Consider the following 124,073-nt stretch of genomic DNA (forward strand, 5'->3'; position numbering starts at 1 on the left):
TGGGATTGCTGGGTGTTTATGGTAGTTCTATTTTTAGTTTTTTAAGGAACCTCCATACTGTTCTCCATAGTGGCTGTATCAATTTACATTCCCACCAACAGTGCAAGAGGGTTCCCTTTTCTCCACACCCTCTCCAGCATTTATTGTTTGTAGATTTTTTGTTGATGGCCATTCTGACTGCTGTGAGCTGATACCTCATTGTAGTTTTGATTTGCATTTCTCTAATTATTAGTGATGTTGAGCATCCTTTCACGTGTTTGTTGGCAATCTGTATATCCTCTTTAGAGAAATGTCTGTTTTACATCTTCTGCCCATTTTTGGAGTGGGTTGTTTGTTTTCTTGATATTGAGTTGCATGAGCTGCTTGTAAATTTTGGAGATTAATCCTTTGTCAGTTGTTTCATTTGCAAATATTTTCTCCCATTCTGAGGGTTGTCTTTTTGTCTTGTTTATGTTTTCCTTTGCTGTGCAAAAGCTTTTAAGTTTCATTAGGTCCCATTTGTTTATTTTTGTTTTTATTTCCATTCCTCTAGGAGGTGGGTCAAAAACGACCTTGCTGTGACTTATGTCATAGAGTGTTCTGCCTATGTTTTCCTCTAAGAGTTTTATAGTGTCTGGCCATACATTTAGGTCTTTAATCCATTTTTAGTATATTTTTGTGTATGGTGTTAGGGAGTGTTCTAATTTCATTCTTTTACATGTAGCTGTCCAGTTTTCCCAGCACCACTTATTGAAGAGACTCTCTTTTCTCCATTGTATATCCTTGCCTCCTTTGTCATAGATTAGTTGACCATAGGTGCGTGGGTTTATCTCTGGGCTTTCTATCCTGTTCCATTGATCTATATTTCTTTTTTTGTGCCAGTACCATATTGTCTTGATTACTGTAGCTTTGTAGTATAGTCTGAAGTCAGGAAGTCTGATTCCTCCAGCTCCGTTTTTTTCCCTCAAGATTACTTTGGCTATTCGGAGTCTTTTGTGTCTCCATACAAATTTTAAGATTTTTTGTTCTAGTTCTGTAAAAAATGCCATTGGTAATTTGATAGGGATTGCATTGAAGCTGTAGATTGCTTTGTGTAGTATAGTCATTATCACAATATTGATTCTTCCAATCCAAGAACATGGTATATCTCTACATCTGTTTCTGTCATCTTTGATTTCTTTCATCAGTGTCTTATAGTTTTCTGAGTACAGGTCTTTTACCTCCTTAGGTAGGTTTATTCCTAGGTATTTTATTCTTTTTGTTGCAGTGGTGAATGGGATTGTTTCCTTAATTTCACTTTCTGATCTTTCGTTGTTAGTGGATAGGAATGCAAGATATTTCTGTGCATTAATTTTGTATCCTGCAACTTTACCAAATACATTGATGAGCTCTGGTAGTTTTCTGGTGGCATCTTTAGGATTATCTATGTATAGCACTATGTCATCTGCAAACAGTGACTGTTTTACTTTTTCTTTTCCAATTTGTATTCCTTTTATTTCTTTTTCTTCTCTGATTGCCATGGCTAGGACTTCCAAAACTATGTTGAATAATAGTGGTGGGGTGGACATCCTTGTTATGTTTCTGAGTTTAGAGGAAATGCTTTCAGTTTTTCACCATTAAGAGCGATGTTTGTTGTGGGCTTGTCGAATATGGCCTTTATTATGTTGAGGTAAGTTCCCTCTATGCCCACTTTCTGGAAAGTTTTTATCATAAATGGGTGTTGAATTTTGTCAAAAGCTTTTTCTGCATCTATTGGGATGATCATATGGTTTTTATTCTTCAATTTGTTAATATGGTGTATCACACTGATTGATTTGCCTATATTGAAGAATCCTTGCATCCTGGGCGAAATCCCACTAGATCATGGTGTATGGTCCTTTTAATGTGTTGTTGGATTCTGTTTGCTAGTATTTTGTTGAGGATTTTTGCATCTATATTCATCAGTGATATCGATCTGTAATTTTCTTTTTTTGTAGTATCTTTGTCTGGCTTTGGTATCAGGGTGATGGTGGCCTCGTAGAATGAGTTTGGGAGTGTTCCTTCCTCTGCAATTTTTTGGAAGAGTTTGAGAAGGGTGGATGTTAGCTCTTCTGTAAATGTTTGATAGAATTCGCCTGTGAAACTATCTGGTCCTGGACTTTTGTTTGTTGGAAGATTTTTAATCACAGGTTCAATTTCATTACTTGTGATTGGTCTGTTCATGTTTTCTATTTCTTCCTGGTTCAGTCTTAGAAGGTTATACCTTCTTAAGAATTTGTCCATTTCTTCTAGGTTGTCCATTTTATTGGCATAGTGTTGCTTGTAGTAGTCTCTTAGGATGCTTTGTATTTCTGCGGTGTCCATTGTAACTTCTCCTTTTTCATTCCTAATTTTATTGATTTGATTCCTCTCCCTCTTTTTCTTGATGAGTCTGGCTAAAGGTTTATCAATTTTGTTTATCTTCTCAAAGAACCAGCTTTTAGGTTTATTGATCTTTGCTATTGTTTTCTTTGTTTCTATTTCATTTATTTCTGCTCTGATCTTTATGATTTCTTTCCTTCTACTAACTTCGGGTTTTCTTTGCTCTTCTTTCTGTAGTTCCTTTAAATGTAAAGTTAGATTCTTTATTTGAGATTTTTCTTGTTTCTTGAGGTAGGATTGTATTGCTATAAATTTCCCTCTTGAACTGCTTTTGCTGTATCCCATAGGTTTTGGATCGTAGTGTTTTTGTTGTCATTTGTCTCCAGGTATTTTTTGATTTCCTCTTTGATTTCTTCAGTGATCTCTTGGTTGTTTAGTAACATATTGTTTAGCCTCCATGTGTTTGTGTTTTTTACATTTTTTTCCCTGTAATTGACTTCTAATCCTACAGCATTGTTGTCGGAAAAGATGTTTGATATGATTTCAATTTTCTTAAATTTACGGAGGCTTGATTTGTGACGCAAGATGTGATCTATCCTCGAGAACGTTCCATGTGCACTTGAGAAGAAAGTGTAATCTGCTGTTTTCAGATGGAATGTCCTATAAATATCAATTAAATCTATCTGGTCTATTGTGTCATTTAAAGCTTCTGTTTCCTTATTAATTTTCTGCCTGGATGATCTGTCCATTGGTGTAAGGGAGGTGTTAAAACCCCCCACCATTATTGTGTTACTATCAATTTCCTCTTTTATAGCTGTTAGCATTTGCCTTATGTATTGAAGTGCTCCTATGTTGGGTGCATATATATTTACAATTGTTATATCTTCTTCCTCATCATTATGTAGTGTCCTTCCCTGTCTCTTTTAACATTCTTTATTTTAAAGTCTATTTTATCTGATATGAGTTACTACTCCAGCTTACTTTTGATTTCCATTTGCATGGAATATCTTTTTCCATCCCCTCACTTTCAGTCTGTATGTGTCCCTAGGTCTGAAGTGGATCTCTGGTAGACAGCATATATATGGGTCTTGTTTTTGTATCCATTCAGTGAGCCTGTGTCTTTTGGTTGGAGCATTTAATCCATTCAGATTTAAGGTAATTATCAATATGTATGTTCTTATTACCATTTTCTTAACTGTTTTGGGTTTGTTTTTGTAGGTCGTTTTCTTCTCTTGTGTTTCCCACTTAGAGAAGTTCCTTTAGCATTTGTTGTAGAGCTGGTTTGGTGGTGCTGAATTCTGTTAGCTTTTGCTTGTCTATAAAGCTTTTGATTTCTCCATCGAATCTGAATGAGATCCTTGCTGGATAGAGTATCTTGGTTGTAGGTTCTTCCCTTTCATCACTTTAAATATATCATGCCACTCCCTTCTGGCTTGTAGAGTTTCTGCTGAGAAATCAGCTGTTAGCATTACTGGAGTTCCCTTGTATGTTATTTGTCATTTTTCCCTTGTTGCTCTTAGTAATTTTTGCCTTTAATTTTTGTTAATTTGATTACTATGTGTCTCGGCATGTTTCTCCTTGGGTTTATCCTGCCTGGGACTCTCTGCGCTTCCTGGACTTGGGTGGCTATTTCCTTTCCCATGTTAGGGAAATTTTCGACTATAATCTCTTCAAATATTTTCTCGGGTCCTTTCTCTCTCTCTTCTCCTTCTGGGACCCCTATAATGCGAATGATGGTGCATTTAATGTTGTCCCAGAGGTCTCTTTGGCTGTTTTCATTTCTTTCCATTCTTTTTTCTTTATTCTGTTCTGCAGCAGTGAATTCCACCATTCTGTCTTCCAGGTCACTTATCCGTTCTTCTGCCTCAGTTATTCTGCTATTGATTCCTTCTAGTGTAGTTTTCATTTCAGTTATTGTATTGTTCATCTCTGTTTGTTCTTTAATTCTTCTAGGTGTTTGTTCTTTAATTCTTCTAGGTCTTTGTTAAACATTTCTTGCATCTTCTCGATCTTTGCCTCCATTCTTTTTCTGAGGTCCTGGATCATCTTCACTATCATTATTCAGAATTCTTTTTCTGGAAGGTTGCCTATCTCCACTTCATTTAATTGTTTCTCTGGGGTTTATCTTGTTCCTTGACCTGGTACATAGTCTTCTGCCTTTTCATTTTGTCTATCTTTCTGTGAATGTGATTTTCATTCCACAGGCTGCAGGATTGTAGTTATTCTTGCTTCTGCTTTCTGCCCTCTAGTGGATGAGGCTATCTAAGAGGCTTGTGCAAGCTTCCTGATGGGAGGGACTGGTGGTGGGTAGAGCTGGGTGTTGCTCTGTTTGGCAGCGATCAGTAAAACTTTAATCCGCTTGTCTGCTGATGGGTGGGGCTGAGTTTCCTCCCTGTTGGTTGTTTTGCCTGAGGTGACCCAGCACTGGAGGCTACAGGCTCTTTAGTGGGGCTAATGGCAGACTCCAGGAGGGCTCACGCCAAGGAGTACTTCCCAGAACTTCTCCTGCTGGTGTCCTTGTCCCCACAGTGAGCCACAGCCATGCCCCGCCTCTGCAAGAGACCCTCCAACACTAGCAGGTAGGTCTGGTTCAGTCTCCTATGGGAGACTGAACACACTACTTTGTGTGTGCCCTCCAAGAGTGGAGTCTCTATTTCCCCCAGTCCTGTCGAAGTCCTGCAATCAAATCCCGCTAGCCTTCAAAGTCTGATTCTCTGGGAATTCCTCCTCCCGTTGCCAGACCCCCAGGTTGGGAAGGCTGACGTGGGGCTCAGAACCTTCACTCCAGAGGGTAGACTTCTGTGGTATAATTGTTCTCCAGTTTGTGAGTCACCCACCCAGTGGTTATGGGATTTGATTTTATTGTGATTGCACCCCTCTTACCATCTCATTGCGGCTTCTCCTTTGTCTTTGGATGTGGGGTATCTTTTTTGGTGAGTTCCAGTGTCTTCCTGTTGGTGACTGTTCAGCAGTTAGCTGTGATTCCAGTGCTCTCACAAGGGGGAGTGAGCACATGTCCTTCTACTCTGCCATCTTGAACCAATCTCTAAGTGGCAAGATGTACAGGTTTTTTTAAACAAAGCAGATCAGAAACTTCCTAGAATTTGAGCCTTGAATATAAGGATACAAGACTGAAAACAGTACGAGCTCACTCATCATTCTGGTTGCCCTGAGGAGGCTATGTCATGACTACTGCTTCCCAGGTTCTTAGAGTTGCTCCATATTCCTGACCCCTCTGAAGGTCCCCTCTTCCACATTTCCTTCAACTCTGTGAACCGTCCTTTAATCCTATCAATAAATATATTTTTTGCTTAGATGAGTTTTAAATTGATTTCAAATTTTAAATCAAATAATTGAAATCAAAGAATTGTACCAGGTACTTGTCCCTTTCCTGTGTTTATCCTCCAAGGAGACAAGAGAGAGAAGGACAGAGAGCTAAAGATGCCTTGAAGCAAATAACAAGGAATGCCATCACTCAAGAATCTAGTATCCAAAATCATTTCATGAAAATCACTATTACTATTGCAACTCTTCAATGTGCATTCAGTGATTTTATAATATATTAGCACTTAGATGTAAATCAAACTGTATTGGCTTATTCGGCCTTGACTCCTTTTTACATATAGATTGTTTTATCTCATAAAATTCATCAGAGCTGACTAACAGTAAATTTACTTTTTCCTCTAAAATTCCTATTGAAATCACACTATAAAGGAAAGCCTTCCATGTTTTATCTCCCACCACCACCATCATTCTATAAACATACACACACACTCATAATATCCACTAGAGCCCCAGCTCCTGTCATCAGAATCTGTTCTGATGATCCAATATGGTTAACATGGTTAATATGCCTCCCATTAAATGATAAATTAAAAACCATCAAAGTCAAAAGCCTAATGAGATTTTTTAATAAAATCTGACTAGTTGGAGAGAAAGTTCATCTGGAATAGTAACTGTATAAGAGTCAATAAAATGTTGGGTATTTTTGGCTGTGCCACCCAGCACGGGGGATCTTAGTTCCCCAACCAGGGATTGAACTTGCGCCCCCTGCATTGGAAGTATGGAGTCTTAACAACTGGACCGCCAGGGGAGTTCCTTTTGTTTTTGGGGTTTGTTTTGTTTTGTTTTGGGGGTTTTGGGGGTTTTTTTAAAGAGTCAATAAAATGTTGAAGAAGAACACTGGTCAAACAAGCCATGACCATAGAGAAAGTCAAGGTAGGTGGCAGCAAAGTAGTGCATACAGCCCCAGGAGGGAGAGCCCTAGGGAGAGGCATGCCTATTTCTCATCACTCTGAGACAAACACCAGCACTTCCATATTATCTGCACCCAGAACAAGTTCAGACAAACTTTGAGCACCAAACTGTGTCCAAGGCTGTATGGCCATATGGGACCACTGAGCATCATGTAACTCATTCATGTGCTACATGACTCTGAGATTCAATGTCTCACTAATTCAGAGAAGAGCCTCAGTCAAAGAAAATAAATAAAAGAGGAAATAAAGGAAGAGGTGAATCCACATATACTGGGGTCAGTGATGTTTTCACATCTTCAGAGAACTTAGAGAAAGTTTTTAAATCCAGCAGTAAAGAGAAATAGATTCTACACAGACACTGGGTCCAAAGGATCAGAACGAGGAAGTGCAAAGAACAAGCCTTAACTACAAGCCACAATCCTTCCAACCTCAGCAAGACCTAGAAGGGGTAATGATGGGCAACAAAGAATGGGGGAGTGATGAGTAGGGAAGGGACAAAGATTCCATGGTTAAGGAAATAAAGCTGGATACTGTGTCAGTTTGCCTCAGCTTCACAGAAGCCTCATACAAGCTTGGCTAGATGAAATGGTGGTAGGGAAGAGAACGGAGGAGAAGTGGGGAGGAAAAGGAGAAGAAAAAGAAGGAAGAATAAAGAAATTCTACAAAATAATATTAATGAAAATTGTGGTATGAGTTTAGTAACAAACAGCTCAATAATAGTGGAATAGGGAGTCCATAATAGACTCACGTATGCATTAAAATTTAGCTCACCAAAAGTGTGGCATTTCAAGTGAATAAGAAATGAAGACTTGTTTAATAAATGAGTTGGAGTATTTCGCTAAAAATTGAAAAAATAAACACGGATCCCTACCCACACTATACCACAAAATAAATGCCAATGTAATAAAGACCTAAAGTCAAAAACAAAAGTATAAAAGTACCAAAAGAAAATATGAGAACATATGGATGAGGAAGGCCTACTTAAGCAAAATATAAAATTTAGAAACAATGAAGAAAAAAGAAAGAATGCCTGATTTGGCTACATAATTTTAAACCTCTGTATGATGAGAGACACCATAAACAAAGTTAAAAGGTCTAAATTTGTTAAGTATTTGCAAAATAAGTAACAAATATGTCAAGAACAAAAAGAGAGGTAACCCAGTTTTTTTCACGTGCAAGGAACATTGACAGAGACTGTTCAATATCTCCAATTCTCATTCTGTGCTGCTTCTATAATAATAAAATTTTATTATTCAATTGGGCGTGTAGTTACACAAAATAAAGATTATATTTCACAACCTCCCTTAGAGCTTAGTCACCTGTGGCATGTGAATGAATGCTGGCCATGGAGTTATAGAGAAGGGTCATGAAGGAGGGTCCAGGAATTTTCTTAAGAAACAGTATGCGTGGGTCCTTGACTCTACATCCTACTGCCCAGAGTGCAGATGCTTCCATCTTAGACCTGAGGTCAAGGTGAGGAGTTGGATTTGAACAGGAAGAGGGACCCTCTTATCCTGTGGAAGGGAGTCAGGAATTGTATGCATGTAGATGAGCGGCAGTGAGGGGGATGGAAAGTGAGCAAGATAATTCTTACTGGCCTCAGTTTTTTGATCAAGTAGGAGAAAACATAGTCAGCTAAGAGTAAGGTAAGTGAGAACTTAAGGACAGTGGTAGTGACATCGAATATTTATTGAAGACAATGAAGGAGGAACCTGACAACAGCCAATCAACAGAATGAAAGGAGAGTGCTGAGAGCCCAACAAGGGTTCAAGGCCATAGATGTGGGGGGGGTGCCAATCTGCAAGGTTTATTGCAAGATCTACTGATATTTTTTTCTAACATTGATTAACTAATCTGAAGATAAGAGTAAAGGAAGCAAATTGTGGCACTGATCCAGGGTTGGGATACAGTAGAGTGGGATGAGCAGTAGGATAAAAATAAAAGGGGTATTTGTGGGAGAAGATTTTAGGTGATCAAACATGAGAGTTCATGGAGAAGAAAGAAAGCCCAAGATGGAACCGATAAACTGGGAGGAAGTGGAAAGAGCAAGGGACTGGAAATCTTGATGCTGAAAAACAGAGATAGTAGAAATGAAACTATGAAAAAACTGAGGGCTGGGATCAGGATACTTGAGTTTTACTTGAGTCTTCTAAAATGGAGGTGTTCTAGAAGAAGGCAAGTTCCAGAATATGACCATGCAATAGACAGGAGAAGTATAGCACAGTGGTTAAAAGCATGGGCTTTGAAGCCAGAGAGAATTTCTCTTATTAGTTTTATTATTTATCTTCACTTTGCCTTGGTTTCTTCATCACACCTAATTAATAAGATTGTTGTGAGGATTAAAATAATTTACTTAAAGAGCTTTGTTCAGGGCCCAACACATACCAAGCTCTCAATAACTGATCATTTTTAAAAAAGCAAAAAAGAGAAAAAACACACAGATACCCTACTATTCTGCCTACTATTAAAGAAGATGCACAACACATTATTGGGTAGAAAAATGTACTACCTTTAATACTGATGCTAATTTTGCCTATGGGCAGCAAACATTTCCAAACTGTAAGCAAATGTCTAATTAAAAAACAGTGAATAGCCTAATCCAGTTATGGGCTCTTCATTTTCCTTGATTGAAAATGTCTTTAAAAATAAGTGCTTGTTATGGTGAGCAGTACTTCAGTAGGGTGTGCCTATTACAATTAATTAAGTCAGCAATTACAGCAGAAACTCAGCCCCTTCAACTAAGCCCCTTCAACTAAGCCAATATTTTGAAAAGAAGCATTTTTAAATGAAAGAAAAAAGAACCTATTTCCAGATAACAAGTAAAAAATGATCATAAGTAAACAGATAACAGAGCCAGCGTGACTGGAGATGGAAGAACTATTCTTGGTAAAGCTGGAGAGGATGTCAGAGTTACCTAATGCAGTCAGCATCTTCAGTATCAGAGAGCTTTCCCTACTCCATATGCCCTTATCACACCTCCCTCACTCTGTAAATTATTACGTGAAGTGTGCGAAACGTATACCTGTATATCAAAGATATGAAGTAAACCACCTCAGCAGATGCAGTTGGAGAACAGATATAGCCCCTGGTATGGGCTAAAGGAATAACTGCAGACTTGTGATCTGTTAGTTATGTTTGAGTGCACATGGTTTGCTCTGTGATATACCCAAATCCTTTTAACTCAAATGGCTTTAGGCCACACAGCCAAAAGGCAATGCCTGATGTCCAGTGCCTAGTACATAGTAGGTATTCAACGAATGTTAAAAGCCATTTGCTTATTTATGCAGCCAACATTTATTGAGTACCTAATATGTGCCAAACATTGTTCTAGACATTAGAAATAGAAGAAACACATTTTTTTAATTTTGTTTTTATTCTGGTGTTTTTTTGCATCATAAATGTAATACACGATTGTTGCACAAAGTGAAACAACACAAAGATGTATCAAAATTTTCTTTGTTGTCAAATATGGGATCAACTATTTTAAATGTTCCATGAACATATGGGGGGAGTATATCTTCTCTATTCAAAGGATGTGAGTCTTTCTCCTCTATACATGAGTGCACACCTGGGTGCTCACGTGTACATGCACGCACACACACACACACGCTTACTTATTGTAGTATTCAATTCCTTTATGTCCTTACTTATTCTTTGTCTCCTGGAGATGTTCAATTTTGATATATACATACTAAAATCTCTCACTATAATTATTTTATATATCTCACTAGTCAATAAAAATTAAGATTAAACAACCATACAACAATGAATTGAGAGGCAAGAGCTAAAGTCCTTTGTTAAGCACCAAATGAATCAGAAACACATTAAACGAATTCTGTCAATAGAATTGTCTATAGCTAAGCACACTGTGAATTAAGTTACAAGATCTTTTTCTTCAGAAAAATGCTCTTTCTGTTGATGTCAAATTAAATTCCTCAAGCACAAGAACTACATATCAGATCATTTACCTCTTCCCAGTCTGTGAGTCATAATTATTTCCCTTGGCTCACTGTTAATGTGGGCTTTTGTACAGTTGAAAATGACTGTGCAATTAGGTAATTCTGTTAAAAAGACAAAAATTAGGTTTTTCTCTCAAGAAACAGAAGCCATATGAATACAGTGATGAGAAACTAAAAAGCAATTCAGAAACAATTTTAATTACAGTACAAAGTCCAAAGTATCTGCCTGCATCATTCATCTCCAAAGGTCTTTTGCTTTTCGTTTTGATAACTCCTCCTCAGATTTTAAAGGAGTAGATGAGGTGAAATATAAAACACAATTATATTATGTGTATAGAGTAGCCCCATCCAGGAAAAAATGAGCCACAGAAGGAGAGAGGATGCCCTGTTGACTGTCCTTGCTATTAGTCACATTGGTTTAAAACCTCACAGGTTTTGTAGGGATAGAATACACGGAAAACAGGAGGAAAGGACCCAGAAGGTGGATACCATGATAATGATAGGTGTTTACAATTATATAAAATGTTTACTTTCCTTAGTCACCACAAATGACTTGGAGTGTTAATCCGTACCTGGCCAAGTGACTGAAAGTTTAATCTTGAAGTTGACTGTTGCTCCAAACAATTGTGAAGTGAATTCACCTAAAATTGTCACCTGCCAGATTATTTTTCCACTTTAAAAACATAACAGTTTATTAATTAATATAGAAACTACCCTGCTAGCTCCTATCTTTGGAGGAGGGGCTAAATTATTTCCTTTCTCAAAATTCTTTTGAATTAAAAGTGACTTCTTTTGTCAAGAATGTTTTATTTGGTCCTAAGATATATTTGGCATCTACCAAAATGAATCTTTTCTTAACCTGCTCACCTAAGCCGGCTGCCACTGAGCAAGGGAGGTGGAAAGGGCAGGAGAGCAGAGAGAACCTGCATGTTGTACAGTTCCTTACATCAGAAAAGAAACCAAGAATTCCAATGAATAGATTAGACCGAATCTACAAGAAAGTTTCCTTAGAAGACAACTATTTGCCATAATCATCATAGTTATTTAGTGACCATATACCAAGTGTTTAACTGTCATTACTTTACAGCAATCCTACAAGGTAGACCTACTTTGTCTCTGTTTTACAGGTGAGAAATCTGAGGATCAGAGAAGTTAAACAACTTGCCAGTGTCACACAGCTGCTAAGTGGTAGATCTGGCATTTGAACCCAGCGACTAGGATGTGGGTTGTTTTGGTTAACATGAGAGACTAAGAAAAATCAGTACTGGTCATTGAGGATAGAAAAGGCACAGGTATTTTGCCAAGAGGTGATGTTAAAATCACTTTTAGACTGGCGGCCCTGGAGCTCCGAGGATATTATGGGGCCCCTTCCTCACTGCCCAGCGTCTGGTCATCCAAGTCCAGCCCTGGTGGGTTGCCCAGCAAGCTGCACTCACCCCCCGCAGTCCAGCATGATGCCCTGGTCCATCCAGGCGGAGCAACAGCCAGCAGGTGTAGTCTTCATTGTCCAGATCTTGCAAAGCCCAGGTCCCTGCGATGAGCAAGCAGCTCCTGCTCTCTGAGAAGGCCTCTCTGAGCCCACCATGACTCCAAACCCCAGGGAGGTCCCCACACCACCACCACTACCACCACCCCGGCAACTCCTGCCCCAGGTAGTCCCCAACACAAAACCCTGGTGAGGGAGCGAGGGCCTCAAAGTCTCCAGCAGGAGCCTGGGGGAGGGCTTGGGGCTTACCTTCCTCTAACCCCAGCCTTCTGGGACCCAGGACTCCCTCCTGGTCACGGTCTCCTCTGTTCCCCACCTCCTCTGGCTTGAGCCCCTATGGGCAGCCTCTGGCCTACACCAACAAGCCAAGGATGCCTCAGAGCCCCAGGGGCGTTCTCACGGTGAGGATCCTGGCTCGGCTCCTTCCCCCCACTCAATGCAGAGACGTGGCTCTGCTATCTCAGCCCATCTCCATGGGAGGAGAGGGGAGGGAGGAAGTGGGCAAGAGCTTCACATGGGCTGAGGCGCAGCCCCAGGCCCCTACCCCGCCCACTCTCCTCGGCCCCCTCCTGGAGGGCTTACTCCACACCTGCCTGGTACCTACTTCCAGGCAGGCCCGTCCATTCCACCTCGTCGCTGGGGGGGAAGAAAAGGAAATTTAAATCCAGGGGGCCAGGCCCTGTACTGGACACTTTAGATACTTTATTTCACTTACTTCTCACTGTTTTAACACCTGATTTTACCATAAAGGAAACTGAGACTCCGAAAAGCCAGCCAGAGCAGGGAGGATCCAAACAGCCAAACATGCTGGGTCTCTCTACTCTGCCCTTTCCACCTCCCCTTGCTCAGTAGCAGCAGAGGTTTTACTGGAGTAAGTCATTTTTCAGCTATACTTTCACCTTTCTCTGTTCACATGGTTAGAAGGGAAGGATGGAGATGGGAAGCACATGCTTTTATGAAGGGGACTGAGGGAAGAAGTCAGCTTGTTCAAATAAGATGCCCCAGCCTTCAGACTCATTGCCTTCAGCTCAGCCAGGCTTGGTCATTCTCAACTTGCCTTCTAACATACTTTGACTGAAAGTTAAGGCTCAGTAACCGGTTTAAGGGAGATGTTCTGTGTGAATACGTGAGGAGGCACCTGGACATAAGGGAAGAGTTCTAGCTTCTAATTCCCTATTCTCCACCCACTACCTTGGTCTGGAACAGAACCACTCTGAGTTTTGGTTTTGTTTTTTTGTTTTGTTTTTTGGCTGCGCTGCACAGCTTGCGAGATCTTAGTTCCTCCCGACCAGAGATTAAATGCAAGCTACGGCAGGGAAAGCACAGAGTCCTAACCACTGGACCGCCAGGGAATTCCCAGAACCACTCAAGCAAATTGAAACTAAATTCCTCAAGCAAAGTGAAACTGAACCCACCTACCTTATGGCATTGCTGCCAAGGTTGGTGACTGTCACAAAGGGAGCCTCAGTGCTGTTTATTTAGTGTCTCCCTCTATACCCAGCAGACCATATTTCCAGGCCCCAGAGGAGGGGAAAAATCTTATCTTGAAGAGACCAGTTTCTATTTCTCAGGGCAAACCCAGCTTGAGAATTCCTTTTGTCCCCAAAGACATGCCTGTCCTCACTGCTCTCCCACACACCTGGGCAGCCTAACGCTCCCCATGCCCATCTCCCTTTCACAAATGAGTGGTCATCTCTTTCTCAAAAAGCAGACTCCCCTCTGGTATTCCTCCCGCCACCAGCAACTAGAAGACAAGCTCTGCCTTTACAGAACAGTATGCTCGGCAGGTCAGCCTGGCAAACTGGGGTTTCAAAAAGATGAAAGGGTTCCTGGAGGATTTTGCGGTGTTTTGGAGAGTGCCTCTGGGCAGATCACACACTGTGACAAGTTCTTTCCAAACTGTGACAATTCAATCATGCCTTCTACAAAGGACTGACTTTTTACACTTAACATGGGTGGTAGCTGCCCTTGCTCATTTTCCCCAGAATCTTGAAGTGAGCTTGGGACAGCAATATGGAGGCAAATGCGTGGTTTTCTGAACCCTGCTTCTGTTCTGTGGCACCTGTGAACTGGCAGCCAGGCACAGGCAAGTGGTGAGGGGCCTCTGCTGACAGCTATGCTGGAGTTAGAAATGTTTGTGCACATTGAGCCCAGGAAGGCAGTGGCTTCCAAACCCCACCCCCGCCAACTGTCAGAGGAAGAAAAACAAACAGCTGGAGGGGGGGTGGAGGTCTCTCACTCTAGTCTCCCTAATTTACATGGCTTGCTGCTAGCAGCTGTATTCTTTTCCCTTGAAATTTCTTCTCTCTAATCATAGATTCTCATTATCAGAGAAGTGGGACATTGGGAGGGGAGAAAAGAGATGCTTACTTCATATCAAAAAATTTCCCCATCAGATAATGCTTTAAATCTTGTAACAGGGGCTTCCCTGGTGGCACAGTGGTTAAGAATCCGCCTGCCAATGCAGGGGACATGGGTTCGAGCCCTGGTCCGGGAAGATCCCACGTGCCACGAAGCAACTAAGCCCGTGCACCACAACTACTGAGCCTGCACTCTAGAGCCCGCAAGCCACAACTACTGAGCCCACGTGCCACAACTACTGAGGCTGCATGGCACAACTACTGAAGCCCACACGCCTAGAGCCCGAGCTCCACAACAAGAGAAGCCATCACAATGAGAAGCCCACGCACCGCCACGAAGAGTAGCCCCCGCTCACTGCAACTAGAGAAAGCCGCATGCAGCAACAAAGACCCAATGCAGCCAAAAAATAAATAATAAATTAATTAATTAATTTTAAAAAAATCTTGTAACAGGACATTCACCAAAAAAAAAAAAAAAAAATGAATCTAGACACAGACCTTACACCTGTCACAAAAATTAAATCAAACTGGATCATAGACCTAAATATAAGATACAAAACTAAAACTCCAGGAAGATAACATGGGAGAAAATCTAGGTGACAATGGGTTTGGTGATGACTTTACAACATGACTTGGGGCAGGGGGAGTAGGGGGGGGAATGAATAATAAGTTGCACTTCATTAAAATTAAAAATCCTTTAACTGGGGACAAAATTTTTTGTTGTACAAATAGAATTGAAATGCAAATTCCTATCTGAAGGAGAGAATACTGGGGTTTAAAATCACAGTAAAGTATAAAAGACTAATGGCAGATCCTTGCCTAGGTCATATTGTTTTGTTGCTGTGATACAGGTAAGGAGAAAGGAGATGAGAGCACCTGAATACAACTACTCATTTATAAGAAAATACAAAGAAAAAATACATGTGACATGTACAAGGAACAAAGTCTTATTCTAGGGATAAACATACCACTTCCACTTTAGCATCTTGAACATATGCCTTCTCAATGGACACAAGGAAATCTGATGGTTCAGGTCTTAAAATTAGATTAAATATTTCCTTGTTATCAACAGCCAAGGCAGTCTCTGTAAGTCTCAGATCCAATCCAGCAATCAATTCATAGCAGTAAATATTTTCATTATTTAAAAAGTTCAATCATGAAAGTAACTAACAAATGCAAGAACTACTTTTCTGAAAAATATCACTTTATAATATAAGCAAACATTCAGCAAATGCAATCAAGAAAAAAGGAAGAAACACAAAATGCAAGATATGAGAAATGGAAAGAAAACAACAGAAATCAAAATTTCCCCCCCCCCCAAAAGATGACGTATATAATCTTTACTTTCAACTCTCAAAAATTATTAAAGGGGATCCAGGTCACATCAGGGAGAGTAACCCTTCTCCAAAATCTCCTCCTCCCTTCCCTAGTTCTCCCGACCACTCAAAAAAGCTCCCACTTCCCAAATGACTCAAGGTCTTCTCCAAATGTTCACCTCCTGTATCTTCTTTCTCTTCCTCCCTTTTCATTATGTAGTTTGGTTTAGCTTCTCTGACTTCTTTTTGTTGCCTCTCCACTTCTCTCATTACTTGAATTCTCTACCACAAAGGATATCTGAAGCCAAAGTCCTCACCATTCTCCTCCTGATTTTCAGGTCCTATTTGCTCCTCCACTTATCCTGATCTTTACGTCTGAAGTCTGGCTTCCAGGCCACAAAGCACTCACACATGAACTAACCTATAAACATTATCTCCCATTCCCACCCCATCAAAAATGTTTCCTGGAGTCCAAGTCAACACTGAAAAAGTAGCCCTCAGGAACCAAGAGGGCTCATTCCCAGAACTCAAGGATGGTTCAATATTTGGAAACCTAATATAACATGCCACATCAACATAACACAAGGGAAATCATGGGACTTCAATGGCTGCTGAAAGACATTTGTACATACAAATAGGAAGTTGCTGTGTACAACAATTTTGAACAAAATGTAGTTGATATCTCTGTGAAAGAAACAGAGATTGAGGTTGTGGGCAAACAGAGAAAATCTAGTCTTCTAAATCTAGTGATAGGGAAATCAGATCCAGAACATGAATTACCTTCATCTGTGTCATTCTCAGGCCCAACTGAACCTGTTAAAGGCTTGGAATTTGGCCTTGCAGGATGTCTTTCCATCTATAGAGGACTGGAGAAGTGATATGACTTGTTAAAATTATTAGCCATTTTTGGCTTTACCAGTTATTAATATAAATTAACTGAATGTTGATTGCATTCCCTTGTGAACTATTACTTTTTTTAAATAAAACTTGGTTTTTCTCACATTCCCAGAAACATATTTACTGTAGCTAATTAGAAATATTCACAACATAATGAAATTTATGTTACCCACATTCTCACCATCCAGAAAAGACTACTAATTAACATTTTAGTATATATTCTCCCACCATGAGTTTGGGAATATAAGCGTTCTTGGTGTTTAATAAAGACTTAAGTTTGTCACTGGTGTTAAAACAATCACTTCTGTGTCCCAAATGACTCAATGGGATATCAGAGGCTACTAGACTAAAGAATTTTAACAGACTCTTGAGGCAAGAGTTTAAACATTTGTCTGCCCGCAAAACACCGTATTAGATGTTCTCCCATTGGTAGCAGAGTGAATTTCTGTATGTGGTTTGGAAAAATGCCCTACCAGACGGTTCAAAATAATCAGGGTCAAAGGGATGTACATACACATACACACACACACACACCAGCTGAGAACCTCTGCCCTACAAAATCGATAGATAATTGATTTGCATGAAAATGTATGTATGGTGAGAGACTCCATAGCTTTCACCTCTCAGAACCTGTGACTCCTTCAAAATGTCAGGAGCCCTGGTTTGTAAAGTTCTTTCCAGCTCTAATATTCTGGTACTATCTGAGATTGGGTCACTTATTCTGCCTGTTTAGAAGAGAGAAGCATTGAAAGAGCTGGAGGACAGAGGTGAAGCTAGGTTCTTTTATCAGAAAGAGGCTTTGGGGGAAACTGGCCCATGAAAAATGTACACACAGCCCTTTACTTTCTCTGTGGATCACCATCTCGCTTTGACAGTGCTTCCTCTAATATCGAACCATCAGAGAATTAAGTCAGTGTAAAAATGATGCCACTTTTCAAAGCTATGCCCAGCAGAAATGTCTGTTCCCAGTGCTGCTTCCAGGTATACTTGTGATGAGAACAAGAGTTACTAACCTTGGGGTCAACTTAAGAAATGGGAGGAAACGAGATAGCATATTTTTCAATGCCTACCATGCACTTGACATGTCCAAGACCCTCCACTGTTAAGTGCCAGAATCAGACCTCAACCATGGCTCTAGCCAATTTTAGAGTCTATTTAACCTCCAAGCCAAATGGCCTCCTCTATCAATCATGTATGTTTTATATTCTTACCTACACCCTCGTTTTCTGTCAAACTTCTATCTTAATTAGGAGATCAGTTAAACACACATAAACCTTATTTTTAAAACCCCTCTATATTTTATTTTAAAACACTGATTCTAAAATATAAAAGTTACATAAAACTTCTTCCCCCCTGCCAAAAAAAAAGGACAAATTAAGACTTTATTGTTCAAACGCTGCCATCTGGTGGCCAAAGATAATAATCCCCCTAAAAATAGATCCTTCATAGAAAAGGTATGGAAAACCCCAATAGCCTTTATCACCTTGTTTGTTAGCAAAGACTGATAATCTGGAACGTTATGTGGGAAGACATGAACATTTTTATGTTCCACTAATTCTGATCCATAACAGATACTATGCTCACAGAAATGCAAATCAAAACTACAATGAGGTATCACCTCACACCAGTCAGAACGGCCATCATCAAAAAATCTACAAACAATAAATGCTGGAGAGGGTGTGGAGAAAAGGGAACCCTCTTGCACTGTTGGTGGGAATGTAAATTGATACAGCCACTATGGAGAACATTATGGAGGTTCCTTAAAAAACTAAAAATAGAACTACCATATGCCCCAGCAATCCCACTACTGGGCATATACCCTGAGAAAACCGTAATCCAAAAAGACACATGCACCCCAATGTTCACTGCAGCACTATTTACAATAGCCAGGACATGGAAGCAACCTCAGTGTCCATTGACAGATGAATGGATAAAGAAGATGTGGTACATATATACAATGGAATATTACTCAGCCATAAAAAGAAACGAAATTGAGTTATTTGTAGTGAGGTGGATGGACCTAGAGTCTGTCATACAGACTGAAGTAAGTCAGAAAGAGAAAAACAAATATCGAACGCTAACACATATATATGGAACCTAAAAAAAATAAATGGTTCTGATGAACATAGGGGTAGGACAGGAATAAAGACGCAGACATAGAGAATGGACTTGAGGACATGCGGAGGGGGAAGGGTAAGCTGGGACGAAGTGAGAGAGTGGCATGGACATATATACACTACCAAATGTAAAATAGATAGCTAATGGGAAGCAGCCGCATAGCACAGGGAGATCAGCTCGTGCTTTGTGACCACCTAGAGGGGTGGGATAGGGAGGGTGGGAGGGAGATGCAAGAGGGAGGGGATGTGGGGATATAAGTATACATATAGCTGATTCATTTTGTTATATAGCAGAAACTAACACAACACTGTAAAGCGATTATACTCCAATTAAGATGTTTAAAAAAAAAAAAAGAGAGATACTATGCTCATAGACAATGGCAGCAGGATATTTATCAGAATGTTTCCAAAAGCCAGATGCAGCCTCCACAGACCACATGCTTGACAGTTAAATCCAGCTGCAACAGAAAGAGTTGTTTCCTATATGCTTTCAAAGTATGACACAAGGTTTCTCATTCAACAAAATTTTATTGGGATCCTATTATGTTCCAGGTACACTGAATTTTATTGGGTACATGTCAGAGAACCAAAGAAATAGCATCTGTTCTAGAGAACCTCATGGTCTGGTGAGAAACAGGGTCCCCACCCTGTAAGGTTGCACATTTGTGACCTACATGAGCCCCAGACTCAGGGGTGAGTGTGGGCTAAAAGCTTCCACCTGCAGAGGGTGCCTTTTTCTCATTCACATGAGACATACACTAACAGCTTCTCAGGTGGGGTATTCAGATAGGGGTGCCTATTGGGGCCTTTCTCCAAAATCTTGGGTCTCTTCCCTAATGCCTGACAAGCTGGAGGGATCACATTTTAGTATTTTACCTATTTCCTCCCCTTGCTCTGTCAGGAACATTTTATGGCTGATTCACTTTGTTATACAGCAGAAACTAACACAACATTGTAAAGCAATTATACTCCAATAAAGATGTTAAAATATGGAAGGAAGGAAGGAAGGAAGGAAGGAAGGAAGGGAGGGAGGGAGGGAGGGAGGGAGGGAGAAAAGAAGGAAGGAATCAACATACACACACACAAAAAAGAATCCACCTGCTCAACTGGCTTTTCAGGCAACTCCCAAAGCCCCTTCCTCTGCCCTGGCCCTAGCCTCCTACCCCCGGAAGAGCAGCCAATGAAAGAGCAGCAGAGCTGGTGGTCTACTAGTGAGCCAGGACATGGAGGTGCCTCAGGACCCTGGCAACTCTAGCCAGTGTTGTAAGAGTGCATCCTACAGCTTCTGGAGAAGTTTCTGCAAAAGGTCCTTAGCGAGAAACTATTCAATTTGAATAGATAGTTTTTCCTCCAATCAAGGCAAACAGTACAGGCTGGGGGTCGGGGCAGTGGGTTGTGTCAACTTTCAACCTGTAGCTACCAGAAGCCCAGGATTGTCTGCCTCCATTTTAGTCTTAGATCCCATGTCAATGGCATAGGTCTAAGGGAGCTACCAGCATTTTGGAATGATGTGTGAAGTCCATGTGAGTGGTAAATATCTGTTGTTTTGCAAACTGCTCTCCCCTGTTCTGTGTAATTCTAGCGGGGCCATCAGTCCTGTGGCCCTCCACCCCTCTCGCCTCAAGACGGTCCTGTTCCTCAAAATGGCCAGGGTACGTCTCCTCCTAAGAGATACAGTGATTAGTCCAGAGATGAGTATGTGACCTAAGCAGAAGACTCAGGGTCCTTTCTATACTTGGGCAGGAATGTCAAGGAAAAGGACTGTCCTCTCTCTCTCTGAGGCCCATGGCTATTTTTGTTGCCCCCTGGAGAGAGTCAACACAGGAAAGCAGAAGTAAGAGATGGAAAGGGAAAGTTCTAAACCCCTAGATTCAGCTATGCCCTTTGCTCCCCACCACGGGTCCAGAATCAGCATAAACTGGGGCAGATGAAGACTTCTTTTAAAACTTACTTAACAGTTAAGGGCATGGATGTAAAGAATCTCTGTATTTTAGAAAGCTCATCTGCCAATTTTGATCTTAGAATAAAAGGAGACCTTAGGGACACAGCAATAGAAGCTAACCAGCTGGAGCCTGAAGCAAGTTATAAGTCCCTCTTACTACTGGGAGGGACTTTAAGTATTATCTAGTCCAAAGCCCTGGTTTTAAATATGAGAAACCAAGACTGGAAGGGAAAAAGAACTTGCTGGAGAGAATACTCACTGAGGCCTCACAGGTCAGATGGGGTTAGTTTAGCAGAGGAGACTAGGATTGATGAGTGCTGTACCTGGGCCTTTCACGTTCACACTTGTTTAATCCTCACAGTCAATCAGGGATTACACATTTTAGCTCAATTTCACAGATGATAAAATTGAGGCCAGAGAGGTTAAATGACTACTCCAGTGTCACACAGCTAACATGTGACAGAGCTGAGCTTCAAATACAAGCCTAAGCCTTTTTTTTTTTTTTTTTTTTTGGCTGCGTTGGGTCTTCATTGCTGTGAGCGGGCTTTCTCTAGTTGCGGCGAGCGGGAGCTTCACTTCGTTGCAGTGCACGGGCTTCTCATTGCGGTGGCTTCTCTTGTTGCGGAGCACGGGCTCTAGGCACACGGGCTTCATTAGTTGTGGCTTGCGGGCTCTAGAGCGCAAGGCCTAAGTCCTTTTATTCCTACTCTACCTTTAGATAAAGAAAATATGCAAGACAAGAAACAAGTGGGATTTAGCACTGACGCCATTCCTTATTCTTAAATAAGATGTCAGTACCCTGAGCGCATCTGGGAAGAGTCAAGAAGACTTCCAATACAGGCCAAGATCTGGTTTAAATTGCTAAATGAACCCTTTAAACCTCCAAGTCCCAGTAGCCTTCTAAAAAATGACAAAGTTGAAATAGATGGTCTCAAAACAAATTTGCAAAATGGAACAGGCAAAAGGAATTGAGTAGTGAGTGGCCCAGAATCCTAGAACTCCTTTCCCACTGCCCCATGCCCAGGCTGTTTCCTTCCCCGAGGTCTGGGTAGAGAGCAACTGCCAAGAGAGGAACTCTCAGGCATTTGAGGATGTCACTGATTTGATGAGTCATTTGACAATTGCTTACATACCGCTCACGTACCAGCCCCTCCCTGAGTCGGAAGCATCAGAACCCTACTCATTAGGAGACTCTAAGACCCAAAGCTCATTCCTTGGTGGTAGCTTGTTTGCTAAAAAAAAAAAAAAAAGTTAACAGATTAAGATATAAATAATAGATTACTCCATTTCAGAGAAGCTAATGGACTTTGAGAGCCCTTTCCTCCAGCTCCAACTTATGATTTGTTCAAAGCCTATTCTTCATGCTACCATGTAAGACATTCACTTGATCAGTTTCAGGTTCCAGTTCAGCTCTGTCACATCTTACCTACCTTCTCTTTCAGCAAGAGAAGAACTCAATTGTAAATGTGCCTTCTTGACTAGAGTTTAAAGTATCCATCCATATTCAACTGCTTTATTTTAATAAAACTACTGTTTTGCCTGGCTATGATAGGGCCAAGATAAAAGAGGATAGTCCTAATGGAGAAAATACTACGACCTGGCATCACAAATGTGATTTACATGCTTTTGGTCTATTTTTTCATGCCAGTATGCCCTGTACCTTGAGAAGACTCCACCCAATTGCAATGCAGTGATAAATCTGGGTTAAACAGGCAAAGAAAGGTAATTTTTTCTAGTGATAATGTCAACAATAGCCCACCTGGGGGAGGGGATGACATGGGGCCTATACACCTCAATATTTTGCATCCTTTTTCTGGCCCCTCCAAGTCATTATTTACGTTTGTTCTTCTAAAAGAGCTATTATTCAAGCTCACTGAGTAGCCTGGCTGAACAAAGAATTTAGAGGTGGCCACCTCATTTCCAAATTTTCCTTCATTATCTCTCACATATTATACTGTCTGTGATATAGTCTCTCCTTGGTTGCAGTTTATCAAATATTCTCATCTTGATTTTAATATTGATATGCTAAACTATATAACATTATTGATTAGGTGGAAAATTAAGTTGAATCCTTCTGCAATATCTATTTCTTAAAGTTCACTGGGCACTTTACCTGAAATTTAGTTAAATGTTCTGTAATTCTCAAGTACACTGGCTGGGGCCTCAGTAAAATCTCTGCCTTAGTTTAACAGTACAAGCTGCTACAAGCTGTACTGGGTCTTCAGTCTTGAGATACAATCATGGTGCAGCTGATCTATTTGTGCAGATGATCAGTACAGTTTTCCCCTAGACATTCATTTTGGTAAAGTAGATTCAATGCCATTTATTCATTCATTCATTCATTCATTCATTCATTCATTCATTTAGCCGTGCTGCATGTGGGATCTTAGTTCCCCAACCAGGGATCGAACCCACACCCCCTGCATTGGAAGTGTGGAGTCTTAACCACTGGACCAGCAGGGAAGTCCCAATTCAATGCCTTTTAGATAGCTTATGATGTGAGTGTCAGCCAAGGTCCCCAAAGCCCTCAGACCCACTGAGGATTTCCCTGTTTCCCAAGACTCCTGCCTGAGTGTGGTGGCTAAACTGCAGCCAGCAGTTCCAGGGTCCAGATTCCAACTCCAGCCAGAGGCCCCCAGGATGTGTATGTACTAAAGGGCTGAGGAAGGAGCACTGAGACCAAAGGAGAGCATCCCAGAAACATCCTGGAGATGGGATCTGGCCCCTTGTCTTCCACAGTGATCGCAGACACCTCCTGAAATCCCAGACACATGATGAACCTTTTCACCAGAGCAGAGGTTCGTAAGTTGAGGTCCACAGACCACTAGGGAGTCTATGGAAGCACTTCAGGGACTTTATAAACTCCCTATTAATGTATATAAAATGTGTATATATACATTATCCTGGGGAGTAGGCTTGATAGCTTTCATCATTTTTTTTTCTTTTCAGCCGCACCGCACAGGTTGCAAGATCATAGTTCCCCAACCAGGGATTGAACCCGGGCCACCACTGTGAAAGCACCAAGTCCTAACCACTGGACCACCAGGGACTTCCCTATCATATATTTTTTTTTAATCTAGTCTATGGAAGAGCTCTGTGGAAGTTTCCAAGTTGGCATTACTGGGACAGAGAGAGGCAGTTAGGCCAATTCTGTCAGACGAGCCCTGAATCTCTGATATCTAGCCATATCCAATGTATGTGATGAAACTCCAGGAAATGTCACTGAACCTGCAGAGACTCTTAATGACCATCCCAAGTATGGCCTGGTCCCTGAAGGGACTATTCATCCCTGGATATCAAAGAGACAAACCCAGGAGAGGAAAAAACATATATGCTCTGAGTCTACGGCTAGCTACATTCATCAGGGTCCCAAGCCAAGCCTCTGAAACTGACCTGGGCAGGAAGAGGGGAATGGGAGCCATTGAAGAGGAGTAGTCATCAGCTCAACTTGGCTCCTAAGAGCCTGGGGCCAGAGGGGCTCCCTCCAACCCCTGCAGAAAGGAAGGGCTGGTGGCTACAGCCAGTCACTCTCCCTCATCTAATGCCCAAGGTCTTCCTGGATCCTGAAATAACACTGACCCTGCAGAGGGAAGGAAGACCCATAACTGGCCCAGAAAGCCAACCAGAAAATACAGTATGTGCCCTGGCAGGACACAGCCTAATCTGGAAGCTTCAGAAATGCAAGCTGTTTTGAAGCCAAGGGCTGATTTATACTCTGGTTCTCAAAATTTAGTATGAATAAAGATCATCCTGAATGTTTGTTATATAGTGTTGATTCCTAGACCCAGGGGATTGTGATTCAATAGTTCTGGGGTAGAACCCAGGTATTTATATTTTTTAAAAGGAAACTAGTAATTCTGGTCTCAGGAGTCCATGGAGTATACCTTTAGAAACAGAGTTTCTCTGGGTTCTAAGGCATCAGATGTGGAGAAGGGGATAGATCAAGTGAACCCTCTTTCCCAATCCCCACCATTGCCCCCACCAAAATAAAAGCAGAGGCTTCCAGTTACCATTTATCGAGCCCTTCTCTGTGCCAGATACTATGCGAAATCTTTTACATGGATTATTCTATTTAATGCTTATAACCCTGAAGTTCAGGGAAAATAAGTAATTTGCCTAAGATCCCTCAGCTCTGAGTACCTGAGCCAGGACTGGAACCCAGATCTGAATCCAGAGTCTGACATCCTGACATCAAAGGAAAAGCTATGAAGCCACATCCCCTCCACAGGGTCGAGGGAGAAGGCCATGGGCCACAGGGTAAGGAGGCAACCACTGCAGGAGAGGAAGCAGACAACCGGGCAGGCTCAAAGGTCCAGAGTTGAACCAGACAGAAGGAACTATTTATTGGATAAGGAACTATTTATGGATAAGCTGGGCTGATAAGATAAGGACTACATTCCTGGAATGCAGAAGGAACAGAGGACAGAGACGAAAAATGTTGGACAAAAGGGCTTTAAAGGAAATGACCAGCCTCAGAGAAATCAACGAAAGCCATGGAAACTTTTGGTCAGCACGGGCCCAAGGCCCCTGCGGGTCTATGACCTCTGCTGGTTAGTACTGCATTTTACTGTTCAGCTGAGAGGGAAAATAATGAGTTCAATGCACCAGAACCAAGACCAACTTTGGAGCCCAGGATCTTTTACAGATTCTTAGATCTTCATCCTTTAAAGGGGCATAACAATAGCACTTACCCCATGGGGCTTCCCTGGTGGCACAGTGGTTGAGAGTCTGCCTGCCAATGCAGGGGACACGGGTTCGAGCCCTGGTCTGGGAAGATTCCACATGCCGCGGAGCAACTGGGCCCCTGAGCCACAACTGCTGAGCCTGCGCGTCTGGATCCTGTGCTCCGCAACAAGAGAGGCCACGATAGTGAGAGGCCCGCGCACCGCGATGAAGAGTGGCCCCCGCTTGCCGCAACTAGAGAAAGCCCTCACACAGAAACGAAGACCCAACACAGCCTAAAATAAAATAAAATAAAATAAAATATAAAATAAAATAAAATAAAATAAAATATTACTTACCCCAGAGTTACATACAGTAAGAAGTAAAAGAGATCATTTGGATAGAGTACTTAACATAATACCAGAAACAAAGGAGCTGGACAAGTGTTAGCTGCTATAATCACTAATTACTACTAATTATGACTATACCCATGCTCACCAAAAAACCACTGTGGCATCTTGTTTATTTGTGAAAGACACAGGTCAAATATGGTCTCTGTGGATTGAGGTTTTTCTCTCCTCAGAGAGAAGTTATTGTTAAGATGTTCTTTTTTTTTTTTTTTTACAAACAAGAGCAAAAAATGTCACACCGTCAAATAGATCAACAACTGATCAAAAATAATGTTTCAGACTTCCCTTCACCTTTAGTTTTGATGTTATCCAAAAAGTAACTTAATCCAACTGTTCCATCCAAATTTGTTCTGAGGGAAAAGTGAAGCAATGGGGTTCTGTGCAACTTTTCATTCAACAACTATCTTTTTGTGCATCAGAGCTGACTCTGTGACTACTGGCTGAACTCCTGATAGTTTTCAATTACCTAAGAGAGATACCCCAAACAAATGACCTTTATTTTCAGACAACAGATCTAAGCAAGACACCAAGAAGACTTGACAGCTGAACTGTGATGAACATATGGCTGAGTATTTCCATACCATCCAGGAACTCCTGATATTAGAAGAAAACTCCATCCTTCTACCTGCTCACCTAGCCTGTTTGCTCAGAGTGAAGGAGAACTGATGAGACAGACTTCCTGGGGAAAGGAGCATTTGGGTGGTTTGAGATAGAAAGCAATGAAGGGGACAGAAGAAACTAAGTCTCCCTATGAAGGAGGGAAAGAGAGAGAATATTACAGACCAGATTAACATCAGAGAACAAGACCAATCAGTGCCTTCGGGATAAATAAGAGATCATTCTGGCTGCTCTGATGAAAGGGTACCACCTGCCTCTGAGGAGGGAGGATAAATGTAAGAAACAGAAATATATAAGCAGCCCTCTGCCTCTGTATCCTGTGTTTGATCAGTTTGAACATGGCTTTGCTCCCATTAGTCAGGTCTGATGTGGCTCCTGGAGATGGTGGGCCAGGCCTATCCCAACCACCCTCACCAGAGAACACATCCATGACAAACCCTAATTCCTGAACTATTCAAGTCGCCCCATATTGTGGCCACTCAGGAATAGAACAAGCTTTGAAAAAAAAAATAATTGCATGTTTTAATTCAAGAAATAAAAGTTCACACACAATCCAGAACAGGCGTCAGGAATTTGCTCTAAACAATCAGCCACACCTGCTGCAGAAGTTCAGGCTCCACAGAATCACTTTGGCCAGTGCTTCCTGAGATGCACTTTCAGTTGAGGAATGGAAGGCAGCAGCTGCTGGCACTCATGACAACGGAGGGGCAGCTTCAAGAGCTCACACATCCCATCTTGGACAGACACTCTGCCAGCCTCTTGTACCATCTCAATCACAGCTGCAAGCAAGGAAATAGAGTTTAGAGCCCAGATACAAAAAGAAAGAAAGAAAGAAAGAAGAAGGAAGGAAGGAAGGAAGGAAGGAAGGAAGGAAGGAAGGAAGGAAGGAAGGAAGGAAGGAAGGAAGGAAGGAAGGAAGAGAAAGAAAGAAAGAAAGAAAGAAAGAAAGAAAGAAAGAAAGAAAGAAAGAAAGAAAGAAAGAAAGAAAGAAAGAAAGAAAGAGGAAGGAAGGAAGGAAGGAAGGAAGAAAGAAAGAAAGAAAGAAAGAAAGAAAGAAAGAAAGAAAGAAAGAAAGAAAGAAAGAAAGAAAGAAAGAAAGAAAGAAAGAAAGAAAGAAAGAAAGAAAGAAAGAGGGAGGGGGGAGGGAGGGAGGGAGGAAGGGAGGAAGGGAGGGAGGGAGGAAGGGAGGAAGGGAGGGAGGGAGGAAGGGAGGAAGGGAGGAAGGGAGGAAGGGAGGGAGGAAGGAAGGGAGGAAGGGAGGAAGGAAGGAAGGAAGGAAGGGAGGAAGGAAGGAAGAAAATCTGACTCCCAAATATGCCAGGTATCCTTAAAGCTAGTAAACTTGAGGTTACATTCACTATTGGGAAAATGGGCTCAGTCAGGTTCTAAATGTGAGCAACTTATTTCTGAGATGATTACATTCCTTCAGGATACACTCTAAGCAATCCATGTTACTATGTCAAAGGCTTATTATCACAGGGCTTTACCCCTAGTTAGCCCTTGGTCAATGGTAGCTGTCATCATTAACATCCCAGCATGATGAAGTTCCATAGTATACACACTGGGAAATGCTTCCTTCTGTATACACAGCCTTCCCCTGTTAAGTAACCACTCTTGACGGAAGGCAGCCCCCAAGTTCCTCCTAGCTGCTGGCAGAAGGAAGAAATAACTGTTTACAGCTTTCAGATCCATGAACTCCAATAATTCTCAGGACAACCTCTGAAGTCCCCCATTGTTAAAATAAACAATCTTTTTTAGACCCTGACATAACAGCATTCTAAGTCCCCCAAGAAGGCTGCTCACAGCAAAGTGGCAATCCTACTACAATCCAAATAACCCAGTTTCTTTTAATGGGGCTCTCTGTACAGGCAACACAAAGTTGTACATGGGTTTTTGAAGCCAAGTTATTTTGGGAAACAAATGAATCAAGTATAAGAACAACTGAGAAGGGCCCTGGTGGGGCAGTGGTTAAGAATCCACCTGCCAATGCAGGGGTCATGGGTTCGATCCCCGATCTGGGAAGATCCCACATGCCGCTGAGCAACTAAGCCTGTGCACCACAACTACAGAGCCTGCACTCTAGAGCCTGCAAGCCACAGCTACTGAGCCCGCGTGCCACAACTACGGAAGCCCACGCACCTAGAGCCAGTGCTCTGCAACAAGAGAAGCCACCGCAATGAGAAGCCTGCGCACTGCAACGAAGAGTAGTCCCCTCTCGCCCCAACTAGAGAAAGCCCATGCACAGCAACAAAGACCCAATGCAGCCAAAAATAAGTTAATTAATTAATTTTAAAAAAAAAAAGAACAACTGAGAAAATGAAACAAATGTAAAAACCAAAGAACACTGTTTACCTTGTGATTCAAGGAAGTATTCGGTATTGAAAGAATTCCAGTGTTTTTTGTTTTTAAGGCAAGGAGAATCAAAATCCTGGCTGATCACATGAAGGTGTACATGGCTAGTTGAGAGGAAACAAAGATTGACCATTAAACCCAGCTTAATCAAAATGACAAAAAGTATGGGTATGTAAAATATTGACAGTGTTTCCATTTAACTCCACTCATTCATTCATTCACTTAAGACTATTTAAAGCAACCTAAATGTCCATCAACAGATGAATGGATAAACATATACACAATGGAATATTACTCAGCCATTAAAAGGAACGAAATGGGGTCATTTGTAGAGACATGGATGGACCTAGAGACTGTCATACAGAGTGAAGTAAGTCAGAAGGAGAAGAACCAATCAATATATATTAATGCATATATGAGGAATCTAAAAAAATGGTATAGATGATCTTATTTGCAAAGCAGAAATAGAGACACAGACGTAGAGAACAAACGCATGGACACCGAGAGGGGAAAGGGGATGGGATGAATTGGGAGATTGGGATTGACATGTATACACTGCTATGTATGGAATAGATAACCAGTGAGAGCCTGCTGTATAGCGCAGGGAACTCTACTCGATGCTCTGAGGTGACCTAGAGGGGAGGGAAAACCAGAAGGGAGGGGATATGTGTATACATATGGCTGATTCACTTCACTGTACAGCAGAAACTAGCACAACATTGTGAAGCAACTATACCCTAATTTTAAAAAAAAAAAAGACTATTTACTGCTCATTAAGTACCTACTCGGACCAAGCACTGTACTAGCACTGGGAATTTAGCAGTGAACAAAATGGGAAAGGCCTATGCCCTCACAGAAATTATATTCTAATGAGGGGAGAGAAATAATAAATAAGTAAACAGATAAACAAGGAAAATTCAAAATGTTAACATTGCTAAGAAAAAAATAAAACAGGGAAATGGGATAGAGAGTGCCGGAGGGTAGAGGCTGCCTCTTTAAGTAGCTAGGGTGTCCAGGGAAGGCCTCTCCCAGGCAGTGATTTGAGCTGAGAAAGCAGTCATGAAAGCAAAGACCTGAAAGAGTGTTTCAGGGAGTGGGGAGACCAAGTGTGAAGGCCCTGAAAAAGGGCTTGGTGCAACCAAGGAGCAGAAAGGAAATATGACTGAATGGCTGGAAACAAGGAGCAGGGACTAGGTAGGAGCCAGATCATAAAGGGTCTTATAGGTTGGCAGAGGGTTTGCATTTTATTCTGATTACACTGGGGAACCACTGAAGGATTTTAAGCAGGGGAGTCCTGTTATCTGATTGACACTTTAAAAGATCACTCTGGCTACTGTGTGGAGAAAGGACTGTAGAAAGGGTAAGGATGGATACAGAGAGACTAGTTAGGAGGCTGCTGCAGCAGTCCAGGCCAGAAATAATCATGTTTTAGACAGGAGCTATAGCAGTCGAGATGACAAGAAGCAATCCAATTCTGAATATATTCCGGAATAGAACCAACGGGACCAACTAATGGATTGGATGTGGGTTTGGGGAGGTGCCATTTGCTGAGATGAAGAAGCTTCAGGAAAAGCAGGTTTGAGGAAGAAAACCAAGTTTGCTTTTGGACTTGCTAAACCAAGTAGGATAACTTTTTGTATAGCTTTGACTCTTAGAATCAGTAATATTTCACGTTCCCCCAATAAATCATCAAAACCAACCAGTGCCGTGTGGGAATTTAAAATGGAATATAAGCAGTAACAAATAAACCTAACTGTATTACAAATGAAAAGGGAACCACACTGAAGGGGGTCAGGAAGAAAATAACTACCTAATTAAGTTTGGAAAACAGTATTTTGACTGGATTCTGTAAAGATAAAAAGAACGTTATACAAAGACTGGAATCAGAAGCATCAGCGTGAGCTCATGGCTTTCCATATACATGTACAGGCAGGTAAACAGAGAGGTGTATGTATCTGTGTGGGTTAGGATTCATGCATGTATTTCCTGGCTCCATCTGCTAAGAGGACCTAGAAGCAAAGACACTCTGGAACCAACCACTTCTCTCTGCAGAAACTTCGTGCCCTGGTCTTGGCTTATAAATGTCATTATCCACTAAAAGGAACTAGGGTTCTTTGGAAAAGTGGTTCATTCCAGGGCTAGAACAGGAAAAATATAAGATAAGCCTGGAACATCTTGTTCCAAAAAATAAGGAGCCAGAAAATAAGGAAGAGCTCAAAAAATGTTTGGGGCATGTCAAAGTGATACAGGAGCCAATCTAAAGGAATTTCCAATGACCAAAGCTGGAACAATTTGAGCAATAAACAGAGATAGATTAAATTAAATCCTATAGACTAAAATAAATATCCATGAGTCCATACGTGTATTGAATAAATACATAATGGGGGAGAAGGGACAGCTCTTCCACACGGAGGAATTCCAATTAATAAATTAGAAGGAATGAGGGAAACAAAATTACCATTAGGTAAACACCATAATAATAACTGTTGCAGGCAAGATCCACCAATAGATGCTAAAATCACTGGGCAAAAGTTCGAGGAGAAAATATATAGTAGCATAGTCTTAAACATCTCTCCCCAAGATATTCATCAATTACAAGGGAAAAATAGTAACTTTGAGTAGAGAAACCGGGCAGACACCACCTCAACAGAGTGATCAAGGTGAATATCATGAGCAACAAACCATCTCGACATCATACACTCCTTGATATGATGCACTGAGAAGGACACACATCATTTCTGTGGTATTATTGGCAAAAAAAAAAAAAAAAGCATAACCTCAATCTAGTCATGAAAAAACATCAGACAAACTCAAATTGAGAGACATCCCGTAAAACAACTAGTCAGTACTCATCAGAAGTGTCAAGGTCATGAAAACCAGAAAAGGAGGAGGAACTGTCACAGATCAGGGAGACTAAGGAGAGACAACAAATAAATGCAATGTGGGATCCTGGAGCAGAAAAAAATGGAAAGAACAATGGCTGAAATTCGAATAAGGTCTAGAGTTTAATTAGTGGCGATATTATGGAAGATCTTTGTTCTACTTCATACTTCCAGTTTTATATTTTCTAAATTGAAAATATATTACTTTTACAATAGAAAAAATATTTAATTTATTACCTTTTCCTTCCTATCTTTAATTTATTCAAAATGATATCATAAAGAGTGATCATAAAAGGATATGTAACAAGAAACTTTACTTACTGGTCATTTTGCTTCCCACCCACACCAGTCACAGCTCTTGCCTTTAGCATTCTCCTTAGCACAACAGCAGATGTGGGAACAGGGTGGGAAGCAGGGGATGGGATGAATTGGGAGATTAGGACTGACATATATACACTACCATGTGTAAAATAGATAACTAGTGGGAACCTGCTGTATAGCACAGGGAGCTTAGCTCGGTGCTCTGTGGTGACCTCAATGGGTGGGATGGGGGTGGGGGAAGGGAGGTCCAAGAGGGAGGGGATATATGTATACATATAATCGATTCACTTCGTTGTACAGCGGAAACTGACACAGCATTGTAAAGCAACTATACCTCAATTAAAAATTAAAAAAAAAAAGGTATGTACACCATGATTACTACGTGAAAAGGGCTTTGTGATCAAGGACTGTTAGTCATGAGCTCTGCAGCATTACGGAAATAGGATTATGGGTGACTTTTTGCCCTAAATTTTTGAATAAGGTTTTAACAATTAAAAAATATTTTTTTAATGAGATACAACATAACTTCCACCCGGTGACCTAGCAATTCCACTTCTGGGTATTTATACAAGAGCAAAAAAATGAAGTATATCTGATATACACAACAACATGCATGAATCTCAAAATCCATTATGCTGACCAAAAAAAAAAAAGAAAAAGAGTATACATTGTATGATTCCATTTATATGAAGTTCTAGAACAGACAAAACTAATCTATGCTGAAAGAAAGCAGAACAACACTTGGGGATTGAGGGGAGGATTGCAAGAAAGGAGCACAAGGGAACTTCCTGGGATATGATAGAAACGTTCTGTATCTTGATCACAGTGATAGTTACATGGCATATACATCAAGACTGATCAAACTATAGATCTTATTGTGCATTTTATTGTATGTAAGTCATGCCTCAATTTAAAATAAAGAGTATTGATGGGGAAAAAATGTGGCACAAAAATTTTACTTGTTAAAGTGACCAGTAATCTAGGTCATAATTACCCACCTAATAAAATGTGAAGACTGTTAGGTGGTTAAATAAAATAACCAAAAGAAATTCTGACACATGCTACAATATGGATGAACCCTGAAGACATTATCCTAAATGAAATAATCCAGCCACAAAACAACAGATACTGTATAATTCCACTTATATGAGGTACCTAGGGAAGTCAAATTCATAGAAACAGAAAGTAGAATGGTGGTTGCCAAGGGCTGGGGGGAGGAAGGAATGAGAGGTAGTTCAGGAAGATGAAAAAAGTTCTAGAAATAGATGGTGGTGATGGCTGCACAACAATGTGAATATACTTAATGCCATTGAACTGTACACTTGAAAATAGTTAAAATAGTAAATTTTATGTTATGTATATTTAACCACCCCAAAAAAAAAACCAGCCTAAGATAAAGACTCAGAAACCCAATCACTCTGCTTATCTTGTTGCTTAGCTCAAAAGAATTGGAGATCTGCTTTGCTTGCATTCCTTGAAAAGAATCAATCATTCCTTTCTGAATCCTTCTGGGTATGAGCCAAAGGAAAACAGGCTCTACACTTTTTTCTCATTTTATTTTAAATCTTAGATCCACTAGGCTGTCATGAAAGAATTCAGTGATGCTTGCCTCCTTCAAAGCAATGGTCCCTAATCATTTAGGGGTTATAGATGTTTCCGAAAAATCTGATAAAAGCCACCGACCACAGCTCTTCACCCGATGGCAATGAAGCTGCTTCATCTAGTTCATAAGTTAGGCTCTCAGAGTTTACACTTTGAGAAGAACAGAGAACTGTCTGTTATCGAATTATAAGCAGAAGTAGGAACTCAAGGCTTACAAGCAAGTCAGGCAGGAGGGTTGAAGTTTCAGCCCACCTGCCTTGGAAACACCCCACCCTACTCCCCTGGACCTCAGGGCTATGAGCACAGTCAGCAGACCCAGGCTGAATCCATCTGTCCACCTAGATAGAACCAGGACGCACCAGCACTCCCCACAAGGCTTACCTCATGCTGGGAATGGCATGGTAGCCCAATCGGAAGCGGAGTTTGCTAGACCCAGCAAAGTCTGCAATCACTTTTTCCCCCACAGTGTGCATGTGTCTGAGGAGCTCAAGGTGTTCTCCGGTCACAGCCTTCAGACTGGAAATGGAGGCCCATGGTAAGACCAGCCAGTGGTGACGAGCCTTGGGGTATTTATCCTTAATCACCACCACCTGCTCATCTTTGTAAACCTAGCAGAGGGGCACAGGAGAAGGAAACGGACATCTACAGCTCATCTTGTGTGGGCCAGATACTGTCACATTCATTAACTCACTTAATTCCCACCACAATCTTGTGCAGAAGGTCTTAGTATCCCAATTTTGACCGATGAAAGCACAGAGACTCAGATAAGTTGAGTGTCTTGCACCAGGTCACATAGTTATCAGTACTAAGTGGGAAGTCTAGGATTCCAACACAGATCTAGTTGACTCCAGTCTGTGTTTTCAGTCACCACACTACACAGAACACACAGAAGAGGCACAGTACAAAATAGTTCCTGAGGATCTGACGTAAAACCCCTGCAGGCATGAATTCAAATGCACCCTTCTCACTCTAACACAGCAGACCACATGACACATGCAAGTGTGCTCCAAGAAGCCCTATCAGATCTTGCCCCTTGTCACCCCAGGATGTAATTTAAGAACAAAGACTCCTCCCAGGATGATGCCTGACTATTAATCCCAGGGTAGCCCAGTAATTACAGTCACTATACATTATCCGACACTCTGTTGAAAGAGACCACACTAAGGTTAACACAACTTCCCTTATAATAGTACCCAGAAGTTTAGGAGGAACAAAGCAGAAGGGATATTCATTTGAAAAACTTGGCTTCTCTCCAAAGAATTCCAGTTGCTAACTTACTGACAATGAGAAAAGCCACTTGATCTCACAAAATAGTCCAATAAAATGAATCTCACTCAGAAGGACTGATCTCCTTTGATTTCATTTGTAGTTATGAACTCTGTGGAGGGATAATTTAAAACGTGAAATGTATTTCAATGCCAAAATTTTATTCTGACCTGCATTTTGGGGTCCTCCATTGAAATCTTCAAGCCTTGACTCCAGTGGCCCAATGATTCCTAGAGCAAAAAGGGGCAATGTAAATCGCAAATGCGATAGTTATATTTGGCAGTATTTAATACTGGACATCAGCAAAGTCCAACCAAACTTGGAAATAAGGTCAGTCTTTAAGAATTAAACTATATCTCTTTACCTCAATCTTTTCCTTTATAAACCATAAGCCATTCCCATTTTCTTCCCATATTCAGAGCTGCATGTCTAGACAGAGGTTGGAAACACCAGAGTGTGAATTGCATCTTCTTTGCCCTCTCCCACTCCATCTACAGCCTAAGTTTCCACTTTGACATCAGGATGTGAATCACATGATCTATGAAGAATGCTCCAATCTTAACCTTCTATAGATATACACTGACCCATTTTAGCAGCTCAGTGTTAAGCACACTGCCATTATCACCCTACCTTCAAGGGGCTTACCTCAGGAATTCAAGAGAAAAGTACATAAAGGGATATTCATCCAACTGACTGGTGACACAAACAAGTGACTTTTTCATCATGGTTAATAACCCCTTAGGCATGTCTGGGCTTTACTGTGTACAAAACAATTAAGTAGTCATTACACCTCATTTAATCTCCACATCATCTATCAAGCACGCTACCCTCACCTTTTTGGTGGATGCATCTTTCTCCTTCTTTGGGGGCACAGAGCACTGGCTAGGGTTGCTCCCAGGTTCTAGTCCTGTACTGGGCTCAGCTTCCTGGGCAGCATCCCTTTCTACAGAATCACTGTTGCCTGACCTCTTTCTCTTCCTGTGTGTTTCCAGGCCAGGGTTCTTTGTCTCTTCCTCAAACTCTATGATATATGGATAAAGTTCATTCACCAGGTGGAGGACCTGGCCAGGCTGCAGCGTCACCTCTTGGTCTTTCCCAATTATGAGTGAGTCAATGCTGGTGGGATTGACCCCTACCTATGGAATAATCAGAAAATAATTACAATAATAGCAATAACACCATTAGCAATATAGCTACTCCTATGTTCACCACTTACTATGTGCCAGGCACTGTGCTTAATATTCACTTCTGTTACTCTGCCACTTCCACACGTGACAGAGAAGCCTTTATTGGCTGGCACAGACATTCTAAAGTCAACAGTGTAAGAAAATCATCAAGTATAACATGGAAATCCAAGTTACAAATAGACATACCTGCTTTACCTTGACATATCCTTTGTTACACTCTGCTTTCAACTGTACTGAAAGAGATTGAAAAAAGTTAAACCCAAATGCCATGAAGAACCAGGCACTTGCTCCTGTTCTCCCTACAAGACAGTGAAGCCTCACTCCAGGAGGCAATGTGACAAGGGTTTCCTCAAAGGCCTAAGAGCAAAATCATCCATTATTCAGGTGGCTAGGGCTCCAGGTCCTTCCATAAAATGCCCAACAGTGTACATACTCCTTTAGCTACTGCTAATATCTTTATAAGGCAGCTTCACTGAATCCCCACAAGTCTCCCTATTCCAGAGCCCTTGGCCCACTCAGGATCACAGACTCTGCAGTCAGGAAAGGGGACCCATTTCTCTCACAAGCTCTTATATCTCAGGATTAAATCAAGACTTCCACTATTGTATGAAACCATCAGATGCCTTCAACAGAGAAAAAGGTAAAAGATACGTTCCTAGAAAACTGAAGTTCAGCTGGCCTTGGGTAGGAGGAGTAGAAAGAATATTCTAGAAAAAGGATTGCAGGGACAGAACAGTCTGAGCATGTGTGGGAAGAAGTAACACTAAATACTGGTGTTCAGATACGTGAACAAAAAGCTTCTGGACAGGCTGACATACACATCCCTACAGCTGCTGCTGTGACAAGGCAGACAGAGAGCAAGAAGCAGTGTCTACTTCTGTATGTTTGGCTTAGCCAGCTCAAGCATGGCTTTTTTCTTTTTCCCATTTAGATTAACTCATGTGGGAAAAATCATAATCAGTGCTGCAGACTCCAAGCCTTAGGAACCCCTACTATGGCAAACACATTGCAGGGGGAGGCCTGGTAGCAGTGAACATGTCTGGAGTTTACAGGTAAAAAATGAGGTACATGGTAAAGATTTTTCCTAAGGACATTCATTTCATTAAATCCCATGAAAGACATTTCAAGAGCTAGATGTCATAGTCTTTTAAAGATAACACCCTCTGTGTGTGGCAAAATGTAAAGGATGAAACCATCCCATCACTTCTCAGACATGGTTCCAACCTGGAAATCCCAGAATTCAATTGTCTCACTGCCCAAAGAGGAATCTCCCTGGGCAAAGCAGAGTGCAGAACTCAGTTCCACCACCCTATAGTACAGGATAGAACCTGCCTGCTCCCAACACTGAATATTAACCACTTTCAGAGGGTGGAGTCAGGAGTGCATGGGGCCCTAGCACTGGCTAAAAGAGCTCAGTTCCTGAGTTTTGTTTATGGCATACAAAAGGTTTTCCATCAGTAGCATCCAGGAAATGTACATCTTTGATTATCACTATCTGAGGGAACCAAACATGATAATCTCCACAATCCTATGACCAGTTACCTTGCTGTCGAGAACATTTCTTGTCAGTGATCTTGGTCTCGGGGCTGCGCCCAACCATGACTGCTTCCAAATGTGGAAGTTTGATTCGCTGGTGTCGATTGTCCAGTCTCACCAACCAGCACACCCGCATCATTACTCTGAGAGACAAAACACAAGAGAATCACTGGAAAAACTAGCACAGGTCCTCCAGGGCCACACCCCAGCACCACCACACATGCCATTTACCAGCTGTTCATCTTGAGGCAAGTGACTTCACCTCCCTAGTCTCAATTTCCTCACCTGTAAAATGTGATAATGACAGGACTCATGAAGGTGTTGTGAGGATTAAATAAAACAATATGGGTAAAGTATTTACTTCTGTGCCTCAGTCATGCTATGCAATCAAATATTTGTTATGTTTATTGATATACTCTATGTGCTGGACATTAAGCTACCTGCTGAGGATCAAAGAATGATGAAACATTGTCCCTAGCCTTCAGGGGTCTGGAGTACAATGGGGCAGACTCATGTACCAATTATTAAAACATAATGTAATATCTACTATAGGAAGGGAGTAGCCAAATATGGCCTTAGCCCAGGGAAAGTAATGACTGACTCTTGTAGGGAGCATCAAAAAAGGCTTCACGAGGAAGGGATATTCATGCTCAGTTTTAAAGGGTGAGAAGCTTGCCTGGCAAAGAACTAAGGACATAAGAACAGAGGATGTTCTCCATAGGCATCAAGGTTTCCATTCCTTAACTGTCAAAACATACTGATGTTAGAACAATATATTTTACTGCCCTCTGCCAGAAGATAGTCATAATAAATATACAAACCTACAATTTCTAAAGTGTGAATGCAGCACTTTTGTGCAATACACAACCTGCACAACACTACTGGAGGGTCTGATATTCTTTTGTAAAACAACTTTTATGGTCATGTAGGATATCAGTAGAAGAGAAAGAGAAGAAATTCGGGAGAGGGATGAGGCCTGAACAAAGAGGATGAAGAGGAAAAAGATCCAGGAGAAATTGCGAAGGTAGACTTAGTGCTGACTACATTTGGGGAATGACAAGGGAGTGAAGGGAGACACCAACCAAGATTTCTAATTTGGAAATACTCATTACCCAAAATGAGGAATACACTGGAGACATAATTTAGGGATAAATGATAAGTGAAGAAGGGATGATTTCAGATCGAAACACAATTAGATTAAGTTGCCTGCGGAAGATCCTAGAGTCACACTAGGATATACAGGTATGAAGCTCAGGGAGGGGAAGGGACTGAAGGTGTATGTATATATATGTGTGTGTGTGTGTGTGTGTGTGTGTGTGTGTGTATTTTTTGAGACTATAAAGTGCTTTATTTGGAGTCTTGGGAATTGCAATTCAGGAGACACAGTTTCGAGTAAAACTGAAAGTGTTTCAGGAAAGAGAAAGAATCAGGGGCTTATAAAGGTAAATGCCACAAGGTTGTTAAAGCTGTAAGAATTATGACCAGCTCTGACACAAAAAGGAAATATTTGTCCTTAACTGAATGTATATATATGAGAGGCATCAACATGTCATAGAAGTTAGGGTAAAAAGAGAGGATGAGATCACCTAGGGGCAGAACAGGGAACTGTGGGAGGGACAGACTAGATCTTTGGGACACCTCCCTAGACTCCAGAAGCCTACTAATGCTCAAGCCTCTAATACCCTCTCTTTGAGAAACGCCCCTTGCAGGCAAGGCAACACTCTATCAGCCGCTCTGCACAAGCTTTGTATCCAAAGGCGAGAGAAAAGAAACCAGATTTTTCAAAATCAGAGTTTCACTACCATCTGCAAAGACAGATTAATGCAAAGCAGAGTGAGCAAATGAGTGCTGAAGACGTGCAGTCACAGAAATAGGATCAGTCAGGAAAGGCTTTGGAAACTGCCCAGTAGAAAAAGCCAAGAGCCAAGGGGACTGATAAGAAAGAAAAGGAGTGGGAGTGGACATTCCACTTCAAAAAGCACAAGTGGGGGCTTCCCTGGTGGCGCAGTGGTTGAGAATCTGCCTGCTAATGCAGGGGACACAGGTTCGAGCCCTGGTCTGGGAGGATCCCACATGCCGCGGAGCAACTAGGCCCGTGAGCCACAACTACTGAGCCTGCGCGTCTGGAGCCTGTGCTCCACAACAAGAGAGGCCGCGATAGTGAGAGGCCCGCGCACCGCGATGAAGAGTGGCCCCCGCTTGCCGCAACTAGAGAAAGCCCTCGCACAGAAACGAAGACCCAACACAGCCAAAAATAAATAAATTAATTAATTAATTAAAAAATAAATAAAGTCCCTTGGTTTTTAAAAAAAAAAAAAAAAGCACAAGTGACGGTACAGATTTCAGCAATGACAAGCCATGGGTGAGGGGTGAGAAGCAGACCTTAGTTGGCCAACCCAGAGGAGCTGCCCCAGAGAGTCACCCAAAGAAGGCAAAGGTGTTGAAAGAACACTAGGCCGAAAAGTTGAGATTTAACAATCCATAGGAGACAACTGCCAGGGTCTGAGCTGCAGAGTGAGGTGAAATGACGCTGTGTGTAGGCAGGCTGGAGTGGAGAAATCTAGAGTCAGAGATGAGTCATTTAATAACTTAAATGTGGGCCAGAGTTAGGTCTAAAAGGCAGCTCCTTTGTGAGGGAGCTGATGCAAGAGCATGAAGAGTCAGCTGTAAATCTAAAATCCTCAACCCAGAGCCTCAAATGATGATGGTGCTACAGGCAAGTCCCACTTCTAAATGCTACGTGTTCAGAAGGGCATCTGTTTGCTCTTGCTGGAAACTAATGAATGAGCAGGTAATGGACTGAGAAGTGAAGTATGTCTTCATTAAGCACTGGGAAATAAGTCATCTGGTGACTGACTACTCACAGTAATAATAAAAGAAGCCTGAAGAGAGAACAGCTGGATAGCAGGGACAGGAGGGAATCCAGTGGACAGCTGGGAGCATGGCTGACTTTTGCAGGATAACAGGACCTACCCCTCCCGCCCCACACAAACACACATTCACGTGCTTCATTCCCTCTAAAGTTCTGAAGTTATAATGTTCTTATTTACTACACCTTGAGAAACTGAAGCAGTGACTACACGATGCTTATGTAACTAAACTTAAGCAATATCTTCGCCCATTTCAGCCTCCAATTCCAACTTCTAGGAATGAAGCATTTTAGAATATGGGGAGCACAAAAGGATGGATGTTCCTGAATCTTCAATATAACTCATCCAGTAAAACTCCATCAACTGCAAGCTCTATGACAGCAGAAGTCAAGGCCATTTTTCCTTACACTATACCCCTAGCACTTAATACCTAGCATACAGCAAGAATATAATAAATATTTGCAAGTGAATGACCAGATAATAATCCTATCCAGGCTCTCCTCCTTTCCTTCTCTCTCCCCTCCTCTAGCTCCTCTTATGTGGGGTGCTTTGCTACTCTCTCTGAGCAACCCCATCTCCACATCTATGTGGGTAAATCCTAATTCTCTATTTTTCAGCCCCACACTTTTCATTCCAGAGTTGTAGGGACTGGTCAGAAAGAAACTCTGATTATTTCTTAAGGGACCCAAGTGATCTGATGGTCCGCACAAGGCCAGAAATCTGGTAACCTGGAACACGCTGTCCAGAAGAATATTCTGCAATGATAGAAGTGTTCTAAACACTAACGTAGCCACCATGTGACAATCAAGCACCTGAAATGTAGCTGGTGCAACAGAGGAACTAAATTTCTTACTTAGCTTTTTTTAAATTTAACAAAGCTGGAGTATCCAACCTAGACTTGGAGAAAGGAGGTGTCAAGGAAGGTTTCCGATAAGAGGTGGGCCTAAAATGAGACCTATACATTAACTGGGTTAACTAGGTGAAAGTGGGCAGCCTAATTAGGTGAGGAGCAGGAAGTGGAGAAAGGAATCAGAGAGAAGATTCCAGTCAAAGGGAACAGCAAGGGCAGTGCACAAAGAAACAGCACAGTGCACATGAAGAAGCAGTTCAGGGCTGCTGCAACCTAAAGTATGAGGCAAAAAAAGAGGATGGAGATGCAGGCTGGTCCAGATGAAGCAGAGCCCTGGGTGACCAGCTGCAAAGCTCAAACGTTAGAAGCTCTAATGGATTTTGCAGTTTAGTAAACAATAAATATTTGCTGAATAAATGAGAGAAAAGATTGGATGAATGAACGGACAGATCCCCTTAAATATTATTAGCAGGACTTTGACTCAGTCAGATTTGTTTTCAAAGATCATTTGGGGGAGGAGGGTAGGTAGTGTGGAGAACAGATAACATGGGATATAGGACTAGAGGAGGGGATACCAGTTAGAAGGCCATCATATTTCAGATCAAAGAAGATGAGGTCCAAAGTAAGACAATAATAGAGATGGAAAAAAGAGCACAGATTTGAGAAATATTTAGGGGGCAAAATCAACAAGACTTAGTGATGGATGTGCTAAGAGTAAGTCCTGAGAAGATAGAATTTGAACAGTCTGTGGGACTCGCAGGCAGAGCTGTCCAGCAGGGTAGTCAGAGGTGGGCACGAAACTCAGAGGAGATCTAAGGTGACACTTCGATTTGGGAGCATGCAGGAGGGAGTTAAAACCAAGCTAGTTGATGTGCTCACCTAGGCAGTGTGTACAGAATGAAAAGAACAATGGGCCAAAGTCACAAGCCTTGGAAACACCCAACATTTTAGGAGAGGAGGAAGAAGACTATCCACAGGAGAAATGACTGGTGAGAGAGGCACATGGAAAAACAGCTAGAATGTAAGCTCTTTAAAGGAAGGGGGCACTTTGACTTGTTCATCTCTATATCACAGTATATGTTTGCTGAATAAATCAGCTGAGTGTATTGTCCTGAGAAGCAAAGAAGTAGGGAGAGAAAGGTATCATCAAGTTTCAAAAGCAGCAAAGGAATCCAGTAATGACTGCAGAATGTCAATCTGGTTTGATAATCAATCACTAGTGACTACAGGGTAAAATTTCAGGGGAATGACAGATCTGAAAGCTAGACTGCAGAAAGGAACGGGAGGTGAGGAGTTGGAGACAGAATTTAGAATACGCTTTTAAAAGTTTGGATGAGAGGGGAAGAGAGTTACTGGATGAGAGTCAAAGGAAGATGGATCACCAGGAACTTTTTCTTTCTTTCTGGCTTGGGAGCGGAGGGGGGGTGGGGGGGGGACACACATGGATATGAGAAACCTGACCTTGTTTATACATGACTGGGACATAGACAAGGGCAGAAAAGACAAATGAAAACAAGGGCTCATAGGTGAAAGTATAAAAGAAAGGTCAGAAGCAAAGATAAAGGAAATTGCTTTGATCAGGAGACAGCTCATCCTCTGATACTGAAGGAAAGGTAAAGATAAGTGTAAATCTAGATGACTGTATGAAGGGAAGGCAGGGGCAGAAATCTGAGGGAGAGCACATCTGATGACCTCAATTTTCTCCCTAAAATAGTAGATAACAACAGAGTAAGATGTTTGGGAGCTTGATAAACAGTTGAGGAAAATCAATATAAAATAGTGGATAACATCCAAGCCTCTGAAATCCAACTGCTCAAGTTCAAATCTTGCCTCCACCACCTACAGACTGTGCGACTTGTGGCCAGTTATTTAAGCTAAGTCTTTATTTCTTCAGCTGTAAAACGATATTAATTACTGCTCTACACCACAGCGTTGTCACAAGGGCTAAATTAAGAAGTAAAAAGTTCAGTATCTGGCAAAAAACAAGCATTCAACACTACTATCACTCCTGTTAGTAGTGAAGATAGGATGAAAGCAGGAGCTAAGGAAATGTAAAAAGATCATTCGACAGCACTGACTGTGCAACTAAGGTGAAAGGGCACAAATCTGTTGTGTCTCCCCACCTGAAGAGCCCTGTCTCAAGTGTTCTAATGACGCCCAATTATAAATCAAATTCTCAAAAGGCTCCAAACCTGGACCACATTAATTCCACAGAGAAATTATATCCTTGCTTTGTTGAACCGCTATCACTGGTCTGCAAGAGAAAAGGCTTGCTTCTTCTGGCCTTCCTGTAAGGCCTGCTGAGGACGCTGTCAAGTGCCCTCAAGTTCCTCTCATGGAGCGTTTCTGGAGAAAACAATGTCCTTCCTAACAGGCTGCGCCGCCTCCTTGGGTTGGACAGTGCCCATTCTCTAATCTTTCCTCTGCTTGTGTTCCGACCAAGCTAGGTCAGGTGTCAGGGGCACAGGTGAACGAACGCGAAGTGGGACGGAGGCCAACGCGAGCGCCGCCAAAACACGGCAGGCGGGAAATGAGAAGCCCAGAGCCCTAGAGCCCTAGAGCCCGAGGATGCTGCAACGCCTGCCAGGAAAGAAGCCGTGAGAGCGTTATTCAGGGCACATCACTCAGAGGCAGTAGCGGACCCGGCCTGAGGCCCACTCCCACGGCTCTCAACCCGGCAGGCAGAAGAGGCAGGCCGATAACCGCCTTACCTAGAGACGGCGGAGGCTGACAAGCTCACGTTACTCCTCCACTTCCGGCGCTGTGGGATGACGTCGCGAGAAAGACTGGAGAGCAACCAGTGATTACCTGCTGACAGGGTCTCGCCCGATGCCCGGATCGGGAAGTGCCAGCTCCACTTGGACCCGTATTGGGCCACGGTCCAAGTTTGGATCTTGGCAGTTATCCCAAAGAGGACGAGCTTTCTCAGCATCTCTCTATGCGAGAGCTGCTACCCCGTCACCACCTCTTAGTTTCTGAAATGGGAGAGACTTCAGGCAGCTCTCCTCTCGGTGGCCGTTTCTAGGCAGCCGTCCAGCCTCTGACATTCCCTTCATAAGGAAAAGCTCACTACTTTTAAGGCCACCTTTTGCGCTGTAGACAGTAGCTGCTTGTGGCCGCCCCCTTTCAAAGCTACAATCTGCTTTCTCCTATTCTGGGGGAGAAAGGACTGGAGGGGAGAAACCTTAGCGGAGAAACCTGCTAAGATTTTTTAATGCTGTCTTCACTAAATGAACTGGCTGAGGGGCAGTCAGGGAGGAGAGAAGCAGGATGTTGGAATAAGATGTGTTTACCGATTTTTACGGCAATTCCAGGATGTTCCCTAGGAGTCATATATTGCAACTATTCGAAGGCATTCTGGCAGATGGAAAAATTCCTCTCTCATTTGGAATACTGTTTCCTTCCAAAGGAAAGTAGAGACTCAATGGTATGATGGCGATATCAGAGCTATCAAAACAGAGTGGGAGGATCTTCCAGGAAACAAGGAAGGGAGACTTGCAGTTGTTAGCAGAGAAGATGCAGGTTTATATTAGGGTCACACCAGTAAGTGGAGGAGCACAGGAAGCTTCTCAGCGGCCACACAGGCCTCATGGCAGTGGAATGTGGTTCACATTGCTCGAGGTAAAGAGAGGCTATTCTGGTGACCTGACCAGTTATTCCCTCAGAATTAAGCTTCTCTTAGCCTCTTCTTCAACCTGACCTGCCTATGTTGTGTCTTGCATTCAAAACTAGATTGGATTATTCTAATTGGATTATTCAACATATATTGTGCAAAATTGGGCAGCCTATTAGGTCTAGTTGGATTATTCAACATATACTGTGCAAAAATGCCCAGCCTATTAGGTCTAGCCCTTTCTCTATAGCATACTACCGGCCCAAGAAGCAGGGTCACATGGCATAATGCACGGCTTCAGGCAGGCACAAAATTTTCAAGGACTCCAAAACCAAAGATTTATCACAAACACATATATAGAGATTAATAGAGAATAAGCCTGTGGTATTATCTAATGCAGTAGCCCTCAAAGTATAATCCTTGGATCAGTAGCAGTAGCCTCAGAACACTTGGGAACTTGTTAGAAATGCAAATTCTCAGTCCTCACCCCAGGCTTACTGATTCAGAAACTCTGGGGGGTGGGGCCCAGCAATATGTTTAACAAGCCCACCAGGTTATCCTAATATTGTACATGCTTAGATTTGAAATTCACTGATGGAAGGCAAAGGCTTCAAACCACACACCATGATAAATGTGTTTTGTTAGTATACTCAGAGTTTTGGGGTTTTTTTGTTTGGTTTGGTTTTTTCTTTTTTTCAAATAAAAACTTTTTTTTTCAATTTTTAATTGTGGCAAAATACAAATAACATAAAACTTACCCTCTTAACTTTTTTTAAGTGTACAGTTCAGTAGTGTTAAGAATATTCACATTGTAGTGAAATCTATCTCCAGAACTTTTTTTTTTTTTTTGGCTGCGTTGGGTCTTCGTTGCTGCGCGTGAGCTTTCTCTAGTTGCCGCGAGTGGGGGCTACTCTTCGTTGCGGTGCGCGGGCTTCTCATTGCGGTGGCTTCTCTTGTTGCGGAGCATGGGCTCTAGGCACGCAGGCTTCAGTAGTTGTGGCGCACGGGCTTAGTTGCTCCGCAGCATGTGGGATCTTCCCAGACCAGGGCTCGAACCCGTGTCCCCTGCACTGGCAGGCAGGTTCTTAACCACTGCACCACCAGGAAAGCCCCCCAGAACTTTTTAATCTTGCAAAACCAAAATTCAAACAACTCCCCATTTCCTCCGCCCTCAGCCCCTGGCAGCCACCATTCTACTTCAAGTTACAGTGATTTTAACCACTCCAGATACCTCATGTAAGTGAAATCATACAGTATTTGTCTTTTTGTGACTGGCTTATTTCACTTAGCATAATGTCCTCAAGGTTAATTCACTTGTAAGTGTCAAAACATCTCTCCTTTTCAAGGCTAAAAAACATTCCATTGGGACTTCCCTGGTGGCACAGTGGTTAAGAATCCACCTGGCAATGCAGGGGACACGGGTTCGAGCCTTGGTCCGGGAAGATCCCACATGCCGCGGAGCAACTAAGCCTGTGTGCCACAACTACTGAGCCTGTGCTCTAGAGCCTGTGAGCCCGGGTGCAAAAACTTCTGAAGCCCGCGCGCCTGGAGCCCATGCTCCCGCAACAAAAGAAGCCACCGCAATGAGAAGCCTGCGCACCGCAATGAGAAATAGCAGCCCCCACTCCGCAGCTAGAGAAAGCCCACGCCTAGCAATGAAGACCCAACGCAGCCAAAAATAAATAAATAATTTTAAAAACAAAAACAAAAACATTCCATTGCATGTATACACCACACTATTCCTCTGCTTCCACCTTTTGGCTATTATGACTAATGCTGCTGTGAACATCGTTGTACAAGTATCTCTTTGAGATCCTGCCTTCAATTATTTTGTATATATACCCAAAATTGGGATTGCTGATTCATAATTCTGTTTTTAATATTTTAAGGGACCACCTACTGTTTTCCATAGCGGCTGCACCATTTTACATTCCCACCAGCAGTGCACAAGGGTTCCAATTTCTCCACATTCTTGCCAACACTTGTTATTTTCTGATTTCGGTTTTTTTTCTTTTAATAGCAGTCGTCCTAATGGGTGTGAGGTCAGGTGATATCTCATTGTGGCTTTGATTTGCATTTCTCTAACGATTAGCGATGTTGAGCATCTTTCCATATGTTTTTTGGCCATTTGTATATCTTCTTCAGAGAAGTATCTATTCAAGTCCTTTACCCATTTTTTAATCATGTTATTTTATTGTTGCATTGTAGAAGTTATTTTAATCTTCTGGATATTAACCCCTTATCAGATATATGACTTGCAAATATTTTTTCCCATTTCATAGGTTGCCTTTTCACTCTGTCAACTGTGCCCTGTACAGAAGTTTTTAATTTTTTTTTTTTTTTTTGGCTGCGTTGGGTCTTTGTTGTTACGCATGGGCTTTCTCTAGTTGCGGTGAGCGGGAGCTACTCTTCGTTGTGGTGCGCAGGCTTCTCATTGCGGTGGCTTCTCTTGTTGTGCAGCACGGGCTCTAGAGGGCAGGCTCAGTAGTTCTGGCGCACAGGCTTAGTTGCTCCGCGGCATGTGGGATCTTCCCGGACCAGGGCTCGAACCCATGTCCCCTGCATTGGCAGGTGGATTCTTAACCACTGCACCACCAGGGAAGCCCCAGAAGTTTTTAATTTTGATGTAGTCCAATTTATCTATTTTTACTCTTGCTGCCTATGCTTTTGGTATCATATCCAAGAAATCATTGGACGCTTTTCCCCTATGTGTTACAGTTTTAGGTCTCACATTTAGGTCTTTGATCCACTTTGAGGTTTTTTTTTTTATATATGGTATAAAGTAAGCATCCAACATCATCCTTTTGCATGTGGATATCCAGTTTTCCCAACACAATTTGTTGAAAACACTGTCTTTTCTCCATTGAATGGTCTTGGAATACTTGTTAAAAATCATTTGACTACATATGCAAGGGTTTATTTCTGGGCTTTCTATTCTATTCCATTGGTCCAGTACCACCCTGTTTTGATTACTGTAGCTTTGTAATAACTTTTTAAATCAGGAGGTGTGAGACCTCCAACTTTGTTGTTTGGGTTTTTTTTCCCTTTTTCCAAGATAGTTTTGGCTATTTCGCTCAGGGGGGGTAATTTTTTTTTTAATTACAACAGTTAGAAATTAGAAAATCTTGCAGGATTCTTGGCCTCTTGGAAAAAAAATCAAGAAATCCAGCAAATTCTGGCAACAAATAGCTGGAATTGGAGTGGCTGCCAAGTGCTCTCTAGTTGCCATTGTCTCCACCCACTCATTTATGTAACCTGTCCCGTCCCTTAAAGGCCCTTCTTTCTTTGATACTTTGAGACTCCTGGTCTAAGGGAAAGGCAGTTGGAGCCAGAGGACCAGCCTGGGGAGGCTGCAGTGGTCTGGTTCAGAGATTTTCTCAAAAGGAAAAATACAAAAAAAAAAAAAAAAAAAAAAAAGGAAAAATACAGAGTTCTGAGAGAAAATATAGCTAGGAAATTTTGTTTGTTTGTTTGTTGCAGGACAGAGGGTAGAGTGGGAGGGGTTGGGGAGGGGTGTCAGGAAAGACCTATCTAAGGAAAGGACAATTAAACTGAGTCCAGAAAGATGAAAATGAAACAGACAAGACTTGGTAGAAGAATATTCTAGGTCTATGATCTAGACTGAGGAAAGTGCATGTACAAAAGCCCTACAGTAGGGCTTTTAACATATTCTTTCAGGTATGACAGAAATCCAATGGAGCTCAAGAGTAGATTGTAAGAGGAAAACAGTGATATATGAGCAAGGGTCAGATAATAAACCATTCAGGAACTGTATGTAGGCTCATCCTATAGTCAATGAAAAAACCCTAAAGAGTTAGCCAGGGAGTGACATTATTTGATTCTCATTTTATGAAGATCACTGTGGCTGCTGTGAAGAAGAATGGATTGGAGGGGAGGATGAGAACAGAAAGGCTGAGAGCAGTTAGCAGTTTACTGATGTAGCACAAAGGATGTTGGCAGCCTGGACAAGAATACAGAAGTGGACTGATTTAAGAGCTATTTTGGAGGCAGCAGCAACTGGATAAGACAACACATATTCTTCTCTGTAGGCCAACCTAGGTCAGATGGCAAATAATAAGTCACTTAGTGGGGATAGGACCAAAACCTAGTGAGATATTCATGTAGTTGCATCTTTCACATATCCAAAAACTTCTCACTGCAAGTACCTACGACTCTGCCTGAAGGCTTCCTCTGGCCCCAAGAGCCTTCTCTGACTGCATACAGGCCAGAAGGGATGGGATTTACACTCCTGGGAGCAGTAGTGAAAATGATGTAAAGAAGTGGATGGGTAAACTTGTTTCCACACCCCTGGGGCGAAACAACTTTGAAGCATAAACTACTCTGTCTCCCGGAGGCTCTCCAGCCCCAGTTGTCTAGAGGGGTAACCTGTGCATTAACCCACCGGTACTGCTTCCCTCCCATCCCTGTCTCACTTCTCCACTCCCCTACTGATGTTTCCTGCCATCATCTCCTAAACAAACTAATTGCACTCAAATCCTTGCCTTGTGTATGCTTCTGGGGGAATACAACCTACACACTCCTGCTGAATATTTTCTTTTTTTTTTTAATTAATTAATTTATTAATTTATTTATTTTTGGCCGCATTGGGTCTTCGTTGCTGCGTGAGGGCTTTTCTCTAGTTGCAGCGAGCAGGGGCTACTCTTTGTTGCGGTGCGTGGGCTTCTCATTGCGGTGGCTTCTCTTGTTGCGGAGCACAGGCTCTAGGCGCGCGGGCTTCAGTAGTTGTGGCACACGGGTTCACTAGTTGTGACTCACAGGCTCTAGAGCACAGGCTCAGTAGTTGTGGTGCACGGGCTTAGTTGCTCCGCGGCATGTGGAATCTTCCCAGACCAGGGCTCGAACCCGTGTCCCCTGCATTGGCAGGTGGATTCTTAACCACTGTGCCACCAGGGACATCCCTGAATATTTTCTAATGATATTTTATTTCTCTTTTTTAGGTAAGTTAGTAACTCCTACTGCTTCCCAACTTTTTGATGTCATGGCACAAAGATAAAATTATATATGCAGATCATACTGGGGTCACCTTAAGGTCTATGAGGAACTTGGTGAAAAAAAATCATTATATTTTCTTTATAATTATATGTGATAAAAATTTAAAATAGACCATTTGAGAAAATAACATTGATTCTGGCTAAATATCCAAATAAAATATTTTAAAATTTTTCATGAGACACTTGACCATGTTTCTGTGAATATTACCTTTTTGACATTAGGTTTCATGGTGAAATAGCTATGTCATTTCTGATTAAGTTTTTAATGATAATCGTTTTAAATTCTTAGAGTCACACCTATAATTGGCACACCAGTAGAGAAGTTCTGTTCTATACATCACAGAGTAAACATGCTAATGTATCCATAAACTATACCCTGCAATTTACTTTAAAATTTTCCACCTATAATTTACACTTCATTGTTTTCAACTCCTACTTTCAATACTAGTTAACCTCTCCCACTATGTGTTGATTACATAGCTTAACTCTCTCAAGAATCTAACTTTGCAAGAGTTTAGGGGATCGTCACTGTAATCCCAAGTACTAACATTCATACCATTGATGGTTCCTGTTAGAACTTCCATTTCAATTCATCAATTCTTATTTGTGTAAATTGCAGATGTTATGGTGGTCTCTTCTGAAATTTCTTATAAACATACTAATTCTAACTTATCCTGCTTACCTTCTACCATCTCTTCATTGCCAGCCTTGTACGAGCAATGCTGAACTTCTTACCCCTCCACCCCCTCCTCCTCAGTACTCTAGAGAGAGAGATGAGCTATCCCTGCTAAGCCCTGGCCCAGCTGTAATATTCTATTGCATTCCTTGATGTTCATGCTATTTCCTCTGGAATGTTCTTCCTTATTTTCTCCCTAATTCACTCCAGCCCCCTCCAATCCATTTACATGCAACTAGAGAAAATATTTCAAAACACAAATCTGACTAAACTCAGTAACTTTTAGTCTTACTTTTAAACGAGATGTTATCTATCTCTCATAATCCTATCTACCACTTTTTCCTTGCCTATCCACATACCCAACACAGGGGGTTTCTTTCAATTTTTTGAACCCATTCAGTCAAGGTTCTCTGGCTGGAAGCTGGAAAAGTACTCTAGCTAACTTAAAGATTGATGAGGCTGCCCTTGGTAACATTCCCAAACCATATGAATCCTGTACTATCCAGGCCCTCAACCTCACAATTACAGAGAGTTAACAGTAACTCCAGAACAGGAGGGCCTGGGCTCCTGGTATTGTCAAGATCAGTTCTTCCCTCTGGCCAAGTAGGAGGGACATGGATTTAGGAGCCCACATGGACACTTGCATCCCACATTCTCCAGGGTCTTGGCCTCTAGCCAGATGAAATCAGATTAGCTCTAGCTTTCCATTGCTTGGTACATTTATTCATTCATTCAACAAGTATTTTTGAGTAGCTTCTACATGTCAGGTATTGTTTTAGGAGCCAGGGCCTATACCACAGTGAACAAAACAAAGCTCCTGCTTTCAAGGAGCTTACAATCTAGTGGGGAGAGGCAGACCATAAAAAAGAAATATATGGATAGGGACTTCCCTGTTAGCGCAGTAGTTAAGAATCCGCCTGCCAATGCAGGGGACACGGTTCAATCCCTGGTCCGGGAAGATCCCAAATGCACAGAGTAACTAAGCCCATGTGGCACAACTACTGAGCCTGCCCTCTAGAACCCATAAGCCACAACTACTGAGCCCACGTGCCACAACTACTGAAGCCCGCACACCTAGAGCCTGTGTTCCGCAACAAGAGAAGCCACCGCAATGAGAAGCCCGTGCACCGCAACGAAGAGTAGCCCCCGCTTGCCGCAACTAGAGAAAGCCCACGTGCAGCAACGAAGACCCAACGCAGCCAAAAATAAATAAATTAAATAAATTTTTTTTAAAAAGAAGAAATATACGGGTCATGTGGGGATAAATGTTATAAAGAAAAAGCAGGATAGAAAGTGATGAGGATATTTTGTTTATTGTGGAAGGCCTTTTTTTGAGTACAGACCTAAAAGAAGGAAGGAAGCCATGTAGATATCTAAGTGGGAAGGGAAGCCATCAAAGGATTTTAATCAGAGGAGTGACTTTTTGAGCCCCGCCACCTCCAACCACCACAGAGTGACATATTTTTTAAAGGGTACATATTTTTTAAAGAGTCATTCTAATTATTTTATGGCACCAGGATCTTAAAAAGAGGGAATGGTTTACAACCTGCAGTTTCTTCAAACCTCAATGTCTATATCCATTCAACAACCACATGGAGTGCCTCCTCTGTATTTGGCAGTGAGCTAGGTGTTGAGGACAGAGAAGGCAACAAGCAAGACCCAGCCCCTCCCTTTAAGGAACTTTCAGTGCAGGGAGCTCAGTTCCAGCACACACTCAGCTTTCACAGACTCACTTTTGAGCTCTTCTACTCTCCTGAACTTGTCAGTGTCCTTCAGATACTGACCTACCTGCGATTTCTCCCATTTATCTTTCTCACTATACTTCAAACTGGATGCCCAGAGGCATTTTCCTGACCATGGTTTAGCTCCTCTTGACAACAAATTTGTATGTCTATACTTTTACACTATTCAGACAACCCTGGGACCCTCCTACTTTGTCACTCTTTTCACTAGCAAAGATCCAGCTCTGCATATCAAAATAACACAGTTTAATTAAATTTACTCTTTCTTTCTTCACCATACTTTCAATGAGAGTAAAACATCTACTTAACATAGAATAATATTGGCCTAAATTATATGGCCTGTAACAGAAGTTTTTAACCACTCTCCAAAGGACTTTCGATACAGAAGAGACCTCACTTCCCACATATGTGACTTCTCCCTGATGTCTCAGAAATAGGGGATATGGCATATGTGATTAAGGAGAAAAAAGGACAAAAAATTTTTTTAGAAAATATAGATTTAGTCTTTCTCTCTATGGCAGTCTATTACTTTTCTAGACCCTATTTATTCTCCCCTCTCAGAATTCTTGCCCTTGTATAGTCCCCTCCCACACTGACTCTGTTCTTGGCCAAGGAACTGGCTTTGGCCAAAGGGACATTAAGAAGTAGGATGTGAGCAGAGCCTTGATAAGTGCTTGCACATTGTGGCCTATCTTTTCGGGGTGCTTCTCTTCAGAACCCAGCTGCCAGGCTGTGAGAAGCCCAACTTAGCCACATGAAGAGATACTATGAAGGAGTACTGGGGTCCTGGTCAACAGTCCCAGATAAGTGCCCAGCCAACAGACAGTATGTGAGTGATCCAGCTTGGATGGACCCTCCAGCCCTAGTTGAGCAATCTCAGTAGTCACCACACAGAACAAACATCAGCTATCTCTGATAAACCTTGCTCTAATTGCAGAATTTTGAGCAAATAAATTACTGTTATTTTAAGCCACCCATGTTGGGGGCATTTTGTCATACAGCATAAGATAACAAGAACACTCTTTTTTTAAAAAAAAGAGGTGCTGTTTCTACTATATGTTGGAATTCTTAAGACTAAAATGCCTGAACCCTGGGTCAAGGTTCAACTTCCCTAATAAGAGAGATGCCGGTGTACAATTATACTGGTGTAATTGTTAGTTTAACGTCTGTGGCCCCATTCATCTGTAAGCTCCATGAGGGTTATGTCTATCATCGTCAACATTGTTTCAATGACCTAGAAAAGACCCTAGCACATAGTAGGCACTCAATCAATATTTTAGTAAGTCAATATTATGTTGATTTACTAGCTATATTAGTTCTTCTGTTCGAATAGGACAGTAATACTTGTTATTTTATTATTATTATGAGCAAACACTATTATATAATGTTTACTACATGTAGATACTGTTCTAAGCAATTTACATGCATCAACAAATTTAGTCCTCACAATAACCCTATGAGCTTGGTACCATTATTATCCTTTTTTACAGATGAGGAAACTGAGGCACAGAAAGAATAAGTAACTTGTTTGTCAAGGGGCCAGGATTCAAACCCAGGGAGTCAGCCTCTACAGTCCATATTCTTTGCCACTACACTGCCCGCCCCCCCCCAGTTTCCTGTTCTAGGCCTGGCAGTGCCATTGCTGTTGAAGCAAGAACAAGGAAAGGTTTCACACCAGAAGATGAAGAGTTCCCTCATCATGATGAAGACACCCCTGTGATTATGCAGGTGGAAAGCTGCACAGAGGGACCACGTTCCTGCTCTAAAACACCTTTACAACGTCAATGACAACAAGAAGATGACAGACAGGAATGAGAGATGGTGACACACACCAGGAAGAAAAACCCTTATACCAGGCCCTAACCCAAGCCTCTAACTCTACCAGCTAAAATGACTGAACCCCAACCCGTGAACTCAGCTCAACCCCAGTCACCCTACAGGACTATAACGAGCCCTGAGTCAGGAGCTGCTAGCTCAGCGCTGAGTCTCTTTTAATGCCAGTGCCACTGTGACTTGTTACTGGGTCTTCCTTATGCTCAGCACACAGACCAATGACGAAGGCCCAAAGTGGCACCATCACCAACTCTGCCTCTGCTCTGAAGAACAGCCTGGATGTGGGAGTCTGGATCTAAGCCAGTAGCACTGTGAAGGTCACCAGCAAACTGACCTCCCAGTTTGATGAGTACTTTCTTGACCCAAAACTACCACTACCACCACCAGCAAGTGTGTACAATCACACACAAATGGCCCAGCCTCACTCCCATATTTGGAGAAGACATGATAAGTTTAATATTAAAACTGAAATGGCAATTTACCCCAACAGTAGAAGAAATATTTCATAACTGTATCGCTTGATAGCTAAAAAGGGGTGCAGAGTTGGGGAGCAGGATGTTAGGTCTTGGTAATCAGTGGGGCCTTTTAGAAGGAGCCTTTGAACTATGTCTTCTCCATTTGACATTCACTCAACAAATACTTTTTCACACCTGCTATATGCCAATAACTGTAGTGGGTGTGAGAAATAAAATGCTGTGAAGCCATGATCACTGAGAGTGCTCCACCTCAGAAACAGTGCTTTAACCCATTGAATCCCTTTTTGGTGTGCTGCCATCAGGCTGTAAGAGGCATCCTTGTGAACTAGACACCCTGTCCGGGATGCTGTCAAGGACACTGCTCCTCATATAACACAATGTTCTCTTCATGAGCATCTCTGGGAGACAGTCCAATCTGATCTCAATTCTGGGAATAGTTCTACTTCTCCAGAGTAACAGGTTTGTTTTTTACCTATGGACACCACGAATTGTAGGACCAATGAGGCTGTCAGCTTAGAGACAAATTCATGGTCCAGCTGTAGCAAATGTGAAGGTCATTCCTATCTGCATTTTTAGCTTTGTCCCTGGCTCTATTTTGTCTCTAGCCATGTTTTTATTTCTTCATTCTCTGCACTTTTAATTTATGGCATCCTGTGTGTATGTGTGTGTGATTTTTTTGTTTCGGAGATTTTTCTTGTATCCTTGGAAATGTCTATGAACACTTTCTAAAAGAAGACATTGGCATCAATGTTTATAATACATTATATACATTTACATAAATGCTATGATAGAAGTGTATCTACAGGGTGATGTTAGCACACAAGAGGGCTTATAAATCAGTCAAAAGCATTAGAGGAGACCTTGCATAGGGGTCATTGCTTGAGTTGAATTATTATTTTGTATTGTTCTTTGTTTTGTTGAGGATCTTGTAGAGTTTATTCACAATACAACAATTGTTAAACAAAGTTAAGTTGTTACCTAGTGCAAGATAATAATAAAAATCTTGCAGAGTAAATTTTTTTACATCATATCATGGGTTCATGGGACACCACAGAAATTTTTTACAATAGATTGAGGCTACTTCCACAAGAGTTTCATTTCATCAATTTTTTTCTGACAAAAAGATCATGGGCAAAAATAATCCATATTTACATAAGAATTTACATGCAGAGAAAGAAATTAAGGTGGAATATCAAACTTAAGTTAGAAGATATTTGATAGCAAAGTGAGGTGAAGAATTAAAATAGTTATTTAGAAGACATATATACACAAAATGTTATCAACTGGATTATTCAAATAAATGAGGACAAACAGGATTTGGGAGTTTAAATTATCAAGCTCAATCGTCTCCATTTGGAAGGGATATTAAAAATCATTTAGTTCAGTTGCATACCTGTGCAGCAGTGTTCTTCCTTAATTCTTTATTCCATCTTGCAGGTAGGCCCCCCAGCCTTGGACGGTCCACAGATTGTGTGGTTGCCTGTATGAGAACAGAGTGAGAGAAAGAATAGCTGCTGACACATTGTTTTAAGTGTGCTGGGTCAGCAGCTTATTTTTAAATACACTCAATTTGAGCTCTTTTTTCCCCTCTTTTCTTAAAAAAGAGTTCTAGCAATATAAAAACTCATATTGACCAACTGCATATAGAGGACCTGAAGAAATAGGTCAAGATCTCATGGATGAAGCATTTTACAATTTACAAAAAGACAGCAATAAACATGTTTACTGCACATCTTTTCATTCGTCAATGGCATGAAAAATTACAACCATCTTTCTTCAGGTTAAAAAGAAAGAACGAAAAAGTAAACTAGCTATACTCCATGACCTCTTTCAACAATCTATAAGGCCCGGCGCTTTAAAGAAGATACTGTTCTGCCTTGCATTGGGGAAAATTGTTGACTTTTAACTTAGAATGACTAGAGAGAATGCATTGCTATTTTCCCCCCTCTTCCTATCAGAATTTTTTTTTAAAACTTAAAAGCAAAATTATCTGAAAACTGCTCACTGCTGAGCAGAAAGCCTACTCTGAACTCAGCAATTAGTCACTGACATTTCCTGCAGGAGGGCAGCCCAAGCAGGCAGAAAAACCACTATAGTGCTAGGCTGGATGGTCCATGAGGGCAGGAACCATCTCTGCTTCTTCACAACTATCTACCTGGTGCCTGGCTTAAAGTCTGGCACAATGCATATTCATTCATTCATTCATTCCATAAACTTGTATTGAGTACCTACTCTGTACCAGGCAGTGTTCTATATGCCTGGGATACATCATAAAACAAAACAGACAAAGATCTCTATCTAAATGAAATTTTACTTCTATTGGGAAGACGGTATAGCGGGAAGAGACAATAGGTAAGTAATTTGTTATGTCATGAGTGTGAAGTTATATAAAAAAGTTAAGGGGGATTGGGAGTGCTAAAGAGGAAGAGCAGATTGTGATTTTGAATAGGGTAGACATTGTAGGCTTCATTGAGAAGGTGATATTTAAACAAAGCCTCGAGGGGGGTGAGATGCTCAATACACACTTGTTGATTAAACAAATGAATGAGACCAAAGTTAAGGAAGCAGAAAAGTACAAGGGATGTTCAGGAGGTGGTGAGAAAACGAGTTGAGAAGGTAGGCTGTTGGAGATGAAACTGGGAAGGAGATGGGAGGCTCACTAAGAAGGGTGCAGAGCTAAAGGGTATGAATTTACAAAATTTAGAGTTTACAAAGAACTTTCACTTATAATCCTATTTAATTCTCACATTCCCAGTAAAGTTAGTTTCGTCTCTACTTTACCAATAAAGAAACTATACTCAGAGAAGCTTGGTAATTTTCCCAAGATCACACAGAGATACAACTTAAGAGTAAAATTTTATGTAAGTTTTTAAAATTATACACCCTGTAGAGCAACCAATAGATTGTAAGTGCTTATCACATCTAATCATCAATCAATCCCTGTAGGTTTACCTCTTTAATATCTTGCGTTACCACTCTTCTCCAATCCTACTCCCACAGCTTTAATATTGGCCCTCTTTGCCTACTGCTTCTACTGCAAGGCCAGATTCATGGCTGTGTGATGTGCAGTCACACAGGGTCTCATGCTTAGAAGAGCCCCATGCTAGGTTTAATGCTCTGCTGTCACTGTCTCGAAATTCTCAATAATCTTTTTTTTGGCTGTGCCACACGGCTTCCAGGATCTTAGTTCCCCAACCAGGGACTGAACCCGGGCCCTGGCAGTGAGAGCACCAAGACCTAACCACTGGACTGCCAGGGAATTCCCATCTCAATAATTTTTGACAAGGGACCCTATGTTTTCCTTTTGCATTGAGTCTTACAAATTATATAGCCAGTCCTATACTACTGTAATAGCATCTTAACTGGTATCCATTTTCTCAGTATGGCCCTGCTGCAACCCACCCTCCACAATTCTGTAGGGAATTAAAAAGAAGACATTCCATTGGAATTGGATCAAGCAATACAGGGCACAGACGTCTCCCCTTTTCGAGGCTAAGAAGTCTAAAGTACAACTTTAAATTGAAAAGATGAATTATAGAAGAATGAAATTTCCATATAACCAAGGATCTAACCACATTATCTATAGACACTTTTGTATTACAAGTACTTAGGGAAGATGGCCAAAGTAAATACAAGTCTCTGTGAAGCCAGAATGGTAAAGACCACAGGCTTTGCATTCAGAAAGACTGGGTTCAAATTCCAATTTGACCACTTACTGTGTGACTTTCGGGAAGTTACTCAAATTCACTCATTTTTATTTCATATTGATAAAACAGAGAAAATTATCTGCCAGGACTTTAGTGAGACTCACAAAATAACAGGGAACCAATTAAGTTCAACAAACACTACTCTGTGCCAGACCATGCCTTCATGCTGACGATATCAAGATGAATACGACTTCCTTCTGAAGCGTACAGGATGGAAAAAGGTGGCGGGGGTGGGGGGAGAGTAACTTCACAATATGGAGAAATCTGGCAAATGCTACCTCAGCCAGGTGATCAAGGTCAACATCAACGGTGATAAGTCATGTTCACAGTATGTACCTTGGATATATGATGAAACTAGCACTTTACCGCTGCGGTCTTTCTCCCCCAAACCCATAAACCCAGCCTATCCATGAAAAAAACATGAGACAAACCCATATTGAAGGACAGTCTACAAAACACCTGGCCAGTACTCCTTAAAACTGTCAAGATTATCCAAAATAAGGAAAATCTGAGAAGCTGTCACAGTCAAGAGAAGCCTAAAGAGACATGATGACTAAAAGTAATGTGGTATTCTGGATGGGGTCCTGGAACAGAAAAGGGACATTAAGTAAAAACTAAGGAAATCAGAATAAAGAATGGACTTTAAAAAGGAAAAAAAATTGTAACTTTGTATGGTGATGAATGGTAACTATATTTACTGTGGTGATCATTTTTCAGCGTATACAAATATCAAATTCTGTTGTACACCTGAAACTAATATGTCAACTATACTCAATTTAAAAAAAGAATGGGCTTTTGTTAATAATAATGTAACAATTCTAGTTCACTAGTTGTGACAACTGTACCATTTTAATTAAGAAGCTGACAACAGGGAAAACGGGGTGCCAGGTATACAGGAACTCTCTGTACTATCCTTGCAACATTTCCATAAATGTAAAACTATTCTAAAATTAAAAGTTTATTTAAAAAATAACAGGGCTTCCCTGGTGGCACAGTGGTTAAGAATCCACCTGCCAATGCAGGGGACACAGGTTCGAGCCCTGGTCCAGGAAAATCCCACATGCCGCGGAGCAACTAAGCCTGTGCACCACAACTACTGACCCTGTGCTCCAGAGCCCATGAGCCGCAACTACTGAGCCCACAAGCCACAACTACTGAAGCCCGGGGGCGCCTAGAGCCCGTGCTCCGCAAGAAAAGAAGCCACCACAATGGGAAGCCCGCACACCGCAGCGAAGAGTAGCCCCTGCTCACCGCAACTAGAGAAAGCCCGCACGCAGCAACAAAGACCCAACGCAGCCAAAAATAAATAAATAAATAAATTTTAAAAAATAAAATAAAATAAAAAATAACTGAGGGTTGGGAGTTGAAAGGGAGAATAGCTCATAAAGAAGACTGAGAGGGCTTCCCTGGTGGCGCAGTGGTTGAGAATCTGCCTGCCAATGCAGAGGACACGGGTTCGAGCCCTGGTCTGGGAAGATCCCACATGCCGCGGAGCGACTAGGCCCGTGAGCCACAATTGCTGAGCCTGCGCGTCTGGAGCCTGTGCTCCGCAGCCAGAGAGGCTGCGATAGTGAGAGGCCCGCGCACTGCGATGAAGAGTGGCCCCCACTTGCCACAACTAGAGAAAGCCCTCGCACAGAAACGAAGACCCAACACAGCCATAAATAAATAAATAAAATTTAAAAAAAAAAAAAAAAAAAAAGAAGACTGAGACAATGTGTAGTCACAGAGATAAGAGGAGAACCAGAACAAACTGCTGACACTCAAAAAAACAAAAAAAAATTCCAGCCCCACTAGGCCCCACAGTCAATTAAAAACTAAATGTTGCAAGAAATTTAAATTAATTCATACAAGCATTTAAACTAGCATTTTAGCTAGAATTTACTTTCCATTTTGTACTTTCTAATAAAATTTTTCTTTCCTTTTTAAAGAAAAAAAGCATAGCAGTAATTCTACACACCCAAAACTCAACTCATCTTTCCTCCCCTCCAACTCTGCCCCCACCACAGCTTCCTCTTCCTCCTCTTTCAGGTCTCCCCATCTCCGGGAGGGCATCTCCAACCTCTTGCTCAGGACAGAAAGCTGGAAGTCAGCCATGACTCCTTCTCCATCAACTCTGCATCCAGTCAACGCGACCTTCAGATTCTACCTCTATATTTATATTTCCCTCCCTCTCCATTTCTACTATGTAGGCCTTACCAATTTTTTTGTTTTGTTTTGGGGTTTTGTTGTTTCTGTTTTTGTTTTTGTGTTTTTGGCCACGCTGTGCGGTTTGCAGGATCCTAGTTCCCCGACCAGGGATCAAACCTGTGCCCCCTGCAATGGAAGCATGGAGTCCTAACCACTGGACCGCCAGGGAAGTCCTGGCCTTACCAATTCTAATCTAATCTCTCATCATAAAAGCCTCCTATGAATCCATCCTCCACATTAGCACCCAAATGGTTGTTCTAAAATGTAAATATGATCAAATCATCTGTAAAACAAGGTTGATATGGTTAAAATATGACAACATTTATAGAGAGTGCCTGACAGGCACTCCCCCAAAAAAAGTCAGCTGTTAGAGGTTATATCACCCCATCCCTAAAATCTTCCAGGATCTCTCAAGAGCTTTCAAGATAAAATTCAAGCTTCTAGCATAATTCTCAAGCCCTTAAGAAACTGGCTCCTACCATGCCTACAGTCATCTCCAGCTATCTCCATGGATACTTGTGATCTCGTAAGAGTTACAAAGCACACCACTGAAATAAAATATAATGGTAAGAAAAGAGACCATTCGTGATAGAAACAAGAAGACAATGTCTAATAACATCTTTAAGATGAAATGATCAGGACCTGGTTTAAAACAAAAAGCATACAGTAATCAAAACAGTGTGGTATTGGTACAAAAACACACATATGGATCAATGGAACAGAATAGGGAGCCCAGAAATAAATCCACACACCTACAGTCAATTAATCTTCAACAAAGGAGGCAAGAATATAAAGTGGGAAAAAGTCTCTTCAGCAAGTGGTGCTGGGAAAGTTGGACAGCTGCATGCAAATCAATGAAGTTAGAATGCACCCTCACACCATGCACAAAAAATAAACTCAAAATGGCTTAAAGACTTAAACATAAGACATGACACCATAAAACTCCTAGAAGAGAGCATAGGTAAAACATCCTCCGACATAAATCTTACAAACGTTTTCTTAGGTCAGTCTCCCAAGGCAATAGAAATAAAAACAAAAATAAACAAATGGGACCTAATCAAACTTACTAGCTTTTGCACAGCAAAGGAAACCATAAAAAAAAAAAAAAAGACGACCTACAGAATGGGAGAAACTGTTTGTAAATGATGAGACAGACAAGGGCTTAATCTCCAAAATATACAAACAGCTCATACAACTCAACAGCCAAAAAACAAACAACCCAATTGAAAAATGGGCAGAAGACCTTAATAGACATTTCTCCAAAGAAGACATACATATGGCTCGTAGGCACATGAAAAGATGCTCAACATCGGTCAGAACGGCCATCATTAAAAAGTCTACAAATAACAAATGCTGGAGAGGGTGAGGAGAAAAGGGAACACTCTTACACTGTTGGTGGGAATGTAAGTTGGTGCAGTCACTATGGAAAACATTATGGAGGTTCCTTAGAAAACTCAAAATAGAATTACCATATGATCCAGCAATCCCACTCCTGGGCATATACCCAGACAAAGCTATAATTAAAAAAGATACATGCACCCCTATGTTCATAGCAGCACTATTCACAATAGCCAAAACATGGAAACAACCTAAATGTCCATCAACACATGAATGGATAAAGAAGACGTGGTACATAATATACAATGGAATACTAATCAGCCTTAAAAAAGAACAAAATAATGCCATTTGCAGCAACATGGACACAACTAGAGATTATCATACTAAGTGAAGTTAGAAAGAGAAAGACAAATAGCATATGATATCACTTATATGTGGCATCTAAAATATGACACAAACTTATCTACAAAACAGAAACAGACTCACAGACATAGAGATCAGACTTGTGGTTGCCAAGAGGGGGGAGGGAGGGTGATGGACGGCGAATTTGGGTTGGTAAATGCAAAATATTACGTGTAGAACGGGTAAACAACAAGGTCCTACTGTATAGCACAGGGAACTATATCCAATCTCCTGCAATAAACTGTAATAGAAAAGAAAATTATAAAAAGAATGTCTGTATGTGTATAACTGAGGCACTTTACTGTACAGCAGCAATTGGCACAGCATTGTAAATCAACTGTACTTCAATTTTAAAAAAAGCATAAAACACAATAAAGAAAATTAATATACAGTTATATGTACAATATAACTTGTTTACAGAGAGGAAGATTCAACATTATAAACATGCTAGTTCTTTCCAAACTGATATATAAAAGCACTGTAATGACAATCAAAATCACGTTGGGATTTTGGGTAATCTGCCAGAAACATTCTTAAGCTCATCTAAAAGAAGAAAAATACTAGAAAATGCCAGGAAAATTGTAAAAAGAAGGAGCAATGAGGAGAAAGAGGCCTACCAGACATTAAATTTAAGTAAATTCAGTACACAATAAAAGTGGCATCTCACATGAGTTAGGAGAAAGAGTATTAAAATATTTAGACAAACTAGCTCACCATCTGGAGAAAGATAAAGCTCAGTTAATTACAAATAACACTCAGTCCTTTCACCAAAAGAACTTCTAGGTGGAACAAAGATTTAAATATGAAAAATGAAACGATGAAAGTGCTAGAAGAACACCTGGGAGAATATATTTATAATGTTGGATTGGTGAAGTCTTTTAAACATAGCAAATGAAGGAGAAGTAGGAGGGGAAAAGAAGAGAGAAGAAAAGAAATAAGAAGCCAAAAAGAAAAAGTTGAAACTTATCTACATAAAAATTTAAAACTTTATATGGTCCAAATATATACACATATATAGTCAAAAGCTACAAAACACTAGAGAAAATAACTGCAACACACGACACATTAACACCTACTATCTATCACAGATGAAGGTGCTATTATATAGCATTAAAACAGTGGAGGGACACCACATAAAAATGGTCAAATGAGAGGAATAGACAGGGTGACAGAAGAAGAGTCAGTAAACATTTAAAAGATGCTAACCACACAATTCAAGAAAGTCAAATTAAAACAACAGATATCACTTTTTAACCTTTAAGGTAAGACAAAAAAAAAAGACAGAACTCACATTGGCAAGGTCCACTCATACACTGCTGACAGGGGTACAAACTGATATGGAAAGTTATTTATTCAATTTTATATTTGCATTCACATTGACACAGCAATTTCAGTTCCAGATGTCTGTCTTACAGAAATACTTTCATGAGTGCCCAAAGCTGTTATTTGAGAATATCTCAGCAGCAGTGTTCATGAAACAGTGGAAATTACCAAAATGCTCAATAGGGGAATGGTTAAATATAGTGCCTGCATGCCATACACTATAAATTCGTTAAAAATAACAAGCTAGACTATTTATCCTAACATGGTAAGATGACAATAAATTAAGCCAAAAGGGCAAATTGCAAACAGCATGTATAATATGATCTTATTTCTGCACCAAAAAAGATCACATTCTAAATTACTGCTTATCTTTTTGTATTTTATGTAAATAATGCTTCTTAAAAGTGTTAACTTCTATTACTGAAAAACCAGGATATTTAGCAGCACCTATTTTCAGCACCACTGACATAAGCTTCTATGAAGGAAAAACCGTCAAACAGAACATATGTAATGATGTTTTTTAAGGCAACTAAAAACCACCTAACTTGCTTCTGGAGTGATGAGTTACTAGTTCAAAGCTTGAATTGGGAGGAGGGAATTTTATACATTTTTAAGTTTAATTTTTTAAATAAGTACTGCATTCAAATGGATTAAATACTCCAAAATTACAAACAGGTATATTGTGAAATTTCTTCCTCCCATCTGCCTCCCCCCAGCAGCTAGCTCTCTCCACAGGCAACCATATTACTAGTTTTGGGGTATCTTTCTGAAATATTCTACGCACATACAAGCAAATGAGTACATAGTTTTCTTTTTTAACCAAATTTTATGCCCTTTATTTTATTCTTAATAATTAACTTGTAATAATCTATACTCGAAAATAATCTGAAATATATATATATAACTGGAAAAAAAGAATTAAGCTTAAAGAGCTTGCAGATTTTAAAAGTATTTTCAATATCATATTTCATAGTCTTAATGTTTCAGTCTCAAGACGGTATCATGTTTGTATCACACTTTCATGTTTCTAAAACGTGTGGGAATTTCAGTTGGGTTCCTCAGGCAAAAAGAAACACTAAACATGGTAATACTTGAGAAACACTAGCCATGGTAATATTTATTCTGGAAACTCTCCGTTGAAGTGATTTGATATACACCATACTGATGCTTACTTCATATGCTTAACCAATGTTAGACTCACAAACGCACAGTTCACGTTACACTAAAGTAGGGACTTGAGGACTTCAAAGCCTACATAACACATGGACGATATTTATTAGCTGTTTGTTTACTGTTCTCTATTAATTGTTCATGTTTTCACAACTGTTGGTCTCTCCGCCTGGGATACTCATCTGGATGGTGCAAGGTTCCCCCTACTTGGCACCCCAATACTCTTCTTTTGTCAACATTTATCCTTGAGGGCAGGGAAAACGACTTAACGTGATTTTTATATTATCAAGCCCTAGCTCGCTGCCTGACAGCACTGGAGTTTTAGTGACTGAAGATTAAGAAAACAAAACAAAACCCTTTATACCTGAGGTGATAATTGAGAAGGTAACATCTAAGATTAGAAACGTTAGGTGTGGACTTCCCTAGTGACCCAGTGGTTAAGAATTCACCTGCCAACTCAGGAGACACAGTTTCGAGCCCCGAGTCCGGGAAGACCCCACATGCCACAGATCAACTAAGCCCATGCACCACAACTACTGAGCCTGCGCTCTAGAGCCCACGAGCCACAACTACTGAAGCCCACAAGCCACAACTACTGAAGCCTGCACGCCTAGAGCCCGGGCTCCACAACAAGAGAAACCACCGCAGTGAGCAGCCCCTGCTAGCCACAACTAGAGAAAGCCTGCGTGCAGCAACGAAGACCCGACGCAGCAAAAATACATAAATAAAATTAAAAAAAAAAAAAAAAGAAACGTTAGGTGTTTCTCAGCCGTACCACAAGCACAAACAGGTGAAAAAGTGCATTTGGGAAAATGCACAAAGCTACAATTTAAAGAGATAAGGCTGAACTGATAAGTATGGGGATGCCTCCAGGGTAAAGTTCAAAATTCTTAGTTCAGTAACATACACCAACAGGTGTTTGCCAACTAGCTCTGACGCCTCACCTTCCATCACTCCAGCTCTCAGCTCTGGCTATATTCAAGTACCTGCAATTTCCTAAAAACATCATATTCTTTCACACCTTAATCTTAGCCTTCCCTTGCACTTTGTCCTTGCTGGGAATACTCTTCTTTCTTCACAACTCAGCTCAACTGCCACTTTCCCAGAGAAGCTTTCCCTGTTCCATCAGATTAACAGGGTTCCCTTACAGTTCTTTGACTTGTCTGTCTCCCTACTAAAGTCTGAGTGAACCGGGCTTTTTCAGCTTTGCATCTCCATCTTCCTTGGTGCTAGGTCCTCCTGTGTTTGTTTTGTTATTGAACAAGGAAGACAGACCCCATCTTCCATTATGTCCCGAATTCAACATTTGAAAGCCTGAAGGACTCACTCTGCAGACTCTAGATCCAGATTCACAGACTAGTAGGACTTAAACGTTAGGTCAAATAATTAAAACTATTTGCCAGTTAGCCACTCTTGGTGTTACTGTGTCCCCCGCTAGCCAAACCCGGTGAACGCCTGGCCAGAGAGACTCCAAGGCCCACGGTTTGCACCAAGGTAATGCAAACGCTTCCCCATTGAGCGCTGCCTGAGCCCGATGTATGGCAAGGCCCAAAGCAAATAACGTGTGTATACGGGTCTGGACTTGCACTAAGAGCTCTTCCAACTTCGCAGTTTGGTGAATTACGAGGCCTTGGACTGCGTGGGTGATTGCTCTGGGGCCCCGGCCCGTCTTGCTCAGCATTTCGTGCTCGGCGGCTTCCTAGAATCTCAAGGCTAAAAAACTAAGCCGGTTAGAGACGCCGAAAGAGGTGAACGAGGCGCCGGCGGGGAAGAGGTGCGGCAAAAGGCTTTGTTCTGAGAGGTTCCTGTTCAGCGCACAGCCCCTGCCCGGGGCCCAGTTCCCGAATCTTCCGCGCTCTCGCAAGCGGCGGCGGCCCCACAGATTTGGGAACCCCTTGCTGACCCAAAACTGCAGCGCTCTTAGGTAATCCCCGCTCCCGCTCGAGACTTCCGCACTCCCACACTCGCTGGGTGGAGGAAAGGGCTCCAGAAAGTTCCACAAACGCCGGAGACCCAGGCTTGCGCACAGCCCCTCCCAGCCCGAGCACCCCCGCGCCGTTGCCCAGGCAACCGCGGGGCGGTGACAGCGGCGGGAAGGGCGGGACTTCCGGCGGGTGACGCGCCTGCGCTCGGCTACAAAAGACGACGGCTGCGGCGCTTCAGGCGGAACTTTCCAGAACGCTCGGTGGAAAGGCTGAGGAGCGGCGCCTGCCCGAGCTGCGCACGGCAACGCGCTCCTTCCCGCTCCCCCACACCGGCATCGGCCCTCTCACCGGTGAGCTTCAGCCTTCGGGCTTCACCTCGTACCAAGGCCGGTGCCGTTCGCTGCGCCGGGAAGCCGGATGGAGCCGCGGTCGGGAGGCGGTTGGCTCCGCGTGGGCGGGAGGGTTGTCGATTCCTGTACCCACGATTCTCCTTCTGGAGGGCTGGTGGGGGTACCCCGGCAACCCTCGCCGGCGCGCAGCGAGTGGGCCCGAGACCCTTTCTGGAGCTTTCTCCACGCCCTATCTATCTAGCCAGGGGTCTCCAAGGACCTGCCGCCTCCGTCTTTCCCTCCGCCCGCGCTCGCTGGCGGGCGGGTGGGGGTGGGGGTGGGGGTGGTGGTGGGCGACCCTGTGCGCACGCGCAGAAGGAGCTAGGGGGCGAGGGGCTGCGGGAGGAGCCGGGCGGAGGCTGCGGCGTTCGCTTCTCCGGTCTCTCCTCCTTCGCTTTGTTGAGTGCTGGGCTTTTCCCACCCTTTTCATCCTGGGTGGGAGGGGAAAGGAAGGAACTCCTAACGGTCGGCATTGAGTGCAGGGGAAAACCTAACGTGTAAACTACGCTGGCTTGTGGAGGCGAGAGAGGTTCGGCGGTCGAAGCAGAGGAGCTATACGTCCTATGATTGAGAAACAGCCTCAGGATTGAGGGGGAGGGGAGCTTGCTTTCTGGGGCTGGTTTCTTAGTTTCATAAAACACTGCCTCCCCGCCTTGTGCCCAGATGTCTTTTCTAGGAAGTGTATGATTTATCAAGAATAATGATAGTGGATTGAACCTCTTAGTGCTCCTCTTCTTTACTGCCCTCTGTCGCTGGTTGGGAAGGGAAACAGGAAAAATCCAGACAATAGTCGCGTTAGTATGGGAGCTTTCAGGTGGGAGAGTGGGAACCAGCTGCTATAGGAGGCTTTTAAATTATCCCGATAATTATTAACTTATATTTAGTCTTAGAATTTATGGCTAAATTACCAAAGGAATTGTTACCTTCTCTGTGAAATTTAGGGAAGGCGGCGTTTTTACAATCAGGTTTCTCAGAGAACAGATTTCTATGCCTAAATTTTATTCATTAAAACTACCAGTTGAAAGTCGGCTAAAATTAAACTTTCTTATTTTAGGCTGTAGGAAATGGTGAAAGAAACCACTTATTATGATGTTTTGGGGGTCAAACCCAATGCCACCCAAGAGGAATTGAAAAAGGCTTACAGGAAACTGGCCTTGAAGTACCACCCTGATAAGAATCCAAATGAAGGAGAGAAGGCAAGTAGTACACTCATAACGTAGCTGAATAGTTCTTGCCAGGTGTACGGTATTTTCATTACAACATGAAATTGAGTATGTCTAATGTTGTGGCTGTGCTTTGTAACAGTTGAGTTTTTTGAGTGAAATTTATCCCCCCTTTTCTGAAACAGTTTAAACAGATTTCTCAAGCTTACGAAGTGCTCTCTGATGCAAAGAAGAGGGAATTATATGACAAAGGAGGAGAGCAGGCAATTAAAGAAGGTGGAGCAGGTGGCGGTTTTGGCTCCCCCATGGACATCTTTGATATGTTTTTTGGAGGAGGAGGCAGAATGCAGAGAGAAAGGAGAGGTAAGAATGACAGTTCACGTGTGGCAAATTAAAATTAGCCGTTGGTCAAAGTAAATTCTTGAGAATTCACCTATTAAATGCTTGTTTACTTGTTAGCATAATGTTGTAAGAGTTTTTAAAAATGAGATTTGATGAGACTAAAAATAGCTAAGCCAATCGAGTGCTAACAAGTGAGTGCTTGTAAAGCTCTTGGGGTACATAGGATTTCTGTGCTGTTATCAAGCATTAAAGGAATGAAGTATAGGAGCATAATTTTCAAAACCCTTTTCACAGATTTTATTTTATTCTCAATCCGCACACCCCCACCCCTCAGCCTCAATGGGAGGTACAGTGGCCTTACTCAGTCGAAAGTGAATTACGGTTCAGAATGCTAAATTTTTGTCAAGGTCATATATAGCTATGCATCAGAGTCTTGATTGGAACACAGGTTCGTTGCCTCCAAATAGCATGCTATCTGTTTAATCTTGCTTCAGTTTTATTATATCAAAATATGTGCCCTTAACATTTAATAGAAATGTGGTTTCTGGGGTGTGGAGATACTGCTTATAGAAGTACAGTGTTCTGGTCAGAGTTAATCTTAACTTTGTTCCCAGTGTAGTTCATACAAACAAGGACTAATGGTTAGAGCCCATTCTAGAAGGAATGGGCAAACCATTAAATTTTCTCTGAGCCTTTTTGGATTCAGAAGGACTGGAAATTGTTTATTCAGATTCTCTTAAAAGGAGAGGGGTGTATTTTATTTATTTTTAAGAAATTTACCTTAAAACAATTTTCAGTCAAGGTCAGTTGATTGGCAAACTCTACTGTGTGGCTTAGATCAATACAAGGTCATTTTTTTAGTGTGATATTGGAAAATATTTGCTTAAATTTAAGAAGCTTTATACTCTGTAAGGCTAAAGTAAGAAGGGGTTTTCAGCGTGCCGGAACCAATTACATGGAATAGTATTTGTGATACAGAACAGAAAAGTGGATCTAGGAACAAGTTATAGTTGATGGCACTTCACTCTTGATTGGTAACTAAAAATGTTCATTAGACATGTTCTGCAGATAGGAAGTTCAAGAGCTTCTTTCACTTAAGCGTAAGGCAGTATTTCATGGTAGATAAAGTCCTTGCGGGAGAATCACTGGCTGGGAACTTACTACCTATCTGGCAGGTGACTACATTTCTGTAGCCTCTGTTCTTAGATGATCTCCACCTTCCACTTCCCATTCCTAGATGAGATATGTCACTCTTTTGTAGCACTGGCCACATCAAATTTAGATTACTGCAAAGAAAAATGAAAATTTAGTTACTTAGTCTGCAGTAGCCATAATTATGTGCTCGATAGCCACGTGTGACTGCTGGCTGTTGTGTTGGCTAGCACAAGATACAAAACATCTCCATCACTGCAGGAAGTTCTATTGCACAGCACTATGGTAAAGGATGAGAAATCTAGCCTTTTTTTGGGGGGGCTGCGTTGGGTCTTTGTTGCTGTGTGCGTGGGCTTTCTCTAGTTGCAGTGAGCGGGGGCTACTCATCATTGTGGTGGCTTCTCTTGTTGTGGCGTGCGGGCTCAGTAGTTGTGCCTCACGGGCTCTAGAGCGCAGGCTCAGTAGTTGTGGTGCACGGGCTTAGTTGCTCCGCGGCATGTGGGATCTTCCCGGACCAGGGCTCGAACCTGTGTCCCCTGCATTGGTGGACGGATTCTTAACCACTGTGCCACCAGGGAAGCCCGAGAAATCTAGCCTTTAAACAGTTAGTGCTGAAAAAATATGTCAGCTTCCCTGGGCAAACTTGATTAGTTTTTGGAACTTAGTGTGCTGAAGAATTTTTGGACGATGTAATTGGTCATGTTACTCAATATAATAAGTGAACGACTCAAAGAATATATTAGGACAGAAAAACAGTTCGGGTTAATTTACTGTGAAATATGTCTATTTAAATAACATGAGGTTTCTCAAGTGATTTTTGCAGTTAACGTTTTTGATTGCCGTAAAATGTAGGATGGCCGTAACTACGTCCTTATACAAATTACTTAATCTCACCGGATGTTTCTTATTTGAAATTACACCACAGTTAGAGTGTACCCTTGTAGGGCTCATCTTTCATTATCCTTTACCGTTTTTATGGTGCAGAACACAAGATTCAGCATCTTAGATTTTTAATGTGCAATGTTTTGTTGTAGGTAAAAATGTTGTGCATCAACTCACAGTAACCTTAGAAGATTTATATAATGGTGCAACAAGAAAACTAGCTCTGCAAAAGAATGTGATTTGTGACAAATGTGAAGGTATGTCTTAACATTCATAATATAATTGAAAATGGAACTGAAGCCGTTCTGGATATATAAAACTGACATATTGCACTACCTAATTCTGAAGAGTGCAAGTACGAAAACCACCTGAATCCACCTCCTAGAGAAATATTAGCAAATTATCAGCATTTTTATATGTGTATTTTGAATGCAGGTGGGACAGATCTAATTTGGTGTCTGTTTTTCTCAGCACTGTTCAGAGATGAGTCTTTCCTATCCTCTAGAACTTCAGAGGCATTCCAATGGCTTCATAATCTGTAATATGATTTGATAGTATCCTCTTTTGGTGTATCAGCTGTCAAATTATTGGCTGTGAACCTCTAAGGTGTTTTTCTAATAAATACAAGTTATTTGTTGGAAATATGGTATTTTCTAAAGAAAATAAACTCTAAAATGTTCTCGTCTCACAGTTAAAGTAGTCTTTTAAGAATTGTGCTTTGGGAGCACATGTTTAAAATCCAGAATTCTGAAATGGTTCCTTGTGAAAATAGCAATCAAGATGTTTATAGATAACTGAAGCTGATTGTGGCGATATTTTATCAAATAAAAAGGCTGAATTGTAGATTCTTATAGCGGCATTCCATCAGACCTTGAAAATATTAATGAAGTGGAGTGTTTAGGAACTGTCTCATTAAAACATTTGTCACCATGTCCAGTACTAAATTCAAACATAATTTCTTTTTGAACTATTTAGGCCGAGGTGGTAAGAAAGGAGCGGTAGAGTGCTGTCCCAATTGCCGAGGTACTGGAATGCAAATAAGAATTCATCAGATAGGACCTGGAATGGTTCAGCAAATTCAGTCTGTCTGCATGGAGTGCCAGGGCCATGGGGAGCGGATCAGTCCTAAAGATAGATGTAAAAGCTGCAATGGAAGGAAGATAGTTCGAGAGAAGAAAATTCTAGAAGTTCATATTGACAAAGGTGAGTTCTGAGCCACTTTCTATTTTCAATTCTTGAGTGCTATTGCAAATTATATTAACGTTACATTTTATAGTTGTTTAAAACTACTGTTGGAGTAAGGAATAGGTATATTTTGATTTATTAACTTATTTGTAAGAACTTAGACTATGAATGTTACTTTCTAATGGTTTTTACAGATTATGTAAGCATACGTCAGTTTCTGCCTCTTGGGTTATAACTTAAAATTTTCTTTATTATTAGGATTTACTTTATTTTGCCAATTCCTTAATTTTGTTAGTTTATTTAAAAATGCTTTAAAATGTATTATAGCAGTACAAACTCATTGTAGAAATTTTAGAAATGTGTATAGCCCCAGAATAAATGGTGCTGCTTACTCTGAAATAATCAGCATGGTTGGCTCCTTCAGACTTTGCTATTTTAAAATGAAACTATTATTAGAAAATATACATCTACATTAACTTAAGCTCCTGAAATAGTATTCACCCATGTGAATCATGGTACTCCCCTCCCTCCATTTTTTCCCCTTAATTGGTCCCTGTTTAGTAGGGTTTGAATTTCTCTCTGGTAAGATTCCCCCCTTGCTACCAACAGTATGTACTCAGGAGGGCATTAGTAGTAAGTGAAGCCATTTATGAATGCTGCACTTGCCCGTTTTTTTGGCCACACCGCAGCCTATGGGATCTTAGTTCCCCAACCAGGGATTGAACCCGTGCCCCATGCAGTGGAAGCGTGGGGTTTTAACCCCTGGACCTCCAGGGAAGTCCCTGCCCATACTCTTAACATTAATGGAACAACCAGCAAAACTTAGCTGAGTTTAACTGCTTCACTAGTGTAGTGAGACAGTTACTTTGCCTTGTGAGTGACTAAAGACAGATTGTTGGGCTTCCCTGGTGGCACAGTGGTTAAGAATCAGCCTGCCAATGCAGGGGGCACAGGTTTGAGCCCTGGTCCCGGAAGATCCCACATGCCGCGGAGCAGCTAAGCCCGTGTGCCACAACTACTGAGACTGCACTCTACAGCCTTCAAGCCACAACTACTGAAGCCCAATTGCCTTGAGCCTGTGCTCCGCAACAAGAGAAGCCACGGCACTGAGAGGCCCTTGCGCCACAACTAGAGAAAACCTGCGCACAGCAACGAAGACCCAGTGTAGCCAAAAATAAATAAATAAAATTTTTTAAAATGTTTACTTTTGTCAGTGTGTAATACTGATATTTTGGTTTAAGTCCTTCTCTTTTTAGAGGTATATATTGAAGTATTTGGGTTAATTGGTATGTCTGGATTTTAAATGAAATATATGTAGGGAATGTGGATGGAGGTGTGTAATATATGAAATAGTAGTCATGAGCTGGTAATTACTGGATCTATATTGATGGATATATAGGGACTTCTTGTACTGTTGGCTATTTTATGTAAGTTTAATACTTTCCATAATAGAAAGTGAAACAAAGTTGCTCTTGTTGGGTGACCTCAGTGATCATTGGTTCAGGAAATCTGGCACTACTGCTGTAGTGAAATCATCTGCAAACACATGAGTTCTGTTTAAAGAGGTGTTAGTTGCCTAAGTAAGCCCTTACTGAACTAAGGTGTATGGGCCAGAGGGAAGAAATCTCAGTAAATGTGTTGGCCTTTAAGAAGCGTTTACCTGTTGGATGGACTTCCCTGGTGGCGCAGTGGTTAAGAATCCGCCTGCCAATGCAGGGGACACGGGTTCAAGCCCTGGTCCGGGAAGATCCCACATGCCGCAGAGTAACTAGGCCCGTGCACCACAACTACTGAGCCTGCACTCTAGAGCCCATGAGCCACAACTACTGAGCCTGCATGCTGCAACTACTGAAGCCCACGCGCCTAGAGCCCATGTTCTGCAACAAGAGAAGCCTGCGCACCGCAACGAATAGTGGACCCTGCTTGTCACAACTAGAGAAAAAGCCCGCGCAGCAACAAAGACCCAATGCAGCCAAAAATAAATTTAATTAATTAATTTTTTTTTAAGTGTTTGCCGATTGGAAAAACTTCCTTATTTTTGACACTAATAACCACGTGGTCTGAAAGTACCCAACCATAATTAATTATCCTCTTTTTTTAAACAAAAAAGAGGACTAAAAATCATTCAATATAAATATTACATATTTTTTAAATTTTTAGATTTTATGTTACTGCTAATACAATAGAAGGAAGAAAGTCTGATTTATGCTTCTGTTAGACTTAATAGAAATGATTTGACTTTTTTTTTTTTAATGTGATTGTGGGGACTTTTTTTTTTTTTTTTTTTTTAGTAATTTATTTTTTTGGCTGTGTTGGGTCTTCGTTTCTGTGCAAGGGCTTTCTCTAGTTGCGGCAAGTGGGGGCCACTCTTCATCGCGGTGCACGGTCCTCTCACTATTGCGGCCTCTCTTGCTGCGGAGCACAGGCTCCAGACGCGCAGGCTCAGTAGTTGTGGCTCATGGGCCTAGTTGCTCCGCGGCATGTGGGATCTTCCCAGACAAGGCTCGAACCCGTGTCCCCTGCATTGGCAGGCAGACTCAACCACTGCGCCACCAGGGAAGCCCTAAGTTTTTTTAAAGTGATGAAATAGTTAAAAACATTTATGGTTATGTTTGTCAGTCACTGATTTGGTGCCAGCATAGACCTTTTTCTTTAGTCCTCACAAGAGCCCAGATGGAGGACATAGGTCTCTGTGGGAAAGTTTATGCTTAGGAAGGTTATGCAGTTTGCTTCCCCAGGGTAATCTGGCCTAGTAGTAAATAGCAGATCTGAGATTTGAAGCCTGACTTGTTTGCCTCTAGAATTTGTGTTCTCCACTATGATAGCTTTCTTCAGTAAGAAATTGGACTGATCCAATAAGCATGTGGGCGTTTTTGGTAAATTCTGTAAAACTTTAGCATCTGCAAAGACTTGAACATTTTTTTCATGCACAAACGTGCATTTCTGTTTCAGTAGAGATTCTGACCTTGCTTAGATGTTAAGAGTGTAAAATTAGCCTTTTGTATTTAGGCATGAAAGATGGCCAGAAGATAACATTCCATGGTGAAGGAGACCAAGAACCAGGACTGGAGCCAGGAGATATTATCATCGTTTTAGATCAGAAGGACCATGCTGTTTTTACTCGGTAAAAACTTTTATCAAATACTCAAACCGACATCTTGCATATTTGGGTTTGGTTTTTTATCCTCAGATATAAATGAGCTTTTTCATTACTTTTAGAATACATTTCCTAGAAATAACCTAGAAAAGTATAGCAGAAAAGTTAGACTATATATGTCTTTTATAAATGATTGTTAATCATTAATGTTTCAATCTTAGAAGAAGCTAAAGCCAAAAATCATTTATTTTTTTTGTCTAAATTTAGGTAAATTGTTGCCTAATTTGGATTTTGTTGCCTAATTTTGGATTTCTCCTCTTCAGTTAGGAGATGTGTTGTATAAGTATAAATAGAGTAGGAGAAACATCCCTAGACAAAACTTTGCCCCCAATTTTTTTTTTATAAGCAGTTAGTTTTGAAGTAAGTACCCTGAAGCTTTCACCAGTTTCTTCAGTCCTGAGTTCATGCTAAGTTGGGTTGCTTTTAATTTTAAATAAATGTCTAGAATCATCTGTGTAAGAAGCTGTAATATATTAATTCACGTCTATTGTTAGGAAATAATTTTGTGTTTATGATAACTTTCTTGTGCGCCACTATAAATTTAACCGTGTTAAATAATGTATCAATGGCTAATTATAAAACATAAGACTGGAGTAGGGTTCCAGTAAGTCTGTTGGGAATGACATCTGAAGCAACAGGTTTTAGATTAATAGTGTCTCAAGAATAATGGGAAATGCTATCGAGCTCAGAATTTTGATGCTATCATTTGAGGTAAATCCTCAACAAGAGTATTTCTGGAGAGTATTCTGCCTGATGAAAAGATTTCATTAATATGAATTGGAAAAGAAAGTAAGCATGAGGAGGAAGAAGTGGGTTGTTATTAAATATAAAAAAGTGTTCATAGTGTGCCAGGCACTGTATTACTTAATTCATGTACATCAATAAATTACTACCCCTTGAAATTGGCCATATCCCCTTTATTTAATTTCATAGACCCTAACTTATCCAGGACTCAGCCTCAGGTTTGTTCCACTGCCTACAGTGTGTGGAGGGATTCTGAAGCCTTGTCCAGGAAACTGTGCTGGCAGTTTCCATATGTTTGCTGTTCCCAGTTCTCAGCTCTTAAGAAGGGGGAAGAGGCCTTCCTCACCTTCTGAGATGGCCCACACTCTGTGGAATATGTTTCTCTCTAAATAAATCCACTTCATACCTATCAAAAAGAAACAAAAAAGAATGGGGAAGAAAGGGCATCTTTTGAAAGATACCATTTGTTTTTAAGAGAACAGAATTGCCTACTTTGGTAGTTGTAATCATTGCTGGTTTGAAGATCTAAGTATATGCCGTACTTACATTGTACAGACGAGGAGAAGACCTTTTCATGTGTATGGACATACAGCTGGTTGAGGCATTGTGTGGCTTCCAAAAGCCAATATCTACTCTTGACAACCGAACCATAGTCATCACTTCTCATCCAGGTACAGTAACTAGATGAGCGTCTGTTTCTACTCTAGTGTTTTCGTTGTCTGCTCGTAGCTAGTACAGGCACGGAGGAAAGTGGCATTTAAGTTGCTCGGTACATGTCTGTCCTTGAGCTGAGCTGAAATCGTGCATTCCTGGCTCTTTTGTAAGCCCCTAGAAAACCTATAAATGAAAGGTATCAGCATCATTTCACATAAATTTACCCCTATCAGTTAGCTAGGACATTGCTCTGTTCTTTATTTTCCCTGCCTTGTAAAAGTGTGACTGTATTTAAGGAATTTGGCTTCAATGTTTTTAGGTCAGATTGTCAAGCATGGAGATATCAAGTGTGTGCTAAATGAAGGCATGCCAATTTATCGTAGACCATATGAAAAGGGTCGCCTAATCATTGAATTTAAGGTAAGCTATACGGTACTGTAGGAATGTTTGAGAATGATTAGTTTATTAAAATTCAGTAGCAATTAGTTTCTGAATGGCTAGAAACCAAGTTTATATTCTCCCTTATCTAGATATAATGTTACTCTTGTTATGTTGAACATTTTTTGTTAACAAGTTGCTATTGGTTTGTTTGCATCATTATTGGCTATTTAAAGATGGGGGGGGTGGCAAGTGGGTATTTTACTAATGAAAGGCTATGACTGGAATCTTAAAGTTGAACAGAAGCATGTTAGGTGGTGTGGATTTTTGGCAAAATACTGCAATGCTCTGGTTCTTAAAGTAACCCAACCATTTTCCTCAGTCTTAAATTTGAGTGGCCTCAGACCCACAAATTTAACATTTATTGAAAACATCTTTGGGTGGGACTATCTTTAAGTAACAATAGCTTTGTTTAAATTATCCATTAGAAGGAATGAGAATGTGTTTTAGGATGGGTTCTCCTATTAAAATGTATTTGCTGAATAGAAGTGATCATTACAGTGTAGTTTTATTAGGATCTTTTTTTTTTAAGACCTTAGCTTGAACTCTAGTTCAGAATAGTAGATGATATATGCTTTTTTAGAACATGTGATCTAACCTGGGATTGGCAGATCTACCAGAAGATTGTGTGGTTTCATGTTTTTTTCCTGGGGAAAATGGGTCAATGGAAATTTGTTGAAGGAGCTAAGGATGAAGTGTGATTTAAACTTACAGTAGAAATTTCTTACTATAGGTAAACTTTCCTGAGAATGGCTTTCTCTCCCCGGATAAACTCTCTTTGCTGGAAAAACTCCTACCTGAGAGGAAGGAAGTAGAAGAGACTGATGAAATGGACCAGGTAGAACTAGTGGACTTTGATCCAAATCAGGAAAGACGGCGCCATTACAATGGAGAAGCATATGAGGATGATGAACATCATCCTCGGGGTGGTGTTCAGTGTCAGACCTCCTAATGGGGCCAGTGAATAACACTCACTGCTGGCATTTTATTTGCAGTAGTGATTGAGTGAAGGACTATAATCATAATATGCTCACTACTTGCTATTGTTTGTTTTAATATTCAACTATAGTAGTGTTTTAAAAGTTAAATGAAGAATAAACTCAAATATAAAAGCTCTGACTTTGCCCTGTATGTATGATGACTTCAGTGTGCAAGATAAGTTTAATACTTGTAAAAACTACTTTAAAAAATTTCCCCTAGCATTTGTTAGGCCATACTTTGTGATTGATTTCAGCTATGTACATGGAATAGCTTAGACTGAAATGCCAGGTATATGTATTGGCTTCAGTGTATGACCCTTAATTGTTAAGCTATGAGTTAAAACTGTATTTAACTGGCAGTCAGACATATAATTTGTAGAGAAGTGTTGGTCTGTATAGTGGTGTTAAGTGGGATTCATTGTGATGCCTCTGCATTTACTCTATTGCCTCAACTGTTACTTGAAGATGGCATGCTATATAATTTAATTTAGCTTCTGGTATCAGTGATAGAAATGATACCTTTCTAAAGAAGGGGTTTATCATATAACATGCTGCTTCTTGAGGGCTTGCACTTGTAGAATTGCATTCCCTTCTGCTGTGCCATCTTTTTTTAATATATCTAGCTATTGGTCCTGGTTACTTTTTTTTTTTTCTTCCTTCTCTTTGGACCACAGTAAGCCTTAGAGTAGTCACTTCTGGAGCAAGGTAACTTAGAGGTTAGAGTGATGAGACCCTTACATGGAGAAGTAATTTGCATGTATGAGTTAGGAAGGTGTTTTGCAGGTATGTTACAGGCTTACTTTAAACCATTTAACTTATGCTCCAAAGTAACTGTAATTTAATGTTGGTAGAATAGCAAATTATGAATAGCTTTAATTGTATGTTTAAAGTCATATGTTCACAAGCTTAAATCTGGATATCAGAATTTAAGCAATTCTTGAAATGTATGAATGTCTCCTTAATATACTGATTCAAAGCATGTCCAATGTGTCACCACAGGCTTTTTTTTCCCAGGTTGAAGTATTGGCTTTTCACTAATTAAGATACATAATTTTTCATTTAACTAAAGTGAGTAATACCAAAAAATGCTATTTAACCATAGTTAAATGTTTAATATTAAACAGGGGTGGGGAATGAAAGTGGAGGGGTGAGTAATGAGCAAAAGAAGGGGGCTTTAAAATCTTTGCAAACGCTGAAATGAGAATGTGAGAGCTTACTGTTTATTCTGCTCAGATTCTATCTCATTGTAATCAGGAGGCTTAAAACATTTCTAACCTGGAAGTAACCCACAGCTTAAGTTCCCCTCAGAACACTTGAGTTAAAAAGAAGAGACTGAAACTTGGTGTAAAGAGTGCATCATTTCCCAAACCTTCAGGTTTCTTGTCATAGTGACAGTTTTAATTGATAGCCTCTCCATATCATTCTTGGGTTCTTTTTTCATTTGTGGCCAGACAGCTACCCTCATATTTGGATAGTGAAGCAGGTGTCCAGGAAAGGAAAACAAATCAAAATACTAAACGTAATGGTTCAACAAATTTTAGTTTTCACTGGATTTATATTGAGAGTCTAAATTCTACAATAAACTTATATTGTAACACATTTAAGAATACTTTCAGACACTTTAAAAATTACAAAAATCCTTACGTGAGGTTTTCAACATTATTAGTCATGAGGGAAATAAAATGAAAATCACAGTGAGATACAAAACTTCACACCTAGTAGTCCAAAATCTAATCCAAAATGGAAACAAGTGAGAATATGGAGGAACTAGGACCCTGTACCTTGTTGGTGAAAATGTAAAACGGTGCAGTTTCTGTAAGCAGCTTCTAAAAAAGCCAAACGTGGAATTCACCATAAGACCCAGTAGTTCCATTCCTTGACTCAGAAACATTGTGTGCCAATGTTTATCGTATCATTATTCACAATAGCAGAAGAGGAAACAAGCCATGTGTCTTAACAGATGGATAAACAAAATGTGTTACATGTATGTATGACAGAAAAGGACTTCATTTATATGAAATATATAGGCAAATTCATAGAGGCACAGATTACCAAGGGCTGGGAGGAAGAGGAACGGTAAGTTAGTGGGTGCTTAATTGTTTCTGTTTGGGGTGATGAAAGTTTTGAAAAGTGATGGTTGCCCAATAGTTAATATAATTAATGCTACTGACTTGTATACTTAAATGGTTGAGAATAAGCTTTACTTTTGTTTCACCACAGTAAAAAAAAAAAAAATCCTTAAGATAGAAGAAGAAAATAGTTACAGCCTGCAGAGGCAGAAAATCACAAGTTTGTATTCTGTATTAAAAAAAAAAAAAATTCTTGTTAGAACTCTGGCAAAGGTCATCACAGAAATACAAGTGCATCCGTGGAAGTGTGTAGTTCCATCGCCCCAGCACTAATGCTTTCTTTGTGATGCCTCCCCTGTCTATTCATACTTGCAGGGAATAAAAATAGAAGCTGATTATGTCCCATGAGGGTCCTAGTGGAACATGGTGGCAGATCTTCCCTTGTGAAATTAGCGTCACATTGTTTCTCCACATAGTACTGCCTCTCAACCTTGGCTACAATTGGAGGTTACCTGGGAAGCTTTAAAACATGATTTGAGTCTCACTCTCTGGGTATTTTGGTGTAGTTGAACTGGGTGTAGCCTAAGCAAAAGGATGGTTACATATAGCCAAGGCTCTACACCAGCACCATGGGGACATAGTTATATTAATCACCAGAACAGTAACGCCATTGTTAGAATTGCTGTGGAGGGTCAAACAATGGCAGCCCTTAACTACTGCAAGTTTGTTTCAGACCAAGGCTGCTTCCCATCTTAGACATACACTGTGGTAATTTCCTCTCTTTTGAAGTACTGTGGGAAAATGAAGCATAGGCTCTAAAAGCACAGTGAATGAAAAATGCTAGCAGGTTATAGCAGTAAAGATGCTCTTTCAAGGGTTTCTGAAGTCTTGTACCTTTATCACTTAATTTGGTTATCGCAGCAACCTTCTGAGACCAACAGAACAAGAATTGAAACACCTACCTTACAGTTGATGAAAATGACCTCTAGTCTACTTACTGGTTCTCAAATCTGAGCATGCTTGCTGAGCCCCACTGGACTTGGATTCTGTAGGCCTAGGGTAGGACCTGAGAGACTTGCCATTCAAACAAGTTACCAGGTGACTTGGCCCAAGTAAAAGAAATGACAGCAAAGACTGGAATCCAGATTCTTGTAATTCGATGCTCTTTCTACTCATGTCTGCCTTTGTGGGGTTTTGATAAGTCTTAACAGAAGGTGGAAAAACTGACTCTTTCAAAGAGTAAAGAAATTGAGTTTTAGAACCCCACCTCAGTCAGTTGCGCTCCAGGAGCAAGGTATGGAATCTTGAAATCTGTTTCATGTGATAGGACTCAGAATAGGCTGGAGCTCATAAAGCAGTTCTGAGAATTAAATAACGCTGCTTACATAGGAAGGAAGGGCTCAATAAATGCTATTAATGGTAGTAATACAAGCTAAAAAATAACTAGTGGAGAACACACTGAGTTGTACCTGAGACTTGTACTTAAAAAATTTTTTTTTTGGTGTGGAATACCAGGTCATTCAATGTTTTCCAGAGTCATTCAGCAGCTCAGTGGAAGGGGCAACTCACGGCGTTAACTTTAATGCCATGTTTTTTGAGTTTTAACTGCTAGAGGAGTATCAGTTAAATAGGTGGGCTGCAGCAACAGAGCAGCTGTCTTAAGAACCAAGGCGGGGCGGGGGGCAAGGGCCCAGGATGCCTGCCACGTTCCCCTGCTGCACAGCCACACCCAACCCGGCACACCCCACCCCACCCCGAGTTTGGGCAGCACACCCTCCACCACCTCTCCTCCCGGAGTGGAAGTGTTGGGCAGTTGCCATGGTGTCCAGGAGCCAGACAGCCCTTCTCCCACCTCTGCCTCTTACCCCGGGGCTCCCCCTGCCTTTTGTACTGGAGATGGCCATGGGGGCTAAAAGAAAAAAAAACTAGGCGCAGAGTAAGGGAAGCTCATTTCCACTTTTAAACAAAACAACACTTCTGGATTTCCCTGGTGGCGCAGTGGTTGAGAGTCTGCCTGCCAGTGCGGGGGACATGGGTTCGAGCCCTGGTCTGGGAGGATCCCACATGCCGCGGAGCAGCTGGGCCTGTGGGCCACAATTACTGAGCCTGCACGTCTGGAGCCTGTGCTCCGCAGCAGGGGAGGCCGCGATGGTGAGAGGCCTGCGCACCGTGATGAAGAGTGGCCCCCACTAGCCGCAACTGGAGAGGGCCCTCGCACAGAAACGAAGACCCAGCACAGCCATAAATAAATAAATAAATAAATAAATTTAAAAAATTAAAAATAAAAATTAAAAAAAAACACCTTTTAGGTTTGTGCAAAATGAAGTTGTGGACAGATACACAAACACAGGTGACCTGGGAAAAACAAAATTCATTTTTTTTCCCCCATTTTTTCTTTGTTAACACCAATGCATTACTTCGTTAAAAAAAAAGATATACTTAATGGCTCTCAGTCCAGTCCTCTCCTCTTTGCCTGGTCTCCCCAGACCCTACCATATGTCTAGCACATGCCTTGCAGCTATGGCACACTGCAGTGCTCCTAAGATCACCAAAGCCCTTTACCTTCAGGTCCTGTTGGTCCTTTTATGGTCAACTCCAGAAAGCCTTTCCTAACCCATTAGGTCCGGATCATCAAAAAAACAACTCACTCACTCCAGATTTTCTATTATCTAACTATTTTAATTAATCCTGTTAACTTGTTTTTCTCCCCTATCCTGTGACAGAAACTAGTGTTTTTAACCATCCTGAGCACTAGGTGCAGGAGCAGAAGGTGTTTGCTAAAAATTCCCAAAAAGAATAAGTGTACATGTGCTGAAAAGATTCTTGCTCTCCATGAGCCTTGGCACAAAGTGTGCATCTCACAACTGCCAGTTCACGAGGTCATGGGCTAAATCAAAACTCCAGTTTCTTGAAGATTTTTCTAAGGAATTTTAGTATAAGCTCTTTCCACCTTAAACTTTCTTAAGTGAAAGCCTCTTCACTGGGAGGAATGGCAGACTACATTAATATAGACTCACAGCTATTCAACTCTCAAATTGGCAGCAAATGACATTCTGTGAAAAAGCTGCAGGTTTTGTGTCAGACAGTTTTGGGAATATAACTGGGAAAGATGGATTTCATAGTGCTGCTAAGAATTATTCAGCCAATATTAAGCATTTTTATGTGCTAGGCACAGCTAGCTGATCCCAAATACAAGATCAGGCTATATTTCAAGTGACAAAGGTTTGTAAGACTATACAAAACTTTCCCCACTTGTTTGTACCTACTAATTGGGAAAATTAAAAGGGGGCATAAAAGGCCTGCACAAGCAAACAAGCTCACTCTCTTGAAATGGTACCTAGCATAGTACCTTCACACATCAACACAGGCATTCCATATACATCTTTGGTTGAAACAGAAAAGAGACACCCACATGCATTTCCAAATATGCCAAAACTGAATTCTCATATAATGTGTCCTGCAACTAGTTCTATCCATAAAATGAAGACGATATTCCCTGGAAAAGGCACAGCTAAGAAAAATGAATGCCTTGGGGAGGGCAGTGAAATGAGATCCTATGTGACACCTGACTTTACATTCAGTCTGTCCTACCCAGGAATTGACTTCTGGCTGTACTTGAGATTCAGGAATAATAATATAGTGTCCCACCCTCTTCATTTGATTCCAAGTAAATATGTTAACTAGATGAGCACTTACTTACATTTAAAAACAAAGCCTCCAGAAAGGTGTAAAGTTTATTAACATCTTTTAAAAAAAAAAAAGATGGAACAGTAAACAGCTACTGAATTTGGGATAGTTCCTTATTTACAAGTTTTACTGCAGGAGGCCCGTTTTAATCAGCATTTCAAATAATCAAAGGAGTACAGTTTTTCCCTAGAAATATCGGTATTTCACTCTCCAGGTAAAAGACTATTGAAAACATTAAGTGACTGCCCCAGTTAGATAAGCGAATACCTTGAAAATATATAAAAAAGAGTAACTGCTACTTAAACATGAATTTTCACAAACTTATTCTTGTGCCTAATTCAGACAATTTACTTAGAAAAGCTGGCCTAAAAACAAAAAGCAACACATGAATATGTCTTCATTTTAAGTACATGCTCTCAAGCTAGTTTAAAAAGAAAAGTTGAATTAGGGTTTCCAGAGTTTTAGGAGTCCATCTTCACTGTAAGTAGCAATCAGGTTCTGATGAGGGTGATGTGCAATACCAATCACATCCTTCTCATGAACCTGGAATAGGTAAAGCACAGGATTAGGGTATACAGGTCTCTAACAAATCACTCTGAAGACGCTTCCAGAGCTGAGTGGGAGGGAAGAAGAATGAAGCTCCTACTTCTCACCAAAGGAATCAAGCCCAGGGCAGCCTCAAAGAGTCCTAACCAAACACACAAACCAAAAACTCAAACGAGGCTATCACAGGACTGATGACATTTTCTGTACTTTTCTTCATAACGTATAAATAACACTTTGGGCCAAAGCACTCCTGCACTACAGCCGGTCCTAGTCATCATCACCATTTTATAAATATTAAGCCAAGACGGTGGCTGAGACCAAACAATTCCTTCAACTCAGTGAACTTAGTATTTTCCTCAACTAGAGGACACCTTCCACCTCATCTTGTTTTGTTCACATCTTGGATCTATACTGGAGGCTTCACAAGGCAGATGTACCAACAGTTCACTCAAGAACAGTTTGAGATGAGATTATTCTCTTAACAGGTATGTGTATAATTTTTTATACATTCACCAGACCATTTCTTTTTCCTGGACTGCAGACGACTACATTTTCCCTGCCCAACCACCCCTCTGCATTTGGGCTGTGGGCGTCATGTGACTAATTCTAATCAAAAAAGAATGACGAACAAAGTAATATAAACAAACCACTTCCAGATGTGGATCTTTAAAACATCCAGTATACCCCTTCAACTATCTTTTCTCCTTCTAAGATCTTAGGGGCCACATATTCCAAATGGCACAGCTAAAAGAGGAGGACAATGCAATTTATATCACACTGTGACATAATAAGAAATAAACTTTCATTGTGTTAGGCCACTGAGATTTAAAGATTGTTTGTTACAGCAGCTAGCATTAATTATTCCTTGTTACTGATTGAGCCCTCTTACAACACAAAGCTGCTTAAAAACATCATAATCAGTTTGATAGGATAATATACAAGGAACTTGCCTTTGAAAGGACACGGAGAGGACTAGCTATATCTGCCACTCTCCAATCGCCCTGGAGAAGGTCTAACCAATCTAGCTGGCTAGACAGCCATGTTCCCTTCCTTCTTCTCTGCTTTATGTACACCCATCCTATCCACTTGAAGCTGAAGGCTCACTAAAGGATGACTTTTCCTGATACAGGAGGTAATTCCATACAATTACTTATGGGCCTTTTTTTTTATTTAGTGACAACATTTTTACATTTTTTTATACCAAGGTTCACACAGATAGCAGTCTGGAAAAGGTTTACGTCAGAGTTCAGAAAGACATAAGCATTAACAATTTCTGTAGATGGCCGTAAGTCAGTAATACTTACTGTCAAAGTTCTCTCCAGTTTGCCAGTGACTGTGCTGAAACAGTAGAGCACAAAGTCCTCCCCTACACAGTATATCCATTCACCACGGGGAGACAGGGCACAGCAAACAAAGTCACCACCTTCTCTCTTACCAGAACTGAAGCTTCTGACAATCTAGATCATTAACACAGCCCAAGGTAAAAATAAAACACCTGGATTAGCAACAGTTCTACTGCAGCAGTTTAAACTGACATCTTTATGTTATTTTGTACTTTGGTTTACTGTCATTTATAATTAGGTTACCAGTTCCATTCACCATGTCCTGAAATATTCAAAGGATAAGCTATCTTAAGTCAGTGGCAGACAGACATTTACAATTCACTTGTCCCAAGTCACCAATCCTACTCTTTAGCCTACTGAGCCATCTTACCCAGAAGCAAATTCGTTAGCATACACAATTTCCTAAATCAACATACTACTGGTTCTCAGTGCTCTGTGGGCCCATGCTCCCCAGTTTCCTCTTTCTAACAGAATGAGATGCCCTCTCCATTCATGATGGAACTCTGTCTCCTAGACCTTGCTTGCTCTATTTTACATACCATTAAGATCACCATAAATCAATGGAGAGAAACCAATCTCAAAAGGTTAAAAGGCTACATATTGTATGATTCCATTTAATTACTATTCTCAAAATGAAAAACTGTAATAATGGAAAACAGATCAGTGGCTGCCAGGGGCTAGAGCTGTGGGGGAAGGATTTAACTATAAAAGTGTAGCACAAGGGAGTTTCTTTGGGAGTGATGAAACAGTTCTGTATCTTAATCGTGGTGGTTACATAAATCAACACGAGATGAAATTTCACAGACCTATTCATGTCCCACCTCAAAATGAATGCATGTAAAGGCGTAAAATCTACATAAGGTTTGTATGTGAGTTAACAGTATTGTACTGATGTCAATTTCCTGGTTTTGATAACTGTACAATGTTTATGTAAGATGTTATCAGTGGGGGATGCAGGTCAAGGGTGTATAAGAACTCTCTGACCTGTTTTTGGAACTTCTTTGTGAATCTAAAAAAAATTTTTTTAAGTTTTTAAAAAGCCAAGCAGAAAACTAGGAAGTGGGCAACTATGGCTATTATGCAGTGTCCCAACAGGTACTGCAGACCAGCCATCTCAACCATAGGTTCGTCACTACCAATTTATCATTTATAGGGACTCAAGCAATGGAGAGAGAGTTCCATACACCAGCCCCTGGGTCTTCCCCATGCTCAGCAGGATCCCCAAGTGCCCAGCCCAACATTTCAGTAGCATCACAACACAGGCCCAGGGCTTGAGACCTCAACCTTGATACTCCTAATGTCCCTGGTGCTATAAAAGTGAGGTTCCTTGGGAACCAGCAGGTGTTCTGATTACAAATACACATCATAAAGACACTGTTGCCCTTCTCCTATTGGAGTTCCACCTTAGATCACATGGTAGCTAGCAGATGTCCCAAGCTGGTAATCCACACACACTATCTCCCTCATTCACACAGGGATTGTTATATCAAAATCTTCAGTGAGGTTCTGCAGGAGGCTTAAAGACAGATCAGGGTCTCATTTATCCAAAGGATGCAAAAGAAAGAGAATAGTACACAAACATCCTGGGGAAAGCAGATTAACTATTGAGATGCCAAAAAGATGTTTTGTAGACACAGAATTTAAAATTTTAAGTAAGTGTCTGAAAAACAAATACAGTGTATATGGTTTTCCAAGTGGTGAACCCACATTTGGTTACTGAAAGTGCCAGGACCAAGACACGCTGATTTGGGAACGGCCCACAGGGCTTGAGCAAAGGCACTTTCTGAGCACTCACCTGTCCCTGCATGTTCATGATGACCACTGTGTTTGATCTGTTGCAAACCACAAAGTGCTCTGGGTTTTTAGGAAGCAGGATCACACTGTTGACAGTGATGTCTGTCCCTGCAGTGCTGCCCAAGGATTTAAAGGTATTTGAACATTCTGTGGTCTTCATGTTCCAGATCTACAACACAAAAATATAAGGCATAAACATTTGGGGGGCGGGGGAGGAAGGTTAACAATTTCTAATGTTTTGCAGTTGAAAATTATATTACTAAAAAAGAAAAAAATTGACTCAGAAAAAAAAGCTGCTTACAGTCCAAATACCTAGCATTGCCATATACATAAGAACTCCCCATTTGCTGATTAACTGGTATAAACAAAATAAAAACCAGAAAGCGAAATAATAAAATCCTTTTAAAATTTATTATCTGTTCCTACAAAATTTTCCTTGGCTAACAAGCTACCTATCTTTAATATCAGCTATGTGTCAACACTGCTACTGTCATAAACAACCAGAAAGCTACCCTTCTCTGGACACCAAAATGAAATGAGGGTTTTTTAAGATTTATATGCTCAGGACCCTGAGATTCAGATTTGGTAGGTCTGGAGTGGGATGTAGGTTTCTGCATTTTTTTTAATCTTTTTTTTTAATTAATTAGTTAATTATTTGGCTGTGTTGGGTCTTGGCTGCTGTGCGGGCTTTCTCTGGTTGTGGCGAGCAGGGGCTGCTCTTCATCGCAGTGTGAGGGCTTATTGCGGTGGCTTCACTTGTTGCAGAGCACGGGCTCTAGGCGCGCAGGCTTCAGTAGCTGCGGCAGGCGGACCCTAATGCGCACGGGCTTCAGTAGTTGTGGTGTGAGAGCTCAGTAGTTGTGGCTCGTGGGCTCTAGAGCGAGCACGTGGGATCTTCCCGGACCAAGGATCGAACCCATGTCTCCTGCATCGTCAGGCGGATTCTTAACCACTGCACCACCAGGGAAGTTCCTGTGCGTTTTTTAAAAGCTCCACAAATGATTCTCAGCTTGTACTGAGAACCACTGCACAGAAGTTACAATGTTAACAGACACACATGAGGATCCATGACGTGGAAGCTACTCTTGGCCACTTGTGTGACCTCTCCCAGTCCAACATTTCTTCTGCTAATAGTTCTCCACCCTAATGCTTCTCACCTGGCCCTTCTGAGCTACTATGAACTGAAGTGGTTAAATCAGACATCACAGTTATTGAAATCTGAAATGTGCTTAGAGAAGGGATGGACCAACTATTGCCTGGCATTGTCTGGACAGCACTCACTTCATGAGGTATAAAAACCTCAAAGGCATGGACTATGTTGTGTTTCTTCTGTGCCTTCAATGGAACCCAGCACAAAACAGATGTTGAATGAATACCTATAAACAGGAGGAAATAGTTGCCCCACTAGTTGTCCCAGTATTTATTTTCTTAATAAATACTGTATCATCTACCCCAATCTCCTCTCCAAAGCCCAGCAGCCTAGAAAAGCAATGAACATTTCAGGGATCAAGAGTTCTAAGACTTCGAGAGTTTTCTGTCCAAAAGGTCAGTGAGATGCTTTACCCCACTTACTGCAGAACTAAAGGAAAAGACCACAAAACAAAGAGACCTACACAAGCCACCTCCCAATGGTATTTTTACAAGTTGTGAGGCCCATATATTGATACATAGCACAAAGAGGGCAAACCGCATGACTAAAGCACTAAGAGCTCTGTATTTCCCCACCCATCCTGAGGAAGAGTATATCTCCTACCTTCAGGTTTCTGGTTCAATTCCCAAGCCAGAACAAGCCACTGCAGAAGGTGGTCTGACTGTTAGGGATTTGTGTTAGAATGTTTAGGTCTTCTGCCACGTTAACACTCACATAAGGCAATTTAAAAGCAGATCTAGAATGTAAATGGAGTGTCTCAAAGATCTCTAGCGATTTTCTATTTCCCATGGAAAAGAAGATGGATTTCCCATCTTCTCTAGGAAATGAGGCCCTCTGTTGAAATAACTAAATCTCTTAAGGTACCGAAGAGCCACTACTTTCAGATGAGAGCTGAAGGCAATAAATAAGTATCTGAGAGAGGAGTTGGTTCTACTCTATGCCCCTCCTGCTCCTCTTGAAATGCTATTAGAAAGGCCCGAATGTGGGGGCTCGGGGTGGGATGAGACCTATTTATTTAGCCACTGAGCTCTTCGTGAACTTGTTGCGGTGGACCATACCTATGGCAAGATGGAATTTCACCACTGTAAATGGGGGTGGACTTAAGTTTAGAACTCCACATCTTTCCTCTTTTCCTACACACGATAGCGTCTGTAGGGCTGAGATTTGAGGTCCCTAGGCCAATAGGAATTACCACAGAATATTACTATTGTCACAGACTCACCTCAATTATGGCTAAAATACTTAGTAAAGAGGTTTAACCACCACAATTATCACCATTATCACCACTGAAAACTCCTCAAAGGGCAAAAATGGAATAGACACCCCAAAACAAACCAGTAGCAAATACTTAACCTTTACAGTGCCATCAGAGGATGCACTAATAATATAATGCCCATCCTGTGTAAATGTTGCTTCATTAACAAAGGAGGAATGGCCACGAAATTCCTTCAGGGTTTTTCCAGATTTTAAACCATGAATTCTATCACAAATAAAAGCAAATGAAAAGAACAATTAATATTCTACATATTATGGTTGGGACCAACTGTTGAAAGCATTTTAGATGAATTATAGAAGCTCATGTTAAAATATTAAGAATGAGGGCTATGCAATTATGTATGCAGTATTATTTTCCTTATGTCAAACAATCAAACAAAACCACAACAAAAGCTTTGCACAGAGACTGGAAGAAAATATGCCAATAATACCACAAGCTTCTGTTCAGCAACAGACTTCTAAGTCTCTGCCGGGTCCCAGGAATCTGTATTTGTCACATGTCCTCTAAGGTGACTCTGATGCAGGGGGGTCCACAGACCACACTTTGAGAAATATGAAGTACTGCTATAATCCCTTTCTAATCTCTCTTCTAGGTAAAGACCCAAATGGACAACACAATAGCACTGTGTCAGCTGTACTTTGGGGAAATAAGGTCTCACATACCCTCACTCTCCATATAAAAGCATCCTGGTGAAAACGTAAGGAATCACTAGTACCTCCCTCTAAGGCTTCACCATATTAAACCCAAGTGAGGGCAGTTTGGGGATTCTTACTTACCTAATTGTCTGGTCAAAAGAGGCACTAAGGATCTGACTGCTATCCTTAGAAAAGCTTAGACAGGTGACACCTTTACTGTGTGCTCTTTCAAATCTCCTTAAACACTGTCCACTCTGAATCTTCCATACCTTTATTAAAAAAAAAGAATAGTAAAAACCTGTAAATACTGTCCCACTCCACTCTGCAGAGCCAAGCAAGATGCAGTGCTCACTAATATGCTAAAAACAGCATTAAAAATGCATGCTAATAGCTGAATATGATATGTCTGGTTCACACAATACAATGATAACGTGAATCCTTTGAAACTTAAGCCTCTTTCCTTTTAAATTATTAAAACAAAAATTCAGACTCTAAGTTCACTTAGCAGAGACCATTTCTGTATTTTATCTAGCCCAGGGGATTTTAACAGCAATTACATACAAGCCACAGCTAATCAACTGCTAATCACCTGCAGACCACCCCATCCCCTAAGCACAACACACCATATAAGGTGAGCCACAGTGGCACACCAGAAAGGGCACAAGCAGATCTGGACTGAAGTCCCAGATCTGTCACTTACCAACCGTGTGACCTTAAATTACTGGACCTCCCTAGGCAGAGTTATTATTAGGATTAAAGAAGAAAAACTAAAGTCACTGGCATAAAGCTGATGCTCCATAAAGAGCAGCTGTTATTAAGCAAAAAACCTACGTAGGACACTAACTCATTACAGAACTCTCAAAATGTCTGCATACAAGAGTTCATGCCACTAATTCATACCTTGATTTTCCCATCTTGGGCACCAGTTGCTAACATTTCTGTATCTCTGCTGAAGCACATGCAGAGGACAGCATCATCCATCATCATGAAGTTATCCTGGGCCTGGTACTTAAGATCCTAAAGGAAACAATGATAAGCAGTTACCAAAATAACACAAAAACACCAGTTACCCCAGGTCTCTGCAAACTCACTAAAAGCAGGATAATGGACTATGCCGACTCTAAATCTCCAAAGCAAATACTGTCATGCACACTATCCTGATGAACAACTGATAATACTGGGAATAACTTTTTTACACAATTCAAATAACTATTATAAAAAATGCAAACATATTAGCCTGCATCTTTTGCTTATGATCCTTTCTAAGCAAAATTTCCCTACAGTACATATTGTACATCTTTAATATATCTGAATTTATTTGTTTTTAGGGTATGACATGAGAAATTAATGTTTTGTCCATACTGTCAGCTACCTTTCCTAAAACCATGTATTGATTAATCTATTTATTTGTTACTTTTCTTTTATCATCCATTACTGTTCATATTGAAATATATTTTTTCTAAAGTATAGAAAGAGACTGCTTCATGGTTAAAAAAAAAGGTAAATTATAAAGAAATAGACAATGTAGAAAGTGAAAGTCACTCATAAATCCACTAAGCATGGAGTGGAATTTAGTACTCTATGATCAAGATTACGTTTTAAATCAGGGGTTAGTCAACAAGTAGCTATTTGGGAAAAAGTTAAGTTGGATCTACACCAATTTTATCACCCTAAACAAATGCCAGATGGATCAACAATTAAACATAAAAAGAAACATAATGAAGGAAGTCCAAAGGTACAAACTTCCAGTTGTAAAATAAGCGCCATGGGGATGTAATATACAGCATGGTGATTACAGTTAGTAATACTGTATGTATATTTGAAAGTTGCTAAAAGAGTAGATCTTAAAAGTTCTCATCACAAGAAAAAAAAGCTTCTATGTGTGATGAAGGATGTTAACTAGACTTTCTGTGGTGATCATTTTGCAATATACACAAGTATTGAATCAGAAGCAATCCAAAAGAGAAATGGGCAAAGGATATGAAAAGACTTCACAGAACAGGAAATACTGGTGGCTTTTCACATATAAAAAGATATTCCACTTCATTCAGAATGAAACACAATTAGTCCTACAATAAGGTTAGATAGGAAACAATAAGCAACTGCTTACATATACACATAGAATATTCCAGAAAAGTTACATAAGAAACTGGTAACCCTGAGTGGACCAAGGAAGGGAACTGACTGGCTGAGGGACAAGAGGGGGGAACAAGACTCTTTACTGAATAACCGTTCTATTTTATAAAATGTTTTATCAGATGTACATATTACCCATTCAAAAAGTAAATTTAAATTGCAAAAATAACAGATAATTTAAAAACAGTAACAGATAATTCTCCCACTAGAAAAATTAATGTATTTAAAATACTTTACCTTCCTGATTTTTCCAGTCGTAAAGTTCCATACTTCAATGAATCCATCAACAGACCCAGTAACCAGATACTGACCATCTGGAGAAAATCGAGCACACTCCACATGTGATTTCTGACCAAACTGTTTCAAATGAAACAATGAAACAGATGCACTTTTATGTAGTGGCCTTAAAACAATTCCCATTTTAAACTTTTGAGAGCTCTGCCCTAGCATAAAGCCATAAAGCTCCTGTATCATGGAGTTTGGGAGGGGTGTTTCTGTACCCAGACACCAAGAGATGCTAGATATATTTTCTCCAACCAGTTGAGCGTCTAGGCTCTCCACTGAAACTAGTTTTTGTTCTTGTTTTTGTTGTTTTTTTTTTAAATGAAGTTGGTATTTCCAAAGAAAAGCAAAATAATATTTTAACAAGGGACTTAGAACAAATAATCCTGTTAACTCAAGCAATAAATTTTTACCAGAATCAGCCACTGTTGGCATGACTTTCACACTCAACTTAATATGGCATATGTTCCTTTTTTTTTTTTCATCTGGGGGAAAAAATTCATTTTTCAAAATAAATGGCTATTTTCCTCCACTATATTTTAAACAAATTTTCCATCACTGCTTCTTTTCATGACCTTCATTTGATCAAGTGATAACGTGTGGCTGACTAACTCTAGGAGAACTGATTACAGCTGACAGATTGTTTGCCTGGGAAATGTATCCTGAGCATTTACCAGCAAAGGTGCTTCCATTAACAGATAAAAACTACAGAACATTAGACAGATGGGAACAGAGAAAAGTTCTATTATGAGTTTCATTTTAAATGCCAAAAAAGGAAGTGTTTATAACAGAAAATCTTAGTCTGGCAGCATAATTATAATGGATTTCTATTTGTCGCAAGGTTTTAACCAGGGTAAGTAAAAGTGCTGCCCCAAAATACCTTTACATGCAAATCAAAACATATAATCCAGAAAAGACAAATTCAAAACACTAAGCCAAAGTCAAAGATTTGAGGAATATGAATTATTTTTAAATCTATAAATTCAGAGCACAAACCCAGAAAGAAACTAATAAAAAGGAGATGCTAAAGTAGCAAATATGGTTGTAATTCTGAGGACTGCAACAATTGTTTCATTATGCTTTTTCTTAGAAAAGTCAAAAAACAAAAACAAAAAACACCAAGAACCAGCCATCAAGGTGATAAAATTATTTTCCTCAAACACCACTCAAGCCCAGTTTATAATCCATGCCTGGTACTTTGCCTAACACGTAGCAAGCAAAAACACAAATGTTGAACAGGACAAATATATAGAAATTTCATGGTTCTTAGTCCCAGGCTTAACCAAAGAGCTAAGCAGTCTTCCAAATGCAGGATTCCTTGGAGGAAGTCCAAGGGCAGATGATGGGCCAGATGTCCAATGTATGTCCACTCGGTAATACAGTTGAGGTGTGCCACTGCCTGGGTCACCAGCAGCAACCATGAATGTTGTCAGAGCTGGAGAATGAGTTCTGCTCCCCAGCCCAAGCTCCTGGCACAGGGCCTGGCTGAGCAAGCATACATTGAGTCCCCAACAAATGACTACCGACTGGCTGAAGTGTCCAAGGATCCTACCTTAATATGCCTGCTCAGCTGTGTAGGAAACTTTTCTTCTTCCACATCTTTGACAGCTGCTTTGCCTCGGAACAAATCTATGGTCATACCAGGAGGAAGCAATCCCTGGTGCTGCTGCCACTTCAGTGCCTATGAGAAAAGAAATCCACTTGGGTGCTTTTAAGATCTGGTCCTGATTGCTCAAAGCCTGAAAGGGTGAGGTTCACAGGAAACTGTGAGCCATCCAGAGCCAACCATCTTTGGCCATCCAAACACAACATAAGCTCAGCTACTCTGTGTCCTAGGAACACAGGCTGATCTCAGGGTAGAAGGGGACTCTGAGAGCCAACAGGGCCATGTTTTTACACCTATTTTCTTATAGGTGTCTCTTATTATAAATAAAATTTGAAAAACAGAAATCTCCCATAGTTCGAACATCCAAACACAGCTACTGTTAGCATTTCATATGTTACCTTGTAGTATTTTTCCCCTGACATATATGTTTAATTTATATAGCTGTAATTATACCATATGTAAAATTTTATATTCTGTTTTCACCTATCATTAGATCATGCTATGACATGACTAACATTTCGATGGCTGTACAATATATCCTATGCAGTGGATGTTTCACAGTTTATTTAATATATTAATGGACACTTATACTGCTTCTAATTTTTGCACTCATCTAAATAATGCTGCAGTGAACACCTTTGGACATAAGGCTTTTTCTATTATGAGGATATTCCCCACTTGGAATAGATTCCTAGAAGAGGACTTACTGAATCAAGAAAAGAACACAAACGGTTAAGGCTCTTTATATATACTGCCAAAGTGTTTTCCCCCAAAGACACAACTTCAATAGCATTCACGACTGCATTACGGGGAGTGGAAAAACCATGGACTTTGAAGACAAATGGTCCTAGTTTGTCAACTATGCTATTCTGACTCCCAATTTCACCAACTAAATTCAGGGGAAAAGCCTAATTCCTAGAGCTGATGAAAGGATAAAATAAAATAATATATGTAAAGTCTATATAACACAGGGACATGATCAATGTTGATTCCTTTTTCCCTTTACTATATCAAGAAAACAATAATTTTGGATGTCATTTAAAAACTCTAATGAGTGGAAAGTTACGCCCTACTTTAGTCAATTCTCTGATTAGAGTTTGAGCTTTTCTGCATGTTTATTAACTACATATATTTCTTCTGTTAGCTGTTTATTCGTGTTCTTTGCTCACTCATCTATTGTGGTCTTACTATTTTTCTTATCAATTTGTGAGCTTTTAATGTGATCAACACATTGTATTTGTTTATGTTTGCCAAAAAGAATTTTTTTCCCAATCTACCCATTTTTTTTATTATAGCTTTAAAGGTTTCTTTTCATCTTAAGTTAAACTCTCAAGGAATGAAATTTGTTGACCTTTACCTTGGTGTTTACTCCCTACTCACAGGAAGTCCTTCCCTAACAGGAGGTTTGATACATTATACCACCACCTAAGTTTTTCTATATTCTTAAAATACATAACTTTCACTCTATCTGAAATTATGCTTATAAAATATGAGAGAAGGCTCTGATCTGACATTTCTCCCCCATTCTAAAGTACGTGCCCCAACACCATACACTTAATAATTCTTCCCTGTTCCTAGGTTCTGTGACATTCCCATTATCATCTATTGAATTCTTATAAATAACAGGATCAATTTCTTGCACTGCTGTTGCACTGGATGCCAAGTACCAAAATGATTCAAACTATAAACCTGTTAAAAGCTTCACTATTTCTAGGGCTAGTATGCTCTCAACATTCTTCCTTTCCAAAATTTCTTTGATGAATATACTTCCAAGTTTATTTTTTCAAGTGAACACTAGAATTCTTCTGTGAAACAGTTCTAATCCTATTGTGATCTTTATTATAAACTGCCTTAAATCTAAGAAGAACTGGCATCAATGTCAGTCTTATCCAGGAAAATCAATGTTTCACCATCTACTCAAATCTTCTATTTCTCTTGAAAGCTCTGAAAGGCTTTTGCCTTTTTTAAAAATGGAAATAAATCATGTATTACCCACAAAAGTTAATGCTAGAATTCTTATATTGTATGCTGTTGCTATAAACAAAAGCTCTTTTTTTCACTGAATATTCGAACTGGCCAGTGATGATATGTAGAAATGTAATCAACTTTGGTATATTTTATATCTCACAACTTTACCAAACTTTTAAATTAATACTATGATTATAGTTGAAATATTAATGTTTATAAATACTATTAATTTTATTTCTTTCCAAAATTCATATGTTGCTTATTTTTCATATTTTACTTTAATGACTGGAGAACTTGGCCTGTCTCCAATCAATGGGTACTCTCTACAGGCTCTTTACCCTTAGTCTGCAGCAGTTTCAAATCACTCCCAACTTTAAAAGGAAAAAACAAAAACGAAAACCCCTCTCTACATCACCCCTATCTCCTTCCTCTAACAACCAAGAAAGGAACAACTGGAGAGATGAAAAGGGAAGCCAAGAAGAATAGGGTTAGAAAAGCCAAGAGAGGAGTTTCATGAAGACGAGTGGTTATCATGGTTGAGAGCAACCAAGAGCACGGGGAAGATGAGGTCAGAAAGGAGTCTGTACTCTAGGTCGCATTAAAAATAATAACAACAATGCTAGTAATACTACTACTACTAAAAAAAAAAAAGAAAAGAAAAAGAAAAAACAAACACCACCAGCAGCTACCAGTTACTGTGTGTTTACAAGGTGCCAGGCAAAATACAATTGTTTTAAGTACCTTTTATCTCATTTAATCCTTACTACAACACCTAGATGAGTAACTGGGATCAAAAAAGTTAGGTAATATGCCCAAGACCGCACAGCTGGTAAGTGAGAGAGCTCAGATTCTAACTATGGTGAACATTTGTTCCACTTTGTTTCAGACAGTGTTCTGGCACGATGATCAACAATGCCCTCAAGAGTGGATGATAAATTCTATTGTTACCCTAATTCTGTCTCTAGAGTGTACGCCCTTAACCACTAATCTATACTGTCACTCCCAGGAAAGATGAATGTGGCATGGCACAGCTGTTGGTACAAGCAGCTCTACAGGTATTTCCCAGTTCTTAGGTTGTCTGATTTCTTTAGCTCATACATAGACTTTATATGGTACAGGAAACACTACCAGGAGTTCAGAGTCATTTCAGTTCCACAGGCTTTAATTACCTGACCCAGCAATGCCATGAGACGAGATGGAGGCACCACGCTGACTTCCCCAGCTAAGGCTTGGGCAATCGCTGCTCTTCTCTTCTCTTTGCTACTTCCATCGGGGTATGCCTGAAAAAGGAGCGGCAGTAGCATCACTTCCAAGAAATGGCAAAAGACATAAATGTGCTTATTTTAAAAAAAGTAACAGTAATCAAGCAGAAACATTCAAAAAGGAAAACATAAAAAGTTAAACAGAGGATTAATCAAACCATTTAGTTTTTAAAAACAACTTCTCAATTCTACCCACTTGCATTTCAAAAGCATGAGCTGAGACAGAACTGAGGTCAGCCAATCCACACCATTATTTCTGAAAAGAGCCTAAGTAAACTATGTCAAAGCCAGAGTTGTTTTTCCAATTTTTGAAAAATCTGCAGAGCCAAGGATTCTTTTATTCTTTAATAATTGTGTTCAGTCAAATGACTCCCAGCCCAGAAGTTCTTCACCACCTCTAACTTAAATCCTGTCCTGGCAATCCAAACTCCTTCCTTTATCCTCACGGTTTCTGTGAGTTTACTCTAACAACTTCCCATTATGCAGTGCCTATTAAATTCTTCTTCCTCCTACTTAGACAAGCTTCTAGTAAAAGACTGGGTGAAAAAGAATGAAACTATATATATATGGTTTTGGAAGAATAAAAGAATATCAATCATCATGCTCTACCAGTAAGCATAATCAGCTGAGAAGCAAAAACACAAGCTTTTAAGAACTAAAAGAACCGGGACTTCCCTGGTGGTCCAGTGGTTAAGACTCTGCACTTCCAAAGGGACACAAATGCACAGTGAACATACCAGCAGTAGAGCAGCACTTCTGGGCCAGTTAAATACTTGGGCTAATGGGGAAATGATACCAGAATGAACTGTCTACTTTTTTACTAATCAACACACAATCCTGTATGATGAGGTGTGTGAGGGAGGGAAGGTCCTCAAATACTAAACTAGATTATTCTCTTTAACATATGCAAATTTCAACCAATGTAAATAAACAAAAAAGTATCATTTTCAAAAATTAAATCAAAAATACAAAAAGTATCCAATAAAATGGTTTTAAAAAGATCACATTATTGCTCAAAGTTAACAACAGTTTCTTTTCATTACCACAGTCATACCTCTCGAGGATCGAAATAAGACCTGGCCAAGAGGTTTTCCAGATGAATATACCGTTCTGGCTGTGTTTGTTTTAACATAATCATGGGATCAGTCTGTCTCAGAAGAGATCTGGCAGCACCCAATTCACGGAGCTCTATTAATTCCAAAACAACCTGTATAATTGAAAGAAAATGGCTGTTTCAATGCATTCGCGTATTAATTTTTCTTTTTCAGTACAATTTCTGACATAGAAATGGCCTACCGAAATGATTTCCAAATCACAAATCAGGAAATGCCCCTTCTCCTTTTCACAAGCAATTTCAGGCAGACAACTACAGTAATTATAAAGTAATAACTTCAATCCTTTAACTTCCATCCTTCATTTTTATCTACCAATCTCCTCTCCTCTTAGGTCTCTTACTCAGAATGTAGAGGCTAAAGAAAACTAAAGATGGAAATATCTCTATAGGCTCCAGAGAAACCTTTCTCCAATTACCAAAATTTTCTTTAGGGAATTAACTAAACTCACGTGGATTGTAAAGAAACAAACTCATTTCCCTATTTTTACTTCAAACCACACGACATTCTTATTTCCAGAAAATCCACTCTGTTCTGTGTATAGTAAGTAATTTTACGATCTAAGTCCTGGTTTCCTGGCACACATCTTCTAAAAACCTTGGCATTTCCCCAGTGATAGGAATATCTTTGTTATTCATAAGCCCTCTGCATCACACGTTGAGTTAGTGCTAAGGCGATGGCTCAGGATAGGGGCTGGTTATCAAAAGGAACAACCATATGATTAGAGGGTTGATGCTCTGAGCCAGCCCAACCCTGCAGAGGGTCAAGGAACTAGAATTTGAATGAAAAATCTCAATGGAGCTTCCTGGTTGGTGAATACTTTAATGTGCCAGGTAAGAGACAAACTCTAACTCCATGGGGGGAAGGCACTGGAAACTCTGGTTCAGTACCCTCCCAAACCTCACCCTATATGTCTCTTCATTCAGCTGGTACTGATCTGTCCCCCTGATAATAAAACTGCAATCATCAGTATGTCACTTTCCTGAGGTCTGTGTCATTCTAGTGAATTATCAATTCTGAGGGGGTCATGGGGACCCTCAAATTTGTAGCCAGTTGGTCAGAAGTATAGGTGGCCCAAGACCCCAAAGTGTGGCTGGTGTGTGAAGTAAAGACAGTCTTGTAGAGGACCGAGCCCTTAACTAGTGGGGTCTGCACTAACTCTGGGTGGTTAGTGTCAGAACTAAATTGCAGTACACTATTTGGTGTCAGAACAGTTGGTGTAAGAATAGATCATTTAATGGTCACTTAAGAAAGAATTTCAATGTGGGAAAATCTTGGCTTTTCCAAGAAGAGAGATAAAAATACAGAGTAGCACTCAAGCTTTGACAGTGTAAATTTTAGGGCTGTTACAGCCCCATAATGCTTGAAGAAATGTTCACAGATGCTTTCCAGTCAGGGGGCCCACAATAAACCAACCTACAGGGATCAGCATCACCCCCACTCTTACCTGTTCATAGAGGTCAATGAGGGTTTTGTCTGGCAATTTCAGAGACTGTATAGCCTGTAAAACAGTGTCCCAATGGCCGCTATTAATGTCAGCCACAAAACTCTCAATGCTGTCCACAGTATTCAGAGACACAGTAGTCTCTTCCTGCAAGGTGGCTAATGCCCGATGTAAACTGTTCTCCTTTAGGTACTGCATGATAAGACGGATCACACTGAAAGAAGAAAGCAAGTCATTCAGCTCATGGATCCTCACTCACCAAAGAGGCCACAAAATAAAGCCCACCTCAGTTTATTTTTCTACACAACCATCCTCCTTTCACTACCTACTTTCCATTTCTTTATCATGTGAGTAAAACTTTCCAAAAAAATCACAGAACCTAAGTTACAAGATATCATCCAGTCCTACTTCCAACTCAGAACTAGGAGAACTGGGGGCTTCCTTGGTGCCGCAGTGGTTGAGAATCTGCCTGCCAATGCAGGGGACACGGGTTCGAGCCCTGGTCTGGGAAGATTCCACATGCCGTGGAGCAACTGGGCCCGAGCCACAACTGCTGAGCCTGCGCGTCTGGAGCCTGTGCTCCGCAACAAGAGAGGCCACGATAGTGAGAGGCCCGCGCACCGCGATGAAGAGTGGCCCCCGCTTGCTGCAACTAGAGAAAGCCCTCACACAGAAACGAAGACCCAACACAGCCAAAAATAAATAAATAAATTAATTAATTAATTAATTTAATTAAATTTTAAAAAAAAGGAGAACTGGGGTTCAGTGAAGGGAAATAATTTGCCCAATATCTCACAGTCAGCTAGGAAGCAAGTTAGTATCAAGAAGGCTCTCTTACTTCCAAGGTCAGAGATCTTCTTATTATGCCAAGTTTCTTATTAATTCATATGATTACACTGTTGCACACTATAGTAAAATACTTTAAACCAAGTCTAGTCACTGACACAAAATACTCTAAATGATTGGATGATCTGGTCCATTTTTCAAATGACAACAAAAAATATGAATTGAGACCTTCTTAAAAGGGATTTGTTGAACACAAATAAGTAGAGCTATACTGTATGTAAAAGCAAAACAAAGCTATGTGTCCTCACTTGCAAAAATAACACCTACCCACTGCCTTTGTTACCAAATGTTCAGGACAAGTGAAATAAAAACATGTGGATTCAGTTTCCCAAGGAAAAGAGGACGCAGACAATCTCCAAATACTCAGAGAACAAGCAACAGTTTTCAGCATGTGACAAGTCATTTCGAGTTAAATATATATAATTAAAACTTCTTGATCTTCGGCTTAGTGTTAAGGAGTCTAGTGAAGAATGTTGTTCATATAGACAGTAAAAGTTCACTTTACAGTGCTGTACTACACTGTTCTTCTCTTGCCTTGAAAGTAAATATGTGGCACACAAGGTATTTCTACTGGACAGCACTAGTATCGGGGGTCACACTGTCCTGGTTGGAAGGGATTTCAGACTGGAATTTAGTCAATTCTCTTTCCCAGGAGAGAAATAATAACCAAAAAATAATAACCAATGTTTACTATGTGTTCACTATATATCAGGTACTGTTCTAAGCGTTTTGGATTCATTTACTCCTCAAAACAACCCTATGAGGATGGCATTACTCTTATGTCCATTTTACAGATGAGAATTTGACCAGGTAACAGAGATAAGTGGAAAAATGAAGATTCAAACTGGCAGCGTGGCACGTGAACATACACCCTGGACAGGAAAGCAAACACCCTCTTCTTAAAAAGGGTTCCCTTTCTGCAGAAGGGAACTGATTACTGCTACTCACAGTAGTCTTTTCTCTCATGGCCCCTTCAAGAGATACCTGCTGTTCCAGTATCACACTGTCTTCCATAGCACACTTCCATTTACACTCCCCAAATGAAACACCACGCTTGCAAAGAACTCATATTTGACATAGCCAAAATCAAATTCACGTCCTTCAAACACAGTGTAATACATAAAGAGCTAAAAGCTTTGGAGACAGGCTTGAATTTAAATCAGAGTTCTGTCACTTACTGTGACTTTGGACAAGTCAGTTAACATCTCTTTGCCTGTTTTCTCATCTGTTAAAAATACCTACTCTGTAGGGGTTGGTCAAAGGGTTGACTACACTGCTTATAGTGTGACTAGCATAGAAAATACTTAGTAAAAAGCAGCAATTATTGATAATGAAAACATGCAGCTGGGAGAATGGTCAGTTCCCACTTTGATTCAGGCTCAAAGCATGGAATCCCTTCCAACTCCTGCCCTGACTTAGCTGTCTTCACCGCCAGCACTCTCCATCACCCTTCTTTGCTTTACTTTTTCTCCAAAACACTTACCACCATTTGCTAAGCCTATTTTACTTACTGCTTTTGCCTGCTGTTTGCCTTCCTCAATAACAATGTACTTTCTATAAGGGCACGGATTTTTGTTTGCTTCGTTCACTACTATATTCCCAGGGTCTAAAACAAGTACACAGTAGACTTCAATATTTGTTGAATGAATAAACCTCCCTTCTTCCTATGGCAGATCTTGAGGACAAGTCCTCTCTCCCTTACACTCAGGACACAAATGATACGTCTGCTGATTTAATTATTAAGTGTTGTTAAGAGCAAGGTAGAGGATGGAATCCTGGAAAAGTTCACTAAAGACCTTCTTCAGTCACTCATTAGCGCCCCTCTCCCCCAAGTCTATCATTCTCCTGGCCCAATTTCCACGTTCTGGCCCTCCTTTGGGCTACACAGAGCTCACAGACTAACCAAAATTCAGCGCCACGTGGAACTTCATAAAATAGCCAGTCGCTCATTCATTCCAAAGACAATCACTCATTCATTCCAAAGACAATCACTGAGCCTCGACGATGTGCTAGGAACTGGGACTGTAATGAAAAGGAGCCCCTAGAAGCCTACACAGGCTAGTAGGGTGGGCAAACGGTGACAATACTGGATTAAGTGCTGGGCAGAAAAAAGCACAGAGGGCCCTGAAAGCACAGGGGAGGAAACAAACCACACTGCTCACTGGGGGCGGGAAGAGAAAGAAGGCTGCGAGTCCGGCCCCCTTGTGCAGATAAGACCGGAGTCCAGATTGGGTGGCTAATTTGCTCAGTCACAGAGCGCACCAGGAGTCGGCGAGGGCTAGAACTCAGGTCTTCCAGGCATGTCTTACCGCCAACCCCGCGCCGCCTCCCACCGGGCTTTGGGCTTCCCGTCCGCTACTATCTTGTGGGCCCGCCTCCGAGGTAGCCAGATACAAGAAACTTCTTTGTGGGAAAGGAAATGCCCCTCCGCTCCCCAGTCTCTCGAACGCCACTCCCGAGCAGCTTCTACGCCCCCACCCTTCGCCTCCCGGCCCCCGCAACCTCGCGAACATCCACCACCACGGAACTCACTCCGAGGACTCGATTTCGATCGACATAGCGCTATCTTCCCTGGCGCAAGGGCCACTCCACTCTCAGGCCCAGTAGCGCAACGCACCAGCGACACCGCCGGCGGCCCCTGTACGTCACTTCCGCTCGACGTCCGACGCCCGCTCTGGAGGCAGTCTGTACGGAAGAGGGGCGTGGAGTGCGTGAGGGGCGGGGTTTAGAGAGGCGGAGCTTCGAGGGGCTGTCAAAAGTCGGAACCTGGGCGCCTGCCTGCTCCAGAGAATTCTCCGTTCTCCTCCCTAGAGGAAGAGTTGTATTTAAAGGACTGGTTTTTAAATTTTGCTTTTTAAATGTTTAATTAGTTGACTAGATTTAAAGGTAGGGTTGATTAATACATTGGAAACCAGTGGGCCACTAGGCAACATTTGCAGGAAAATTCCTTGAGTGTAAATAAATAAATGAAAGATTTTGAAGCCAAAACACAGTTTAATTAATCTAATTATGAAAAGTTGCGGACTCAGGACTTGCATACTCACTTCTTGGAACGAGCTAAATTACTTGTAACGTTTCCAACTAAGTATTTAGCTGAAAATGGTTTCACAGCAGTGGTACAATTACTGGAAAAACAATGAAACCAAATGCAAATGTGTAAAGGGCGATTTGAGACGTCTTTTAATAGACTTTAAACCATACATTATTAAATTAGTAGAGACAAATGTAAAGACATCAATGAATTTCATAAAGATTATTTTTAAAAAATAAATTTTATTGCCATCCTACATAAATTTTTAAAAATATTTGCAGCACAATGATAAGAAATCTCTGTTGTGAAAATTACATATTGAAATGATTTATTTGGAGAGTTCCTATTGGCTTTCAGTCTTATCTGATATTTTTTCCAAAGGTCTGCCACACAACTTCTCTGTAGACTCTTAAATACTACTGCTTTTTTCAAATCTTTCTCAATTTCCCATTGACTCTTGAAGGACATGGTCTCCAAGATCTCAAAGGCCTTAAAAGTCTAAATGCTTGCTCCAACATGTGGTGAGATATCTAGATGGGTGTATGATTTCTGACATATTCTTCACTATCCCATCTCATGGAGCAGCATAGAAAATTATTATAACATCTTCCTTGAAACAAGACTTTGCTCATTTTCAACAACAGTGTATGCCTTCATTTTCTCTACCTGTTACTTATCAGGTTATTCTTACTTCCATGAAGATTGTTTCCCTGTTTCGCTTATACAAATAAGTCTCCTCTATAATTACTTAATACCAGGTTTTATTCTAGTGTCCATCACACCTCTGCTATCATTTTGAATGGAATGGCTTCTCGTCTTATAACTTCTATTAAATCCAGACTTGTTCATTATACATACAGCAAGCGTCTCATTGCTTCTTTATGTCTTTAGTAGTAATGCCCAAGGATTTCAATATTGAAATACATATTACTATATTTTATAACAAGTTAATTTCTTTTTATTTTCTACATATTAGGCATTATATTAATTTTTTCATTATCTATATGAGTAGATTATGTTATTTATGAATTTCAGGATACCAAAGAGAAAGTTACAGAATACTTGGAGGGCCTTAAGCCTAATAGTACTGAGAACATGTTGGGAAGATCCCCATCAGAAATTATTCCAACATAATGACTCCAATCTCTTATTATTTTTCTTACTCTCATCTTTTAACCTTAGAAAGATATTTTAGAAAGTAATATCTCTTGTGATAAAGAAATGTTTATGTGAAATATGGCAATTCCTTTGGTTTCACTTCAGCTTCTATTTATTCAGTCAATTATGGATACAGTCAAATTAATTACTTTTTCTCTAAAAAATAACATGTATTATATTATCCTATTTTATGAAAGCACACATCCACGATTCCTTACCTGTAATTCTGAAATTTAAAAAGCTGTGAAAATTAAATATATTTTATAAGTTGTTTAGCAGCAAAATCTGTCCTGAATTTAAGTGAGGCTATTTGCAGTCTTTTAAACATCTTATAGTGTGAATATTCATATGCAGAAGTGTTAATATATTTAATTATGTACCACCTAGATCTTGCTGGGAGATATTGTAAGATATACAGTGTATATACCATATTATCTTACTAAAATATAAAAAACTCCAAACTCCAAAACATGGCTAGTCTCAAGATTTTCAGAAAGAGTTTCATGAGCCTGTTCTGTCTGTCTATCTATCTAACTGGTCTGCTATTGTATGTAATACATAAAGGTTCTTTGGATGATATTCACCTAACATCATCTGGGTGACAGGATTTATATTAATATTATATTGTCTTCATTTTCTGCATCATTAAAATTCTTTTTCACAAGCATGTAAAAATAAAATCTTTTTTTTTAATTTTCAAGAAGAACAGTCATAGTACTTAAAGGCACAGATGTCAGTTATCAGAAAAATTTACTTATGTGGAAAAATTCAATCTCTGATAATTCTGATTTCAGAGAAAAAAATTGCCTCTAAAGAAAAAAAGGGGTGTGGACAGCTGTTTGGTGTTTGGGAGGGTGTAAACTATATTCTAGCTGCACTGCTTACTGCTTGAGAAAAATTCCTGGTGCCAAGAGACCTGTTTCTCTTGGCACCAAGTCAGAGCTTGCTATTTGCTGCTGTGTCCGTGGTTTATGCATCCATGGCAATCAGATCATCAGACACCATTCCTGAGAAATGAAACTTTATGATTACAGTTAGCATCCACAGATGTATCCTCATTCTTTGCTTCTTAAATGTATTGGATTTTTAATCTCTGATTGACAGCCAATGCCCCTGGCATCCCAAACCTCCTCCTCCATGTTTCCTCTCTAGCAACAGACTTGACTGTGACATTTGTTACTATATGTAATCAAACTGCACTCTTTACCTAGTTAGGGAGTTCCCCCACCCCCAAACTAGCTGCTTATGTTAAGTCTTCTGTATCCCAACTATATAACCCATCAGTTTCCATATCTTTTCTATACCCAAAGCATAAGCTTCATTATCTGGCTGATCCCTTATTAGCAAGCTGATAAACTTTGACAATTGCTAAACATCAATTTGTCTAAGAAATTTTGTTTTTAACACTGGACAAAACAAATGTTCCTCTCTCCTTCTGTACATGGATGAAGAAACTCACACGGGCGCACAACACAGACAACTTCTAACCTCTAAACCAAGCAGTTGTGTTCATCAGGAAGCTTCCCACCGCACACTCAGAGCTGGATCACCACCTCCTAGACCTAATTTCTGGTGAACAAATGGCATAGAGTGACCCCAAGGGAAATCCGGTCTCCTGATCACATCCCCTTTCCGGAAAGCTGGCCCTTCCCAGAAGTCCACGTCTCTGCAATCTATCTCCTTAATCCAGCAGAGGGCAGGCCAACCACAGAAAAGCTGCCATTGTAAACCAGGCCAACAGGTGTCTAACTGGTATTGAGGAGGAGAGGTGTATGGGAAAGACATCCTCAGTCCAATGGGCAAAGGAAATAGAAGGCAGGGTCAGTATTTGAGTGCTAAAATGGAGCAACAGTTTGGCCTTTCCTATTAAACAAGACCAGTTTCATCCAACATGATAACAAGGCAAAGTCTAGAGAAAAATTATCACACAATTCTACCTGTTCATGGCAGAACATGACTTAGAGATCTTTTAACTCAACCTTCTCTTTTTAAATTCCCACCTCCGACCCCAGGGCAGGAATCCCTGTATCATCCCTGATGAAGGGCCTTCATCTTTTTTGTATACCTCCTTGAATAAAGGCCACCTGTTCCAACTTAGAACAAAATATGCTTTCCTGTAAATCCCAAAGAGCTAGGCTGTTCTCTTCAGAGATTGCAGTGTGGCTCTGGCCCTAGAGTCAAAAGGAGAGTTTCTCCACATGGATAATTTTTTTTTTTTTTTTTTTTGACTGTGCTGCCTGGCTTGTGGATCTTAGTTCCCCGACCAGGGATTGAACCTGGCCCACTGCAGTGAAAGCGCCGAGTCCTAACCACTGAACCACCAGGGAACTCCCCACATGAATAATTTTTATCAAGGACAAAAGCCTTTCCCAGGGACTTCCCTGGTGGTCCAATGGGTAAGACTCTGCGCCTCCAACGCAGGGGGCCCGGGTTCGATCCCTGGTCGGAGAACTAGATCCTCCATGCATGCTGCAACTAAGAATCCGCATGCCACAACTAAGAATCCACATGCTGCAACGAAGATCCCGTGTACCGTAACTAAGTCCCAGGCGCAGCCAAAAAACAAACAAACAAATATTTTTTTAAAAGCCTTTCCCAGAAACTCTTCCTCTTCAGCTGATACATTGGCCAAGGCGGCATCATGTGTCCATTGTCAAGTTGAAGCCATCACTGGCAAGGGGAGTGGAATTGTCACACGTGGCCTAAACATGCACATGTGCCCTCTGGGGCTGTGAAGGGACCACTTTCCTGAGCATCCAAACACAATCGCAGATCATCCAGCAAGAAAAAGTAGATGGAGCCAGTGTAATGACTGTTGGGTGGACAGCCAACCCTGTCTGTATGGTCTGGTCTGTGAGGCTGGTAGGAAGCACTGAAGGGTCCCATCACATAGACAAGAAAGGGGAACAGAGGAACTGAAGGGCCCCACCTGGATCTCAAAAGGAGTAAGTCACAAGCTTGTAAAAATTCACCTATGCTGGGGCTTCCCTGGTGGCGCAGTGGTTGAGAATCTGCCTGCCAATGCAGGGGACACGGGTTCGAGCCCTGGTCTGGGAAGATCCCACATGCCGTGGAGCAACTGGGCCCGTGAGCCACAATTACTGAGCCTGCGCGTCGGAGCCTGTGCTCTGCAACGAGAGAGGCCGCGATAGTGAGAGGCCCGTGCACCGCGATGAAGAGTGGCCCCCGCTTGCCACAACTAGAGAAAGCCCTCGCACAGAAACAAAGACCCAACACAGCCATAAATAAAATAAATTAAAAAAAAAAAATTCACCTATGCTGACTCCTGTCCCTTCCCTTCTTTCTTTGACCAATGTCCAAATCAATGACTGCGGATACTGTCCTCAGGGGACTAACCAAGACCAGGCTTATAGGGCTGAAGGGAAGGAGAAAGGAAAGACGCCTTCCAAGGAGAGCAATGAAATGGGACTGATTTAGGGCACAGAGAATAGCTCTATCCTGACGACATGAGGCTTAGCCAGGACCGGAGCTACACGTGCCTATCATGGAGACACCTAAGGAAACAGCATCGCCCACAGTGCCACCTAAAAAGGGCAACCACAGGCGATCATGTTTTATACCATGTAACTCCAATCCCCTTCCCATATCACACCCAAGAGCAGACAAACCATAGGCTGACCAGCATCCTATGACCTGAACTGGCTCAAAAAGATAAGTTGAACTGGTCAGTTTTATGACCTGGAAAATGTGGCGAGATCAGGCACTTAGGAATAGGAGCAGCTGAAAGTTTTTAAGGTGGAAGAAGCCATGAGATGTGTAAGATAGAGTGTGAGGTAGATTTAGCTGAGAGAGAAAAAAGATATTGAGCTGAGAGAAGGAAAGAGAGTGAGTGCCCAAGGCAAGCATGGAGCAGACATTTAAATTATGCTAAGTAGTGCTAACGAAGGGACTCTGGAGTGGGGAGCCTTGAATCCATCTTGCTGCTGAGGATGCTGGAGCGACCTTTGAGCCCTAGAGAACATTCAGACTCCTAAAGGCCTGCACCGTGGTGCCTATTTTTAGATTTCCGAGCTTCCACCTCTTTCTTTCAGCCCACTTCTTCCTTGGAATAACCCCTCCTTTCCTTGAAAACGCTTGTGGGAAGCTGCTTCTTACTTCTAAAAGAGCCTAAGAAGTATACACCACTGGGGTGAGAGCCGCAGTTCTGAGAGTGGTTAAGAGCACAGATTGCCTGGGTTGAAATCCTAGCTCTGCCACTTACCCGCTATGCAACTTTAGGCAAGTTGCTTAACTTCTTTTTGTCTTGTCTCCTCATCTGTAAAATAAGGGTAATAATAGTACTACTTCAAAAGTTATGAGGATTAAATGAGTTAATACATATAAAATACTTAGAGCACTGCCTGGCATATAGTAAGCACTGATAAGAGTTGTTTATTATTATTATTATTATTATCATCATCATCATCATCATACATTAAGAATTGTAAAAGTCCTACTCATTTATGTTTCTTAACACCATAAGAGAATTAATACTAAAAGTCAAACTGAAGTTTAAAACTGGTTAAACTGTTTTGAAGGGAGGGACTCCTCCCCTCTTTTGTGTGCTGCTGCTTTCCCAGATGGGTTTGTATCCTGCTTATGTGCCACCAGCGGGTGGATGGCTGGTTTCCTGTAATCCTCCACTTTGTCTGGACCCCTGGAATTCCTGTCTGTGTCCCCGCTTGCCAATTCTGCCCCTGTGACCCAAAGCCACAATGGGGCGTGTTGCCAGCACCACCTTTATTTACACAGGTGTTCTTCCCACAAGCCTGGGGCTCAGATGGGAGGCCAGGGTTGGAGAGCCTATCTCCCCACACCATGACTTGTTAGCACTTGTAGTTTCCGGAGGCTTCCCTTTACGCATCTTTGATCTGGAATCTATGCAGATGGAATCCACAGATCCAGGCCAGGACAAGCCCCTGCAGCTTCCTGTACTTCCCCCGCAGGGAGTTCCCACTCTTGGCCCTTTCTTAAGTAGCATCTCTGATCTCCTTATCAGACTAACTTCCATCAACCTCCAGGAACTCTAGGGTATAGAATAAGGATTAACTCTAGACACCTGGAATGCTTGGCCTTTCTCTACATTGAGGGAAAGGGTCCAGGTTCATTCCCCGTATTACTCCTACTCTTACAGCAGACTGGGATTCCCCTCTCTCCAGTTGCAATTGACACCTTTTGAAATGTCTGGCCAACTCACAGTTCTTTCTCCTTTCCCCTTCTAACTATCCTCACTCAAGGGTGGGCCTGCTACAGCTACATTTTACCAGGTATTTCTCTTCCCACTATACCTGAATGGCCCAGTGGTGGACACTGACCCAAACTAAGCTGATAGGATTCTCTCTTCCAAGTACTAAGAATTGGAATTAAAATATTCTAGTTCTAACTGGCCTGATAATGCTGAGGAGTTGTGGGGTGGTCACTTTCCCTACCTGACTGGAGAACAAAGAAAATCAGGTTGCAGAGAAAAGGAATCCAGCTGCATAGAGAAAAAGAGAGATAAGAGCACCAAGGGTGCTATCTGAGTTTCTGATGGCTTTTATTCCTCACAAAAACTGTGGTAGGGACTATTAATATCCCATTTTACAGATGAGGAAACTGAGGCACAGAACCATGACATTATCCAGGTGATATCACATGAGCTCCTGCATCTAGCTGTTCCTACACAGGATACAACTCTGCGCATCCTACTGTGTGAGTTGGTAAAGGGTCTCTTTTTGTCTCCTTAAGCAGGGGTTTGGGTTGGAATTCTGTCACTTCTGATTAAAAGAGTACTGACAAAAGAGAACTGAAATGGGTTCTTTGGGATGGATCTAGGCTTGAATGCGAGGAAGGACACCAAGACCCAGGAAAAGGAGATGAGAATGGGTGCAGCTGCAGACAAGTTTGGCGGTGGGAGGGGGCAGGAAATGGGGCATGTTCACACCCACTGGCCTCAGGTGGGGCGGGGAGGTGTGTTCTGTGAGGTGCTAGGAGGCAAGGCATTTGTGTTGAGCCCAGCTGAAGTCCTTGCGGTGGGGGAAAAGGGTGCAGCTGGAAAAAGCAATAGCTGTATGTTGTTTTGTCTTGTTTTGTTTGTGTTTTTGGCCGTGCCATGCAGCATGTGGGATCTCAGTTCAGGGATCAAACCTTCACCCCCCGCACGGGAAGCACGGAGTCTTAACCACTGGACCACCATGGAAGTCCCCTTGTTTGTTTGTTTGTTGTTTTGGCGGGGCGGGGGGGGGGGGGGGGGCGGGACGGTTTGGCCACACCACGCGGCATGAACAATCGCTGTAAATGGGAGAGGGAAGGCATGTATCAGGTAGAGGAATCCCCAGCAGCGGTTACAGGTAATGAGTTGTACGTAGACTCATCCACCCATCTGTACAATTTTTTTCCAATGAGGCTCCACTACACTGTTGGGGATTAGCCGGGTGGGGTAAAAGTGGGAGGTTAGGACAGTGAGGGTGCTGAGGAGAGAGCTGTCGAAGGATACACCTGGAGGTCAAGGCCGAAGGAGATGGGGAGCCCTGAAAAGGTGGAGGCCCCACTGAGGTGGGAGACAAGTGTGACAAGAGTCAGAGTGTGAGAGAAGTGGAGAGAGAGGGGCAGGTCAGAGCCTGAAATACTGGATTTTTGAGACTTCTGAGGTGGAGCCCTTCTCACTGATGACAAGACGCAGGACATGACCACAAGAGGGAGTGGCTGAAGTAGAGTGAAGGAGAAATGCTGGCATGGAAGAAGTCTGGGATTTGGGGGCTAAATACATATAAACATATAGGCTTAGAAACTCATGCAAACATATATCAGAGACACCCAGACACAGGATACAGACATACATGCAGATATACACAGGCACACAGCACTGGCAGCCATCACAAATGCACAGACACAGGACATGATGCACACCTCACCCCCCATCTCCCTCCCAGCATACAACACAAACAGGGACACATATGTAGAGACATATATTCATGTGACAAACACGGAAACTTTGACACACATACACCCCACAATCCTGTGACTTAAGGGAGTAGGTTTTTCCCTATTGTTTTTCTCATTGATTCTGGCTACTGTGGTGCCCACGTGGCACATCCCCAGTTCTTAGAAAAAAAGACAGAAACCTGAAGCCTCTCCCAAGTTAGAAACAAAGGGCCTGGCACGGCCAAGCCCTGGCTCACCAGTCCAGGATGTCTGCTCCTACCTAGAAGTACAGTTCTGGTTCAAAAGCTGCCCCAGGGGCTCCCAGCCAAGGGAAACAGAACCTCCCTGGGCACAGGGTAGCCCTGGGACAGCTGGCCCAGGCTGGCCAGACAAGCTCTGACACCCAGAGCCCCCGCCTTCCCCAACCCAAGCATCTCTTTCCCAGACAGGTCAGCCTTAGCCCACACAGCAGCCCGCCAGGGAAAGGGAGCAAGAGTGAGAGGGGGGAGGCTGGAGAGACAGGCAGGCTTCAGCTAGAGGAAAATGGGGGAGCCAGGGAGTGTTACTAACTGAGAGGTGACATGTTTAAATTTGCACTTCAGAGCTCCCAATACTGGTGACTCTAATGGTAGGAACCCTAATTAGGAGCATCAGATCAGTTAAAGGGGATGGGGACTTAGTCTAGGGCCAAGGATGATGTAGGAGTGAATAGAGGAAGAAATGGAAGTGACTGTGGATGTGATAAGAAAGGCTGGCCAGAGCGGGACCCCAGGAGTGCCAAGACCCATGGACTTTGACTCATGCTGATTAAAACACATGAGGCAGACATGGAAAGCCAACTTGTTGATTTACCTGTCACATGGGTATGAAATATACCTGTCATGAGGGTGGCAAATAGCTACATCAGCATAAGCATTCCCATCAGCATACAAACATGCTTTGGTATCTCTCACTCTTAAAATTCTTCTCTGACCAACATTATCCCTCTTCATCTCCCACATCACTTCTCTGTTTTCCTTCATAGCCAGATTTCTAGAATGAGTTGCCCCCCAAATGCTATTTCTATCCCTCACCCCATTCACTCCTAACCTATTTCAATCTGACTTTCATTCCACAAAGCCTTCTCATGTCAAGACCATCAATGACTTCATGTTGCCAAATCCAGTGGGCACATCTAGGTCATCATCTTGAGAAAACTGAGGTTCAGAAGTTTAAATAGAGTTTCACTTCTTGCAATTAGGCCCAGCCCTCCTAGTGAGGACAACTGGAAAATATAAAACAAATCTGCTACAAGGCATAGAAGAGATAATAAATTGAGGTTTGGGACCACTTTTTCCCAGGGTGGGGTAATATTTGTTAGTACCACAATAGATGACCAAGAGGCAGATGGTTTTTTTGAACAGAACAGGGATTGGAGTTTATGGATGGCCAAAGTGAGAAACCCTGATGAACCTCCCTTGGGTTAAGATACGAAAAGGTTGAACCTTAGAAGAAAGGATGAATTATAAGTACATGGGCCCTCATAGGGATCAGCTTTAAATCATCTCAATCCTTGAAACTGGAATAAAGTAATTCTGGAATGCCAATGACTCCCAAGAGCCTGGCAGAAGCAAACTTAAATCCTTTCTGAAGAAAGATATCTTGGGCCTCAAATTGCTGCTATAAACAAATTTTTGTCTTGTGTTTTCCAAATACAGTGGCCCATTTACTCTCAATAGAGCATAGAGCATAAATGAAAACCAGCAAAAACAACAGACAATAGAAACAACTCCACAGGGGCTCCAAATATTGGAATTATAAGACACAGACTTTAAGGTAACTATGTTTACCATGTTGAAAGACAAGATTGAGAATTTCAACAGAGGACTGGGAACAACAAAAAAACTAAATGGAAATTCAACCACTAAAAATATAATAATCAATAATAACAAATCATGGATAGCGTTTACCAGACCATTTGACAAGCTAAAGAAAGAATTCATGAATTGGAAAATGTCATTAAAAAATAACCAGAAATAAGTGAAGAGAGACAAAAATACGGAAAGTACAGAAGAGAGGAACAATTCATAAAGGGTGTGAAGAAAAGATCTAACACATGAGTAATTCAAAATCCAGAAAGACAGAAGAGACAGAGAACAGGATAAAAGCAAATCTTGAAGGGTTAATGGCTGAAAACTTTTCAAAGTGGAAAAAAGACATCAAGCCAGAGATTCAAGAAGTCCTGGAAAGGACTTCCCTGGTGGTGCAGTGGTTAAGAATCTGCCTGCCAATGCAGGGGACACAGGTTCAAACCCTGGTCCAGGAAGATCCCACATGCCATGGAGCAACAAAGCCCGTGTGCCACAACTACTGAGCCTGCACGCTAGAGCCCACGTGCCACAACTACTGAAGCCCACATGCCTAGAGCCCATGCTCTGCAACAAGCGAAGCCACCGCAATGAGAAGCCTGCACACCGCAACAAAGAGTAGCCCCCGTTCACCGCAACTAGAGAAAAGCCCACACGCAGCAATGAAGACCCAACACAGCCAAAAATAAATAAATAAAATAAATAAATTTTTTTAAAAAGAAATAAGGCCCTGATTGTTTAAAAATTAAAAAAAATAAAAAGATTGGGGACTTCCCTGGTGGCGCAGTAGTTGAGAATCCACCTGCCAATGCAGGGGACACATGTTCGAGCCCTGGTTCGGGAAGATCCCACACGCTGGGGAGCAACTAAGCCCATGAGCCACAACTACTGAGCCTGCGCTCTAGAGCCTGCGAGCCACAACTACTGAGCCCACGTGCCACAACTACTGAAGCCTGCACACCTAGAGCCCGTGCTCCACAACAAGAGAAGCCACCACAATGAGAAGCCTGTGCACCGCAACGAAGAGTAGCCCCTGCTCGCTGCAACTAGAGAAAGCCCACAGGCGGCAACAAAGACCCAAAACAGCCAAAAATAAATAAATAAATTTATTTTTTAAAAAATACAAAGATTGTTAGAATGGACTTAAAAAATAAAGAACTATATGTTGTTTACAAGAGACACAGGTAAAACATAAGGATACAGAAAAATTAAAAGGATGAAAAAATATAGCATGGAAGACTCTAACCAAAAGAAAGCTGATGTAGTAAAAGCTTTAAGCCAAGGAGGATTAACAATTCTAAATTTGTAAGCCCCTAATAACATATCCTCAAAACAAAAAAAGGTCAGAATCAAAAGAACTACAAGAATAACCAGAAAAATGCACAATCATAATGGAAGATTTTTAACAAGTAAAGGGTTTAGAAGATTTTATTTAAGAATTCATTAAGGTTATAAAAGATTTGAATAATACAGTTAGCAAATTTGAACTAGTGGTCATACACAGAATGCTGTCCCCAAAATTCTGACTACATTGTCTTTTCATGCATATAAGGACACTTGCAAAAGTTGACCATATGGTGGGCCACAAAGCAAGTCTCAACAAATTTCAAAGAGTTGATAACCATACTGAGGATCCTTTCTGCTTACAATGCAATTGAGCTAGAAAGCCAATAACAATGACCAAAAACAACAATTTGAAAACCCACGTATGATAGGACACTTAAAAAATGTATTTCTACTTTATCTTTGGATGAAAGGAAAAAATCAACTGAAATCAGAAAAAATGTCGAACTGGAATCTAATAGTAATAAACATAACACATAAAATTCTGGAATGCAGTTAAATATGTGCTTAGAGGGAAATTTATAGTTTTAAATGAATATATTTAAATATGTATCAAGAGATCATCTTTAGTCTCAAAGCATTAGGAAAAAAGCAAACTAAGCCCAAATAGAGTAGAAGGAAGGAAATCTTAAAAATTTGATCGGGACTTCCCTGGTGGTGCAGCAGGGATCCCGCATGCTTCAACTAAAGATCCCACATGTTGCAACGAAGGTCCTGCGTGCCACAACTAAGACTTGGCACAGCCAAATAAATAAATATTTTTTTTAAATTTGATCATAAATTAATGAAATGGAAATAAAATACAATAGAAAGGGTCAAAACCAAGATGTTTTTCTTTGAACAGACTTTTAAGATTGCAAGAAAAAGGAAAAATAACTCCTTCAGAGATATGAAAACCTGATGAGGATATTATGAGGATATTACCTGCCAGTTTCATTCATGAACATAAGTGCAAAAATCCTAAACAACAGATTAGCCAACCAAATCTTGCAGTACATAAAAAAGTTAATGACTAAATTTGTTCTATTCTAGGAATACAAGGTCGGTTTAATATTTGAAAACCAATCCAAGCAGTTCACCTCATTAAAAGAATAAGGAAAAAAAATCATATGATCATTTTAATAGATGCCAAAAAAGCATTTAATAAAATTAACATCCATTCATGATTAAACAAAAACAAACAAAAAATCACCTCTTAGCAAATAAAGGACAGAGGGGATTTTCCTAATATGACATAGAATAGCAACATAAAATTACATCAAATATCATTCTTAACGGTGAAATAGCAAAGGTTTTCCTTTACATATCTAGATTTAGAATAAATAAAAAGGCCTGGACAGCACCGTAAGGCAAGCAATAAAAGCTAAAAGAATTGGAAAGGAAGAAACATCATCTGCAGATGATAGGATAGTATACATACAAAATCCAAGAGAATGTAGAGGGACTTCCCTGGTGGTCCAGTGGTTAAGACTCCGCGCTCCCAGTGCAGGGGGCCTGGGCTCGATCCCTGGTCAGGGAACTGGATCCTGCGTGCCGCAACTAAGAGCCTGAATGTCGCAACTAAAAGATCCCAAATGCTGCAACTAAAGATCCCGCATGCAGCAACGAAGATCCCTCATGCTGCAACTAAGACCCGGCACAGCCAAATAAATACATAAATAACAAAAGAATGTAGAAAAATTATTAGAATTAATTAGCAAGGTTACAGAATACAAGGTCAATACACAAAAATCAATTGTGTTTCCATATAACAGCAACAACAGAAAAATAAATTTTAAAAGGCTATTATTTATTACAATATAAACATATCAAATACCTAGGGGAAATAATGTGTAAGACCCCTAAGGATAAAGAAGACTTAAACCAGACTTACCTGGTGATCCAGTGATTAGGACTTGGTGTTTTCACTGTCTTGGCCCTGGGTTCAATCCCTGGTCGGGGAACTAAGATCACTCAAGCTGCGTGGCGTGGCCAAAAAAAAAAAGAAAAAAAGAAGACCTAAACCAAAAGAGGATTATAGCACGTTTATAGATTGAAGGCTCGGTGTTCAAAAGATGTCAAGTCTCCTTACGGTGGTCCATAGACTCATCATCATTTCAATCAGAATCTCAACAAGCGGGGTGATGGTGGTGGTTGTTTTCTGGTGGAACTTTTGGGGGAAAGCAGGAGTTAGGCCACCAGAGACCCTGGGGACAAGTTTTGTGTTTCACCTTGTGAGCTGAACTTTGTGTTCTTGCAGCTTCAGTCCAGGTGATAAGGCAGACGGAAGAAGGAAAAGCAAGAGACTGTCATACAGAGTGAAGTAAGTCAGAAAGAGAAGAACAAATACCGTATGCTAACACACATATATGGAATCTAAAAAAAAAAAAAAAAAATGGTTCTGAAGAACCTAGGGGCAGGACACGTATAAAGACACAGACGTAGAGAATGGACTTGAGGACACAGGGAGGGGGAAGGGTAAGCTGGGACGAAGTGAGAGAGTGGCACTGACATATATACACTACCAAATGTAAAACAGATAGCTAGTGGGAAGAAAAAATAGCTAAAAAAAGAAAAAGCTAGCTATCTTTTTTTTTTTTTTAATTTTCGGCTGCGTTGGGTCTTTGTTGCTGCGTGAGCACTTTTATGGCGAGCAGGGGCTACTCTTCGTTGCGGTGCGCGTTGCGGTGGCTTCTCTTGTTACGGAGCATGGGCTCTAGACACGCGGGCTCAGTAGTTGTGGCACGTGGGCTTATTTGCTCCGCGGCATGTGGGATCTTCCCGGACCAGGGCTCAAACCCATGTCCCTTGTGTTGGGAGGCAGATTCTTAACCACTGCGCCACCAGGGAAGCATAGAATAGGGAGATCAGCTCCGTGCTTTGTGACCACCTAGAGGGGTGGGATAGGGAGGGTGGGAGGGAGCCGCAAGAGGGAGGGGATATGGGGATATATGTATATGTATAGCTGATTCACTTTGTTATAAAGCAGAAACTAACACACCATTGTAAAGCAATTATACTCCAATAAAAATGTTAAAAAAGAAGGAAAATCAATAGAGCTCTCCAGGAAGGCTTGCAGCAAAGGCTAGTTCCCTTTGGACTCTGGGCCATGCCCCTGGGGGTGCCTCGGGACTTCCAGGAGCTTCCCTTCCTTCCACCCTCCCCCGCCCTGGTTTCCTGGATTGACAAAGAGGACTTTTGTTTCTGGCCTTGAGTCCTAGCTTAAGTGCCCCAGCAGCAACCTCAAACAGGCAGAGGGGCCAGGCGGAATAAAGCACCCCAAAGAGTTTTCCTATAACCACAAGCTGGCAGCCCCAGCAGGCTCTCACAGCCTCCCCATCCAGTTTCTGGATGGGGATCAAAGATAATCTGGTCTTGGTCACCTAGCCAGTCAACACTGGTCTTCCATTCCAGGGCTTCCTCAGGTTTCTCTCCTGCCTTCATCCTCCCAAAGCCAGGCACCCCCCCGCAGTGTGCTAGGATGTGTGCTCGCCTCAGGGTTGGTGGAGGGCCAGGGAAAGACCTAGCAGGCCTTGTTTCCTATGAAGAAAAGCTCTGGAAAGGTCTTCTGGAGGGTGTGGGCAGTGAACCTGCAAGGCAGGGCAGGCCCAAGGTGGCGAGAGTACCCACAGGCCCCACAGAGCCAGCGGGGCCAAGGTCATTAGCCAAGCCCACCAGGCACCAAGCCCAGGGCCTGCGAGAGACGAAGTTGAGCCCCAGCACCTGAGTCAGAGACAGAGTGTTCTGAGCTGGCAGGCAGGGCCCAGGCTGGCATCTGAGAGACATTGCCCAACAAACTCGTCATGGTGGAGATTTCTTCCGTCCTCAGCATCAGGTCAGTTCTCCTCATTCCACGTCTCACTGTGGCTGGGTCAGCTTCCATCCAGAGCGAACCGCATGAAACATAAATCACTGAGGTCTGGAGTCTGATGAAGTTAAACCCAGCAGAGCTTTTTAGAACTCTTGATTCAGCCTGTCTAAAAACCATGAATCATCAGACACAGCCCCTGGTTTCATTTAGGAAAATGCCATTGGCTAAGAAGGTTTGGGAGGATTGGGAATGGTGTGGCGGCTGCCCTCCTTTGGGGAGAGGGTGCAGGGGGGGAGAAGAGGTGCCTAGAAGGAAAAGGGAGAGCTGAGCAGGAGTCCAGGCCTCAGCAGAGCTGCCTGTCTCTCTGCCCTCCCCATGTCCCCAGCAGCCTTGGGACAGTACTGTGCCCAGCCCCCCTGGACACCAAGTGTCAGCCCAGGGAGGGGACAGGGCTGAGCACTGGGATGAGGGAGCTGTACTGTCTGTGAACCGGGGGCTGCTGCTTGCCTCACAGAGCGACGCTTCCACAGGCAAAAAGGAGCCCAGCTTCTTCTTCAGGTCCACGTGGGTCCTCAGCTCTCAGGCGTCTCCGTTCCTCCCTGTACCCATGACCCAGGCCCCCTGCATCCTGGTGGATGATTTCAGTGTTAGCCACTCCCATGTGTCTCCCAGATGGAGGCCGCACTAATGTCCCTGGTATAGGGAGCTGCTGCCACAAAGTGTGCCAGATTCCCAAGTCCTCTGAAACTGTAAAAGGAAAACAAAACAAAACCCAAACAGCACAAAACAGAAACCAGGTCTCGGTTCTAGCCCCCTGTCTACACTGCACTTCTCTTGGCGCTGCTGCTGAGGCCAGGCTCAAAGCGAGGGCCGTGTCTTCTGGCTGAGGCTGGGCACCACTCAGCCTCAGGCCTCCAGCTCTCACGCTGTTTTGTGCAGGGAGAGCAGCTGAGGCTGGATGAGTGGCTGGATGATGGTTCTGTGGCCAGAGCCCCGGGCCGGGACTCCTGGATCAGACACTAACTCCATGTGACCTCGTGCAAGTCACATGACCTCCCTGAACCTATGATTCTCATGATGGGGATTACTGTAATGAGCAACGCAGCGCAGGTGGGAAAGGGCCAGGTGTGCTCGTAAGGGGAGAAGCCCTCACAGAGGGATCACAGTGGTGCAGCAGTTCGCCAAGTCCTCCTGTTCCCTCCCTCATTACGGACGTGCCTTTGGGGAAGTGGGGAACCAGAGAGCTGGGGCCTGGGACCTGGCCTGTCTCCTGCGCTGCTGGGGAAAGCAAAGTCGCTGAACACACAGCAACACGACATTTCACAGAAAGGGAGTACTCTGAAGGCCCCACCAATGGCCCAAGTCCCCGGCTGGATAACCGCTGGTGGCCCACCCTGACCAAGGCTCTCAGTGCAGGCAGCTCCAGCTGGCTGGGCCCCCGTGGAGCTGAGCGAGGGGGTGGGGTGCAGGGCTCGGCACCCAGCTCTCGGCACCCCACCAGACAGAGCGTCAAAGATAGTGGCGTGCACTCTTACTGGTCACAACGTGGTACCCTCCCTCCTGTGGCACATGCCTCCCAGGCAGGGACGAGGTCCAGGAGGACACGCCAATTGTCTGGCACTCACATCTGGCCCGGAAATGAATCTACGATAGCTGCAGGCTTGGGTCTGTGTCAAAATCCAGATGTCAGGGCCTCCCTCAGCAGCAGGACACCTGGATTCCGGGGCCAGAGATCCACAGGCAGCGGGATCGCCCCCGCTTCCTGCTGGGTTCTTAGTCCTCCCAGGGCCCTGATCAGGTGCCTCAGGCCAATCTTGCCCCTCCAGAGCCAGGGCACAGTGCCCCCATCCCCGCCATTTTTTCTGTTGGTTAACATTTTTATTACCCAGGTATAACAGGCACGAATATTTAATGGAACTGAGGAAAGAGTGGCAAAACTGTCCTAACTTTATTTTTGTAAATCCGAGAGAATCGCTAGAAGCTCTCTGGCCCTAGTTGACCCCGTCCAGTCTCCATGGACATCCCCAGAGCATGCCACGTCCCCCCTCAATGTGAACAGGGCACAGGCCTCCATCACTCCCCCCATAGGAGGAAGCCCCCGTCTCCCTTCCAAGTCTGGGCACTTTCATGGAATGCAACTCCCCTGGGGGGCAACCAGCTCATTCTCTCAACGGGGCTAGTCCTTGTTAAAGGCCTCGGCCCTCAGGCAGCCCCCAAAACACTAAAGGTAGTTACCCCAGAATGGGAGCCTGGCCACACTGTCTGTGCAGAGAAGGGAGATCATCTCCTCATTTTATCGCTCGTGCATCTGCTCCCACAAACAACTGCAGAATGATCTCTGCACTAAATTATTCATTTTCCTGCCATGTGTGGAAATACCATTCTGTAGTTTGCTTTTTTCCCTCAGACCTCTTTCTAATCAATAAGTATAGATCCACCTCATCATTCTCAGTGGCCGCCTAGTACTTCACTGTTTGGATGGTCCTCACTTTACTTAGCACAGTCCCCCATCGATGGTGGCTTCTAGGTTTTCAGTGTTACGAGGAATGGCAGGGTGAACACTGCTGCATGCGACAAACACTCCCTCCTGCGCCTCTCCCCTCACGGCCGATGGGATAATCAGGGAGCCTGAGTTTGGAAAACCTAAGGGGGAGCAGGTGCAAGGAGTCTGCCGGAGCTTGGAGGGGACTGCAGAAGAGGGAGATGGCAAAGCCACAGCATCTCAGCCTGCGCCACCAGGTAGAGCTTCAGCAGATTATCCTGTGATGCTCAAGGCCTTCCTGGGAAAGGAGGGGGGAAGGCAGGGGTGATCCTGCTATTTTTACAAATGAAGACTCAGATAAAATGACTTTCTTCAAGGCAATATGAAGGGTGAGCCTCAGGGACAAGGGGAAACCCAAGACCACGGCACTTCCTACTGGCGGGAGAGACCAGAGGTGGATTCATAAAACAGAAGAGCAAACTGAGACTCAGAGAGGGGAGTGGACTTGCCCAGAGTGACACAGCAAGTGGGAAAGCGGAGGGCCAGACAATGACCATTGTTTGTATGGCTTCTTCCTGGCCCTCTTCCCGGGCCCCCTCCCTGGTGACCTGGCACACAACTTGCGCAAGGGCAGCTATCCTGGGAATGCCACGGTCCTCTGGTTTCTGGTCCATTGACCCTATCACTTCGCATGACATCCATACACTGCCGGTTCCTCTGCCTCCCAGCCTGGGTACAGGTCCTGGAGCCCAGATGAAGGCAGCAGCCACGTTCCCTGCCCGGGGACTGTGCCAGAGAAGGAAATGAGGCTTGTCTGGCACAACCGGCTCAGCCAGGCAAACCTCATTTCCTTTCTGATGGGGGAAGACGTTCCAGTTCTACGAAGAAATTGGCCTCTAGGAATGTCCGAACTCCCACCTCCTGGAAGAAACTGGAGGAGGGGAGCCTGGGAGTGTGGTGGAGACTTGGCAACACCTAGAACTCAGTTATCTTCTCATTTCCTCAACCTCTCCCCCATCCTCCCCCAACACAGCTTCCCTCTGTCACCAGCAGCAGACGCTCCTGCCTGGGGAGGTTTTACTCGTATATCGATACCTCCATGGGCACCCACCCGCCTGGGCACCACAGCTCTGCTTCCAAAGGACATCAGTGATTAGGCATCCAGGTCACATTCTCCCATGGAAAAGAGATAATATACTGGGGGGGTGGCTGGTGTCCACCAAATCCACACCCACGGCTACTGGGCTCTGCCTGGCTCAGACTTGGTTTGGGTCTCAGATGAAGTGGGAGACTAAGGGCACTTCTCAAGGAAATGGCAACCCCAAGAGCCTGGCCCTGGCCCCCTTCCTCCCTGGCACCTTGGAGCCCACCAAGGAGGGGTTCAAGCCCCCCTCCATCACCAAGGCCGTCATTCCAAACACCTTCACTCAGGGGAGGCAGGAAGGTGTGGGGAAGCAGCACCGGTGAGGTCCTGGGCGTCTCCAGAAGAGGAGCGGTCACTTGCCCTGAGATCCACTCACCCATCTGCCACAGACACGTGCCCTAGAAGAGGAAAAAAGGAAGATCCCCAGCACACCTGGTGTGTGCATGTGTATATGTGGGTAATGTGTGCACAGCAGTCTCTATGTACATCTCAGCACGTGTGTTCACCTGCACTTTTAAAAATTTAACAAATACTTGTAACATGTATAATGCTTATTATGAGCCAGTCTGAGTGCTTTATAAGATTAATTCACTTGACAATCCTATGAAAGAAGTACTGTTATCCCCATTACACAGATGAACAAACTGAGGCACAGAGAGGCTAAATCATTCACTCAAGGTCGTGGAACTAGGAAGAAGCAGCAACAGGATTTGAACCCAAGCATTCTGGCCTCTCCTAGGCACATGTCAGCATATATGCATCTGGGTGGATATGTGCATCTTTGGGGTGGGAAGGGTGCCCCACTTAACCTGGACCTTACAGCTTGGAAAGCCCTGTAAGGCAGCACTTTGTCCAAAGGAGTCTCCTGGCTGGAAAGTCAGATCTGAGTACCAGCCACCTCTGCTCAAGCCTGAGGCCACTAGGGGTCCTTCCAGCAGTCACAGGGATGAGTGGAGACAGCCAGCTGGCTCTGGTGGGGCTACAAGGGGCTGCCCTTCCTGCTCTGTTTCCCAACCGGTCCCACAAGCACAGCTCCATCCCAGCAGGGCCTGCAGCCCCCTCAGCCTGGACGGCGGGAGTGACCTCTCCTGCACACTGGTTTCCTCCGGCCCATTTCTTCCAGATGCCGATTCAATCGAAGCAGCATGTCAGAGGCTGCTGATGCCTGTCCCCAGGGGCACTGCGGAGGAGGAGGAGGAGGTGGTGCCCGGGGTACTTACCGTCTCAAGTCCTTGGGTCACAGCTAAGACCCTTGAGAGCGTCTGGTTAAATTTCCTGGGGCTGACAAGAAAGCTTATTTATCTAAGCTACCCTGTGAACACCTTGTGTAAATGGCTCTGAGAACTATCTCAGAACCATGCTGGCGTTTGTGGAAAACAGCAGAATGTGGCCAGAGAACTGCTGGGGAAACTTCTACTCTGAAGTGGCACCAGCGGCTGCATAGTGAGTACCTGTGAGGTGTCAGTCATTGTGTTTCAGACACATCATCTCTTTTAAGCCTCAAAAAGTCTCTACGT

The 124,073-nt window shown here is 41.8% G+C and overlaps 3 protein-coding genes across 7 annotated transcripts; 1 reads left to right on the forward strand and 2 right to left on the reverse strand.

Moving 5' to 3' along the window:
* Positions 1 to 25,525: 25,525 nt before the first annotated feature.
* On the reverse strand, positions 25,526 to 67,179 carry APTX (aprataxin). 5 transcript variants are annotated; one of them, XM_068551908.1, is made up of 9 exons: positions 43,401 to 43,526; positions 37,495 to 37,631; positions 36,139 to 36,185; positions 35,599 to 35,901; positions 34,936 to 34,995; positions 33,881 to 34,107; positions 28,695 to 28,798; positions 26,939 to 27,121; positions 25,526 to 25,610 (listed from the first exon to the last, which is right to left on the reverse strand). In XM_068551908.1, the coding sequence occupies exons 1-8, from the start codon at positions 43,409 to 43,411 to the stop codon at positions 26,967 to 26,969; spliced, it is 1,044 nt and encodes a 347-aa protein (XP_068408009.1). In that variant the 5' UTR covers positions 43,412 to 43,526; the 3' UTR covers positions 25,526 to 25,610; positions 26,939 to 26,966. The 5 variants fall into 5 exon arrangements, with proteins under 5 accessions (XP_068408009.1, XP_068408012.1, XP_068408011.1 ...); XM_068551911.1 differs by lacking the exons at positions 25,526 to 25,610; positions 43,401 to 43,526 and adding exons at positions 55,954 to 56,040; positions 66,998 to 67,179 and having other exon boundaries at positions 26,863 to 27,121; XM_068551910.1 differs by lacking the exons at positions 25,526 to 25,610; positions 43,401 to 43,526 and adding exons at positions 55,954 to 56,040; positions 66,594 to 66,708 and having other exon boundaries at positions 26,863 to 27,121.
* DNAJA1 (DnaJ heat shock protein family (Hsp40) member A1) lies at positions 66,831 to 77,837 on the forward strand. Its single transcript, XM_068551905.1, has 9 exons — positions 66,831 to 66,965; positions 68,059 to 68,200; positions 68,353 to 68,530; positions 70,696 to 70,800; positions 71,519 to 71,746; positions 74,738 to 74,852; positions 76,185 to 76,300; positions 76,603 to 76,703; positions 77,455 to 77,837. The coding sequence occupies exons 2-9, from the start codon at positions 68,069 to 68,071 to the stop codon at positions 77,671 to 77,673; spliced, it is 1,194 nt and encodes a 397-aa protein (XP_068408006.1). The 5' UTR covers positions 66,831 to 66,965; positions 68,059 to 68,068; the 3' UTR covers positions 77,674 to 77,837.
* Positions 77,838 to 83,486: 5,649 nt separating this feature from the next.
* SMU1 (SMU1 DNA replication regulator and spliceosomal factor) lies at positions 83,487 to 103,524 on the reverse strand. Its single transcript, XM_068553150.1, has 12 exons — positions 103,390 to 103,524; positions 100,015 to 100,225; positions 98,510 to 98,662; positions 97,363 to 97,473; positions 94,172 to 94,300; positions 92,575 to 92,694; positions 91,102 to 91,218; positions 90,343 to 90,470; positions 89,644 to 89,770; positions 87,142 to 87,309; positions 85,308 to 85,460; positions 83,487 to 84,000 (listed from the first exon to the last, which is right to left on the reverse strand). The coding sequence occupies exons 1-12, from the start codon at positions 103,413 to 103,415 to the stop codon at positions 83,902 to 83,904; spliced, it is 1,542 nt and encodes a 513-aa protein (XP_068409251.1). The 5' UTR covers positions 103,416 to 103,524; the 3' UTR covers positions 83,487 to 83,901.
* Positions 103,525 to 124,073: the final 20,549 nt, after the last annotated feature.

The sequence above is a fragment of the Eschrichtius robustus genome, chromosome 10, assembly GCF_028021215.1.
Source record: "Eschrichtius robustus isolate mEscRob2 chromosome 10, mEscRob2.pri, whole genome shotgun sequence".
Taxonomy (NCBI): domain Eukaryota; kingdom Metazoa; phylum Chordata; class Mammalia; order Artiodactyla; family Eschrichtiidae; genus Eschrichtius; species Eschrichtius robustus.

What these genes read in the sequence shown, in the direction of transcription:
- APTX (XM_068551908.1), bottom strand. An exon ending in TGGAGGACCCCAAAATGCAG is followed by an intron (nt 34,108 to 34,935) that starts GTCAGAATAAAA and finishes CCCCTCTGCTAG; the next exon opens with GTTTACAAAGATGAGCAGGT. An exon ending in ATACTTCCTTGAATCACAAG is followed by an intron (nt 27,122 to 28,694) that starts GTAAACAGTGTT and finishes CCTTGCTTGCAG; the next exon opens with CTGTGATTGAGATGGTACAA.
- SMU1 (XM_068553150.1), bottom strand. Translation starts at nt 103,415, where the DNA reads ATGTCGATCGAAATCGAGTCCTCGGA. An exon ending in CTTATTTCGATCCTCGAGAG is followed by an intron (nt 97,474 to 98,509) that starts GTATGACTGTGG and finishes CTCCTTTTTCAG; the next exon opens with GCATACCCCGATGGAAGTAG. An exon ending in TCTTTTGACCAGACAATTAG is followed by an intron (nt 89,771 to 90,342) that starts GTAAGTAAGAAT and finishes TATTTGTGATAG; the next exon opens with AATTCATGGTTTAAAATCTG.
- DNAJA1 (XM_068551905.1), top strand. Translation starts at nt 68,069, where the DNA reads ATGGTGAAAGAAACCACTTATTATGATGTTTTGGGGGTCAAACCCAAT. An exon ending in AATGCAGAGAGAAAGGAGAG is followed by an intron (nt 68,531 to 70,695) that starts GTAAGAATGACA and finishes GTTTTGTTGTAG; the next exon opens with GTAAAAATGTTGTGCATCAA. An exon ending in GATTTGTGACAAATGTGAAG is followed by an intron (nt 70,801 to 71,518) that starts GTATGTCTTAAC and finishes TGAACTATTTAG; the next exon opens with GCCGAGGTGGTAAGAAAGGA.